Source organism: Arctopsyche grandis, chromosome 10 (assembly GCF_051622035.1).
Source record: "Arctopsyche grandis isolate Sample6627 chromosome 10, ASM5162203v2, whole genome shotgun sequence".
NCBI classification, from domain to species: Eukaryota; Metazoa; Arthropoda; class Insecta; order Trichoptera; family Hydropsychidae; genus Arctopsyche; species Arctopsyche grandis.
Window position 1 is genome coordinate 14,345,501 of NC_135364.1, and position 113,437 is coordinate 14,458,937.

General features: G+C 32.8%; 1 protein-coding gene across 1 annotated transcript; it reads left to right on the forward strand.

Annotated features, from left to right (window-relative positions):
- Nucleotides 1-19,652: 19,652 nt before the first annotated feature.
- LOC143917705 (agrin-like) lies at nt 19,653-82,419 on the forward strand. The gene is given in 20 exon segments (XM_077439285.1): nt 19,653-19,698; nt 22,439-22,654; nt 47,788-48,024; nt 65,547-65,762; nt 65,841-66,056; nt 66,916-67,128; nt 67,196-67,296; nt 67,787-67,901; nt 71,087-71,320; nt 72,526-73,005; nt 74,210-74,473; nt 76,308-76,454; nt 76,529-76,993; nt 77,318-78,062; nt 79,870-80,076; nt 80,146-80,267; nt 80,917-81,217; nt 81,297-81,461; nt 81,664-82,044; nt 82,156-82,419. Coding segments are annotated over 20 exon segments (4,938 nt in total). The 3' UTR covers nt 82,223-82,419.
- The last annotated feature ends 31,018 nt before the right edge of the window (nt 82,420-113,437 follow it).

Here is a 113,437-nt window from a genome sequence, read left to right on the forward strand (position 1 = left end):
GTAAATTATGATGATACACCGATAACAAAATAGTATGAAAATTGATGTGCACTGCGAAGAATTTTTATTTTCCTCCTATTTTCGGCTTTTTCCACAGTTTTTCATTGATTTTATTAGACCGAAAGCTTTTATACAATACCTATTGTTCTACTTACGTTTGCAGGATAATTGGTTTTTCCCTGTCGTGATAATTTCACCAGGTTAACTCTCCTGATCGTTTATTATTCAAAAAGTGCACTGCGCGTCGGTGCAATTCACGCTCCATTTATGCACTATCACTATGGTCCCTAAACGTTCGTTACGTTCAAACGGAATGCCAAATTGTGATTTTATGTGTGTGTGGGTGTGTATGTAATGCGAATAAATGTACGGTTGGCGTATTTTTGTCTAATTTTTATTTTCATGCACGTTTTCAGCGCTTCAGACTGCAGCCAAATCCGATTTTCCATAGTAAATTTCGTTGACCCGGCGCACGAGTTTTCTCGTTTCTCACCGGCACGTGAGAAGAATCGCATCTTATTGGCGCTTGTTTGTTTACTGTATATTTTTAAACCCATTGTAGACTTTTCTCTCCTTTGTTGCCGACTTTTTGTATGCGAGTTTTTACAATTCGACAGTAAAATGTGCGACGCTTTGCTTTTATGCTCAGTGGGACTTTTTCAATTGAGTTTCTGTTTTTCACGTAAATGTAACTAATAGTTGCCGTTTTGAAATTTATCAAAGCCTTTTCAATACATTGACAGTAAGCAAAGCTAGAATAAAAACATTTTTATGTATATACGTAGTATGTACAATAATCCAATAGAAGTATGTAGTAGAAAATAAAGACATGATTTTAATTCAGATTATATAAGATGTACATATTTAGGCAAATGAAAGTTTTATAAGTGATGCAATAAATGCCTATATGTTGCAAAAATCTAATGAACTTAATATCATTTATAAAACTTAATTACCCGCAGCTTAGCTTGTAATGCTTTCAATTGAGTGGTAACGGGTTCAATACCTTGGGTATTATTTTCAATTTATCTACAAATATCTATGATGCGCTATAAAATTACTACATAAAATGTTTATCGATGTTTATAATTGGCCAGGAAGGTACATTGTGGTTTACCTGTTAGATCTTCCTGGTATACATGTACATATATACATATGTACCTATATAATAATAAAATATCAATATTATAATGTGGATAAAAGAGTTAGAAGTGAAAGGTGGAAATGTTTATAGTGTAAAAAAATAGACCTCATGTGAGGTGGTTGAACGGAATAAGAAAAATGTATGAAGTTGGTTGAAGAATGTGAATTTAATGAGAAGTGAATGGAAGCCTGTTGGATAAGTCTTCACCTAGAAGTGGTTTGTGATTAGTTGCAAGTGGTACCTGTAAAGTTCTGATAATCATAAAATCATACAAGAAAAGTCAATGTGGGTTTTGTAATTTTAGTATGGAGATTTATAAGCCGATCACGTGGGATATTCCGGCATAACTTTCAACCCATCCCACCGGCTGGGCTTCTATGTAGGGTACACACATACATATTTATATACATACAAAGTAGTAGTATGGGGACGTTTTTGTGTATTTTCGATTTTTCCAATAGCGTCATAATCGATACGTCTTGCGAGGCGTCATAACGGCATTAGCGGTGAATGGGTATACACAATTCAAAAGATTCCTCGTCGAAAGGAAGGGTCACGACGACGAAGACGGGCTCGCTTCAAGTGAGCGAATCAATCATGCCTTTCATCGAAAGTTACTTGCCCGAGGTATTCAAAGGCAACCCGGTTCGAATCCCGTCGTTCGTTCCTTCGAGATCGTCGTCATCCGTGCCCGTTTTTGAAACGGGAAAATCGATCTGTTCCGGTATAAGACGGGGTGTGCTCGCCTCCCCTCTTCCGACAATGGATTGAAGTCGGCATGAATGCGATCAAAGCTCTTCTCGTTTTCGAAAAAGTGAGTTTAGTCGTGGAAAAGTTGATCCAACTAAGTATTATGTGCTGCGAAGGGGTAGGAAAAGTCATCGGTTTGTAGTCAACGTTTCAGATTTTTTATTGGACCTTGTTATTACAATTAAAAGACTTTTCCTCTTCATCACTGTTTTTTTTGTGACTGAACTATAAAAAAATTTAAGAACAGAAATTATATAATTTGATTGTGTAATTTTTGATCCCTATCAATAATTTCCATTTTTACAAACCTCCTTTACGATTACAATTCAGGAAAAAATTTGCCTCTTATCCGATCGTTTTCATACTTTGCCATATTGCTCATGTTGGTCATCAATATAAGTAAATGGATCCTCCGCCATTACGATAGAGATAAAATATCGTTTAAGACGCGTTTGAAGTTTGCAAATTTGAAATCTGAGTGACGTCTACATATGTAGTCTTTAGTTTTATACATAGATGGCGGTAGTAAAATAAAATTATTGGTATTTTTATTCAAACTAATAATTTATATATCTTAATATAATTATACAAAACTAAAAAAGAGGTTTGTTTTTAAGTATGTAATAAAAAACTTTTTTTTATTACATACCTCTTCTTATTCAAGCTGATTGTTTATAAAAGCACAATAAATAATATATTGTAAATATTTTTGATTTTTGACTTGAATATTTTTAAATTTTCATTCAGGTTAACACTTACCGCACTGTGGTAGATAGCGAGTGACCAGGACTTATATTTTATTTAATTTATCCAAATATACTTAATAGCGGGTCTTCATATTTTATAAATTTCTCATCAAAACCTCTATAATTCGAAGTATGCCATTACGAAATAAAAACATTGATCAATATCAACAGAGATAATTATTTTTGCGGGTAGCCCTTTGTACACGGCCTCACAGATGCGAGAGAGAACATTTTATCATACTAGATTTAATAAGCGATTTTCATCCCATAGCCGAACGTTTCAGCTGTCAAAACTTCGTTGTTGAAATAGTGAAATAGAAAATAGAAAGTGCATCTACACATTTTGTAATAAAACTTGTGAGGTATATGTACATATATAAAAAAAATACTATCCAAACCAAGCTCCGATATTAGTTTTAGTAATGTGTCATCAATTTCGAATCATATTCTGATTGCTTTGATCATTTTCAATTTTCTCCAGCATATTTACATGCTACGTTGACCCATAAATTAGTCTTAGTTAAAGTTAAAAAACTGTAGTGAAATAAGAGTTTTTTAAAAACCAAGTTTATTTTTATTTCTCAGTCGGTATTGTATATGTGTTAATATCACCCTCCCCTTGAAAAATTTCTGGATCCGTCACTGGGTCCAGTATGGTACAAAAAATAAAAATATGTGTAGTCGTGATATATAAATTCTGTTATTATCTATGAAGTTCTTAATTTTAGCATGAATAATTTATGGCGTGGAAAAGAACCACAGTAAAAGTTTTATGTATTCTTTAAAAAAACTTTTTACTGAATACTTTTTGTTGAATTTATTATTGCAAACTTTTTTCGTGAATAATTCTTTTTCACTCTCTTGTGCCATAGAATAGGATAGTTAAATAACAATATTGACAAAAAAAGTTATGGCACTCCACTATTCAATATAACAATTTTTCCTCCACTAGTCTCTCACGACAATTTAAAGGTTCTATAACGGACATGCGTATAATATGTATGTATATCGGAATTCCAAATCGAATTTTTATGTAAATATTTCACGGTCGCCATAGGGTTGAAGGCGAGGCGGGAAGTCTCCCGATACGACTTTTCACGTTTCGAATATTCGACGCGTCCCGCTATTTTTCCTTTTCGCGGACCATCAATTGAGTTTATTTATTGGATTCTGGCCGAGCTGGGAAACGACTAGGAACGCTGGGAATATTGCCGTCGCGTTTGTACAACTATTTATTTGTTGGCCATCGGAACAATTTCGATTTCATGCATGGTACAATTTCCAATATAAATATACAAACAGATATGTATAATACATAAACCATAAATATGTACACATTTTCGAAAATATCTCTCTCTCCCTCTGTAGGTCAGAGGCGTGCAAATGTTGAGTCACAATTTACATATATACATATACGCAATAATTCCAAGCGTAGTGTATTGCATTTGAAAAAAAACTATTCAAAATTGATTATTGGCTTGATGCTATCAATAATAATATATATTGACACAAACTTTCATCATTTATGAAGTACTAGTAGTTTTACCCAGCTTCGCTCGGTATTTGTAATATAAACCGCTTAAACATGGCTAGTCTAATAGTCAACATTTTATTAAATTTATTTGAATAGTTTTATATTATTTAAATTTATTTAAAACTTACAAACACTCATAAAAAGTCTCTTTCGAAATTATATATTAGATTTTATCTCTAATTAATATGGCTGATTGAAGAAATCCCAATTGAAATGCTAAGCCGTCTAAATTCATATATTGGTTGGTATAATTTCTAATTCTTTGATCTTTGCTTTCTCATTGAATTTTAGCTAAAACTTTGTCAATGTATCTCATTTGATATTGTTCACATGTACATATGTTTATATCATTATTATCATTATCATCTACAGCCACTCAACATCCACTGCTGGATGAAGACCCCTCCAAAACGCTGCCACTTGTTTCTGATTTGCGCAATTCTCATCCATCTCACCCCACACATTTTCCTAATTTTGTCTATCTATCTTCCCTGCGGTTTTCCTTTTAACCTTTTATCTACTTTTCGTCCATTCTTCTAGTCACGTGGCCCGCCCATTGCCTTTTCAATCAATTCACTCTATCTACTATATTCGCTACTCTTGACATACTTCTCACCCATGTATTCCGTTTCCTGTCTTTCCTTGTAATGTCAAGCATGTACGTTCCATACTTCTTTGAGTCCATTGAACTTTGTGTAGCATTTTGCCGTTCTATGTCCAAGTTTCGCATCCATACGTCATCTCTGGCAAAATCTTTTTCTTCAAGCAAAGTGGCATTTTTGATTTAAGAACCGAATTCATTCGTCCAAATGCACTCCATCCTAATTTCATACGTCTCTTTATTTCTTCTTTACTACCGGACATGTCAATTATTTCACCTAAATATAAATAATTATTTACTACTTCTACTATTTTATCATCTAATGAAATGCTACCGGGCATGCAATAACTATTGAACAATTACTTAGTCATATCTACGTTAATTTTTATTCTTACTTTCCTACTTCCCCTGTCCAACTGTGTAAGTCTGTAAGTAGGTCAGCAAATAATGTTTAATATCAAGTAAATTTTATTTCAGGCGTTACTACTTATTAATACACATATAATCATACGTGTTTTCTTATGTACACATCTCGAATTCTCGCAATAATGGATGTAATTTGGATTTATTATAATACGTTATTTTAGTTGCATTTTTAAATATATGATATACATATATGTAGATACTAAATTATATCATGTATAAATGAATATTTTGATTAATGACGGCTATTTATAAAATACAATATCGTAGGTTGTTTCATTTTATCTTTAATAATCAGCTATACGGATATGTGATGAGAAACACCACAATTATATTACTATCAAAAGTTCAAAAAAAATAATTATGTAAATAATTTTGATTCACATTACATGTATTGGATCATAGGCGTAGTTTGTACACCCCTGGTATCTCGTTCCCGAGTTTTTGGGGTCGTATATCTCCGAATAATAGGCACGAACGAACGAGACGTTGCACATTTCCTGAGATGCACGATCTTTCAGTTTATAGACGGAGAAGAGTCGCATCGCAATCGTACGCCCGGAGGAAAATCGGCGAAAAGCTCTGCGCGGTGAAAATTGTAGGGCTTTTCGCGTCAAACGTTGATTGATCGATCACTCGCGTTTTATATGGACTAAAATTTTCGGCACGACACCGAAAGATTTATTTCACAACGTTTAAAATTGATTTTTACAATGATATATTATTACGGCGTTAGAGCGATACGCAATCTATAAACTTTTACAATCTCTCATATTATTTTCCTAACAAGCGTTCCTATTTATGCTTGTGCGTGCTTTGATGAATAAATTCTTGAATTTTCAAATAACCGATCAATTTTTTATGATGAAAGTTAGCACGTCAAGAAATAACATTGATAACAAAAAAGTGTCTAAAAATAAATTTCGACAATGAAAGAAAATAAAAACAAAGAAGAAAAGCAAAGAATAGTAGTAGATATGGGATATACATATATTTATGTACATATATGTAATGATGATGACCGAATATATGTATGTCATACTTAGAATGATGACCGAATACATGAACATATGTAAATAAATTTGTTTTCCAATGACACTTCATCTGTTGGAAGATTTAATTAAAAATATTTATAATGAATTTTGACTATCAACAATTTATATTATATTTAAATGCATTTTGATAATGTACAATTTTTATTAACCTCATCTTTGAAATGTTTTTAAATATTTTTCATTAAATATTTTGATAGATGAAGTGTCACTGAAAAACATTTTTTTATTTTTATTTTATTTATTGAAAAATCAACAGACAATAGGATGTACATATATATGCATAAAAAAAAATAGTAAATATATAATATATGTAACATCCGAGTCCAATAACAGATTTTTACAAAGATTATAAAAAAAAATGAAAAAGATAAATATAAGGAAAACAAATGAAAAAGAAAAGAATAAAGGCTATAACATGACAAAATATGTAGAACATTGCATAATTAAACTATAGTATTAAAATATTGGAAAAAGGTTATAAAATAGAATATAAGAAGAAATTGAAATTTACAAATATAAAACAAATGATACAAATTTTAATATATGTACGTTCTTAGTTTGCTTTTAGGATTGTTTACATACATATGTATGTACATATATTCAAAGAAATCAATTGATCAACATTGATTTCTAAAGGTATTGGGGGAGATTTAAAATTATGTAGATATTTTTATTTCAATACTAAAGAATGGTTTCATTTACGAAAATGTTTCTTTAATATATTTATGTATGTATATGTATATATGTACATTAAAATACATTATATCTCTTAAATTAAAGTCGTGTATGTATTTCAAAAATGTATTAATATCACGTTCTAAAGATATAAAGGGATTCGAAGCGCAGTGTTAATATCCGTATTTTTATGACTCGGTCATAATCTTTTTCCGATTCGTAAATTGAAAATCGCACACAACAAAATAGGATTTTTGTATCCCAGATTAGTTTTAATTTACGAGGTAGACCTTTCATTGTATAGGTAATTGTGTAAAAAATCAAAAACGTAATTTCATATTATGTTATATTTATGTTTCATTGGACACGATATGTACTTTTGAGGTTTTAGAACGAAATCCTTATAAACAGATTGTATAGATAAGAGGATAATAGCATAAAATATAAATTAGATTATATATTTATTCGTTATTATGTTTTCCTCTGAATTTCGCTTTGCGGCTTGTGTTGATTCGAAATTTGAGGTGTTTTTTTACCTTAAGATTTTACTAGAATATATTCAAATACAATATGAATTTGTAAGGAATGAATATGAGTGCTTGAAAAGAGGCACATACGTGTACGTTTAGCAAAAGGCTTATTGGGTGTTGCCATCCCACCTTTTCGTATTTTGGTTTCTTGTTGCTATTTAAACAGATTAGCAGAGCTGAAAACAATAACACACAAGATATTGTGTTACATTCTCCATGACAATAAGCAAGTTGTTGTTTGAAAGGGGTGTAGAATAGGGAAGGTAGGCATCTGTGGGGGTCTTATGTAGAGAAAGATGGAAAGAGACGGGGTGGCAAAGGAATAAAGTTTGGGAAGCGCCAGATAAATCTCTCGTGACTTTGCCGAAGTGGTGTGAAAAGTTTTGTATCTCATCTTTGTATACGCACTTTAATCTCGTCTCTCGCGGAATAAACATAAATCACTCTCAATTTTGGCGAAAATAATTTAGTACGGGGCAGCAGCGCGTAGGGAAAAAGTCACCCCTAGCAGCCAAGAGCACTCGCCGGAAAATGGGTTTGGAGGCTTGATTTGTTTTGAAGGAAATTTCTCGTGAGATTTCTTGATCGTATATCACGGCGTGAAAATTTTTGTTTTCGCCACCGCGAGAGTAAGTGGCAAGTTTGAATTTTTCACACTTTGATTTCGGACAAAATTGAATAAAACGTGACGAAAATAACAGTGATCAGAATGAACGGTGTGGGATTTTTTTTCACTTCGTAAGTCAAACTTCAATGTAAACAGCGTGAAATAGATTTACTTTTGTTGTGCTTCTTTAGTTGCGAACGGGGAAAATAAGTGAAAAGCAAGCACTCTACACACATTTTCCGAAAACACTCGAAAAAAGATTCCGGTTTATGTTTGCTGTCCCTTAACCTATTTTTGATTGTATTACCAAACATAAATATTTTGTTTGTTGGATGAAGAAATGCGTAGTATTCGATCAGAATGTTTCGTGATAAAAATACATTTTTAATATTTGTTTGTACATATATGTATACAAATTGTTTTTTTTTTTTGAGTGGATGAAAATATAAGCCAGATGAATATTGTGGGGTGAAGATGAAATCAAAAAAGTGATATAAAAAAAAGATTTACATGAATATGTTTTTAAATTTATTTATTTATTCAGTCATAAAACGAAAAAAAAAATGTTTATGTTTGTATATGAATTACTCTTCATTAAATTGTAAATAATGTTGAATATTTAAGTAAATTTAATTTATATATTTACAATGGTGCCATTACGGGTTACCTCAAGGCTACACCTACGGCCGAATACATACATATGTATAATATATAAGTTTATTATATGTATTATTATTTTAAATTCGAAATTAAATTAGCCAGCAGTAAAGCTCGGTGGTTGAGTTAATGCTTATCACTGAAAGGTTGCTGGGTTGCATCCCTAGGTTGACCTCGATAGAGTTTATTTTGAATATTTTTGTAGTTCTTCCGGTCAGATTTATGGCTCCAAGTCTAGAGTTTCTAATTTCATTGTTGAAACGGTTCCTTTGGCATTGTAAAAAACCATCCTTCCTACTATGCCACCAATATTTTAACATGTTTTCAAAATTTATAATGTATACATTTATATATCTATGTTAAATATGAACCATCGGTGTCGTTAAGGGTAACCTGAAATGATATCATGGGAAAATTTAAAAATTCCCCTTTTGAAAGTATTAAAAAATCAAATCAAATTATTATATATATAAAGACGCTAACCCGTTTTGTGTATGTATGTGTGTCCTAACGCTTGCCGAACATACTGAATGAATCGATAAAAAGCCTAAGCTTTGTATAAATTCTTCGTCGAGACTTGCCACGGTATCAAACCGGTGAAACCGCGATCACAAATATCCTCTTATAGGTATATCTGAGTTTGGCGAACTAACCAATTATGCCATCGTCGAATTTTCAAATTGTCCTTTTTTTTATACATTAATTGAAATTTTTCGTTCTCGCCATATAAAAATACGTAATTATAATAATTTTATTTAGCGAGGTTTTCAACCATTTTTTTGTTTTCATATTAATCTGTATATATATATTAATATATATATATATTTCAAATTGAAATTAATTAATATTTTAATGAAATTTGAAAAATAAAATTAATTCCAGATCGTCGGGTCGAACCTACCCCCGCACGATCAGAGCACTGTACGCAGACCGATAGTCCCGATAGAGAAAGTGCTCTAAATAACTTTAATATTCAATAATTTATAATATTCAAGGTAGCGAGGTCAATGGCCGGGGTTTGTTTATACATAATTCTGGGTATTGGGTTTTGTAAATTAAACATACATAGTTCCATAAATCTTTTTGCTTACGTTACGCGATGTAAAGATACGTACAGTTCATATAGACTTCGATGTTGACTTCGGGTTTTACAATTTTATTGTTATTTTTTATTGCATAATTTAATTGGCATAACCGATTCCCGATTTCTATTTCAGTTCCGATTCTGATTAATTGTATGTAATATTGTAACTTTATTTTAAATCATGTATCAATCCGAAAGCACCCGTTGAAATTTCAACGGGCGTAACTAGTAATGAAATAACAATGAAATCAGATAAATTGACATACTCAAAAAGGAAAAAGAATTTGTAGTCACATATATTCAAGGTATGGCCAGAAACACCAAGTCAGGCTCAAATCCGCGACTCCTCAATTGTTACCAGTGGTGTAGCTAGAAATTTTGGGCCTTCATGCAAATTTGCCTCCTCACCCCCCCCCCTCCCTTAACCTGATGAAGAATTCAAACTGTTTGTTGATACATATTTTTAATGTTCGTATAATAATTCTACAAAAAAATTAATTAAACTTACATAGCTTACCGATTTTAAAATTCATCTTTCTCGATTTAGGTTTGCAAAATTCTGTGATGAGTCTTAAATATATATTTCCAATTTAGTCTTTTTCAATTATAGTGTTACGTGATTAATTATCCCACTTGAACCCTTATGACTTTGCAATGTTACAAGTCCAAATACTTACTTATATCTTTTCACATATCTGGATCGTAAAATAAAGGTGAAACAAAATATTTTTATTTACGTAAAAGTATATAACTCGAGTCATTTTTCTTATTTTCGATATTTTTGACAATGTCGAATTATATCGAGTGTACAAATTTATATATAAATTTGGACCCCCCGTCAAGCTGGGCTCTCATGCTTTGCATGACTTTGCTATGTTACTAGTTGTTAGAATTGTACACTAACCGCTGAGCTATGTTAGTAGATATGATATAATTTGTATGTATATTATATCGAAATTAGATTAATTGAGCAAATAATTTCTGGAATTAAACAATATTTTGATTAATTATGGAAATGTAACATATATTAAAAACATAAAACAATTTATAGCCAATATTGACGCTGTCAATACTGAAATTTGTATATTATTTGAAGACAACCATGAGTAAAAATATCGCTGATAACACTATTCGACAAATGACGTTATCAATAGAATTTTTGTTATTAATCCACAAAAATAGTCGAAATATGATTTTTATAAGTGAAATTTTATTTAATTCTCATATAAAAATAATTTAATATATTATCCCTATTAATTCAATTCAGATTCGTGTAAATACGAGTAAATACTAGTACAAGCTTTTAGCTCGAAATTTTACCGATTTAAAATTCAGCACAATTCCAATTAACCCTTTTAAACGAAAAAAAAAAAATAGTTTGGCCAGAACACTATCCCAATTAACATGTTTCAATAGAAAATTCTCAATATAAAATAGTGTTAACAGTGGGAAAAAATCCCAAGTGAAAATATGTAACTTTTGATTCAAACTGGACGACTACTTAGAGAGATTTGAAAGCTGAAAAGTACTACAAATGAAAAATAAAATACCCAACTATAGATTCCAATATTCATTTTGAACTGTAAATTGACAGATTTTGAGACATTGACCGAACAACACGAAGATATAGAAAAATCGCGCGATATAAAAATACATATATCTCCGAATCTTGAGCCAATCAACATTTATTACCAGATTCGTGTTTACTGGGCATAGATCTATAAGAAAAGTCATATTTCGTCTCTGAACCATTTTTCGTGTCGAACAGTTTAAGTGATGGTAAAAAGATTTTATTTCTATTTAAATTTCAGGAGTGTAGTCGAGGTTTTAGTAACTCTCTAGTCGTATTATCATAAATGCGGGCTCGTGTGTAAGTTGGTACAACACGAGAATACTTCGAAAGTTTAGTTGTTACGAACGGAAAACCCTCAAATAGAAAATAGCGAGAGAGCCACTTTCCACACTACCCCCTTCTGCCGGATTTCTCGGCATCTCTACCCCTCGCACTGCCCCTCGGCTTATGAATTGTGGATTTGCGTCCCGCAAGAAAAAGGAAAAGGTTGTCGATTCCTGGCGGGGGCCAGCGTTGTTTTCAAGCCGCGAACAAACCACTCGGTTACGCAAAGTTTTTCAATATGTACAGGCGCGCTCGCCGAACTTTTAACGCCTATGTGTTTTTCTGCTTTTGCGGCGAAAACCGGTCGGTTCTCTAAAAGATATTGCCAACATTTTTCAGCGCTAGGGAGACACGCGAAGAGACTGCAAAGGGGAAGGGGAAGGGGGTTCATTTTCCGTCGTTTCGTATAAAGACGTTTTTCCGACGGGGAAGTTTTCACGGCCGATAGTGTTTTTCCGCGTTGTCGTATCTCGTTTAATTGTGTTTGTGCTTAAGCTCATCTCCGTTCTTTCTTTCATGCATGTCACATGCACGCGACATCATTTTAATATTATATTTAGATATGAAAATAATGATAACGGATGAAAATTTCTTCAGAGGAAATTTTCATTTGAAAATGGGGTAAATATTTAAAAAAAAATACTAAATAAGAATCGTATATACATTTACATATATCACACTAGTTTTTTTACCCGGCTTCGCTTGGTATTTGTAATATAAACATAACGAATCTAATAGTAAATATTCATTTGTCTTTTTATTAAATTTATTTCAATCGAAAAAAATATAATATTCAACCCATTGAATTGTCGTCATAGAAACTTTGTTTTGTTTGCGAAGTTCCCAACCAACATAACATATTTTCTTACATACTTTCGAAAATTTATATTAGATTATATTTATTCAGGAAATTACAGTTAATTAATTTAGGAGTATGTTATGAAAGACACGTATATTTTGCTGTCATTGAAAATATGTCTAACATTCGTTAGTAGAAATATAATTTGTATTTGTAGTTATCACAATTTTAAAAGTTTAAGTTTGGACCATTGTAGCAATACAGGAATTCCTAATGCGCCACAATGGTCAAAAATATAACAGAAACGAAAAGAAAAAAAAAATAACTAAAGAAATTAGACATAACAAAAAATGGGTATACATACATATGTAGGTATCCCATACTCATTTTGTTTATTTGACACGACATCTGTGGTCAAATATTGTACGTAAGTATTATTCGAGGCCAATTACAAACATCGATTAAGAATTATAGAGACATATGTACATATGTATATGGACACATTTTCTGAATTTTATTAATCAGTAAATCCGAGATACTACAAACTCAAATTTTGCGAGAAATGTGGAAAGATTGCAAAATTTTCGGAAACGATTAAATGAAATTAGATAAATTGGTTAACTTTGATAGGAAACGATCGACCTTGGAGTCAAATATTTAGGGTCTGGCCAACAGCCCAAAGCCAGGGATTGAACCCGTGATTGAACAATTGAAAGCATTAAACGCTAACCATTGATATATGAACAATGAAAGTCAATCAACGTCTTCAAAATATATTTATATGATTATATTACTATTACTATATTATCATATTGGATCATAGCGACATAATGAGTCACAGCAACATTAATATGTATGTACATATACATATAACGTAATACTTGAGACCGGTAATAAATTAAACATATTAAAAGTGAAAAGTGAAAATAAGTGGAGAATGAAATCGGTATTATTTATTATGATTTTTATAAACGTAAACGAATTAAGTCATTTAACGAGGAATGAAATTAACGATCAAAATTATTTTTTTAAATTTTCGAACTATTTTGTACATAATATAAAACCGCGTTTTATGTTTTTTGTTAATAAATTTCACAAGCTCGCTGTTATGGAATCGCAATGCTTGCTAAATTCCATTTTAAATAAAACATGAAATGAAAAAATGTGGCCATAATTTAATTTCATACATGAAACATGCATTACGACTGATATTTCAAATTTCCATATTAAGTTAGCTTGTTTTTAAAAATAAAACAAAAAAATCCATTGGATGAACGACAAAAAATGGATAAACCGACGCGTTTCAAAAATTACTGCATGGTTTTGAGTGCACATATATTTCTCCATCACGTTTTTAATGCACGTGCATTCAGTTTTAATCGCTCACGAGCATACGAGAGAAAAACTAATTGTGTTTTCCCGCCAAAGTAAAATAAGATTTAACGACGGGGAAATTACGTGTACTGTATTTATTAAATGTTATAAGAGTTTTGGTAAAGGTCACACACACGTCGCTCACGGTTGATTCAATTACGAATGTTGTTATGTTGGAAAATTTTCAAAGGTCGATTAAAGGTTCTTACACGATGGCAAACATATTTATAGCCCGCTTTTCCGAGTCAGCCTAAACGGAAACGGAAGCGCGACGTGTGAAATTGTTGCGATGTTTCACAACTCAAGCAGCTTCCTGTTTGTTTCATACGCACACATATAAAACCAAAAATATTTGTCACATAAACTTAACTTATACGGTGGGCAAAAAACAAAACCTTAAGTTTGTGGACTCCAATAACTTTTAAACATTTTTTGAAAAAAAATTATCCTTTATAGAATTTAAATCGAAATTTTGAATTATATACATTTAAACGTGAATGCATGTATTTTATATTGTATATATCACTTTATTTAGAGAGTCAATGAGGCTATTTTAATTCTTTGGTTATTTTTTATGCGAAGCTATGCGATCTGGCATATTGACTCATCGGTTCAAAACAATGTAACTAAATTATATGTATATATTACTAGTGGTGCTACCCGGCTTCACTCAGTAAATGGAAATGAAATGAAAACCATGAAAAATATCTTCATTTGTTTTTTTTATTAAATTTATTATTTGAATCGAAAAAAAAAATTATTTAAAGACCGAACAATCACAAACGTCTTTGACCAATATAGTAATCAGAAACGAATTACAAACGCCGTTTCTATTGTATATATTTATATGAGATAAGATATAATATATATCATCTGTACGTATACATGTACCTACATATGTATATATGTATATATATATATATATATATATATATATATATATATATATATATATATATATATATATATATATATATATATAGATTTAAAAAAAAGTAAAAGTAGAGTTATGAAATACATATATCCGTATGTTATTTTTGTGTTGGAGATAAATACATTTGTAATACAGATATCACTTTTATAGCCAGGGGTATATATGGAAGAGCCACAGTTAATATATTATATATGTACATCTGCATCCGACGGGGTTAGCACAAATGTGGCAGACTTGAGGAGATATCTAATTTGGAATGCGCATAATATCAGTGATCGCGAACAGGATATCGGAGAGACTCCAAGAGAGCTCGGCGAGACAGGGAGAAGCTGGGAGAGAGAAATCTACGGAATCGAAACTCGGAGTAGCTCGTGGCCGGAAATGAACCGAAAAATAAACGGTTCAATCTATCCATCGGCGGAGTCGTCTTTCTTCGGCACATATTAAAAATTTCAATTGTCTCCATAGTTCGAGGGGTACCTTTTCGGCGTTTTAGGTCTGGAGCCGTTCGCGTTCCCGGGAACGCTTCAAATTTACTGCTGACGTTTCAATAAAATGTCAGCGATAAATTTGAATAAAAGCTCCGTGGGACGGCGTGCTTCTGCTTCCTTCCTCTTCTTCTCCACCCCCTAGAAGAGATACCTTCGACTCCTCGACCTGGAGACGGAGACGGCCAACTTTCGAAACGTCGGCGATAAATTCGATCGGCGCGCTAAATTACATGTGAAAACGCTGAAAATGCGCACCATTTTGTGCATAGTTCCCACATATAGAGTATAAAATCACGAAAAAAAATATTTCAGCAGTTTTAAAAACAAAAAATTAAATGTCGACTTTTGAATCATCAATAAACAGACTGAATTAGTCTCAAGACGAGGTAGCTTTTAAAAAAATATTGAACAATGCAATTAAAAGTTCACAGTTTGGTAGGCGTCGATTTAAATTTCACGCTTCTAATTATTTTTTTAATGAAATTTTATCGAAATAGGTCATATCATTTTAATTATTCAAATTTCTAAAACTCTTTAATGTACATATTCATATATTACATATACATATACATACATCCATACATAGCCACAGCGTAGTTTACTAGTAGAGCTCTTGCATACCAGTAGAGAGGTCGTGAGTTCAATTCTAGCCAAATACGCTGTTGTAGAGATCTTGTGGTTATTAAAAAAACACAGGTCGATCATGTTCTGCTAGAATATTCCAATTTTTCTGGCTTAATTTTTGTAACAGATCTAATAAATCCTTCTGTGTGGTGTCCTTCCCCTTAGTATATCGCGAATTTGAGTTATAAGTATTAGAATCTTTTAAAATGCTACCTTCATAATTTATTTTTTACAAATTTGATTTGTATTAATTTTTTTATTGATTGTCCGTAGATGTCCCTATTGTATTCCGTGTCCTGTTATGTTTGAGAAGTTTTTAATACTCATATAAAAAAAAATTAATCATATGTGTCGCCTTGGGTTAATTCCTGACATGCTACATACATATGTACATATACATATATTTAATAAAGTAATAAAAAAATATTACATTTTAAATATATTAATTTCAATTTTTACACCCAAATTAACGTACTATCCATGTACTGAGTATATGACAAGCTAACACTCGAATTCAATACGTCTTTGGTTCATATTTACATTCAATAATATTATATCGCTAATGATCAAAAGTTATTATTTGTGTGAACTTGTATTATTAACATATTCTGTTTTTTAGTGTGAATCTTATTCATCATATAATATATTTCATTAAATTTTGGAGATGAAAAGTGCTTTTTAACGATCTTACAGAATCAGTTGTCAATTTTATTTTATTTTATAGTAAATAGTTTGACTTATATTTATGAAAATATATATGTTAAGAGAAGACTTTTCATACATTTTTCTCAATATTTGATTTAAAAATTGAATTTATGTCCGATGCCGTGTTTGAGCATGGGATGGATAAATTCAATAACGGCAAACTAACATTCGTTTTCAATTAAAACTAATTGATTTAATCACTCACTTGAAAACTGGTATTAGTTCTGTGTCTTCTCTATCCTTTTACAACGGAGATAAATCTGAAAATTTATCACTTACTATTCAGCCAGTGTCAACTGTGCGGGGATACATATAAATAGAACATTACTAATTAATTGCGATCATTAAATGTGATATAAAATATATCAACATTTAGACGTAAAGGTCGTAAATATGTAAATTATTATACGTTCATGTGATTATGATTATAAAACCGGCACTCGATTTTAATACAATTAAGTTTTTATATGTGTAGCAATAATATTTTAATGAAAAATGAATCATTATGTATTTTTTTTTAAATCCAAATGTTTATAACAGAAGACGTGACATAATTTTTTTATGCTTTTATTATATGTAAACATGCTTATCATTTTAATGACAATAGTTACATATGTACAAATGTAGGTTTGGCATTTCGATCCAAAAGATGTTTATACATTCATATTTATTTATATGTATGTAAATTCCAATTAAAAAAAAATTGATTATCAAAAATTAAGTTTCTAATACGGTTGTTATATGGTAGTTTTATTTTAATACATAGATACATACATATAAACAAAGATAGTCTTTCATATCGAAGTTTTTTATTTATTTTATCCGGTGCGGTATAAACAATCAAGTACTTCCTGCTTATAAAGCGCTTGTGAATGTCAACCGCAATTTATTTTTGACCCATTTCTAGAAGATGATCCCTGGAGAAATTGTCCCTTTTTTATTTTCATTCCATCTGGGGAGAATGTAAATATATCCTCGGGCTATTTTTGTTCTTCAAAATGTGAGGGCAAATCTCAACGCGACAATTTTCGCCGTCTTCAAATTTATTTGATGTGAACGTCATAAAATCTTATTCTTCACACGAAATTAATATTTTATATTTCTCTTTCCCTTGAAACGTGGGTTGTCGGTCGAAGAAACAACAGAGAAGATCTTCCCGTTACGAGAATATCCGCTCGGATAAAGTAATAATAATATGCGAAAAGTAATGCAGAAGTAAATGGATATATTCTGATCTGCTTCGAGGGTTGGCAGTTGACTGGTGTCGGTTAATCCGACGTAAAACTGGATTTGGCGACTTAAAAATAGATTATTGGTTACTTGAAAAACCCCACCTAAAAACGGATTATGGCATAGCAAAGAATATCCGAAAGCATTTTTGAGAAAGCAATTATATGTTTTGTCGAATCAAATCTACATACAATTTATCGGTTAAATTTTCGTTTAACGATGTCGTCGTTATGACAACAACGCCGAAATGATGAATGTGCAAAATTTTGAAATTTTAACCTATGCGCGGTTACGTGGCGTATCGAACTTTCGATAAAGTTTATTATTATACGTATAGCCATACCACACCTCCGCTACTAACGGAAGTTATTGTTACTGTTTTCTCATACACAATATGCATATTCATGTTTGACGTTGAAACGACGATGTTACAAAATAATTTTACAAACTCGTGATTTTATTATTTAAATATGAAGCGCTCTTTCTAAATATTTCAACATATTTTTTCATATTTAGCACGTGTAAAAATTTACCAATTATATTTTAATTACATATTTATATTTTGGAAACGGCGCCATAGCCGGTTATTTATTTTCCCATGATGCCGTTATCGGGTTGCCTCTGAGCGACATCTATGGTATTGCAGTTGTACATTCATATATAAATTTTAATGATTATAAATTTTTAAATCAAATACTAGGTCAACCCTCGGTATCAAACCCAGTAACCTCTCGGTGGTTAGCATTGACACAACTACCAAGCTATGCTGTTGGCTAATATTATAATTACATATGTATATGTTAATTTATTTTCATAAGCTTATATTCAACGTAACTAGAAAAACATTTACATACATACTTATACATATGTATCATTCCCAATTACAAGCATATCCAATAAGTACAAAAGATTTGTCTTCCCATATCAAATATAATCATTAAGTTAATTATGTTAAGTCTTCAAAAAGGCAAAAAAAAAATATTTACAGAGAACGAAAGTATGTACGCAAATATTCAATTTAATCATAAAAAAAATCATTTTAAGTTCTCGTCACTTTTATTAAAACAATTTTTTTTTAATGTGGAACATTGACATAAATTGATACTGCAATTTTATGTGAATATTTATTGACATAAATTTTATACATAAACTTATGTATGTATACATATGTTTATAAATAAAATAAAATAAAATAAAAGTAAAAAAGAAATAACAAAATAAAAGAAAATTCAAAAGAGATAAAAAAAATAGAACAGTAAAATGATAACTAAAAAATCAAAAATATAAAAAGAAATGAAGATATAGGAGAATAATTATTAAAACCCTTTGATCTTAAGAAAGACGTCTAGTTTGTTTTTAAAATACTAAGATTTTCAGAAATTACTACATTTTTGGGAAGACTATTTCAAACCTTAACCTCTCTTTGAAAAAAAGGAATTTCTAATCAATTTTTTCGATTTTTCTTTTACTAGTCTGAAAGAATGACTTCAATGGTCAGTTTTGTCATTCAACACAAAGAATTTGGACATAAGATAATTATAATGATAATTTAATATTTTAGAGACTTCGTTTAAAAAATTGCTCCAGTATGGTGAAATTCATTCTTTCCAACCTTTCATTGTAAGAAAGTGATTTAACGTAATGTTGTTTTGAATTATGTATCGCTTATTATGGAAGAGGAGTTGAAAAATGACAAAGATGATATTGACCATGTTTCATACAATATCCCAATCCAAGCATCCAATAATCTACCTGAGTGGAAAATAAATAAACAAAAAAAAAAGTTTTTATTATGGCCCAACCAGTACCGGAGAATGTTAAAAATACAAATGGAATAGGTACTACATATACATATATCATATTTGTTACAACACCGCGACAGGAAGGAAGGAAGTTCTAGTCTGCCTTACGAAAGACGGTCCCCCTTTCAACAAATAAAAAATAAAAAAATGCAAAACAACACAAAAAAAGTATTAACTAGAAACTGTCAACCGGGGTGATCTATTACACCCCTGGAATTCAGCGGCGGCGCTAAACGTAAATTTATTCAGACAAACTACTTTCCACTTTTTCGGTCTTTCGGCCCACCTTGGTTCGCCAGGGGTGGCAAGGCACACGCTCGTCGATAGGGAAAAAGGAAAAAAAAGGGAACAAGTCCTCTCTGGCCATAATTCCAGCACGCGCCCTTACACGGTGGAGCGATAAGAACGCCGCTTCGAAATTAATGATGAAGGGGTAGGTGAGCGTAGGGGGTAGGCGGCCACCCCAGGCGCCGGTTTAATTTTCCGCGTGCCGAACCGCCGAACTTTTTCGACCACTTACCGAGCTTCTCGAACGGGTAGTTTGAATCTCGACCGTTCAAACGCTCCTCGGTTCGCCTTTTTTCTGTCGGTTTTCTTATTTCACTCTCGTGGTGGTCCAATTTTCTTGCTGGTGGTCGTCGCAAAAAGGTCGTCGCGGTATCTCGAATGGGATGTCGGTTGGCCCCGGGCGAAAATTAAACTGAGATAGTCGTAGTTTTTTGGGAGAAATACGTACGTATATATTCGATCGTTTATAATCAATAGCTTGAAAAAAATGGCGTTTGCTTTGGATTGAAATACATCTGCTTTGTATGATTTTATAACTTATATAATAATTTAATAAATCAACGGAGTTTTTTTATGCATCTAAACCATTAATGAAACATTCTGCTGTTTTTTTAAACAGAACGTTTTAGTAAATATTTTGGACTGACCCGACACTTATACATATGTATATTTTTAATTAATTTGTCTTGTAAACTTTCGAATTATTTTTACTTCATCTACCTTACATACACATACGAAATACCAACAGAAGAAGAATCGTAATCGTGAGAAAGTAAATCGACCATTAGATTTTTTTTTAAATTTCCAAAAATTATACATACTCAAAATGTTCATTTATTGCACAAAAATTAAAATTATAAATTGATTATATGTAGTGTGATAAATAAATATATAATTTTATTTTTTTATTAAATAGCAAATTGCTAATGAATTATTTCACAATTTCACAATTACCAATTTCAAACTTAAACTAACCACTATAATATAACATAGTTAACAAAATTAACAAAACTATAATTTCCCACTACATATGTCATGACTGGTTTCCCCCGAGTGACACCTATGATAATAAACTTGTAGATTCATATATAAATTTATAGATTATTAATTTTTAAAATCGTTTTCAAACAGTGGTAATACAGTGGGTAGAATATAATGGTTTTGACAATTTTTGATGAGGAATCGTTTCAATAACGAATCAGATAAATTGGCAACCTCTGATAGGAAACCATTGACTTCAAGTCATCAAGCCATTTTTGAAATAATCAATCAAGTCAAAAATATACCAGCTAATTCCCGGATAATACTCGCAGTAAATTCTTTTTAATCCACGGGGTCGAACCCGACAACCTCCCGGTGGTTAACATTAACGCAACCACCAAGCTGTGCTACTGGCTAATACTATATCTATATTTTAACAATGAAATCAAATAATTTGGCAGACTATAGTCACAAATATTCAAATCTGACCAACAGCACTACAGAAATACTTCCGAATGAATTATTTTCAATCGAGGTTAACTCAGGGCTTGAACCCGGGAGCCTCTCGGCTGTTAGCATCAACGCGACCACTGAGCTATACTGCTGGCTAATATTTTATTCAGTTCAAAAGTGGATTCAAATGCACAATTACATACACTCCCCATCGGTTGCGCCACTATGTATTTTAATTTTAACATTGTGACGCAATAGGATTTTATGTAATATCACAAAGGACAGTATTCAAAATATAAACAAATTTAAATTTAATACAATTTTATGTATTCATATGTATATGCCAATCAAATAAAATACACAATATATCTCGATATTGTTTGGATTTTCCGTAATTGAATAAAATATGACATAAAGTAGATTCAAATCGATTTGGCTCATTCAAATCATTCTGAATTGGCAACGGAAGTCGGAAAAGTGAGCTTGCGACCCATCTTCCGTTACTTGACATCTACGTTCGCTTTTATTTATCTTTGAGAAAAAAAATACACACACATACACATTGAGAGATAAATAAACATTTTTCGGTACATGACGACGCCGACGGCGGGTTCCACGGTCTCTTTTGCTTGCGATGTTTTTGCGGTTTTTAGCATATGCTGAATCAGGGACAAAATTTAGTGTCGCGAGCATAGCCCTCGTCGTGTGTACTTAGCAAAGTTTGTGCGGTCGAGATACCGAGCGGGGGTATTTGCCGTAGGAGCCACCCCTGCAGATCAAGTTGCTAAGAGGGGGAGGTGGAAAAAGTTACCCTGGCACCACCATTCCACACACCACCCTACCACATCCTTTAAATCTCTAACTCGTGGAATTTTCAGGAGAGGCGTTCTCTTTATTTTCAAATTGACAATTCCACTTTGGATGCAGTTCTCTATTCTGAAAACGATATCCAAGAAACTATCTCTGCCAGAGTTTCTTAGAAAATTTCCTCATTTTTTTTATTGTAATTATTTCTCCATCATCAATTTTATCTTGAATATTTTTTTGTTCACAGAACCGTGTGAGAAGATAGTTTGTAGATGGGGTGCTGATTGTGTTTTGAGTGATGACGGGCCTGCACGATGTCAATGCATCACTGAATGTCCAATTGTAGCGCCTGGGGCAGCTGTCTGTGGAGCTGATAGAAAAACGTACAGGTCATCGTGTGAACTACGCCGAGATGCATGTGAAAAACGTCTCAATCTGCGAGTATTGCACGAAGGACCTTGTGGTGTGTATGATTTAATTTATGCAGTTTTGCTGAAGAGATTCCTTTGTTGTTCAAAAATTATAGGATGATGTTCTAATGAAACTATTTCTGCAGTCTGCTTCGATTATGATAAATTTAGCAATGGTTAAATTATTCTAAATGACGTTCGTATATTTTACAGTCCAAGTGTACATTCAGTTCATTCACGGGTATGCTAGTGTTTGTTCATACACCAACCAATTTGGCCAGTTATATTGTATACAAAAGAAACATTCAAATGAACTAATTTGTTCGTGCACAAATTATTAAGCACAAATTTTAGTTATTCTCAATCGTTTTTCCTATCCTCTATGTATGTATGCTTACTGTTAAAATGTCGTTGGATATTAAAATAAATCCCTTCCTTACTTTCTGGGTACTTGGAGAAACTGCCGTTTGAAATGGCACAGGTGCAACTGGCACACGTCAAATAGAATGATTGTCACAAGAACTTGATAGGTAGCTAATCTAAGCTGTCGATATATGTAGTTGAGATGCAAGCACAATTATTTGAAGAAGGAAATGTTAAAAATATCTAATTGTACATAGATAATGCGTTTAATATCATTAAATAGTACTATCAACCAAAGTAACGCGTTAATAAATATGTGCATAAGCTAAGATATAATAAGATTATTTTCAGCGTGAAATTGTAACATGGATGTTTATTTTGTACTTTGATAGTTACATATTGCTCAGCTTTGACTCGGCACTTTCTGTTTTTAATAATATGACGTACGAGTTTCGTTCCACGGGCACGTCCCGCATTCCGCAAGTTCGTTCCCGAAATTGCGGTTGCGAATTCCGCGGAAATTTGAGGCTGCCTATGTTTTCCTGTTTTGTTTTTATTTTCCATTTTTTTATTTCGCATACAAAAGCGTGTGCTTATGAAGAAGTCATTGTTTTTACGCGCGCGGTAATGTATTCGGGGCGCGACGCCCGTCACCTGAGCGGGCGTCGCGATGCTGTGTCACTGTCGGAAAAACACGACAATCATTCTCATCCCCCAACCAGGGGTGCCTGTGTACATATAATATATATATATATATATATATATATATATATACACATCAACTTATGTTTAGCCCCTCGACTATTCCAATTTTCTGGGCTTGCGACGCAGCCTCAACACCGCAAGTAATGCCGCTCATTACGCTACGAATTTCCCTGGCGGAAAAACGACGCATTGAAAATTGACTCTAGAGTCGTTCTTCAAATTCACAGGGACGTCTTTGATTTCATTTAAAACAATTTGAGTTTTAGTTTCTTGTTTTATGTGTGATTAGTTGTGTATTTGTATTATTTTCGGACAAAAATGAAATTTATATCTTATATCAAATTGAAATTGTATTGCAAGGTATGGACTTCATATTAGAATAAAATATTGATATAATATAATCATCTCGGTGCGTCTTAATTTGACAGAAATTAATTAAAGAGATTTTTCGTCTATGCAAACATTTAAATAAAAAATCGATAACCTTTCTTCTTTTTACATTTGATCTATTTAATATTTCATATAATAAATGCTTTTCTACAAATTTTTTTACAGAAAATATATTCTCATTTAAAATTTATATAAAAATATATTCTAATTTAAAATTTATATAAAAATATATGAATTTTTTTACAGAGTATATAAAAAATATACTCATACTTAAATTTTATCGATAGTGTTTTTAGCACCTATTTTTTTCGATTTTAACACTGTTATTTTTTATTTTAGCATTCTGTAGCAAATGTGGGTTTTGATTTTAGCATCTATTTCTAATTGGCGTATATTTTTACTATGTATAATTTTGAAGAAATCTATCACTAAATTTTATTTACTAGCAATTTTCTCCGCATTTACACTGTTTACATCGACATGGAATTCATTTTATTGCACCAGAACTAAATTCTTCATGTTTAATTTTTGTGGCCATTAACAATTGCAGTATCTGAACTTATTTAAAATAATAAAAAAGCTTGTTTAAATTATCGCATTTCTCTTAAATAACATCGGGCCTCTGTTATTTAGAAAAATAGGGGTATCTATTTAGAATTTCAGCATTTATCGCAAAGTGCTAAAAGCACGGGTCTCCAGTAATTGTTTAAAAAGTAAAAGGGAGCTATCTATATGTATGTACATATATCAAAACCAAGTACATGCGAATTATAATAAATATATTACAGATGCAAATATTTTTACGTAATTTTCAAATACTAACATAATATGCAAGTCAAATACTAACACCAATGAGAATTACGCTGGTAAAACTAACCTAAATTTTAGTATTCAAATTTTGAAATATCTAATTCCGAGTTCAGTTAAACGTGGACATGAAAGATTCAATCAAGTCATTCGTTTATATTTCAACATAAAACTGAAAAAACCTTACAGGAAAAAATCATGAATATTATAAAACGCATGAGGGCATTTCATAGCCAATAGAATATTAAATGCAATGGATTTTCGGTCATTACGAGCATATTTCATATGTATATTTATACGGCCAACCTTTATGTATGTAGAAGGTATCATGATATACTTTACGAGACCTGAATTTTAAATGAGACATATTGCATATTTTGAATCACTTTTCATTTTTTTTCAATACCCACAGATATGTACAATACTAATATAAAACATTAAGGTTGTAACGATACATTATCCGTATCCGATGTTTGGAAATATGCAAGAGAAAAAGGGATCGGAACTACATATAGGAATCTTGAAGATTTATTAATGTTAGATTGCCAGTCGAACCCCACCAATGCCTAGTAACCCATCCCGTATCTATAGTGAGCCGTTCACCTTCTTCTTATTTTTTTTTTCTTCTTTTTCGTCGTAGAAAACGGGAGCATTTTACGTCTATTCAGAATATGTCAGTGTAAGCTTTCGTACGATATTAATGTTCGATATCATTTATGTGCCAGTTCAGTATTTTCCAACCATTACAAGATATGAAAGATTGATCAAATATCCCCCACGTTTTGTCGAAATATTTCGTACATTTCGCCATTTGCATAAATACGGACGTATCGCAGCTGTGTATCAAAGTAGAGCGATATTTTGCAATCAGCGCCATTGTTAAACGGATTGTTATGATAAATATATAGAATTTGCGCGATTTATTTTATTTTAGATATATTCTTTTGGCATTATATATTATATTCATATATGTATTGTATGTACGTATATACTCGTATAAACATTAATAAAGAAGGGTTCAACGCGATGGGAGAAAGTCCTCACTAAATCAATATATAGACCCCTCGATACTGATATTATTATACCGCACTGAGGTAACATATGCCAATAAATTTTATCAGATTCTGAATGAATTTTTCCCCTTCGACGTGAAGCGAAAATTATAGCTACAATTTTCGTCTAAATACGGTGGGTGGGGAAAAAAATTGAAAACTCATTTTTATGGCTTTATTGAAAGCCTTCGGAATCGATGGACTTATGGTGAATTTCCGGCTACTGAAAATGACACGTATGTAAGTCTTTGTATTATATAAATTTTTTTGGTCAAAAATTCCATAATTAAATTTAGCATTTTTTATATAGAGATTAAATTTTATAACATAAAAGGGAAATATTGCTTATTAAATTCGGTTAAAATATATCATTTCTGGATATCCATATTTATAAGTGTTAGTTTTAAGACGTAGAATCTTTCTCATTCAAGCCAGAACTTGAACTGTCTTATATTAAAATTAATGTTACTTGAATTAGGCTAATAATGAACAGGGTTCTTTAAATCCAAACAACGCAATGTAAATTTTATTTTTTTAAATTTATATTTACAGTTATATTATGGTTTTACCACAAATTTACGACATTTATGGCCAAATTAATTATTAATATTAATAATTAACTAGAATTTCATTTTTATACTTTTGAAATTAAATTTTATGGGATTCTTGTCAAAATAGTATAATGTAAGAAATTATAAAAATTTTAAGCATATAAAAAATAGCAATTGTTGATTAATCAAATTAGGCTGAACCAAAAAGATTTTGATAATTTTTTACATCATACACATTTTTTTTACATCATGCACGTCACATACATTATTTACCAATTTTATTATAATATTATGTAGTAAAAAATTTGTTTTAATACAATCCAAAATTTTTAGGTATATCGATTTTATAAATTTTAACTGCTTTCAAATATTTTGCGACCAATTATTAGCTATGTACATATTATATATATGTAAAATAAATATAAAATGATTCAGAGTTGACATTTTGATCAGAAAAAAACATTTTCCATCGAAATTCCAAAAATCTATCACCAATTCGGCAAACCTTGTTTCCCAATATTAATCATCATAAATGCATCGATTTATATTTATCGCCGTACTTAAACATGATTTTTTATTGACTTTCAAAACGGCCGACACTCACGCTCATTTGCTTGAATAATTTTTCCAACCGTTACGTCCGGTTTTTGATCGCACATCCCGGGTATTACAGGGTATTAGTACCGAATTGATGCGTCAGCTTTTCCGGAACGAGAGGTAGAGGGGGGAGGGAGAACGATTACACGTGACGTCAAAACCGGACATTAAGCAAACGACCTAACCTGGACAGCCTTCAAAAAATCATCATATTCTACATGGGAGGGTGGAGATTTTGTAGAATCGTGGACTGTCAGCCAAATTAGATTCGTATTTCAATTTCGTCGGAGGCCACCCTTAAAAGCCTATTTTGTTACGCGCTTATCTGTGAGTCCCTTCGCCGACCGAAGGGCTGAAAGGACATGAACCATCCCCCTGCTCGGAAAAGCCACCCCCTGTACCTCAATATTCGTGGACGTGTGTTTGACGATGTTCACTTTATGTGCTCGATTTATAAATACGCTTTTGTGTCACATCCGTTTTGCTCCTAAACGGATTCGCTTCGTCTTTCGAGTAGGTCTATATGTTATGTATAGAATACATTCACATGTAGATATGAGTACACATAGGAATGCGTGTTTTTGACCCTTTGCCTGCGCGGATGTTTATCGATATCATTCGTGTCATTTGAATTTATTAAAAAAATATACTTTATAATATGCTGTCGGATGGTTGAAAGGGGGATTATGCGGTTCGTTGACGACGTTGATGTTTTCAAGCTTTGTTAGATGTTGAGTAAAATTGCGTAATTTAATTAGACGACAATTCGGAGTTGTTGGCTTTAAGTATTTCGCTTGAATACATTTTAAATAAAATTTTCTACTGGTAAATTAATTGCGTTTTGTGTTTATAATATGAAATTTAATTATCAGAAATTGATTTTGTCAATTATGGAAAATATTTTTGACATCATATAAACTTCAATTGTGTATAACTGACTCAATGGATCACTCAATCAGTTATAGATTTTCAATAATAAAATTCTGATGATTACATGAAATAATCTTTGGTCTCTAATACTTTGAATTGGATTGAAAATGTAGTTGAAACATTTCTCAAAAATTCTTTTGATCTCCATAATTCTTAAACGAGTGTATTTATAAAACAAAAGTTTAATTAACGGGTCTACTCCAAACGATTTAAACATCAATGATATTAAAATAATGGTATAAATATAATAATGTGATTAAAATACAACTAAAATATAGTAAATAATAGCATGTACATATGTATTCATTTTCTATTTAAAAATATTAATTACTAAATAAAAAAATAAGTTGTTCTTCGTCTATTATTAATAGTTTGTATGTATTATATTTACATAAAAAATATATGTACATATATGATACAGTCAGTGTTAACTCCGATTCATTTTTTGCAAACATACTTGTTTGTTCATAAACGAACTTGTTGGTTTTAGGTTAAAATCTATCTTCTAACAGACTCGCCAGGTGTCCCATGAAACTTTTAGATGTTAAAACTTTTGAGCTGCCAATACCTTTGAGATGTCAAAATGACAAGTGGGTAACTATTTAAAAGGAAATTCACATGCAAACACATGACAACGTCGCTATAATTCCAGCTACCACTAATTTTAAAAATATTGCAACCTAGGGCAAGCATACATACACACGTATGTAGAGGATGAGACAAATGATTGAGAATACTTAAACTTATGCCTAATAGTTTGTGCATGAACATACTTGTTCATTTGTCAATTTGTTATTTTGCATATGTTACAGTCGAAGTGAATTTTCAGTTGTAATATATTCCAATGGGCGTTTTAGATCATTCATATTCAAATACAATTCAACCAGCATATTATAGCTCTACAAACACAAATACACTTTAAACAATGTGCAACCAGTTGAGATTTGACAGCTCTAATGTTTTTAAAAATCCTTTAGAGTTCAATAATACGTTAATATTTACTAGGTATTATGAATTATTATAATGAGTATCGTATTACGATAGCTCAAGAATTTGTTCAAAACAAAGATGTGACTTTCCAGCTCAATTTACTAGTCGAGTGATGTTTTCACGAAAACCTAACCTCCACATGTAACCTGGTACCAACTTATAGTTTAGGTATATTTTCAATTATAATATATTTTGACCAGCTGGAATGTAATTCGCCATATGAATCAACTTACGTGGGTTAGTCGGAACATATTTCAACTAGTCAAAATATATTACAACTGAAAATATAATACATTTCAACTATGACGGTAGTTTGTACCAAGTTAGATAGAACTAGTCAAAATAAATACTAACGAAAGATATACTTCAAACGTGACATTAAACGTAACACTTCAACTGTGAGTTAAAAATATCTTCAAATAGTCTTCAAACTGTCTTGTTTACGGGCAAAACTATCTAATTACCTAAATGCTAAGATTATTTCTGAATGAATCCATTTTGAATATATTTATAATGATTCTTCTTAAAACTCATTGATTCATATATTATGGCGTGTAACAAGAGTTTTGGTTGCATACCCTAATTCATACTAATTGTAAGAATTTAATTGTTAAAAACGTTCAATTTGTATGGGTCTTAGATTGTATTGTAATGTTGAATAATAGAGCTTTCACGTTCACTTACAATGCGCATAACGTTTCAACCCGGTTCTTGTATTTAATGAAATAATGCGGCCATTGTCTTTTCTGCACCGTTCGCTAAATCTGCTTAGTTTCCGTGAAGTTTGCTAATTAAGGGTTACAGTGGTAATTAGACTCACTGACATAATGAGTTAAAGCATAAAGTACGGGTACTTAAATTTTCCACGGGTAAAAATACATCTTCAGGAATATGTATGTTTATACGTATGATACATATGTATGTACATATGTACATAGTACCAAAATGGGCGAGCCAGCTCTAGCGGCGCTATGTACTAATTAAGCTTTTAAAAACTTGCACAGTTAAATCGAAATTGACTCTAAAAATGCAAGAAAGTCATGCAATAACTTAGGTGGGTTAAAAAAAATCAAGAAAGTCGTAAATTGTAATCGTACGAGGTTTGTACGCGCGTTCGACGATGAGACGCTGGAATTAACTGTTTTGAATTTTAAAAAAAGAGACAGCGCTCCTGAACGTTAACCCTCTCGGTCCCGAATCGACTGCAGTGTGGAGGTGGTTTTCCGAGATGGTTTGAGGGTTCGACGGCCGTGTCGAAAGTCATCAAAGGGCCGTAAAAGCCACCCCATCTCCCTGGGGTGTCTCAGGTGGTGAAAGTGCGCGACTTTAAATTTGTATAGCCTCATTTCCCCGAGCGAGTCAATACAGGTAGGTTAGTGGGGTTGTGAGTGTTCCCTACCACCAACAACATAACTACCCCGGGGGGCGCAAACTACCCTTGTCTGACGAGGGGACTTTATATGCTCTAGCGCGCGTTGTGTGCACATCGTACAAATGTCTATAATCCCTACCGCGCGCAAAGATGGAATGCTGGAGGACGAGAGGGAAACACACTCGAAGAAATGCCTTTGCTACAGCTTACGTATTTTATTTTTATTTTCATTTTTGTATTAAATTACGATTTGGTGTCGTATCTTTTGGTTTTGAAAAGACTGCTCATGCTCATATGCTTTATGCTTATTTTCTATTCGTTGATAAATAAAAACTCCACCGTCTGTAATTTAGAATTCCAGTCTGATTATTCCACCGTCTGTAATTTATAACGATATGTCCATCATTTTTATAAACAATTTCGTCCTTTATACATTACTATTCTAGTATAAGATAAAAATAAAGTATTTTATAAATTAATGAATTATAATGTTAACTTTCTATTATATAGCATGTAATAGACAGGAAGCTGCAATTTATTATAGTAGATTCATATATCTGGCAGGTTTGCTTATTAAAACGTTCTACACTTTTCAATAAGCGGGTATAATTTATATGTAATATTTCATTGAAATAAAGACATAAATGTACTGGGTAAATTTTCAATGAAAATACACGTAAAGATTATAAGAATGGGGATGGGAAAAAATACGATTAAACGGTAAAAAGGAACAATTAGATAAGAAACAATGATTTGTTATTCTTGTTAGAAATATAATAAGTCTCTTGTAACTGATATTTCTCAGATACGCACCAAGGAAAATTGGAAGCGTACAGTGCGATAATTGACAGAAAAATATTTTTAAATTGAATTTTACGTTCATTAATACTGACGCTTTTTTTAAAGTATCGTTAGTCTACAAAGTATCATATTTTACAGATTCGGCAAGTAGTAAAATTACGGAATAAAACATTAATGGTTTTTTTTATTGCAAATTCAATAAAATGCGAATACATCTTCTCGTAGAAGATTGCTATAATGATAAAATGTATTCATCGAAATACGATTATATTATTTAAGATGTAAAGAAGTTATAACAATTAATTTTGTTTCTGTTCATTACTAGCCTTTTCTTATTTTGCTTTCGATCTTAACGTGTGATTTTTTTATTTATTTATTTATTGAAGAGTCGTCGTAGCCGATGACGCACATACATATGTATGTATGTATAAAGTTCAATGAAAAATTAAAATCCATATAAATATAATAGAAACAATATTAGTAATAATAATATTAAGGAAACCATCAAGTTTATTTTTAAAACGGCTTAGGTTACTAGAATACATACATACATATGTATGTGCGTCATCGGCTACGACGACTCTTCAATAAATAAATAAAAAAATCACACGACAACATCGAAAGCAGAATAATAGAGTCTGAGTGATTTATTAGATAAGCATTTATGCCAAACGTTAACACGTTAATCAATCAACAATTGTAATAGTTATTTATAATTTTATGAATTATTTTATATTACATTCTTTTCAATCTCATATTCTATGATAGTTATTTTAATTCGAAAGGAATTTTAGTACCTAAATATATATTGTGCATATGTAGGCTAATATATGTGCATATGTAGGCTTAATAATCCTATAATAAACTTATATATGTACAGTAGTAGTATTAAATAAGAATTTTAATAAAAACCAATTATTCCACAAAAATGTAAAAAGTTCAAATTTTCGTGATTCTACTTTGAAAATTAATTGAATTATTTTCGATAAATTTTCCATGTATATTTCTTCAAATTGAATAATATACTGTTAAATAAAATTATTTAAAAAAATAATATCTCTAAATAAATAAATAAATAAATAGAAAACTTTCGTTAGAGTGTTCGTATGAAAATTTGCGAACACTGCAAACTAGTGAATGAAGTAATAATCTCAGCTAATCATACTACGTAGTAGTTTCGCCAGGTGTTAATCGTCGCGAACCGTGGTCTCATACCGGAAGTAGTGCGGCACGTACACGTTCGCCGCAGGTAAATATCGGAGTGAGTGGGGTCGTGTGCGACGTGCTCAAGTCTCCGAGCGCGAGGGTCGCGATAATAATCCGCGACTCGTTTTTATTATAACTCACTGACTTACTTGTTTTTCACTACCCCTCCCCCCCTCCTCTCTTGGTGCCGTAACAATGGTCGAGAAAACGAGCGTGAACAATGGCCGTTTGATACAGTCTCCGGTGTAACACAATGCTCCAGTCGCTGTTTAATTGCCCTCACCTTTTGTTCGCCGTGTTAATAATTGCATTTCGAGGACACTCGACGCGATACACAGCCGCCGCATCCTCGAATGTTTATCGAGTCCCCCGGGGGTGGTTTGGGAAATGGAGGCGAATGCGCTTTTGTGAGGTTAATCTGTATTCACAGTGTTCTGAAATTTAAAATGAATAGTGTTCACACTAATTTATTTGTGTTTTACAATATTTAAACATACTGGTGGCCTGTAATAAGTTTATTGTGCTTTTCTGAGGTTCTGGACATATCGAATTAAAAGGAGTGATAACAATTTGTGAATTGAATTAATCTAAAATTTATTTATTTATTTATTATAAATAGATATATACCAAGAAGGCCTAACAGGTAAACCTCAATGCGCCTGTCTAGACAATTAATTACAAAAATTGCACCATTTTTACATACCTCCTTTGAGCTTCACTTACGATTACAATTCAGGAAAAAAATTGCCTCTTATCCGATCGTTTTCATACTTTGCCATATTGCTCATTTTGGTCATCAATATAAGTAAATGTACCCTTCGCCATTACGATCGAGAAAAAAATCGCTTTAGACGCGTTTGAAATTTGAATTCCTAAAAAGTTCCTGACGTTTATCCAGTTTTTAGTTTTAAACATAGATGGCGGTAGTAAAATAAAATTATTCGTATTTTTATTCAAAATAATATTTTTTATTACATAAATCGATTTATTTCGAGAGGCTGAGGAACTCGAAATTAACAATTAATTAATTAATTAATCCGTAGAGACATCTTTGGATTTGTACTTGTACATATTTTTTTACATATTGTCCATACATTAAATACAGAAGATTTGTGACAGCAGGTAAGTTGATTTTTGTTGCCAATTCAGATAATATTACATGTATTATTGTCTATGTAGAAACATATGTTTATATTTATTTTTCTTTCTCTCTTTTCTTTTATAATTCATTCCCTTCTTTGTTGTTTTTTTTTTATAATTTGTAATTATTATTATTATTATTAGTTGTTTGTGTATATACAATGTTTTATTTTTGTTATGTCTAATTTCTTTAGTTATTATTTTGTTTATTTTCTTTTCTGTTATATTTTTGACCATTGTGGCGTATTAGGAATTGAACCTGTAATGCTACAATGGTGCAAACTTTAAATAAATAAATAAATAATAAATGATCAACTTGGTGTCACAAATATCCCAGTCTAACCAGTAGTATAGCGGGATCGAACCCAATAATCACTTGGTGCTAAACATACACGCTACCACTGAACCATACTGCTGGCTATGTACATATATGTACATATGTGTGTATATTGAAGTTTTGTATATACATATGTATTTATATTGAAGAACATAGCGGGTAGGATGGTTTTTGCCAATTTGATGGAGGAACCGTTTCAACAATGAGATCAGATAAATTGGCAAACTCTGATAGGAAACGATCGACTTGGAATCACAAATATCCAGGTCTGACCAGCAGCATTAAAGATTAGCACGGAATCGAACCCGGTAACCTTTAAACATAAACGCAACCAACGAGCCATACTGCTGGCTAAATAGTGATTTCGGAAATGAAAATTGCACTTCCGCCATTTTCAAATATAACAGCTCATATATATCATATATGATATATCGATGGCTGATATTGTATGTCTATTTTTGAATTTGTATCAAATTTTAATTTTGTAGATTCTGGAATAATTCAGGTTTTTCCTTTCGAGGTAATTTATGTGGAATACTTAAATCTACACATTTTTCAAATGATCTTGACACAATATTGCAGACTCACAGTAAGACACCAGACCAACTTTTTATTACATCATATTACTATAAATATAGCATCAAATTTCATATTAGCGCAATATATGAAATACATTACAATATTAAAGTATACATATTACGCGAACTGATACCCAATGCGCATGCGTTGATGTATACAAATTTGATTTTATTCTATTTTATTTGTTCTTTTGTTATTGTAATTTTCTTCAACGCCGCCATATTGAGCAGTTTGTTGTTCGAATTCGCGATCCCGCGTACGTCTCTTCAGAGATAAAATAAGAAGAGGCTGGGGCAACAATCGAGTTCGATAATTCGATAAGGTGAGTGATCTTTTCACATAATATATCCTCATATATATTTGTATATTAATATATGTATATGCGGATATATTATAATAGGTGTTTGATGAAGTTGTAGTAATGATGATGATGGAAGGCTTGTCACCAGATGACAAGTTCTTTAATACGAAATCATCATCCCTAGAAGAAGAGAATAATATCTGGAACACTTATTTATTGGATCAATGTTTATTTTCTTTTCTTCTGAAACAATAAGCGTCTGCTTTGCTTTTTTAAATTATAAAATCTAATATATAATTTGGAAAGAGACTTTGTATGTAACCTTCGTTGGGTCGTAAATGTATGACGTCATTGAAAAAATAATTAGATTTTTTTCGATTCCAAGGATTCGAAGTCCCCGGGGTGCAAATGCGCCGAGGGCGAAGCCGCCTTCGCGCCGGGGGCGCAGGCGCCGGATTCTGGTATACATATAATTTTTTATAAGAGATTTACTATATATGTTTGTTTGTTCGTGACAGTCAATTTAATAAAAAAACATATGAGTATTCAAATAAATTTATATAAAATAAAACTATGCAAATAAATTTAATAAAATATTTACTATTAGATTAGTCGTGTTTAAGCGGTTATTATTACAAAAAACCGAGCGAAGCCGGGTAAAACCACTAGCGACTAATAATTTAACTTTGCATATACATATGTACATATATGTACATAGTCACAAAGTATATCACATCACAACGCACAGCGTGACTGGTCTATCAGATCTATCTAGACATTGTCGATTTAAAAAAAACCATATTTTTTATTTATATTTCCTCATGATGTCATTATGGGTTACCCCTGTGCGATTTATCTGGTATTAGACTTTTAAATATATTAATTTGAAATCACATTCACGTCAAATAGTGATGACATATTGGGTGGGATGGTTTTTGCCAATTTGATGGAGGAACCGTTTCAACAATGAAATCAGATAAATTGGTAAAATCTGATAAGAAACGATTGACTTGGAGTCACAAATATCCAAATATGACCAGCAGCATTGCAGAAATACGTAATTAATAAATTTTCAATTGAGGTCAAACCAAGGCTTGAACCAGGGAACTTCTTAATAGTTAGCATTAACGCAACCACCGGGCCATGCTGCGGGGATTTTATACTGTCAAATACAGGAAAATACAAGGTTATCTAAAACGGTTACTACCCGTATCTAATTTTACTAGAAATTCCTCTATTGTTTATAATTTAAAAATAATACCTAATTGTCCACCGAGGAGTGGATTCGTTATTTTTATCGGTTCCGCTTTTGTTTTTTCTTTCTTTTTTTAATGAAATACATCTTCGTTAATTGAATTATGTCAAAACACGAGAATCGAGTAAAAGGAATAGGGTTCAGATCATTTTAATACATTTTCGATAGAAAATAGAAAAAAAAATTCAAACAACTTACATAAATTATCGAAATTTTATGTCCATTTTTAGGATTTATAAAGACATGATCATTAAAATCTTTTGGCCGATGGACATTTAGTCGACGGACATTTGGCCGAAAGATCATTAAGCTGACGGATGTTTGGCCGATTGTATATTGAAATTACTCAAAACTTAGAAATATAATCGTTCGCTTTTCCACAAGAAAGCTGTGTACCGTATATCCCTGGAAAGCAGACACTTAAAACTGTCAAGCCTAAAAATCACTTAGCCAATCGTTGGTAAGAAGGATGGAGGCGCGCGTGTTGTTTTCCTTAAGAAGCGCAAGGCTTTCTATCTCACCCAGGATAAAATGCCAAGACCAGCTACAAAAAGTGATTTTCTAAGCATGTGAGGAATGCCCGTTCATTCTTTCATAGAACTAGGGAGGATACTTATCCTTTTAAATGGTCGTCATAAGGGAAAGAGAGTTGTTCTCGTTTTGACTTCTCCTCGTATCTGGCCCGTTCAGATACAGTTATTATTTAGATATTTCAAATTCAAGATTGGTCTCAGATCATCGCAATATCCCCACAGAATTTTGTGATATTTATTTTTTATTTTCTTATTTGACAGAACATGAACACCTTTACAGATCGTTCCAAAGTTACGAATGCACTAATACAGATACAATAAAATCAATATACATACATGAGAATTTTATATATTACAATGCAAATTCATACAAGAATCCACAGTGACATTCACAGTGATTTTTTGGAACCAATCTATCTGTATCTTTTGGACCACCCTATCTGCATCTTTAGACCGCAATCTCGTTTGGATCGCGCATCGCGATCGTATTTTAGATTTTTAAATGCTTTTTATTATTACTAAATTATGTTCACAATACATCTATTTTAATAGGTACTGATCTACTGATAATTTTCTATTTTACAATTTTAAATTAATTTTGTTAGTAATCATAGTATTATATTATTTTAATGTTAATGTACAGCATCATAGGAAAAAGAGCTCAAAAACCTATTTACAAACCTTATACATGCTCATACTGGTTAGTTTGTTAGTAATGTCGGTAACAAACCGAATATTATTTATGTCATGCAGTTTTTTCGATTTAGGATTATGGGTGTATTATAAATTATTTTTAGGGATTTATTTTGTATTATTTAGAGCTTGGAAAGGTTAGTATTCGAGGCGTTATTTATTTGGAAAATTTACAGTTTATTAAGTTACATAGATTGATAGTAAAAAAAATATAATTATGTTAAGTAAACCATTAATAATTTTCACATATAGGTAAAAAAAAGAAAAGCTCAAACATTTAAAATAAGAAACAAAAATGATAATAGAGTAAGATAGTTAAAGAAAACAAAAAAAGAAAAAAAAATAGAAATAACAGTATAATAAAAATATCAAAATAATAAGAATAATAATATGATAAAAATTATGAAATAATAAAAAAAATATAATATATAACAAAAAACAAAAAGACAAAATAAATACATCAAAATAAAAATTCATAATCACAATCGTAAATTTTCATTAAAATTAATCATCGAAAAACAAATTTGCAATAATTACTCTAGCTTGTATAGCATTAATATTAAATAAGTCAAACATAGAAATTGTTAAGATTAGTGTGTTGACGGTGGAGCTTGCACGCCAGATGAATGAGCTTCTTCCATAATTAGAAAAAGTATTAGGTATGTAAAGGAGCTCATTACATCTAGTCATTCTATTTGGTACACGCAATGATAGTCTGCTCAATAATTGAGGACAGTCGATCGAGCCGTTAAGGATGTTCAAAATTGTTGAGATGTCAGCTATCTCCCTTCTTTTGACAAGAGGAAGTATATGCCGACACCTACAAGCATCTTCATAGGAAGTATAGGTTAATCCAAAACGGCTACTGACGTACCTCAAGAATCTCTTCTGAATGCGCTCCAATCTGTCTCTTGCACCAGAGTACTCTGGGTTCCAAACTTGGGATGCAAACTCAACAATACTTCTTATTATATATATATATTATATGTTATACCGTGATAGTATAAGTTATTTGATTTTCGCACTATTTTGACCGTTAAAAATGTATTAAAATGATCCGAGCCCTGTTCCCTTCACTCGATACCCGACTTGTAAACTCGGCTAGCCAGAAGTGGCCGATTGTTGCAAAAACCAAACCGAGAAAAACGAAATGGTACATGAGCGAACTATTAGAAGGAGCCTCGAGATGTGGTGGCGCCCCCCCGTTCAGGTGTGTCGGGGCGGCTGTGCGGCTCGGGCGCCCCCGCCGCCGGTCGGCCGGCGCCGGCGCCCCTCGCCGAGACGCCCCTGTGTTTTCATTTCAACCGTTTATTGCCGCGCACGCCGACCCCTATTATTGTTTTACTTGCCGACCAGCGACAACACAACAACACGACTCCACACTACTGCCACCGCCACTGCAACTGACTATACCGAAATCACACACGCCGTAGCTACAACTACCCGCTAATCATTTTTACTATTTATATATCATACATACATATATATTTACATTGTGAAGTTTGTGTATTGAAAGTGCGTGACACGTGACACTCGATTTGACGTTTGCCCCCACCCCCCCACACCCACCTCCCACACCTCGAGGCAAGGATTGAGGTTATGTATTTATAATAAGTGTGTAATTTTACTCGACGAATTATAACTTAGGCAGTTAAACGGTGAATGTTCCTCTCGCGATAAGGCTCGTAATCCGCGAAACAGCTTTTCAACAGCGCGATAAAGCTCTCAAACTCGCGCTTATGATTCTCGTATGCGTGTTTGTGTTTGTAAATGTCATTTTCAATGTTTCCGCGTGTACTTTTATGCGAGTTTTATGCTTCGGATTAATTGGAATACTCGTTGATTTATTTAATGAATATTATATTACGGTGAAGTTTCGTCGTACTGGCGCCGTGAAAGTTTATAAGGCTTTGTTTAATCGATGATGCATAGATTAAAATCGAGGCTATCGTCGAAATGGCGTATTTTTTGTGTGTTTGAACTATTATTGTGAAATAGTTGAGATAGTCTAAGGTTAAGCTGCCGTGTTTATCTTAAACTTAAACTTAATATACTCGCATTTAACATGTCGATTGTTTATTTAAACAAGGCTGAATTTGTATATGTTCAAAGAACTTCATCTAAGTAAAGTAAAAATATTTAAAAAAAAATCACTTTTTATATTCTTCTTTTTGGTTTTGAAACGTTTTCTTTGTAATTAATGAATATTTTTCCTCTTTGAAGAGCATTCATTTATATAAAAGTAAAAACAACATTGATAAACGTGCTTTCATTGACTTAATTAGTTTTTCCCGTACTTATGTACATCAATTTATTTAGTGGTATTGATTTTCTTTGAGTGACAATTTCAAAGCAATTCATACTAACATTATTAATTTACATAATAATGATCGAGTGAAGGCCTTAAAGGATTTCGGGCGTTATTTAGATTGTAATTCGCAACGCGCCCGAAAACTTCCAGTTAAATCACTTAACCCTTTCGCCGTTTGAAGTCGTTCGGACGAGTCCTTTCGAAGTTCGTTCGCACAAAGGCGTTCAAATCACCACTTTTCACGAAACGGTGCGCGATTCACATTTTACGTAATGGCAATCAATCGATTTTCGTCTTTTTTTCCACATATGTACACAAATATATGAAACACACGTGGAACGTTCAATTTGGACCGATTATATCATACGATCCGGCGCACGATACGCGGTCGACCTTCGTCGCCACCATCGATTTTCCCATTCCCGACAGGTTTGGTTAGCATTAATAATATTTACAACGAGGCGACAAACCGACACATGGATGTCGGTGGAAATTAGCCCCCACCCACCCCCGCTACCCGCCGAAAATCGTTGTGCTACACGCAATGACAATAACCGGTGCAGTTTGCGCGGACCGGTTGGGGGAAAATCCCGCAACGCGACCGCAGACTTTCACCGACGCGTTGTAATCCGATCATATTCTGTGTGTACGTGTGTGTATGTTTGTTATGGTCAGATTTTGATTTGATTTGGTTCGTGTTTTAGGGCTGGCGCTGCACCGGTTTGTTGTCGGTTGTCGTTATCGATCGGAAAAGTTATCTGCACTCGAGTGGTGAGCTTTCGGTCGGGCTTGTTTTGCATTCTTTGGTGCGAGAGAAAAGTGAGACAAATCTATGAACTTATGTGGGTGCACCATATGCGTTCGACGTTGGTATTGAAAATATGTACTGTGCAATACGGACTCTTTGCAATGGTTCATGAATGCATTGAATTTGTATATACACATGTATAATATTCAGGTTTGTTGTATTGTTTACATTTCTGATGCATTGGATTGTATGAGAAATATTTGTTCGCAATACGCAAAATCAGTCGCTCAAACTTTTTTACTATTACTGAAATGAACTATGTAGTGATGAATTTTAAATACCTTATTAGAAAACATTTAAATGGATTGGTAACCATTTTTTTACAATACAAAATTTTTGAAAATAGTTATTACAAATATGGTTGTATATACGTTAAAGTTGAAGTGTGTCTTCCAGTTGTTGTATATTTTGACTAGTTGGAATATATTCTATTGAACCTGGTACCAACTGCCGTTGAAGGTTGTAGTTGAAGTGTATTTTCAGTTGTAATATATTTTAATTAGTTAGAATATATTCCGTATATACGTAACACACGTAAGTTGATTCATATAGCGAATTACACTCCAACTGGTCAAAATATATTACAACTGAAAATACACTTTAACTACAACGGCAGTTGGTATCAGCTAGATGGAATATATTCGAACTTATAGAAGGAAATCCTCGGGGGCTATGCAAATATTTATATAAGCTAAAAGTTTCATTTCACTTTAAATTTATCAGGTAAAATATAAAAATATATTTTCTCAGTTATTTTTTTCTATTTTAATGAAGTAATATCCGTTCTAGAAAATTCTGCTATAGAAAATATCCGGAAAGCTAGGTAAACCTTTTTCTACATGCGAAATCCGGTGTAGTGACATGAGCACTTTCACAAAAGCTTTACTGAAGATTTCCCAGCCAAAATCCAACCGTATAATAATGTTCCACATTTAAGTATTTTTCTGAAAATTTCTTTTCCTTGCTAAATGAAATTGTATTCGGAAAAAAATTATTACCGAACGATGTCAAATTTTTTATTGCAAATTTATAAAATGTATTTATATTTTTTATCGTATATTTTCCCATTGGTAAAAAAATTCTTTGTTACGTTTCGTCGAACATAATTAATATCATTAAGCAACAATAGCACGCGCTGCAGAGCGGAAACTTAAAGGTTTCGATATCATTGTACGGTATTTTTGTGTATTTTTACCCGAGATGGAGGGTTCGATTTTCACGTCGACGTTGACCTTAATTAGGGGAGGGGATCCGAAGCGAATTCAGGGGGCTCAGGGGTATAAAATATTTATCTATTTGTCCGGTTCCGGTCGCTCGTTAAGTGAAATTCTTCGGTGGTAACCGCTAATTCAACATCCCGATATCCACACCGTATCTCCAATTTATACATTCGAGACAAAAGAGCAAAGTTTAACGCGACATTAAATGCTGCAAAAAAGTATAAAAGGCATCGCATCATACTTATCATTTAATGTGAGAAAAAAATGAACCCTCTGGCTCGTCTCCCGCGAGAGTTTAAAAATTCTTTTGAATTACGGCTGACTTTATTATGTTCTCTCGTAGTAAATTATAATAAAAATGAAAAGTTAGGACAGGTTTCCTCTTGTGGGTAATAAGACAATGAAACTGACTTTCATTGCGCGTATACAAGACTCGTGGCACGGTTAAGGGTTGTCCGAAATTATTAATGGAAATACTTAGCGGTGATTTATACTTAAGGAAGCGGGTATTTTGTGTGTCACTATTGAATTCATACAACAAAATTTACGCGGGTCATATTTAAAACAAAGCTTTCGCTTTTGCAATATATATTGTTTGCAATTACTTTACGGTGTTTTTCAATATAATGTTCTACAGTACCGAGTTTGATTTAGGCTAAGCATATCGTCTTTTACTATCAATTTTAATTTAAAATATAGTACGCACGTGATGAATTTATATATTTAATGTAATTTTGATGTTGGACTAGTGCGCGCTTTTTTCTTCTAAGAGTTTTCTTTTATCCTTAAAAAAAACAAGGGCGTAAAAAAAGAAAAATTCTTTTCGTCGCGAATAAACATTAAACGAGCATTAAATTTTATACACAAGGCCGTTACTCCGTTCGAAGGAAATATTTTTACGCATAAAAATAATAAAAAGAGAAGAAAACGGGTTCTTCAATACGCCATCGACATTTTCCCCTTTGCCGTCGAACGCGCCTCTTTTAAAACGTATAATTTACCCATTTTAATTTTCTTTTATTGCACACATTCGCCTGTTTGCGGAGGAAAATCTCTCAATTTTCGATACAAGCGGAAATTTCCCACTCGCTCGGAAAGAAAATGGGCCTTTCAGTTTTTTTTTTACTTTTCTCATTCTATCCTCCATTTTTATATACACTTCCTAGCGCATTTCGCGTCTTTTAAAAATATTAAGCGTACATAAGATTGCGTCATACTTCCACATTATTTTTCACGGCCTCATTTCAATCAATCCGAGGAGCGCGAACGATATTCGACAAATGTAGACGTGTGGAATTATCTCGAGGCTTTGTTTCTCTAATGTATTTAAGGTATTCCCCTCAGTTAGATTTGCTCTACGTAGAAGATTATCCCGTAAGTAAGTATGACGTTTTCGTTCTCCGGGTTCAAAATTGCTACACACCCGCACCGTACCGTAGTGGCGCTTAAGCGATTCGAATATCTCGAGGCACGTGGTAATTTAATTTCCACGTGATTACTCGCATTTGGTTACTACCATACCCTTGCAGCATCCCTCCGTTCTGGAAAAGCGTCGAGCAAACATACGCACCGAGAAACAGTGGAAAAGAAAGCGAGGCGAGATTAAATTCGCGGGTGCGCGAGCACTTGGTAGATATCTCCGCGTACGGTACTCCTCAAAGGATTCGTCTACAACGGCGACACATAGGAAAAAATATATATAAGGAAATCTTAAATAAAAATCCTTTCATGCTTGTGTATTTTTTCGGCTTGTTTTGATGTTGAAATGTCGCCGGTGGGTGGGTGGGTGGGTGGTATAAAAAGCGCTTGTTTGTTCAATTCCGGCTAAGGGGCTTGATAGAGCACTCGTAGATACGCTTCTGTGAAACGCGACGGCGAGTGCGACTCCCCCCCCGCATTGTTCTTTTGAATAAATAAATCCTCTATTTGCTCAGAAATTGCCATTTCATGACGAAGAATGGAATAAAGCAAATTTAATACACGTATATATTGTACATATACAAATGTGCCGGGGGAGAAAGTCGACTTTGTAGATTACGATTCGACTGCTTCTGCTGCGAGATGGCGAACGCTTACCTTTTGTAGACGCTTTTTATTTCGCGTTTTTTTTATTTTTCAGTTTGTTGCTACATTTATTTTTTACACCTCAATTTTGAGAGCATTCAATGATGGCTTTTGTTGGGGACTCGCACGATTCAGTTTAAGTGCTTAATTTTTTACGGGTTTTTTACGAACTTGTCGCAATTTCGATGTTGATTTTAGACGGCTATATATGTATGTATATTTGTACATGTATGTATGTATATACAGAGGTAAACATGGCATTTTTTTTATTTTAAACAATTTATATCGATTATTTGACAAATAAACGGTTAATTGAGCATCATATATATAAATTTAATCCCACACATTTTTTTACGTCGTTGACCCATCTGCCTTATACCCTTTTCCAGTCTCTTGGGTACCATTCGAGCACTTTTGTACATTCTTATAGCTATGTAACCCGCCCATTGTCATTTCTCCACTCACTTTACTATGTGATAATAAACACTTTTATGGCGAAGAAAATATTTTAAACGAATAAATAATACTGTTTAATTTTATATGAAAGTTCACATACCAATCTACATATATGTATTTATTAAATATATGGTAAAATTTAATATTATTTTATATTTTATTTTCTATAGAGACAGAAATGTTTTGATTAAAATTATAACTTGGGTTATAATCACTATGATTTATCTTTAAGAGGAGGTTAAAATTAAAATAAAAAAAAAGTTAAAAATTAAATTTACTACAAATTAATGATATTGAGCTTAAATTTTAATAACGAATTTTAAATCATACATTTTTTAATTGCTTTTAGAGGCACTTAAAAGTTTTCAAACTATATATAATATTTTTATAAAATTTGTGAACTACACGAAAAAGCTTGTATAATTTACCATTAACCGTTTACTATTACGTTAATCAAATATAATAAATTATTTTTAAATCTGAATATACGCTATGTGTAAGATCTTAATGTAAATTTAATTGTATATATATACATATATATATATTTATTTATTTTTTTACTTTTAAATGCTTTTTATTATTAATAAATTATGTTCACAATACATCTTATATCTATTTTAATAGCTACTGATCTACTGATCATTTTATATTGTACACTTTTAATTTAATTGTGTTAGTAATCATACATTATATTATTCTAATGTTAATATACAGCATCATAGGAAATAGAGCTCAAAAACCTATTTACAATTCTTATACATAAATGCTCATAATAAATCTAATACATAATATTAATTCAAGACTCTCTAAAGTCAATGATCTAAAGCAGATTTAGTTTAGGTAATTTGTGTTTATACTTTAAGGGTATAGACATTTTGTTGTAATCACCGAGACTCTTCACAAGTGTGTTAGTATGGTTATTAGTGATTCTGTCATAGAATCTACTGGTTAGTTTGTTAGTAATATCTGTAACTAACGGAATATTATTTATGGCATGCAGTTTTTTAAAGTTAGTATATATGGGTGTATTATAAATTATTTTTGGGGATTTGTTTTGTATTATTTGGAGCTTGGAAAGGTTAGTATTCGAGAGGTTATTCCATACAGGTGAAGCATAGGCTAATAATGGTAATGTGAGCGCGCGATATAATTTTATTTTATTTTAAGTTGATAAAGTACTATGGCGATTAAATATTGGGTATATTGTGGATATACCCCGCATTGCCTTGCATTTCGCTGCCTCAATGTTAGGTGCCCATCTCATTATTTTATCGAATGTTACTCCAATTGTATATATATGATATGTACATATGTTCCAGTTGAAGTGTATCTTCCAGTTGTAATGCATTTTGACTAGTTGTAATATATGTTTACTACTTGGAATATATTCCATCTAACTTGATACCAACTACCGTGATATCTAAATTGAATTTTTAGTTGTAATATATTTTCACTAGTTGGATTACATTCCGTCTAACACAAGTTGATTCATATGGCGAATTACATTCCAACTAGTCAAAATATAATACAACTGAAAATACAGTTCAACTGTAAGTAAAATGAAGAGAATTGGTAACTAGTAAAAATATATTACATCTAGGACATAGACTTTAACTGAAACATATACATACATACATATATGTATATAAATGGATAGATCTGAAAATGTATCAAATATGCATAATTAAATCATTATTCGGGTTGATTGCATGCACGTAACTTGCAAATTAAGTGCAGACAGCGTCGAAATTCACCCGATGACCACCCTCGAAGATAATCCGATTTTCCAGCTGACTAGAATCCCTTCTGTTCTCCTCCCCTTCCGGCATAGCCTCAGGTTTATTTTCCGCTCGGCCGAATACAGAATTGAACCCGAGATATGATATTCGTTAATTAGATGACTATCGTCTCTTCCCACCGCAGAGAGAGAGAGAGAGTTAGAGAGAGAAAGAGCTCACAGCAAAAACGACGACCGACAACAAAGCTTATTTTTTGTCGAAAAAGCATTTTTTTAATTAGTACATCGAGCTTCATCTAAAAATATTACTCTACACAATTTAATTTCGCAGTCAGTAGCAGTGTGCTTATAATATAACGCGGACGTATTTGAACTGTATTGAAAGATAAAATGTTGTGAATTCATAATGTGTGTGTTAATATTGAAAAACGCATCGTGTCTGCTGATGATAGTATGCCTCGCTGTGAATTTATCTCGAGGGTGTTACGTTTTTCCCAACGGTGAGTATTAATTTTTAATGTTTATATTATATATGTTTGTATATATTGTTCGTAATTGAAATAAAAATGGTATTGGGTCATCGTAGTGGATTATAAGTGAAAAATAACATAATATCAGATAACCTATCACGTCCAGTAATTGCCCTGTCAATTGCAGCATCAACAAAGAAAATTATAAGGGAATTTATCAGCCCAATAACCGATCTTTCGCCGCGGCAAATTTATTTCTGATATTTTTCGCCGAAATTACACACCTTTTTTTTCGGTCGAACAAAAGCGCAAAAACCCTAATTACGGCACCAAAACCAACAAAAAAATAAATAAACGCTCCACCCTTTACTAGAGTCTGCCGTTTTATATTTTCACTGATATTTTTGTCCCCGTACGGGTAACGAGCGGGAACAAAAATATTAGGGACTCGCATCAATAGCAAATTACGTAAACCACTGGTTTTCCCATAAACTAACCTTTTTCCGAAATGGGAGAGTAGCATCTGGACCATTGTTTCCCAATTAAAATACGAAGTGCACTTTTTGCCCCCTCAATATGGTCATGCGAAACGATCAATACTGTTCGTGTATATAACATCTACATGTATCCACAAATTTGGTTCAAAAAATTATTATCTGCTGCATTGTAATTGATGCAATTTATTAAGATGACATCATTTAAATGTATTATAGACAAAGTTTGTGAACACTAGGATAAAACTAAGGAGTTAATATTTTTATTGTATTTATTTAATGGTATTATACCTAAGTTAGAAATGAAATCAGTTTAAATGTGTATAAAAGTATTTCTTTGCTGTGTTTTTTTGTTTTTGTTTTAAAAGCAATTGTGATAAAATATTTGGAATCAGTGCAAAATAAAGACAGGTGGCAATATGAAACGTCAATTTCAATTCCAGATAAAAGAGAGAGAAACTCGTAGGTATTTTTAGGAAACTCGGTAAAAATTGATTGAAGACGAGGGCCCGTTTCACGATCCCGTTCGTCGTAAATCTTTAAGAGTGGTTTCCCGAAACGACAAGACCAAATCTTTAAAAATTTAAACTCGGCTTTGAGCTTTCGAAAAAAAACGATTCCAGCTTTGCGGGAAAAATCCTAGAGACTCTGAATTTAAAGGAGGAGATTTTTACTTCATCTTTTCGCAGAGACAATTCGAAACTTAGCACAGTCGAAATATTCGCCAGGGACGAGATAACGAAGATTTCATTGAATTTAAATTGGGCCATTCAAAATATACACAAAGGATAAATTTAAACGTGTTAAAGTTTCAGAATGTGGAATAATTTAATTCGAAATATAAGCAATTGTACAGGTGCAAAAATCTGGAATTGATCGAACGAAATGCCGCGCCGGAGAAAGGTCTGGTGTTTTATTTAAATTTATATTTGCAAAGGGATCTTAAGTTTTTCTTCGTGTTTCCATTAGTCTCGGGGGTGTGATTGTTTTACATATTGATCACTTTTTTCTGTTTCGTTCCAGAGTCGAGCGATCCCTGTAAGGAGATAGTTTGTGGATTTGGCGCCCGTTGTCAACCATCGGCTGACGGACGTACTGCTGAATGTCGCTGTCCCGAATCGTGTCCCAAATACGGTGACCATGCGGGATCTAGACCGGTGTGTGCCAGTGATGGAAAAGACTATCAAGATCATTGTTGGATGAGAAAAGCTGCCTGCGACACCAACTCGAACATCACTGTCAAATTCATAGGAAAATGCGGTATGTAATATTTAATAAGTTTAACAATGTATTAAAAAAATCATATAAGATTTTTATATTTAAAAAATGCAAAAGGTGTATTAAATTTCGTGAATATTTTTCATGAACATTTTAAGAAGACACGTTGAATATATAAATTTAATTAAATAATGCTATTATGTTAAATCAAGTCATTTGAATTTAAAGATAAATTAATTTAAAAATAGAATACTAAATTTTGTTAAAGTTTTGATAGTTATGTTATAGAAAATTTTTAAATTTCAATAATTTAAAATTAATGGAGATTTTTTTATTATATTTTCCCATGATGCCATTGCGGGTTGCTCCTGAGCGACACCTGTGGTATTAAACATGAAAAATATATAGATTTATAGATCATAAATTTAAAATCATATTCAAATAATGGTGATAAATAATAAATGGTAGGATGGTTTTTGCCAGTTTGACGAGGAACCGTTTCAACAGTAAAATCATCTAGATGTATGTATGTATTCGCAAACTCTGGTAGGAAACGATCGACTTGGATACACAGATATGTAAGTCTGACCAGCAGCATTGCAGAAATTCTCAGAATATATTATTTTCAATTGAAGTCAAACCAAGGCTTGAACCCTGGAACCTCTTAGTAGTTAGCATTAACGCAACTACCGGGTTGGGCTCGCATTTTTTGATTTTAAATAAAATATACCATGAAAAATATCATACAATAAGAAACAACAAATTAAATCAACTGAAATAACGAATCGAAGTATTTTATAATTTCATTTCTGTATTTTTATGTTTTTCAAATAAATGAGAATTCTAAAATTTGTATGTTGTTCATATGTAAATTGAAAAAAACATTTCGTGAAGTTTAGCGTTTGAATTATACTTATTTTGTTATTTGAAAGTTGAAAGAAAAGCCGTATTATAAATAAAACACGAGATAGAAGCCTCAAGATAAACTAAAGTACAAATTCTTCAAATACACAAAACACGATCATTGAAAGGTTTTTCGTGTTTTTCCAGTTCGTCCTATGAAAACGATATTTTCACTTCCTCACGCGTATTTTATACGACTTCACGGATTTCCCAAATCACAAAGCACTTTACATACGTATTTCTGTACTTCTCAAAATCAAAACAACACAAATCAATCAACGATCGACTTTATCGTGGAAGTCGCGTCGAAACCTGGCATTTAGAACTCGCCTGGCAACCGCAGCGAATCAATACTGTTGTCAAACCGAATCGGAACGTTTGGTTTTCCTGCCTCTATCTTCCATCCCCTTCTTTCGTCCCCGTTTCCCATTAAATAATTAAACGAAAGCTGTCTTTATTACTTCCACCCCCCCCCCCCTTTTGCTTGTATTTCGAACTGTTGATTTTGGTCGCGGCTAAGGTTTATCAATGTTATTTCAAGGCGAAGTCACGCGCCGCCTCTGTTTTTTGTTCGTCGATACGTCTTTATGTTTGTAGGCGCGATTTCCCAACGAATTTGAACGTTGCCGTTAAAGAAAAAATATTTTTTTGGCCAGGAAATGAGTCGCTGCGTCCTTCCGGTTGAGAGTCATCGAAAATTCGGCTTATTTCTTTTTTAGTTGCGTCTATTTATTTTTTAAGCTTTATTTAACAATGGCATTTTATTATCGTATTGGTTTTTTAAATTGGATAAATTTCCTTGGGAATATTGATTGGATTTATTATTGAAATTTTATTAAATATGTTTTCATATTTTATTATTTACATACATACATACATATATACATACATACTTTTGTATATATGTATGTATACCAGGAAGGCTAATGGTAAACCCCAATGCGCCTATTTTGCCAATTACAAATATCGATAAACAATTTATAAAGTAATTTTACAGAGTATCATAGAAACATACATGGATAATTTTTTACATATTTTGATACATTGGCATTTTTTTTTAAATCGTAAAATTTCGATATGCTGAAAAACTGTAAATTTTCGAGATATTTATGGACAATCTTGCAGCATTTTATAAATCAGCGAATTAGAGATGCTGTTAACTCGAATTTTACGAGAAATATGACAGGGCTGCCAATTTGTTTAACCATTTCAATGTATTCGGATAAATTGGCAAACTCTGAAATCATTTGGAGTCATATATTCAAGGTCCGGCCAGCAGCACAGCCAGGTCTGCTGCTGACACAACCTGTGATCACACAATTGAACGCATCGTACCCTAACCATTGATCTATGCTGCTGGTTATGTGTATAATTTATATACATATCGTCAGTCCGGAAGAAAAACGTCACAAGTCAAAAAGTGTCTTTTTTCAATAGAGACGATTAAAGATTGAACGTGGTGAACACTTTAAAACGAAACTATTGCCCTTTGTCAACCGTAACTTGAACTATACAAATGATATTTTTCTAGCGAAAAGAATGATTTCTTTCTGAGCGTATGCAATCCATAGCTCAAAAATCGTTTTTTTTTTTTTACTTGTGACGTTTTTCTTCCGGACTGACGATATATATGTATGTATATAAATTATACACGTAATTGGGAAACGAATTTTTACTTTTCTTTTAGGTAAGAAATATTATTGTTTTATAAAGTATATAATATGATCGTTTCTTTTCCGAATTTTATATATGTAGGTAATTTTCTATTTTTATTATCAAAACATAAATCTACAAACTACAGGCAGATAGTAGAAAAACATGTCGTTTTCCTTTTGATCTTTCTCCCGTGTTTACTCATTCACTTGATTGATTTAACATTATTGTAAATACATATGTTAGAAAAAAGAGTGCGCGTACTTATGGATATACACAGAAAAATATTTTAAAAGGTTTAGTAGAATAATTTCAATTAAATAAAATGAGAATTTTTTTGTTGGTATTAAGTTTACGGATCGTCTGTAACGAGATGTACATGTGTACCTCTCACGAAGCTTTTTTTTACAACTCTCGGTGTCCTTAAGCTATTCAGCTCATAACCGCTAATCGAGCAAAAACGACGAGCACCTCGAGAACGAATGTAGCATGAAGCGAATGCTGCAAAAAAAGAGTGGGAGACTCATCTCAACGAACCGGCATTCCTGGGGTAGTTGGAGAGGATAAGAAAAAGCGGACGAGTAGAAATACAAATCATCAATAAAAACCCATTGATGAAAAGAAGAGCCCTCGGGGCAAATTGCTCGCTCCATCTACCAAAATGGATTCGATTCCGCTCGCATGCGTCCCCCTACTCTCATAGGTTCGAGGGTTTCCCGAAATTATACCCAATTGAAAAAATAAATATATCCAGCGTGAGACAAGGAATTCTGACGATCTTCAAATTTAAAAGGCTTTATTAAAAACTTTATTTCATTAAATTTAATAATTCATTTTGGAAGTTGGAATCTTTGCCCTGGATATTTGAATTATGGAGCTTAATCTTTGGATCTAATATACATACGTATTTTTGTATATTGTGAAAAAGTTTTATCATAAATATTTATGTATGTATGTATGTATGTATGTATGTACTTCTAGCTATAAAACGAAAAAAATAAGAAATCATAAGCATTTTTCAGAGAGTATTTATACAAAATGAAATACCTTCTGGCACTGAAAATACTTGAAAACATTAAAATTTCTCCCAATTTTTAATCTAGAATTTTACTTTTTCTCAGTCTAAACTTCTTCATCTTATTCAATTACGTAGAACATTATTTTTCAATATCAATTTATTCTTTTCAATGGACTAGTTATTTAACCTTGAATAACATTTCCAATACATGTCACTCGTTTCTATAGTATAATTCAATATATAATACATAACGTGTGTGCAAATAACGACGGAGTCAACGAAAACATAAAACGAAACCAAAGTTACATATTAAAAATTCACACGTTCTCGATAAGGCTGGTCTTACATACGAATCAAAAGCCAAATCAAAATAAAACATCTGCAAATCTCAATCGTACTACACACACATATGTACATATCTACTATGTATTATAGACACAAACTCAACGATGCACTGGAGATCGGCTGCACTTGACTGCACTGTTCTGAGTGCAAGTAGTCCTGTGCCGTCTATCCGCCACAGAATACGGTTAAGTTCGAGTGTCGGTGTATATTTTGCACTAAACTAGATATAATACGTACCCTCTGAAATTCGATAAACCACCCTGAACCGGTCTTAGTTCAATTGGGAGGCTTTCTGGTTTTAATGGGTGAGCGGATAATCTGGTTGTCGTGATACATACGCGCGCACCACAGCCGAATTCGGCTTATTCAATTAATTGTAATGTGGAAACTCGTATCGCACACGTGTCACTCATCTGTCTCAGAATGCTTCACTCTGATTTATTTTTATACTGGGATCCATCTAGATTGGCCCAGGCTAAAGTTTTCATTAGTGAGGATAACGCTAAAAGCATTATATTGAATGACTGGTTAATTTTACTATGAAGTGAATCTGAAGAGTCTTCAATAATATTTTCGAATTTCATTTTATTTATCTGGTTGAATGAAATTCATCAAGCTCTGTGTATGTGTATGAATTTATTATGAGTTCAAGCTATTTTCGTAATATCTACGTTTTATTTTCAGTAAAAATATCATGGATAGCTCTGAAGAGATCTTGAACAATTTTGAGTTTAATTAGTAATTCTCGACTAAGCGATGCATTGAAATATGTATGCTAGATTTAAAAAACTTAAATAAATAATTTCTTTTAAGTAATTCATATAAAACCATTATTTTTCGTTTTCGTGGTGCAGTATTTTATGTATACTGAAATATATTTTCTTGTTGATACTACTTATGTACATACATATATAGTCAACACAATCAAAATAAATAATTTGAAAATTTTAAATTGAACAATTTTGGTAAAAGTTATTAATTTTATGAGTGATCAAAAAAATTTTTTACTACCCTAAAATATATTATAATAAATAGAGGGAAATTCCACAAGAGACGTATCGATCTTTATATAATAATTATAAGTATTATTCTAAGTGATTAGTAGGATGGTTCAATTCCTATGATTTACTAATATAAATATGTATACATATGTATGTATGGTATAGTGAAATTGTTGGTATTTCACTATTATTCATATTCACTAATAGGGGCAAGTGAATATTTATTTATTTATTTATTACTGTTAAGCTATGGTGACATTACAGATATACTCCAGGGCGTCACTATAGCTAGGCATATACATACATATACATATGTACATACATATAGGAAAAAACAAAATATACAAAAATAAAAATTAAATAAATAAAAATAAAGAATGAAAATAATGTAAAGTAAAGAACACAAATAAAATAAAAAAAATGAAATATGAAAAAATGTGAGAATATATGTATTTACGATCTCAAATTAAGCAATTCCTCAACCAGATCAGCATATTTTAGATTGAACAAATCTAAAATATGAACTGAAATCTGGTTGAGGAATTGATGCTCCGAGCAACAGGCGACGAAAAAATCAAATATGTAATTTCTGTAGTGAAAATATAACCATACCCAGTGAATCTGTTCTTGGATATGAATTCACTGAAACGTTAGTGTAATTATTTATGATTTCACTGTAACATGTGTATAGATAAAATCATAAAAAAGATTAATAAACGATATAACATGAAATGAAACTGTAGAAGAGGGTTTTTGTTAGTTTTCAATTAATTTCAATGTATAGAAAGGTATCGTCACCGTACTTACGTTAGATAGGCGAATGTTTCGTCATAGATTATAATAATCCGCTGCGGTGATTTTTTCCCCGTTAAATAACAAACTGCGGGATTTTCTCTTTTGGTTTATTTTTTGCACCCCTCGGCTCCATTCGTCCTGGGAAAGATAACGACCGACGTCGACGTCGCGACGCCTAGTTTCAATCGACTTAAAAGGAATTTTATGTGTTGAAAAGTTGAAAATGTTGCACGATTATTTTTCTCTGAAGGATAAGCGTGATAAAAAAAAACAAAATAAGTAGCAGCCAGGTAACATCCGTGGAAAAAATGATTTTGTGACTTTCAACGTTGAGAGGTTTTTAGCCGTGTAACGACGTTATTGTCGGTGTACTGTCGTGTCGCAAAAGCATCAGGCTAACTCTAATATATTGCTCTGTTTCGAGGAAAATCATAAAGAAAACCTGTCTTATGTCGCGTCGTGTTTTTTTTGTACCCGGGTTTTGAATAAATTTCGGATGTTAATATGCAACAAACTTTCTTGATAGCGTTTGGTATTTTCATTTAAACATATTACCCAGAGTGTTAAGCTCACATGTAAAGGTTAGGCACTAAAAGAAACAACATATAAAAAATTGCAATATGAATTTCCTCTTATTCAATTATTTAATATTATCCCGTAAGAAGTTTGTCAGAAGCCATTCGTTTTCTTAGTATTGGAATGGTATTGTGACATTTAATCATTTTTTTTTACAATTTCAAAACAAATTTAAGTTTAACAAATTTCTGGATTCCATTTACATCGAATCTTTTTAAGCAATAGGCATTTATATGAATCGTGTCCAATTATATGAAAAAAATCACACTTCAAGATGGAAAGTCGTTTCGTATCAATAAAATACATAATTGTGCCGATTATTATGAATAAGATGTTTTGGAGAAGGGAATGTAAAAAATAACTTTTTATAACCTTCTTCCAATTTTTTATACCATTCTATTTGCCTGTTTAAGAGGGCGAATTAAACAAAATGATCGAATGCTATAAGCTATATGAAATAATCTTGTTTACCGAAATGATTTTATAATAAATATTTTTTTATAAAAATTTTATTTTTTCCCTATGATGCCAGTACTCCGGAATGATTACGGGTAATGGTACCGAACCTTTTTATACGAACTTATTTTTTTATTTTCAATCTACAGCACATTTGGTTCTATTCAATGTACATACCAGATTACGACTGAGTTAAAATTTTAATAATATACTAACATTTCTAAAACTTCATCTTAATAATTCAAAGCTACTATTCGATATTCGAATATTTGGCAGTCGTAATTACGGATTGCCCCTGAGCGACATCAATGGTATTAAATTTGTACAAATATAAATTTATAGCTTGTAAACTTTTGAAATCATTTTCAAATAGTGTTGAAATAGTGAGTAGGGTGGTTTTTAACAATTTGATGAGGAACTGTTTCAACTTCAAGTCACAAATATCGACTTTGAGTCATAAATATCAAAGATTGATCAGCATTATTACAGAATTACTCGGAATAAATTTTTCCAGGGCTTAGACCCGAGTACTTCTCGGTGTGTAGGATTAATGAAGCCACTGAGCAGTATACTGCTGGCTATAATATTCCAAACTATTTTGAAATACTGAATGTATGTACATGATAAATTCGAATCAAACGAAATGTTCTTCGTTATTTGCCAAATGAAACGAAACTTTTGCGTTAAAAGAAATACCTACAACGACATTCGTGTCGAATTCGAATGCTAACAAGGATACTACCGAGGAGAGACAGTTTCCTTTTACTTCTTCACATTTTTTTTGCACTCGTTCTTTCGCAAAGAAGTAAAAACGAAAATCCCATTAAAACGATGCGGTGTTCGGGCGAACGAACTTTCAGCCGCTTAAGAGCATTCGACATAGCCGTAATGTGCATCGCCAGATCTGCCATTAGCCGTCCGGGAGAACGACGCGAAAAACTTTCGTTTCATTGTAATTTAATTCGCTGTTTTTCGTCTTATCTCAGTTCATTTATCTTAACAACCCCTCCGCCGGCTCGTCGTCGGTGGCGGGAGCCGTTTCAATTAACCCTGATGTGACGCGAACGCCCAACCACCCCTCGGAAAACACCCCTATCTCAGCGAGAGCACCCCACCTTCCGATATTGAGAGCCAGGTATTGCCAGGGAAAAGTCCTTAATTGTGTTTTACATCTAGATAACCGAGAGGGGGTGGGTCGCGTTAAAATGTTAATTTTTTCCGTACTTTCCGAACGAACGTTCGATTTTATTGCGTTTTCGCCGCTCGTTGTTATGCCGGTCACGATCGTCGACAGCAACGTGGCAAAAAGAAAACAAAACAAGGAAAACGAAGCGCGATTAAATATCGCGCTCTTAATGAATTGCGTTAAGCCTTATTCACAGTATTGTTTTATAAAATAGATACGTACATATATACGTAGGAAGTCGCGGTTGAATTCCCCTGGCTCGTCTCGACCGGAACGCCTGTGACAGCGTTTAATATACGTTCGCCGAGTGCCAAAACTTCCCGAGTCTCCAGTATCTTAAAACGCGTTATGGGGGGCGCAGTTAATAAATTTCGTATTAATATAATACGAGAGCGAATTTGCGAGTGATATAAATTTTATCGAAATTTATAGGATCTAATTAAACTTATTCGAATGTAACCAAATTGGAAGCTCTCAGTTAGTTAGACCCGAAGAATTATTTGGACTGAGTTTATGCTTAAGTATGTTCGATATTAAATTATTGCTCATTCTCTGTAAAATTATTAAACATATCTCTACCCTTTGATTGATTTGGATTCAATTCAGAACTATCCCTTCATGACTATGCGAATTTATTCAAATCCAAAGATCATATTGAATTATATTTTTTAAATATGAGCCATATTTGAAAATGGGGCAAGTCCAATTTTCAGTTCCAAAAACACTATATTGGTTTGACTTAATTCACAAATTGCTCACTTATTTTAATTCGATATTTCGGGAATCTCCGAAAAGCAGAATATATGTATGTAGGTATTACAGGCCAACCGTATTTTTAAATATTGTTTAACGCCAAATATTATACTTAACTTTTTTGAGACATTTTTTGAGAAAAGCAGAATATATGTATGTAGGTATTACAGGCCAACCGTATTTTTAAATATTGTTTAACGCCAAATATTATACTTAACTTTTTTGAGACATATTTCTCAAAATTAAGAAAAGTAGACTAATGCCAATTTCAAATATAACGGTTCATACATGTGTTTACATACACATACGAGATAGCGATGATTTTTCTATAGTTAATATTATACAGTATGATAATTGATTTGCCTATTAATGAATAAGAAAGCGTTATTTTGAATATTTGTTCAATTTATATGTTTGAATCTATTTTTTCAATATTGGTTCAATTTATAAGTTGAAAAGTAAAAAATAATATTTTTTTATGAAAAATTTTATTCTCAGTAGCTCGTTTATCTCGATTATTTATTTTTTAACCTTAAAATATTCACGTTCACAAAGAGATATTGTTTCATTCGAATTCAATGAAAAGAAGAGCACTTCCAATTGATTTTTAATTTTCTTTTTACTTGTTAGCGACGACTAGGAAAAATTTCCATTTTCTGGGAAAAAAATCGCAAACGTGGCATAATTTTCCATTGTATATATGTATGTGTCTATGTGTGTAGGTGTTTCAACTCGTCTAAGATATATAGCGTGGCCGATCTTTACGATCGCCATCCAATATAATATCGTCGGTTTACCTGTTGTTGGCGAATTGTATGAAAAGGTAATAAAACCAGACAATGGGAACATTCATTCGGAAAATCCTACAGTTGAGCGTCTTTGAGACTCTTGCCTTACGCTGGAGCTGAATGGACACGGAATAAAATAGGAATAATCCCATCGTACAAAGAGGAGTTTGTGTGTGTGGAAGTAAGGTGTATCTGTATGTTTGTAACGTTGGCTCAGCATACCTAAGTCCAGGATAATTCCCGTAACGGGATGATAGCACACGGTAATCTAACATTTTACCTACATATATACATAATATATAAGCTGCCGTCATTTTTATCCATAAGACGGAATTCTCTGTTGAGATTAACGTCCCACTTGTTCTCTTTTCTTCTTAAGTCACACCTGTCACTTTGTTTTGATTAAAAAAATATTCATATTAATAGCTACGTTATAATATGTATTTATATATATATAACTTTTTTTTTAATATAATTGAAGCTATTTTTATATCATATAATATTATCTATAGCTATTATAATTTATGAAAAAAATTCCATCTACTAAAATATTTAGGTATTATAGTATTTCGTATCGAAAAAATACTCTCTTTTTAAGATAAATTTTGGCTCTTTTCTATAAATTAATATTTACATATATTTTTTTTCATAGAGTATTATATTTTGATTTTATAGAGTATTTCTTTCGAAAGTATACAAATAAAAGCTTTATCAAATAATAATTCATGGAAACGATTTTCTAATTCGTCACACTCTTTTGAAGATGTACTGTGGCTATATTTTTAGAAATTTGAAATATTAAGCATTACTTTTCTATGGTAAATTTGAAACTCTAAGCACACCAATCGATTGCAAATGAAAGGCATTGTAAAAACGTGAAATTGTATTTTCGGTGCTGCAATAAAAAATTCACACTGGAATCTTAGAAATTACATCACGAGCCACGGAAATGTATCGCACGCACGACGAACATAAACAATGAAAAATTCTAAATTTTTCATCCCGTCATCATCATCTCGGGAGAGGGGGAAAGTATAATACAACGGAAAAGCGCCATTTAGGAGGTTTCGTCATAATCTCGTCAAACTGGTCCTCTGGCGACGCATCCCAACAGGTCCAGCAGGGGTAATAAATCGGCGGCCGATCCGTATAATGAACGGGCGTGGCTTTGCAGCCCCTATCGGCGCTCGTGTTCGGAACCTACATACATAGGGGGTTGTGATATCCACCTCTCTCTCACCCAAATGGAAAGATTTGTGGCAACGGTTCCGTTCCATTAAATCTGTTTATTGTGGGTCCACATGACATTCCGCAATAAATACGCCGACCGGTGCTATGTGTGTTGTGTATAATATCTGTATATGTATATTTGTATACGGGGAAAGTGTGCGACACGCGCCAGGCTTGCACAAACGCGGACCGGAAGCGGATTTTGTCGCCGTTCGTTACGTTCGTGTTTGTAGCGTTACGCTTTTCCGGGAAAATCGACTGACTCGTCGTTATAAATGGACATGGTATTTATAACGGGAGTACGTACATATGTACATACATACATACAACGATTGTTCAATTTTTATCTTTATGTTTATTATTTATTATACATATATGTCTATATAGCTTAGCCCAACCTACCCAGCATGACGGTTGAAATATCTCATGTAGGTTGAAATCAACCTACACGCGTCAATTTTGACAACCGCAACTTTCGTCATCATTGTCATTTACAACCATTCGCCATACTCTGCTTGATGGAGGTTTCTCCAACACGCTTTCATTCGTATCTGTTTTGGTCAACTCTCATCCATTTCATCTCACACGTTTTTCTAATTTCATCCACCCATCTCCCCTGACATCTTCACGTGCGCAAAATTTTGACTAAATAGCCACTTAGCCGATGGACGTTAGGCCGACGGATGTTTGGCCCAAAGAATATTAGGTCGATGGACGTTTGGGAAAACGAACATTTGATATTTTTGATAAATTTATATAATTAAAAATTTCATTCGGTCAAATGTCTGTTTTGCCAAGCGTCCGTCGGCTAAGTGTCCATTCGGTGAAAAGTCCGTCCACCTGCCTCCCTTGCACTATTTTACATACTCTCAAGTACCATTGAAGTACTTCTATCGTCCGATACCAACTTTATAAGTATATATTATATATGTATTATATACTCGTACATGTATTTTATATGCATATTATATATTTATTTTATATGCATATTAAAATACATGTACATACATGTATTTTATATATTTATTGAAACTGTTGCTAACTGCTTTCAAATTTATAAACAAGTTTAAATAGCATTATTCAAAAAATTATGGTGAAATTGCATATTTATAATAAGTATTCATGAGAATTGATTACATTTTGTAAAGTTTAATTAATCTATTTATTATGAAAAACATGTGTAATCGAGTAAAGTTTTGGACCTTTTGAAATTCTTCTAAAATTGACAATATTAGATTATGACATTCGAATCTATACATACATGTAGTTTTAAAATCAGCATCACTAGAAGATGTCACAACTAAAGAATAATATATAGTTTGTTTTAAAACTAATTCAATTGGTTATACTCCTCATTGAGACGTACACGTAATACCACAAGCCATATTTTTGCTATATTATATATTTAGGGTAGACAAATTAGTTTCGACATTTGGTATTGAGTCAATAAACTGAAGTTCATTTAATAATTTAGGCTAATCGATAACACTTTTTGCTAACAACAAATCAATAAAGCCTGCTTGAATTAGTCTTCTCACTAAGTAGAATCATTATTGTCATTAGTTTAAGTATTGTATATGTAGATGAAATTCTATAAAAAAATTACATTTGTAATACGTATGCAATCCATAGGCATATTAAAAAAATCTGATTTGTCAAACGATATAATAATTATGTGGATACAATATAATGGTATAATAACAAATTGGCACAGTTGCTCGAATTGATTTTACATGCATGTATAATATAAGGTGACATAAATAGGCTGTTAATTCCATTGTCAAACTTTAAATTAATTCACCAATAAACCATTAAATTAAATTGTCGAAACAAATTGCTTAGAAAACACACGACAGCATAATAGGTGTATAATAGAATTGTAATTATTGTCACACTGATCACAATTGCTCTACATATACTACATGTGTGTGTACTTTTAATGGTAGTGTGTGTCAAAATTTCGCTAGAGATTTTCTATCGCATTATGTGCAAATTAGTGGTAAATATTGAATCGATGAATCCATTAAATATATACAATTTTACTTGTATTGAATATTACTAGTCATGCTTTTAGTGTTCTAAACTAATCATTATGTGTGTAAAAGTCGCATTACAGTATAATTTTCCCCACACCAAAGACAATCCATTTAAAATGTGCGGTTTATTTTTGGCGGCCGTTCGACGTTAATTAGCAAACTTTCCCTGTACAGTAGTTAAGTACGCATTTTAACAAACACATTAACCGCCGCACGGCCCGTTCGCAAAGATAACAAGGGAATGTATGCGAAGGCGCACCTTTTAGGCGATTTAAACACCTCACCTTTACAGGTGAGAAATGCTAATCGGCGGCGTAGCAATGAATTATTCACCCGTGTGGGGCAATTCGTTCGATAGCTTTCATATGCCCCTCTCTAGAGAATTCGATAAAATCTGGCCGCATACGTATTTAAATTCCGACCCCTGCTAATGGCTTAAACAATGGCACTCGAAGGAATTTGGTGCAGTTGTGAATTGATGCGCAGCGAGATTCACTTACCAGAGTGCTTCGTATAAATGTAGAAGTTGATATACTGGCTACTCAAAATTTGGATTTTCATAGAATGGTCCGTATTTTTGTAAAGGCATTTTATAATATTTTTGATCGATGGCTACTCGTTTAAGTTAAACTATAAGAAGTTTTCAAAGTCTTGTTTGACTTATCCATCAAAATTAGGTATGTTATGTTCAAATATTTGAAATTTTTTTATAAAGATACATTAAATCAAAATACAGCTAATATCCAAGAATACAATATACATATGTACATATAAGCGATTGAAATTATTTAAAGATGATAAATTGAATTTTAAATTAAATTTACTTACACGTTTTAACTGAATTATAAAACTAAGTCAGTTTGTCTAATGTGAATATAAATAATCAGTCAAATTATCTAGTCATGGTGTTAATTTAGAGTAGCCTGTCATTACAGTGTCATATGTTTATGATTAAAAGAACTTGTTTACAAAAATTATATTCTTTTTGTGTTTCTTTTAATTTTTTCTTGTAATTTTTTTAGTTCATGCTATTTGTTTTTCAGAATTTTTTTTAATTATAATTTCGCATCCTTTTTCAATTCATGTAGAGCGCTGTTTTTTTAGGGCATTCTAATTATTAATTATAATTAAAAACTTTTGACAGTTGTGTACAAGCAACATTTGGCCATAAGACAACAATAGACGCCCCACCATTCAATATTTTTTTTATTAATAATATAATCTATTAGAGAATTAAAAATGTATATGAGAATGTGTAAAGTGAAAGCTTATAATATTACATTTAAATTTATTTTTTATTTTTAAAAATGTATATTTTACCATGATGCCATTTCGGTATCTAACTTAACATACATACATACATATTTACATTTATAGATAATATTTAAATAGTAGTGACAAATAGTAGGAAGATTTCGCTAGTTTGATGAGGAACCGTTTCAACAATGAAATAAGATAAATTGTCAAACTTTGATAGGAAACAATCAAAAAATATCCAAGTCTGACATGTAGTACTGCAGAAATATTCCGAATAAACTCTTGTCAATTAAGGTCAACCCCGAAAATGAGCCCGGGGACAATATAAGCATTAACGCAACCACCGAGCTATACTGCTGGCTGAGAAAAAGTTATAACTGTTCAACTGTTTAACCCGTGAGTTGTGACGATACATTTAGATTGCTATGTAGCTGTCATCACGTCAATCTGACAGATGATTCCGACTTAATTTTTATTATTCCGATGATGATTATATTCTTCTAGCTTGATATCCGAGACATTTTCTTACTTAAATGACATCGAACCCCCGATTTGATAAAATATCAAAGCGATCGGAAGAGCAGGAGTGTTTCAAAATCAGCTCACACATTTTGGACGGCTTGGAATTTAACTAAACTAATAAAATCCTTCTAAATACTGTTTTTTTTCCATACTATCACTATCAAGGTCAGAAAATTTCAAACAAATATGCAAACAAGAAAGTTTTTACTGTACATTTCTATACAAAAGCTTTTACGCGCTATAAATAAATATGTATACATAATGTATGTATTGTAAATTGTGTCGATTTGTTTTTTTTATTAGTATTTCATAGTATTGTATCGCCGTCGAACACGTATGATTTAAAATGTGTCACGCAAACGCGAACCTGTGCGCGATTTATGTAGCGGATGTGGCGTCTCGCGCGCCGGAAGTTCGGGAAATTCGCGTCGGTTTTTGTTTGTGCCGGTTGTAAGTTACCGATTCGGTCCGCGACCTCGCGCTTGAAAAACGCTGACGCAGATTAATCCATCTTGCGCAGGGCCGCACGCTGTAAATCAACAAGGGTTACGAACACGTAGTCAGGGCGGCGCGACGCTGGAACGGCGAGGATACACGCGCTGAAAAAACAATTTCAGTTTTATCACGTGTAAGGTTATTTGCTAAACGATGACTCGCTTAAAATTTTTGACCTTTCGACCAAACGGCAATTTTTATTTTTATTTTTTTCCTATGATGTGTTTTATTTTTGATAGATTGTTCGGCGTCGTGTAAACTTACTGTATTACGTGATATATGTACGTTTTCAGGCTTTTGGTTAACTTGACCATCAATATTATGATATGTGGAAAGATTTAAGTCAATCAATGTGAAGGAAAGCGTCATGAAAGTCTGCAGACACTTGGGAAAAGTTTTCAAAAGTCTTCAGTCATATAGAAAATATGTTTTCCTATTTATATTTATTTTTATTTTTAAATATAATGGCACACATACAGAATAAAAATACAATAAAAGAGAAATAGAGCGAAATAAATATACAAATATAAAAGAAAATATTTAAATTGATATTAAAGTGAGCACCGCATGGTAATATAATAAAAACAAAAATTACAATAGCAGTGAATATAAATAAAACAAACAATCAACCGCAGAACTTTTTCTTCACCTTATCCCTAAAAGTACTGATAGTTAGAGAATAAATTAGGGCAATCTTGTTTACAATCGTAAAGACGGCATCCGTGCAATTGTATTATTAAATGATGTATTGCTATAAAAATTTGGTAGATTAAAAATATTTGAATATCTAGTGAAACTAGTATTGATATTAAAATTAATGTCTGCCAAAACAGATGTATCAAAGGCACCATTGACTACCTTACACAAGAGTAATATATCAGAAACTTTTCTGCGATGAGACGAACTTATGATCTTGGAGTGAGAGAGTCTGTCTTTATATGTTGGCAACAATTTAAAAATTAACCAGCCTTATGGGATAAATGACGCAGAAAACGCTTCTGAATAGGCTCTAATGTTTATTATTCTAGTTTATGGTATTTTAATAATATAATATAATGCATTAAGTTGATTCAAAATATTTTAAATATAATTACTATTATTAATTGATTGATTTTAAGCATTGCCTTGTGCCTCCAACCAATCGTTTTATCTAAATCAATGAAAACTTTTATTTATCGTTCCCTTGATACGATGAAAGTTTTCCACTAGGTTCATCGACTAAAATCGAAAATTCACGTTTTTCGCTCCGACCTTATGTATTGTATATGTACATATATATTAACAGTACTATGAACTACATTTGAGAATTGTTGCAATATTTAAAGCCTTAATTGTTCGGTTCCACGACAAAAGCTCCACAGAAATATGATCTTTGAGATTAACATGATACGAGTGCACTCGGAACGAGTTCGTTAATTTGGTCACTTGTATGTTATCACTAGACACCGGATAGTCACAGTGCTTTTTCTAGGAATCGGGGCGGTTTAGTTCTATTTACAAAAACTAGAGTAAAAAAAAAAACTTTTGGCGAGCCTTTAACAATGCAATGAACAATACACAGCACCCTCTGGGTCCGTTTTTTTCAAGACGGCACCTTGGTTATCCGGCCTTTAGACTTATCACGTTACGAGTAACGTCTAAGTGGCCTAATAACCAGACTTGGACCTAGTGTACTTGTACGGTGTCAACTCGATATAAAAATCCACGTCAAAAGAACCAGCCGACTGAAGCTCCAACCGATCATTGATCTACACACCATTAGATCCGACGACTAATAGACTAACGAAAATAGAGATTCATTGATTTGTTGAACGCTCTTTTCAAAAAAAAAAATTTGTAGGCTTTTTTTGTCGTTGAATCTAATGGATAAATGGTCGGCTGGAGCTTAGTTTTTTTTCTCGTGGATGCTTAGTCATTGGATCATATGTCCGTGGAGCTTTTGTCATAACAGGCAATTGCTCATATAATATGTATACTCATATAATTTCAGCATAAAATGTTGTAAAACTATATTGGTTGTTATTGGTTTTTTTGACTTTACGTACATACATACATGTGTATATTTATATAATTAATGCTTTGAACTGAACAAAAAAAATGATTTTGTAGAAATTAAATGAAAAGAAAAACTAATACGACATTGATCTATTGTATGATGTTTGGAAAATTTAAGTATAATACGATATATTTGTTACAAATAAATTCAAATATTTAAAATACAAGAGGCACGTCAGAGTGTCATTTTCATTTTTGTTCAATTTGAAAAAAAATGACAAACGATAATACCCCAAGAGAGATTGTGTTCATTCATGGCGCTTAAACGGACTTTCCGCATAGTAGATAGCCACATAGATATGAACGTACCGATTGTATCCAGCCATTAAACTCGAAATTTATGTCGTTTTAAAATGTTCAACATCATCCGATGGAAAACGCGGTTCGATACGGCCAATAAAATTCTACTATTCCCAACGTTAACAGCTTCCACATCCTTTGCCGTAATTACCGCCACATAGACTTTAACGAACCGTTTTATTTACTTTTTTGCAGATCCTTGCGCAGGGGTCTCCTGTCCCGAACCGGAAGTGTGTCAATTGGATAAGAGCAGAGCTCCAGTCTGCAAATGTGCCGAACCGTGTCCATTAGAATTTACACCGGTTTGCGGATCAGACGGAAAAACCTACAGTAATGAATGTCAAGCACGGAGAGAAGCTTGTCGCAGCCGCAGAATACTTCGTATCATCTATAGAGGACAGTGCAGTTCCGGTAAGCATACCCCGATGCTCGACAGATTTTACTCAAAACTACGATGTATTTGAATTGATTAATATTGGAAATCGACAGGTACCAATCCATGCGAGAGTATCAAGTGCCTGCCTGGGGAAGAGTGCTCGATCAACAAGTTCGGAATAGCCAGATGCGAATGCGGCCCGGACTGCGAGCCAGTGATGAGGCCCGTTTGTGCCGTGGATGGAAGGACTTTCTCTTCTGAATGCGAGCTAAGGAGGGCCGCATGCCATGCTAAGATGCCCATAGAGGTGGCCCACCCAGGTGTCTGCGGTGAGTGCATGCCATTCATACTCTCAGCCCTTTAGGAACGAAGGTATTCCGATATGGCGCCATTTGGAATTTAAGCCGCATATTATGGCACGGATTTGCCTTTTTTTCAAATTGAGTCTATGTATGTATGTAGATAGTTTGTGGCACAGCGATCGGCCTTTGATGTCACTTTAATGTGAGATGTCAGATCTAATATTTGATATGTACATACGCACATACATACATACATATGATATGTATGCTAAGTCAAATTTGGTAACCAAATGAATGGTGTTCCTATGTACATATTTACATATATTGGTTCTATTCAATTTCAAGATTGGCTACACTAATACATAATGTGTACTTTCGTACTCTGTATTATTTTATTGGGACTACTTCACTTATTCACTTCCACGAAATAATATAAAATTCACTTGAATATGTACATCCAGATAAATGTATAAATCTCGAAGGATTCGTAAGATGGATACGTGATATTTTTAGTTTTGATAATAAAATAACAAAATATATTCGTATTATACATATATTGTATTAACCTATACTACTTACGCAACTATACTATATGTACATATAATTGATCCCTTAGCCGCTAAGGGATAAGTTTATATGCTAAGGCTTAGCATATACTTTTTTATTAAGCTTGGTTTTAATATTGTACCTAGTGATTCATGCCAAATTTCGTACTACATGAATGCAATCAAGAAATATTATTTTTTCACTTTTTATAGGATTAAGGACTACCTTTTCACTGAAATTGACTCCAACCAACCAATAATTCCATACCCATAAAATTGTATAGTCTTTGCATTATGTCAAGATTTGATTGGAGTTATTTTAAAAACGATACGAATTTTAGGAGAACGAGGTCCTTGTCAGGGCCGTACCTGTCAATGGGGCGCTAGTTGTGTGGAGCACAACGGACAAGCTCGTTGCGAATGTCCTCAGTGTCCTGCTGAATTCGATCCAGTTTGCGGATCCGACGGGATTTCGTACGGGAACGAATGCAAATTGCGCCTGGAAGCGTGCAAATACAAGAGAGAAGTCGCCGTACTTTACAAAGGACCGTGCAGTCAGTATCAAACATTTCACAGGATAATTTGTTCTAGAATATTTTTAAATCACTTTAAAAATTTCAGACGGATGTGAAAACAAAAAGTGCGAATACTATTCAGTATGCGAGAGCGATGGAGCTTCAGAGGCCAAGTGCGTCTGTCCTCAAAGATGCGAAGAAGGAACGGTAAACATCAAGCTTTATATTATTTGAAACCTAATCTCGCCTATAATAATTAACACTAGTATATAATATACGGGAATGAATTATGTATGCCAATTAATTATCAAAATGGGGACCCCAGCTTTACGGGGTTACTCATGGTGATAATGCTCTTGTGTGCGTTCTCCCGATCATCATCATACACCCAATCAGAGGATTCCCTAAGAGGCCCGGCTCTCAGTCGATATCCCAATGGAGTGCTACGCTTATCTGTGACCCCTCGCCAAGTCTCTCGGGGGTGAGATTAACCCCGGTGAGCAATAATTAACATCTGCATTCTGCTAACTAACCGTCAACCAGTCGTCTCGGTATCGGCTTGAGCTAATTGAGTATATGTACATACATGTATATCCGCATAAAGTGTAGAGAACTCTATTGATTAGATGATTTATATACCTGGAAACGTGTGATAGACGTATTTATATTTCGTATGTATTTTTTTTTCTGTTCGCAGGAGAACGGTGAAGTTTGCGGGTCCGATTCTCAAACCTATTCCAGCGAATGTCAGCTGAGAGTGAAAACTTGTAAAGATCAAACAGAGCTAACAGTTCTCTATAAAGGAGATTGCGGTATATACACACGTTTATATAATATACTTCGCTTTTTATTGAATCGCTTTAAAATTCTTCTTAAAATTAATCCCAATGTTCATACAAAGTGGAATTTTCTTTGGCGTCGTTCTCTCGGTGCTTTTATAACCTATGGTATGTAGGTAATGATATGATTTTCTTTTGAACTTTTATATTTGACGAGGATTTGTTTGGGTCTCATATTTTTATAAAAAATAAAATAAAACTCGCTCTGTACGCCCAAAGCATGCGAAAAACTTTCTTTGAAAGTTTACTTAAATCGTATTATTTTTTTCTGAAACTTACAAAATATGATATTGTATATATTTTTCTTACAATAAAATATTGTTGTTATTTAAAATATAATATATGAACGTATTTATGTCAAAAAAGTAAAATCCTTCACAGAATAAATAATGTTGGATTTAATTATATTGATTCATGTTTTTATGTGATCTATTTATTTTTATATAAAAACACACGTGTATACATACATAAATAGCGGAATATTATGGTAGATTTTTTTGTATTATATTATATTTTCAATTCCATTAGAAGCGTACAGACTAGGGAGTCAAATTTACCGTAATTTTAGTTCACCGGTAATTTGATATTTTTTTAAATCAAATATTACCTGATTACCAGATTTCATTTTTCATTTTCCTCATCTTATTTCAATTCATCAAAAAAGTTATTTTCTTTCAAATCTTTGTTTTTTTTCCTTTTGGTTAGTTTCCTTTCCAAAACTGACTTTAGTTAATTTCTAAAAGATAATCGAGGCCTTTCTTTTACTGATGGCAAATATTTAGTCGCAGAAGGTACTACTGCAATATTATCATCATCAGGCATTTAAAAATGATAGATTTACTACATATTCTATAACTTCTACTATTATTATTTTATTATTGTATATTCTTTTTCTTCTGGATGAAGCACTTGTTCGGACCAGTGTTGCCAGAAAATGGAATAAAGGAAAGGAATGTGATAAAATGCAGCAAATATGTTTTATTGATTTACCGTTAAAAGTAATAATTTACCGAGCTATTTTTCGGGCCTTTTACCGATAAACCGGTTTACCGGGTAATGGACTTCCTAGTACAAAATAATGTAATTATACTTGTATTTCCTACATTACATACATATGTACATACATCCGGATTTCAAATTTCATATTGTATTTAAGCGTTTTAACCCTTTCCTCTCGTCTTAATAAATAAAGAATAAACGTCAACACCACCTAATTGATGGCTATTAAATTTAGAGAAGATGATTAGATAAATTAACATACAGTACATTATGTATATACATACATATGTATATATGTAGGATGTATAATTTTTAAGTAATTAGGAAATTTCCATATATACAAATCTAAATTTTTGATACCGTTGAAAGTCAAGCCCATAAAAACCCACCCAAAGTCACAAAATCACCTGAATAACCTAACCTACCTGATTTTTACGCAATAAAGTAACTTTGGCTAACATTGTCGCTGTCGAAACAGCATCAGTCGTATACGTAGAGCGATTGTTCGATATTTACGACGCACCATGGTGTAAATACATCCCATTGTCCGGTAGGCATTGTCTGCCTTTGTCCACCCCGTAAATATTTTATCTCCCCGTTCATCCGCGAATACTTTATTTTTTCCTCCCCCGCGGCGAGCCCTGCTTTTATTGTGCCAACTGTTTTGCACCCCTTCTATGTATATATCTTGCTCGGTTCCGGGTATATTTTTTCCACGGGTTCACACTAACCGGACGCGGTCCATTCACGCGCTGCAACCCCTAAACCGCCCCCTCTCTGAGCCGTAAAAGCCGTGGGGTGGGTGCGGGAGTCCGTTGAAATTATTTCGTCGGGATTTTTGCCGGCCGGTCGGTTTCCATTATCAGCTCACGTAGCCGATTGACGGGAAGAGATGTATTGTACGACTTTGGCGGCCATGTGTTGAATATATAAATGCGTTTTCCTCCTCTCACTAGAGTTGATTGCTCGACCAAATATATATCGGGTTTGGAAAACGTATGTCTGTAGCTAACCGCCGGACGTTTCTATCTATTTTGTATTATTATATAAGGGAAATGCGTAATGGGAAAAGCCGCGTGTTCGTTACCAGCGAGTTCATCAAATATTAATAACATTCAGCGGGATGTATTCTATAAATGGTTTAGATTGTATCTGATGGATTAGTTTTGTTTTAACATGTTATGTCTTGATGGCTTTGAAAGGAACCACAATACTTCACTATGAGTATAAATTTGACTAAAACTAACTAAGAATTACGAGATTATGCTTTTATCATATTCATAGTTACGTTAATTTTCGTATTGATATATGTATAACTTAGTTTTTCTTATAAAGGTAATGAGATATGTTATAATTAGGAATTGCAATACCGGTATACTGGTTTATCGGAAAATCGGCAAAATTTCGCCAACGGTAAATGTCGAAAACTATTTTAACGCGAATTTAGTACATTTACACGAATTTAATTACATAATATTATATTAAAAATCGATGCGAATATTGGATTAGGTTGTTTGGAATTTGTTTATTTTCAGTATTAAATGTGGCAATTTTTAATTGATAAATAAAAAATTGGCACTGGCAATATAGAACGATCAGATGGTTGTTTCAAATTGTGATCGAAACTTACAAATGGTCCAAACTTTAAATAAATAAATATGTTTATTTATGAATTAATTTAATGCATTTATATGATATTATTTACCCGAGATTTATTTTTAATTATTTACAATACAATCTAGGTTAACGTTATAAGGAAATGTAGTCACATGCAGTTATATTATTCACGAAAAAAACTTTTTCCATTTACTGGTAAATACCGGTTTATCGGTAGTAGGACAAATCATTTACCGTTTACCGGTTTATTGCAATCCTGAATCATTGCAATTCCAATCCTTAATTATGCCTTCATATAAGCTAACATAGTGAAATTGTGTAATTTAAATCTAAAAATAAATTAAAGTTATTATTTTTGGACTAGCTCTTGCTAGTATTTCTATTTTGTAGATATTGCTTTTTAAGCTCTCGTAATACGAATATAGTATAATAGTTGGTACTACGTAAAATTTACGATTAGTGGTTTCACAGTCACACATATTATATATGTATGTATGTTTATATCGTACTATTGTAATGTGTGTTTTGGTGCATTATCGCAGCTTTGTGCCAAAACGTCGAGTGCAAATATGGAGCTCACTGTTCGGCTGGAGAGTGCATTTGTCCACTCGAATGTAGCGAATCTGGGACTGAACCGGTCTGCGCAAATACCATGGTAACCTATTCCAGCGAGTGCGAGCTTCAAAAGGCAGCCTGTCAAATAAAATCTGGTCCAGCGCTCACGGTCATATTCTACGGCGATTGCAGGGAGAGGTTTGCCGTTGTTGGAGCACCAAGTTAGTATAATATGTACATATAATAATGGGTAAAAAAGTTTGGTTTTAAAAATCGACTCGACGCAACGTCCGTAATAATTTAGGCGAGGGTTAATTGGTTTCATTCGAAAAACATCAATAACTGTCGAATTTATTCCGTGAAATGTCAATTTAAAATTTAACGAACGAAAATGGAAGGTATTTTGGCGTAAGCCATCGGTCCATTTTCATCTTTTATGCATAGCATTTGTTCGCCGCATTACCATTTCGGCAGAAAATATGCCCCGGGCGGGTGGCGACACAAAATGCGCAAAATGGACGAATTTGATCCTGTACTTTCGCCAGTCAGATCAATAATGTAACAATAATAGTCGCAAATAAAATTTTATCAAAAATAAATGTCTTTGTTTTCAGGAAATGTATTCTTTAAATTCATTAATAATACTTATTAAAAAATATCTAAATGTCTTTTCATGATTCTTTCCATCCAACAGAACATGTTAATTATTTGCTGAATCAGTCTACATACACACGCACATATGTGTATACGTATATTGCTCAATAAATGTGCCGCCATATTCGTATATGTGAAAGTGGCGGAAATCCAATGTTCAGTTCCAAAAACACTGTTTCTGTTTGACTTAATTCACACTTTCAATTATAACGGCTCAAATAATGATTAATTTTAGTAAATGCATATTAATAATAATGTATTTATTTATGTTTAAATATCCATATATAATTTTTCTTTAATTCATACGTATTAGTATCCCAGAATCGTTGATGATGTTAGACCAATTTTTAAAGTTTTTTAAAATACAGCTTAATATGTAGATCGTGTGATTCCTGAATGGAATGACATATTTTTCATAAACGGGACAGTCCTCTGTCTTTTCTTCCAATTCGAGATGTTATGATTGACAGCATGTTTTCAATTTCCACATTTGTATGGTATGTACTCACCGACCGAGTTGGCAAAAGTATACTTCTAGTAGTGAACGTATAATATCACAGGGGAATACAGATTCATTAAAGCATACACATAAAATCAAAAGGTACAAATCAGAAATAGTTTCGAGAATTATTCGCTAGATTTAGTAAACAGTAAATCGTCAGAAATTTTACTATCAAACTTCAACATAGAAAATTAAACCATACTGAAAAGTATTTAATATAATTATTCTAAAATATTATTTTCGTAAATTAATATCATACTTATTTTGCAGCAACTTTTCCGCCTAGCATTACCAATACGGCAATCAGCAACGAGATCATCCACGGGCCAACAGAACTTCCTGAAAAAGGTTGGACCAACGCTGAACGAGAAGCTTGCAAAGACATTCATTGTGATTATGAAGCCACTTGTGAATTGGGACCTGATAATTTTCCAAGATGCTCCTGCTTGTTTGATTGCGTCACAGCCGCTATTAAAGGCACGGCCAAGCCCGTGTGTGCTTCGGATTTGAGAATATATCCGTCTATGTGCGCAATGAAGTTGGAAGCTTGTCAGAGACAGGAAGAGTTGAGGTTGAGACCTCTAGAGCTTTGCCAAGGGTTAGAGGTGAAACCCTGCAATGGGGAAACCCCCTTGATAGACTTGCTCACCGGTTTAGAGCTGGATTGTGGCAGTGGACCTCATCGCAAAGATTGTCCCTCGGGAAGTTATTGTCATCAGACTACCAGGGCGGCGCGATGCTGTAAAAAAGGTATAATTTTCATTGTGTATAATATATTGCTAGAGATTCGTCTTGTTAAAACCCCTTTCGCCGGTATCGTCGCACTTCCGTCCAATGACTGAATTTCCACTGCATTTAATCTCATTCATATTCATAGCTTAAAGCGTCTAGAGTACGAGCGTAAGACGAATGTCGGGGTTCTTTGTGTGGCGTATTTGAATGGAGCGCATTTTTTCAGCTTCATTTGAGCTCATTTTCAACGTAAGATAAAAGTTCTATTCACAAATGAAACATGCTTCAAACCTTGCTCAATTTCTCCATAGGATGAAGAGTCAAATGTGGTAGTTTTTTTTTTAATTTTTTGCTTAGATCAAAAAAAAAATGTTCTAATCTACGTTTAATTGAAGGGGAAAAGTATATTATAAGTAAATTTGTCGAGATTTTAAAACGAAATACGATACACTTTTTAACCGTGCGTAAAACGAAATTTAAAACGAGCAGTAAGCACTTTATAATTACTTTGACAAAATTTATAATTCACTTTATTCTCGTCCTGTTATTCCAAGTATTTGTTCAAAAGCTGCCATATCCATTTCTATGATTACATATTAAATATAATATAACTATTTCAGTTATATTTTACGGGAAATTCTACACCATCATGCTTTGGATTTAGATGGTTTCATTTTAATCAATAATTAATTAGTTTAGTAAGCAACTGATGAACAAGAAAATTTCATGGAAAATTTAATTTTACATTATACGATATTTACCTTATCAAAATATATACATATTCATATAATATATACGTATATAATAAAAAATAGTTAAAAAAATATAAATTGTGCTAGCTATGTTAATATTTAAAATTTTAAGAATTTTAAAATTCTAGACAAATGCTTTCATTTCTCCCAGCGAAGTAATTGAATAAAGACAGTCAAACGGTTTCACATTGTTTTCCAGAGAGAAACAATGAAATATTTCAATGACACTAAATAACAATAAATCGTCCAAGATAGAATGATTTTCGTTAAAAATTGAGCTTAAAACTTTCTAAAGATCCATACATATACATATTTATTATATTACATGTAGTAGTAAAACATATGTAGCATTGAAATTGTACTATTTCATTAAATTTGTATGAAGTGCCTACACGCTCGTCGAATAATTTTATCTTACATGCAATTCGAAATGGTGCACTCGTTCAACCGCAATGCGTCCATTGTTGCAGACAAAGTGCAAGAGGAGAAAAAGGGATGCGAGGACTCGTGGTTCGGTTGCTGTCCGGACAACGTGACCCCAGCTCAAGGACCCGAATTCGCCGGCTGTCCCTCGCAATGCAACTGCAATAAATTGGGTTCATTTTCCGAGACCTGCAGTCCGGAGAACCAACAGTGCGACTGCAGACCCGGGGTCGGAGGACTCAAGTGCGATCGGTGCGAGCCCGGATATTGGGGTCTGCCGAAGATATCCGCAGGACACCAAGGATGCATACGTAAGTCTCACGCGTGAATTTGCTCAAAGGTTGTTTGTTTTGATGTTTTTTTTATGTTATTTGTAAATTACTGTGTAATTAAATAGGTATACGAATATTTCGTTAGCGCTGAAAATTCAATTTGTGTGTGTATGTGTGTTGGCACTCAAAGCCGGCTTACCACAGTTTCAACGCGCGTAACATTTTGTGCAAAGAGGAAAACGCGAAACTTAATTAAAACGCTCTCGTTCGAAAGCGCTGTCGTATTAACGTTTTTAAATTTGCTTTTTTCGAAATTTTCCGAGTGCGCGTATTTTTATTATATTTACCAATTTATAATCACTTTTTCGCTATAGTGTTGTTTTTTTTTGGTTTTGTATTTTTAGTGTTTCATTTCCACTAAGCATTTTTTGATATATGAAGGGGTGCGTATTTTTGTGTGATTTAATTTGTAGAGATAAAAAATAATATAATAAAATATATTTTCATGAGAACGCACATGTGTATGTACATACATAAATATGTACATTGTATCTACATATGTATATTCATAGTGGTATGAAAATAAATAATGCCTTTACAAAAATACATTTTTTGATATAAAATTTGTAGTTAACATGATTTTTTTTTTTTTTTTTTTACATGCATACATATGTATGTATGTATGTAGGTACATACATCATATGTGTCATGATAGGAATTACCCCAAGGTGACACATATGATTAGATCAACATTGTACAAAAGTTCTAAGAATTTTTCAAACATAAAACAATAAAGACATCTATGGACGATGAACAAATTTGCGATAAACACATTATATAGGTAGCATTTATAAGATTCAAAAATTTCGAAATACCTATACTTATCGCTTTTATTGGATTAGTATCGGATTTATTGGATCCGTCACAATAATTAAGCTAGAAAATTCCAAAAATTCTAATAGGAGACTGTTGATCTGTATTTTAAAAGCCAGAAGACCTCACCAGCAGCATATTTGGCTGGGACTTAAACCTTCGACTTATCCACTGGTATGCAATAGCTGTACCAGCAACACTACGCCATGGCTAGTTATTTTTTATTTTATTTAAGGAAAGCCAACAGTCTTAATTACAAAACAGAACAAATAATAAAGTATATAACAAAAGACCAATTATAGGTTTCCGCTGGTAGTAATAAACTAAAGCATACACGAAATCATACATGAAATTTCAAATAAACATAAGAAAAAACACAAAAATTAAATTAAAAGATTATTCAAAAGATAATTTAACTATTGCTCGCCTTGCTTGCTCATGCGTATTATCAAAAATATTAAGGTTATGATCTCTCGCTAATCGGATAAAGGTTTTATTTGCTCGTCATATAAAAGAGTTTTGTCTATAATTAGAGCTCGCATACGGAATTGCAATTGGGGCATAGGTACGCGACGATCTGCTCGGTATTTTTAAATATATTTTAGATAGAAGTAACGGACAATCGATTAAGCCAGATAATAATTTCATAAGATATTTAATATCTGCTATTTGTTTATCATTGCAGTACAGAATGGTTTTTAAGTACATAAGATTTTCCAATATTATTTATTTTGTTAATCAACCTGTTAAATTTGAATCATTTAGTAAAGATTCAATAATTTATATCATAAGGTATTAAATAATTAATTCATAATCCAAAATATATGTAATATACATATGTACTTGAAAAAAAATCTATTTGTAGTTATATTCATTAGGAAAATTCGTTGCTTTAAACTATAAATGAATAAATCAAACTTACACATTAAGTCAAGCTTTTTGTGTAAAATGTATGGACATATACTGATATCATTTCACATTTTTAAAAATTTCATTACAGCTTGCGGATGTTCCATGTTTGGATCTGTGCGTGAAGATTGCGAACAAATGACAGGCAGATGCGTATGTAAACCGGGAATACAGGGACAGAAATGTACTATTTGCACAAGCCACGATAGAATACTTGGTCCAAATGGATGCTTTTCAGGTATATCAATTTTGCATCAAATTATTTTACATACAAGAATTTATTTTTAATGAAATTGTGATCCAAAATTTTAGCCGACGTAGTCCACCTTCCGCCAACTAGTTGCAAAGATCTCAACTGCTACTTTGGGGCCGTGTGTGTCGAAAGAGGAGGTCTAGCAGTTTGCGAATGTGCGGCCACTCAGTGTCCTCCGGAGAGCATGGACACTCTTATGGTCTGCGGAAGCGATGGTCAGACGTATATTTCTGAGTGTCATCTCAGATTGCAAGCTTGCCGAACTCAGACCGATATCGTGGTACAAGCTTTCGGAATATGCCGTGAAGAGACCGTCAGCGGTACAGATTGGCCGTTAAGAAGATACACTCCCATGCAATACACCCAACCTGATGATGGAAGTGCTCATTTGTCAAAGAGTACGAGACACTTGCTAGTACCTGAGCCTAAGTACAAGAATGAGAATCTGATGACTTATCACAAAACGGCTTTGGGGGTTGACCTCAATTTCGATATGAATAATAATGTCATCGGGAAGAGTACAAGTACTGATATTGGTAGGCATTTTTAACTTTTTCAGAAGTTTTATTTAATGTATATGTACATATGTATATTGCAAATGTATATTCGAATAGAAGTTATTATATTATGTTTAAAAACTTGCGATCGAGTATTCTATTACTATGTAAAGTTCGTTTTTATTCGAATTAGATGATTGATTAAGCTTGAGAAAGAAATTAATGATACTTAGCAAACTTTTCCAAGACAAAATATTATTTCGCGTGTTAACGCGCGCGTTCCATTTCCATCGACACGCACATTAATACCAATTTCTCAGTTTATTTATTGATTTCTGCACAATACCAAAGATTTTTATTTCACAGGTGCAAAAGCCGCTCCGACCACCAGAACAACCCTCAACACCATATCAGCCCTCATAGGAGACTTGTGCGCGAACAGCATGGACTGCTTCATTCCGAATACCAGATGCGTACGAGGAGCCTGCGTCTGCTCCATGGGATACGCTCCTAACTTGAATCGACAGGAATGTGTGGCTCAACCCAACTTACCAAAAATCCCCCTAGCTTGCGACAGGTCCCCATGTCATTATTCGAGCACGTGCGTAGACATGGCCGATGGTGGATTCATGTGCGTGTGCGAACCCTATTTCACGGGTCGATTATGCGAATTCAGGGTTACCCCTCAGAGTTACGACGTACCTTCGTTCGACGGACATGCCTACATCGTGATGAAACCCCTCTCGGCTTATCATAAATTCAGTATTGAGTTGGAATTCACAGCCTTCGCCGATAATGGTATTCTGCTGTACGATCAGCAAAAGGTCGACGGGTCTGGAGATTTTATATCACTCTCGTTGATCAACGGTCACGTCGAGATGCGGTATAATTTGGGCGATGGGGTTGTCTCAATTGTGACGCCAGAAGCCATACAGATGAACGTTCTGCACAAAATTTCCGCTAAGAGATACCACAGGGACGGTATGCTAAAGTTGGACGACGGGGAGGATACTGTGGGACAGTCGAGAGGAACGTTGAAAGCTTTGGATTTAGTCGATCATACTTACGTTGGATACGTGCCGACTAATTTCTCTAGGTTTGTATAAAATATTCCATGTATATATAGTATATATGTATATATTTCGTAGACGGATTTCATTATGATAACATTTTCCAGGTCAATGTAACTTAAATAGGAGTCGTCTGTATTTAGAGTATGAGTATTCAAACGCCATATGCAGACTTAATTTATTAGTCAAATTCACTTACGATTTCATCAAAATCGGCGTATAAATTTAATTGAGCTTTAGTTTTGGGTGCTTTATGATATTGAAAATTATAACAATGGTCGATAATGATAAATTTCACCGTGTTTTTATTAATAAATTTTATCTACACGTTTTGATAATGATAAGTTTATTTTATGAATAATATTAATAACATCAGTAGCATCAATAATGAGGCTGTTCCCAAAGCCGATTATATGTAAATTCCTTAAGGGAAAAAAATACAGTTTGAGATCTTCATGTATTGGAAAACAAAAAAATAATTACAGCTTTCGCTAATGTGAGGATCGATTGTTAAATTTAATGTATGATCTAATACATTACATAATTAACTTTTAATTACATTGAGCAACAAATAAATTAATGTAATGGAGACTATTAAATTCGAATATGGCAGTGTGTTTTGTTGTTTCTTTTTTCGTTTATGAGGAATGTGCAATTTTTACAGATTTTTGGCTTTTGCAGCCTTTAACTCAAAATCTAGTACTACTGTGCCAAAAGTGAGTATTGACATCAATAGTCGGATTTTTTTTATTGATTGTGATTTTCTATTGCTTTAAACTACTTATAATCAATTATCTGGCGAATGTAATTATAATTAATTACCTGGCGAATAAACTACTTAAAATTAATTATCTAGCGAGTCAAAAATCTAATTTTTTTCTTACACATTTTGTTTCCAAAATATAATGAGCTTATTTCGCAAAATTTTCACTTAACCATTTTCACAAGGATTGGTTTTTTATCTAAATATTTTTTTTTATTATCTAATCGCACTAATTAGAGCAGTTCGTGATTTTAAATTGAGAAGACGTGGTTGTTTGGACCGTATACATACATATGTCAAGAAAGAGATAAATAATGGAGAGCGAATCACTCTATCTCACTCGCTCATGCTCACTTACGAGTGCTGAGCGTCCCCAGGATCTAGAACATTGTAATTTAAAATTGTAAATTAAAATCATTTACCATTTGAATTTGTACGTTTAGACAAAATAAAAAAATGAGATTGAAAACCAACCCTTGTAAGCGTATTGAAGTATGATTGATCGAGAAGAAATTGCAAAAAAATATATTTATTGACCCTTAAAATTCACTAGGTAATTAATTATATAAACGTATTTTAAAGCAATATAAAAAAAACAATCACCGTCAATAGAAAAATATCTGACAATTGACGCTCATATCTAATTAACAAGAAGAAGCCGACTAAAATGAATGTCATATTTGAATTTAGTAAGACAAGCATAGCAAAGATTAGTTAGGTTAGTGAAAAACGTGATTTTTTTTATTGTTCCGTGTTAAGATTCATCATTAATAGTCCTTTATCCGATTTTGAAAATTTCATTTGAACTCAAACAACTATTATATATATGTACATATGTATATATTATTATAGAAGTTTTGATATAAAATTAAAATAAATATAAAATTTGGATCAATATGAAATTGTATCGCTAGATATTTCCTCAACGTTTATGTTATGTAAATTTTGACTATATCAACGAGTATGTAAATTTTGTAGTGCAACTTCGTATAAAAAATTCCATTCGGAATTTAATTGCGATGTGGAATTCACAAACCGCTCTCACAATTTCGATATGAATTCTCTCGCAGGGTATTCGAAAACATTGGAATTCGACAGGGTTTCATCGGATGCATCCATCGGTTGAAAATCGGCCGCAGCCAAATATACCCGCAGCCCGGAAGAAGCGACACTATTTACAACACGAAGAATGTCCAGGAATGTGCAGACAATCCCTGCGCCAGCATGCCATGTACCAACGGCGGAACGTGCCACGCTCTCGACAGAGAACTCTATAGGCAAATATTCAAAAGCGTACATTCAAATGGAGTTCCACTCGAAATTTAATAGATTTAATTGAATTTCAGATGTGCTTGCGTCGACGGATTCAACGGAGACTTTTGCGAAACTGTGCTAGACCCGTGCTCGTCGGACCCTTGCGAAAATGGTACCACTTGCATACCTGATGGAATAACGTTCAAGTGCATATGTTTGGGAGAGGATGATTCAATTGAAGATTGCCTAATTGGTTTGTTATTTATATTTTATTTTATTTTTACATAGATATATACCAGGAAGGCCTGACAAGTAAGCCCCGATGCGCCTACCTAGCCAATTACAAACATTGCAGCATTTTTTATTACATAAATTAATTAATTTCAAGATGTTGAAGAACACGAAATTAACGGTTAATTAATTAATTAATTAATCCATTGACATTTATGGATTTAGACTTGTACATATTTTTTTACAAATTGTACATAAATCAAATTCAGATATTGGTGACATAGTGGGTAAGGTGGTTTTTGCCAATTTCAGTTTCAACAATGAATTTATAAAAAATTGCAAATTCTGATAGGAAACGATCGACTTGAAGTCTTAAATATCCAAGTCTGACCAGCAGCATTAAAGATTAGCATGGTATCAAACCCAGTAACGTATCGGTGCTTAACATAAAAGCATCCACCGAGCCATACTGCTGGCTATAGTATAATATAGCTATATATGGTGTGACGAAAACATTTTAATATTCACTTCTACATATACGATGTGAATGGCCATTTAATTTGATAAAAATTAAGCAGCCATAAAAAGTTCAGTTATAAAATATTTCAAACGTTAAAAATTTTACATTCTAGTAACTCGAATTTTAATGTGCTTGTAATGGGATTTTATATGTGTAATTTCAGAGCCAAGTAAGCGCGAGGTGACCCCGATTCCCCAATTCACTGGCTCCAGCTACGTGCAACTGCCCAGGCCAGAAGGACTTGGCAAGTCCTTCAAAATCGAGATTTGGTTCCTGGCCAAGAAGCCCAGCGGTCTTTTACTATACACGTCGCAGAGTTCCACAAAATCAAAAGGAGATTTCGTCTCGGTTAATCTAGTCGAGGGGAGGGTGCACTTTCGATTCAATTTGGGCAGCGGAATTGCTAATCTAATGTTTGTTTTAAATAACTTTATTTATTGAAATATTAATATTATATATTTTTATTTTTATTTTGTCATGTTTATATTTCAGATCGAGCGAGAGTATTTCGTTAGAGACTTGGCATAGAGTTAAAGTGCGTAGAAGTGGACGGGATGGTATGGTCCAATTGGATAATTCTACAGCTGTTCGCGGATCGTCGTTGGGTCCATTACTCGAATTAAATCTCGAGCAGCCTCTCTACATTGGATATGTACCGTTAGTTTCAATCTATATGATTTATATATATATATATATATTTAAATAAATTGTACGTAAAAAATCAGATACCCTCAGCGGTTCGTAAAAGACTTTACTTTTTGACTTACGCAAAGTTTCCTGCGATTATGTAAATTAATTCTAGGAAACTTTGCCTATCCGAAGGAGGATATTTGAATAATGGTTCATATTTAATTCAAAGGTCCTGGATGAAAGTCCACCGGCTTTCTGGAATAACGACGGGATTTTTGGGAGCCATCCAGCGTGTTGTCGTGAATGGGAAATCGCTTAAGTTGTTGAACCACAATAATATGTGCATGTTTTCGCCATTGGCTCATTTGAACGTTGCCAGAAATAAAAAAGTGGCTTGTGCGAGTCCTGGAATTACCAAATATAGAGGTCCTCCGTGTTTTAAGGATACTTGTTCAAATCATGGAATTTGTATCCCTGTACTGAATGATTATCATTGTCAATGCGATGAGGGTTTTCACGGAGATAATTGCGATATAAGGGATGCTGTTCATGAAAATGATGTAGATGATCGAGTTTTTAACCATAATATAAGGAACAAAAACAAGTCTAGGTATGAAAAATATTTAAAATAACCTTTGACGTGTTATTTACAATTATATTTTTCTAAAAATTAATATAAAAATCCCAATGAAGATTTAATATGATTTATTGTAAATTTCAGACCCCCTGTGAACAATTTTGCATCAGGTTTTTACATTGGAGATGAAGTGTATGAAGAAATAAGCTGATAAGCTGAATTATTATTCAATGACGGACACATCTGATTACTGTTCCCCAAATATTAAATGGAATTTTACTATTCATCTCCTTTTGATTGATTTTTTTCTAGATCACTTTCAACAAAATAAAACGAGATATGTATTACAATCCGAACGCACATTAACACATGTGTACGCTTTTTATATTCCTGTTAAGTTATTTTTATAAATTAAAAATTGTGTTGAATGTATATGTATATTTTATATAATATGAATAGATCTCGATGTAACAAATAAATAAAATTAATATATCATGACATGAAATGTCCATCATATCAAAGACATTGAATAAATTGCGACAGGGTTATACGTAAAATACCGTTTATTCAAAAAAAAATAAGTTTCACCCTGTAATTATATCATTACACATCTCAAATAATATCATGAATTTAATGTATCATAAAAAGTGTTGACTTTTGTTTTTGCTATAATATAAAAGAGTATTTATATAAACATATATACGTCAAAAATCATGATTTGTAGTTGTGTTATTATATCGTAGACGTATTTTAAGCGACTGTTTGTATTAAATAGATAAATATATATATTGAATGTGTGTGAAAAAATTAATGTTTTAATGCCGATAGATCTATTGTTTGTCCATAGATAATAAATATACAGTATATATTTGACATAGTTTATTGTTTAAGTTGTTCGAAACATGTGAAAAAAAAATACTTGAAAATGATAATTATTGTGAGTGTTATTCAATAACACATTGCATCAATGTGATAAAATAAATAAAAAATCTGTTGAAATAATTAATTTATCATACACAATATATTGTTTTATTTTTATTTTTATGCATCTATTCACAGAAATATTCAACAAAATCTGACTAAAGAGTTATATGAATGTGTTATAAGACTGAGCATACAGTATGTATATTAAAAGGGGTGCGATCTAAATGTACATGGAGAAAAATACTTTTTATCTTTTGTGCATTAAAAATTTGCATTATTTTCGGTGCATTAAACAATCTCGTATTGTGCATCGAATAAAATATTTTGGTATTATTAAGTAACCATTATAAAATATGAAACGATCATTCGAAAATATTATATATATATATATATATATATATATATATATTTTAGCATTAGAATAGATACAAAAAGTGGTCGAATACAAATGTCAAAAGTTTTTACTTTTGTTTACGTATTACGTATGAATATGAATGATGATGTCAGGTCGTCGAGTCAAAGCCAAGGTCGTAGGTGTCGAAGGTCGAAGGTCGCAAGCCGAAGGATAAAAAAGAAGGAATCCAGTAAAGAGAAGCGTTGATCGTTGTCGGTTCGTATTTTGATATTCGCGAAGTTGCCGATACAGTTCATCTGTCATTTTAATACACATTTCATCCAATTTTTAAGTAGCAAATATTTTTTTCAATGATAAAATCAAAGTTTCTAATTCAACTGTATCCGTCATTTAGAAATGCTCACAATTTTTTTGAATGTACAGAAACTCTTTTTAATGTACAATTTTTTTTAAATTGCTTTTTTAAATGCACATTGCATAGGTGTTTAAATTGTACCCTATTAAAAGTAATCAAATATATTCATCAAATAAATTTTCATTCAAAAGCACAATATAATTTTGTAATTTTTTTATAATTACAAACATTTTATAACCACATAATAAGTACATGCGTACTTATTATGTACATAAATGTACATAATATTATGTACTTATTATGTACATAATATGTACATAAATGTACATAATATTATGTACTTATTATGTACATAATATGTACATAAATGTACATAATATTATGTACTTATTATGTACATAATATGTACATAAATGTACATAATATTATGTACTTATTATGTACATAATATGTACATAAATGTACATAATATTATGTACTTATTATGTACATAATATGTACATAAATGTACATAATATTATGTACTTATTATGTACATAATATGTACATAAATGTACATAATATGATGTACTTATTATGTACATAATATGTACATAAATGGTCTAATAAATTAAATCGTTAAATTATTAAATTTATACGGCATGTATGAGTATACATGTGTTAAGTTTGAATCAGCAGGAAACGTACAATTAGGTAGTATACATATTGGAAAAGTGAAGTGGAAAATTTGCAATATCGTCCATTTGCGCTGACTGAAAATTAATATCGTACGCGCTCAGCTAAAACCTTTTTTTTTCACGTTGAGAGCTTTTATTGGCGATCGCGGGCTTTTTTTAATCAAGCTTTCATCAGTTTTCAGTCGTCACGTCAAATAACGTCCAGTCTGGCCCGTGGCGTTAATTTCGATGATGCCCGGAAAATCGTTATTTTCGCTTGGTGTCACGTAACGATGTACATAATACATCACACGTATAAATGAAAAAATCTACATTGTTGAGTATAATAGGTTTTTTTTTTAAATTACAGATCAACTATTCAAATGTGAGATATTTCAATCTATAGTTTGTTTATAACATTTTGATAAGAGTATCAACCAGGGAGTATTGCTTCATCTTTAATAGCAAGTTGCATCACATCGCTTTATATAAACAAGAACATGTATGTATATGTATATCAAAATGGTAAGTAAGTAGTTTGATGTTTGTTTGTTAGTTGATAAATTAAATGTTCTTTAATTAATTCAAATAATCAGTCATTTATCGTATATAATAATGATCTAATGCGTGCGTGCGTGCGTTTGTACGAAGTAATCGCTGTTAACACCATGTTCCGTCTCTATTTCTTCCCTTGGAATCGTATATCGTGGAAAGATACGTGGCATATCACTTCGTTCACGTGATCGGCCAACAAAAACAAAATATTTTTGTTTCAAAAAAATTAAATTAATTTAAAATTATTAATTCCGTTGATCCGAATTGCAATATTTTACCGAGTGCACAATTATGTGCATACAAGCCACTAGCCACTATGCCACTATTATAAAAGGGATAATCTTTAAACAATATAGTCAGTAATTCAAATAAGGGCCCTCATATGACCACGATGTGTTTTTAAGCTAATCGGAGAGATTGAAAACAGATATCAAGTCACTATACGATTTGAACATTCCTGTAAAACAATACATGACATATTGTTACAAAAGGGCTTTAAGTTGAAAAATAAAATGCAAATATATAATTATTTTTCAGTATAAACAGAACATTTACCAATATAAGTCTTGATCGAGTACATAGAACGAACAGTGGTGCTTGGACTAAACCGAGTTACCAGAATAATAAAATTGAATATATTTTAGGTCTCACAAGTTAAAATATTGTTTTTTATTCACCACTTTAATAAATTCTTATCGACCATTTTTTATTAGTTACTTCAGTAGGTGACCAGAAAATGTATTGCCTTTTAGAAACTATAATATTCATTATTATATAATAGTTAATAATAATAATAATTTAAACATTTTAGTATTCATTATATAGCCTATTGGTGAAGTAAAAATATTTATGATTGATAATGAGAGCCTATAATGCAAATTTTATAATATATAGTGTGAAAAAAATTTAAATCTGACAAGACAAGTAGGTGGCGGAAAGTCAAACATATAAGGTAACTCACAGTTCAACTTCACCAATTCAGTCTTCAAAAATTTCGCAAATTTACAAGTATTTATTACGATTATTTTTCACCATCGAACTATAAAAATTGATTGAAATTTCCATCGTTAACCATCAGAAGACTGTAGGAATTTTAGCTCAATCGTTTGCGCGAAGTGAAACATAAAAGAGCCTTGTAAAAACATAATCTTTAAAAGATTTTTGCAGAAAAACATGTAATTAAGGATGATGCATTTTTAATCACTGACTCGATTTTGAGCTTAGGCCTTTTTGATAAAGAAAATAAATTTCCCTTTTTTGAAAAGAAAAGGCTCTTCAATGATTTCAAAAATAGTGAGTAAATTTTTATTTTGGTTCGAATATGAGTATCTCAATCTTATGTCAAATACTTACTATCGAAATACATTAAATTCTGTCATATAAACTAACAATACCTTTAAAACCAAAAAAAATACATATTATAAAAATATGAAACTATTTTTATATAATGGTTGATATTGTAAGATTGCAAAAAGTGGTAATAGACACGTTTGATAATTATAATAAATCATAAACTATAAATTCAATGCGTCTATATAAAACTGTGTACATCTGTACCTCTGTGTAAACCTGTACATCTGTGTAAACCTGTGTACATCTGCTTTATAGACTTTGAAAAGGCCTTTGACCGTGTCCAACACGATCGCCTGATGGAAACATTAAAAAATATTGGCCTGGATGACAGAGATGTCAGATTGCTACGAAATATTTACTGGAATCAGACTGCAGTAGTACGTGTCGATGATCAATTCACTGATGAGATTCCTATAGAACGGGGCGTCAGGCAAGGATGCATCCTATCACCTACTCTTTTTAACACCTACACCGAATCCATCTTCCACGATGCTCTCCAAGAGGCGGAGGGCATCAAGGTGGGCGGCGAGACGATCACCAATATAAGATATGCTGATGACACGGCACTAGTCGCTGAAAATTTAGCAGACCTGCAAAGATCTCTAGACCGTGTACATCAAGAAAGCAATCGAAGAGGTCTGCGCATAAATCTGAAGAAGACAAAATATATGATAGTAGATAGAATGCAAACAGACACCGGGAATCTAACCTTGGATGGAGAGGTGATAGAAAGAGTAAAAAGATTCAAATACCTGGGTACCTGGCTGAATGAAGAGATGGACCCAGATGAAGATCTAAGAATCCGCATCGAGATGGCTAGAACAGCATTTGTAAAAATGAAGGCGGCGCTTACAAAAAAGCATCTCAATCTTCATACGCGGTTGAGATTCGCGAAGAGCTACGTCTGGACAGTATTACTACACGGATGTGAGACGTGGACTCTGAAAACCAAGATGATCAGCCGCATTGAAGCTTTTGAGATGTGGATCTATAGGCGTATGCTGAAGATTCCGTGGACCAAAAAGATATCAAACGAAGCTGTCCTCGGCATGATGGGGAGAGGCAGGGAACTTGTTTCTGTCATCAAGCGGAGAAAGATGGAGTACCTCGGACACATGATACGGGGTCCAAAATACCAATTTCTCCGTTTGATAACCATGGGGAAAATAGAAAGAAAAAAATGGATTGGCAGGAAAAAGTTATCTTGGCTTCGAAACATGCGCATGTGGACCGATATGAGCGCCGAAGAACTGTTCCGAGCCGCTGAAGACCGATGCGGATATATTCAAATAATCGACGAGGTGGTCGCCAACGTCTGGATGCGGACAAGGCATTAACAAGAAGAAGATATAAAACTATTTATTATACATATGACTAATTTGACCGACCGAATTCCAAACAAAATAAATTGATGGTCGAATTTCAGATTTGGCATCCACGTATGTACATATGTACTTACAGATGAGTTGATTGAGCCTTTCCACAACAGATGTCGGCTAAATATTTCAATATCAAGCCATGGCGGTATATATTTTGTACTGTGTTAATAAAGTAGACAATACGCTTTAATTAATAGTCGTATTCTATTACAGCAGCGTTGGAAGACGACGACTCTAACTTAAGTTTCGAACCATGTCCGTGGAATATGTCGGCTAATAGTCGGCGGCAGGAAGTCTGCTCATTGCCGGCAATATGAGATTAATCTTCAGAACGTGCCTGAAATGCCGATTCAGGCAGAGAGTAAGGAGAGCTTATATTGAAACTGCATCGGAGCATTCGTTCTACGACAAAAAAAATGCGCAGGAAATGCGCAAGCAAAAACCAATTTGCCGACGCTATCACCCAGCATAATTTACAGCTTAAAATGCAACTTCTCATACAAGATGTGTATACGAATTCATAGTCGTATATCGACAAAAAGCATCCATTAAATTTCATCGAATACAATATTTGTTACAAAAGTTATGTGTAAGTCTTTTCAGTATAGGTATAATAATAATAATAATACCTATTTATTTATTTATATATATTTTAGCTATTAAGCTAATTTGAAAATACATTTTAATTATTATACTTTAATTAATTTATAATTAACTTATATGCACTGTCCCTCACAGAGCTGTCTCTTCGCACCTCGCAGGAATGCATCCATGTTCTTAACAGACCTGATGCACTCAGGGAGACCTGATGCACTCATTATACATGAGCACACCCCTGTGTAAAACACCCCCAGTAATAAATTATGTTCATATTCATAAGCAATTCAATTAAAATTAAAAATACAATTAATAAACAAATTTAAAACTTCAGATGAAGAAATTATTAGTACATACTACATATACATACATATGTACATGTATATACATACATATGTATATTGAAAGTAGAAGATAATAAAGTTCGTGCTCGGTTTTCACAAATAGCGGTAAACATTTTAACGGAAAACGGCAAAAAACTTATGCAATCATCTAATATATGTATTCTAAATTTACATACTAGACAGATATTTTTGCAACAGGAAAACTGAAAAGTCTTACATTTTTTTATATAATACATAAATTAATGATAGAAATGAAAAACGGAGAATAATTTTAGATATCAGAATACTAGAACTTATTACTATAATAATTACAACAAGTTGCATACTTTTGAAACGAGAAATTTTTTCATAAAATTCCATATACATATGTATGTATATCATTATCAAGCCAGCAGTATGGCTCAGTGGTTGCGTTTATGTTTAGCACCAAGAGATTATTGGGTTCGATTCCAAACTAATATTTAATACTGCTGGTTAGACTTTGATATTTGTGACTCCAAGTCGACCGTTTCTTATCAGAGTTTGCCAATTTTATCTGATCATTGTTGAAAGGGTTCCTCCAAATTGGCAAAAAAAATTATCCTACCTGCTGTCACAAATCTTCTATATTTAATGTATGTACAATTTGTAAAAACTTATGTACAAGTCTAAATCCATGGATGACTCAATGTATTAATTAATTAATTTTTAATTTCATGTTCTTCAGCTTCTCCAAATACAGTGATTTATGTTATAAAAATTCTGCATCGTTTGTAATTAATTGCCTAGGAAGGAGCATTGGGGTCTTCCTGTCAAGCCTTCCTGGTATATATGTATGTATGTAAAATAAAAATAAAATGTATAGCCATTCACCATCTATACATATAGTACATACATATGTACTGCCGAATGAAGGTTTCTTCAACACGCTTCCAATCGACTCCGCTTTACGTAACTCTCATCCATCTTATCGCATACATTTTTCCAATTTTATCTGCCCCATCTTCCTTGAGGCCTTTTTTTCACCCTTCCATGTATGTACATTCTTTCAGGAACCATTCTAGTGCTTCTTTTGTCCACCTTTCGTCCAATTTCATAGCTACGTAACCCACCCATCGCCATTTTAATCTCTTCACTATACCAACTACCCTTGTCATACTTCTCACCAACGTATTCAGTTTCTCGTTTCTCTTCTTTATGCCGAACACACAGCATTGCATACTTTTCGAGTGCATTTGATACACATACGTCACTGGAACAACACATTGATCGAAGCTCTTTTTCTTTAGACAAAGTGACATTTTTGCTCAAATGCACTCCATAAATATGTATAAATGGTAGTATTGATTTGTTTTGCTAACGATAAATAATGGTTTGATGTAGATTTGTTGAAAATCTAAAATTATAAAGGTCTCTAAGATGATAACAAGAAGAAAATTTCAAAAACTAGCCCAAAGCCGATTTATGTTGCCTTACATGTCAACGAAGTAATAGGAAATATGCCTTACATAAGCATTTGATTTGGTAATTTAATTAAATCAATCAAAATTATATGTATATGAGGTATGTATGTAAGTTAATACATACTTGTTTTTTTCTTCTCTTGAGTATACATATATTTAAATAATTACATCTACAGTCGAAGCCCCTCCGACGTGCATACGTAAGAAGAGTAGAAATAGAGATTTCCACTCTCTTTGATAGTCGAAATCCGTCGTTTCCTATCAGCAAAAGCATCTTGAATACACATTCGGTACAACTGCTACGCTAGGACAAGAAAAAAGTAATATATTACGTGTGCATCGCTAACTCGCGTCGAAATTGAACCGGTGCATCTGTGCAGCGAGAGTCGAACGGTGCGCCCAATCACGTATGCAAACTGTGCGGAAGTGCCGTAAGTCGCCACGACTTCCCGATTTAGCGGCGCCAATATTTTCCGGATTTTCTCGAAATATTGGGGGATAGGGGAGGTGGGGTCGCGGGTGGATGAGCGGAAACGGAAACTGCGCCATCCGGCGGTCGCCACATAAATCACGAGCGATTTGAATGCGGTCGGTAGGTCCCCGGGGCGTTTTTGCCCCGCGCTCGACCACTCTGTTCAAATATGCGATCGCGAATGTGCAATTTTCCTCGGCGGTGCATACTTATGCATTCAACGCGAGGAAAAGATCGGTTTCCACGTGCGAAAGGAGTTTTTCTACCCCGATCGTGGGATAGAGGTGAATATTACTGTGCTGCGACACTATAGTCATTTCAGCTTATTTTGCCAATTCAATGTATGTATGTATAATCCTCAAGTATGTCGATATAGTATACTATATAGATATATGTATAAAAAGGTTGATTTGAATGTATTTCGAGGTAAGCCGTCATATATATGTACTTCATACAGAGAAGTGATATCATACTTCGAATTAAAGCTGTTAGTATTCAAATGTTCATTAATATTACGCCTTTGAATACTAATAGCTTGTTATGTTCTCATGAAACCTACTTATTTTTGTTTTTAACGAGCATTATTAAAACTATGAGTGAGAAAATTTATAATGAGGATTTTTTATACACACATACATAGTATGTACGTACGTCCAGTGGCGGACTGGGACTGAAATCAGTGCATGCCAGGAGTCAAAGGGGGCCCCCCCAGGGTTAAAAAAATTTGTCCCCCCCCCCCCCCATATAACAAAATTTTCTTCTTTCCACCACGTCAGGGACGTCATTTCAGCTTTTTCTTGGGGGGGGCAGGCAAAGATTGGTCAAATTGAATTTTTTTTTCAAAAAATCTTTTTTATATCGGAATACAAATGGAAAATATTCTTTGCATACACCTTATTGAGTTATAAAATATGAAAAAAATAAGCTTATTTTTGAAAAAGTAATTATAAAAAAATATTATGTAAAGAGAAAAAAGCGCCGCAGGCGAAAATTTTTTCCACAAATCTTCACATGGTCAACATTAATCGACCATCAAACTGAGTCATCAAAAAACTATCAAATAACTTAATTTCTACCAACCGTTTTTTCACTTTATCTATGTACATGTACGTAATAACAATAGATAAAGTTTTGTTTGTTTCTCTTCAAAGCACATAGCAGCGATTATTTTATTAGTTACCCAAAAGTAACATACATAAGAAATAAATGTAGCATTCATAGATCCATAGTATCTCATTAATCATTAAATTCATAATATTTTCTAATTTCACACTATTCCTTAGTTTAGGGGGGCGAGTGCCCCCCTATGGCCCCCCCAAATTACGTCCCTGAAAAAAATGCATAATATTTTCAATTAATGTTAATCGAAAATCGGGATTTTGGGGAGGGGGCCCCTATCCTATATTTCTATTTACATGGATGTGTCTAAATTAGGAATAGATTTTATATTCGGAAACTGTTTAAAATTGTGTATTTAAATCTTACTATATCATCGAAGTATAATCAAGTGTTATTTTGAAAGTATGAAGTTAATTTAAATCGCTGGTTGATGATGAATCGTCCTATCAAAATTGTTTTAAGCCATTCTGTTTATATTATTCACGAAAATTTGTTTATTTCCATTTTTATTTCAGTAGTTAGTTGTTACATAGGTATTGGTATATACATAATATTAACGTTGGAAATGGGCCCGGCAAAAGGGCCCACGCAAATGTTGACACTTACATTTCGAGCCTAATAAAAAAAGTTAACCGATCCTTGGGCTGTTAAAGCAGGTATTAGTTGTTTATGTATATCGTAAGAAATTTGTTTTGTTGAAATACCCAAACTTTAGGTCCCAAAGTTGCAATATCCTATAAATAGTTAAAAAGTTATTTAATTTTACTGTGGGCCCATATTTTCTAACAGATAGTGGGGCCCACATGCCATCGGGCATGTTCGCATGTATGGCCAGTCCGCCACTGCGTACGTCTACATACATATATTATACTACGAGTGAAAAAATTCCGAGAGCTCATGCCTTTGAAAAATTAATTGCTTCATTTATATCAATTTAAAAAATAGTTAGTAGCTTTAAAGTTCTAACATAAGCATTCTAATATGGCTCAACTTTAACCAGTTGTAACTATTTAACACTTGTTAATTGTACGCCAGCAATTTTTAAATTAGTTGAAATCAAATCGTCGATTTTTTTTATTTTTGTTACTAAGTTCGTCTAAAGATGGTGCTTGTATAACGATTTTTAAATTTTATTTATTCTACGTTTCGGAAGAGAAATCGATGCAACTCGCCCGTGAGAAACTGGCGTACAATGAGGTAAACTACACGATAAGACTTCTTTAAGACCAATACAATATTTATTATGATAATTAATCTAATCAATTCATGTTTATAAATTTATTGTAATTATTCTAATTATATTGTGTTTATATGTCATTAAAATTTAAATAATGATTATGAGCTTTATTTATTTATTTTATTCTAAACAGACCATTGTGGCATAACAGGAATTCCTAAAGCACCACAATGGTCAAAAAATATAACACAAAAAAAACAAAATAACAATTTAACATAAATTAATACATAACGAAAATAATATACTCATCAATTATACATAAAAAAATACATTTGAACATAAACATAAATACATCCATACATAAACATAAAAAATAGCATTTAATAATAACAGATAAAGTAAAAATATCAAATAAAAAAAATATAGCATAAGGAATGCCTTGCACCTACATGCAGTTTCAATAAATATTTAAGAAACAACTAAAAATACAAAACATCCCTGTAAGGCCCAAATGGAAGAGAGTTAATCAAAATTTCACTCATAAATACATATTGTCATAATTTACATATTGACATAACAGAATACTCTAACGCATCATTTTGACCAGACATATTAGCATAATACAAATAATATATATAAGAAAATAGCGAGACATGTATGTTATAGATAATCATTTTTTGAAATTATATTCAAATAGCGGTGACATGATGGTTGAGATGGTTAAGATGGTTTTTGATAATTTGATGGAGGAACAGCTTCATAAATGAAATTAGATAAATTGGCAAAATCTGATAGGAAGTGATCGAGTCACAAATATCCATGTCTGACCAGCAGCATTAAAGATTTAAGACTCACAATAATTTATTTTCAACCGCGGTCAGCTCACGGGATCGAACCAGGTAACGTCGCGTCTGAAAAATGACTATGAAACCACACTAAAGTCTTCTTCTTTCTCGCCTGCTCAATCCTGACAGCCATGGTCATTGGTGCCATTTTGGAACCGCCTCGACTCTTCAAGGTTCTGTGTTAAAGTCAGAAGTGAACAACTTTTTGTATTCTTATTTCGATATCATAGGAAGAGGAGATGGATAAAAGGAGAGCTGAAATGGTACCCAAGAAAATGTAAAATGGTGAAAGGAATACCGCAAGGAAGATAGGTGGACAAAATTATAGTAAAATGTGTGAAATGAGATAGACAAGAGTTGCGCAAATATGTGATGATGATTTTGGCATCCCTAGATTTTGAAGCCGGGGACCGTCGCTCCCTTCGCACGGCTCTGTGCATTTGATTTAGTAATGTACATAAGTCACCCGCTGAATTACTCACATGATGACAAGATCACACGTTGAAATGATCGTTTAATTGATTTAGACTGGTGAATTGTCTGACTAACTGACTGCTAGATAGAAAATCGGGACTTAATTATTACTCAAATTAAAAAGTGACTTTATTATTACAACTACGTATTTAATTCATTTTAGCGCCTTAAGAGGGCTGGATACCCGAAACCTTAATTTTGTTGCCGTTCCTTTCTTCGATATATATGTATATCGAATGAATGCGACAGCTGCGCCTCGACCAGATAATACCTATTTTAAATCGACAAAATCGAGGTTTCGTATTCTCCAGTATTCTCCTCCGAAACAGAAACAATTTAAAACAAATCATCATTGGTATGAGAAAGATATTTTCTATGTTTGGGTCTTCGTATTTTTATTAAAAATCAACCTTTAAATTAGCACGCTGGACTCTTTTCGTGGGTGTAAAAACGAAGCGATTTTTTAGATGTTTGGTGGCTCCTAGCTCCTATAAAAAATAACTAATCAAAAAAAAAATAAAAAGATATCCATAGCATATTAAAAATAATTTTTTTTAGTGTCGTAATTGAGGAAGGGAGAAGTGTAATACGTTTTTATGGACAAGGCGGTGGTGTCCTCTTAAGTAGGTACTAATATAAAATATCTATACAAAATGTATTGATTCTTTTCAAAATCTATATTTTTTATCATTTAGAGATTTTCATTAAAAAGCGGTAATGTCACAGTTTTTAGTTTACTTTATTGATTCTCATTAAAAGTGGTTTCTCCAGCGATGTGACAACCGGAAGTGTAGGGTGGTGCAATTTCGTAAACATGTTTAAAGATAATCACGACATTGAAGCGAATTTATGAGCCGGTCTTCACCAACCCACCTCTTCACTCTCTCTCTCACCATAAATGACATAATTATTCCGGGAGGCATTCGGAGGCCTTTCAGCTGTAAATTAGGGGCGGCCTTTCTCTCCAACCACCAGAACAACACCATAAAATTAACAGCATGGGATGGGGTCGGGGATAATGTAATCAAAGTGGAGCATCGCCGCACTATTCGCACATTACGGCACCCTATCCTCCCCTAGACCGATCCACCCCTTCGGTAAAAATACGCCCCTTAATTAAGCCGCGGCCGATTGATTGATACGCGGCACGATTTGTCTTCCTGATACCGATTGAACATCCTATTCCAATTCCAATTTCAAACGTGCAAAAACTTTTTTCTTCCACCTAAAACAGTCGAAACACTGTTGATTATGGTTTGCGATTTTCATTTTTCACACAATTATTATATTTATAATAAACAATACCTGCGAACGTTTTCAGTAACTACTTTCCACTTTCGTAACGTTTCAGTGCCACTAATTAGTTATGTATGTATATATCTGATTTCAACATTATTATCATTGAACGAACATTGAATTACATTTTACTTTCCCACTCAAGATTATACTTCATATGTAGGGTTTTAAAAATTAAAACAGTGTTTAAACATTAGTACTGAAATATAATAATTCAAATTTTATGATAGTTGAATTGTTATGAATTTAGAGGAAAACGTTTTATCGGATGGTTTGTTTGTTGAAGAATGATTCAACACTAAACATTATTTTTTTTAACCTGATATTTAAAGCTGTTCAGTATATCATAAATTTAAAACCAAAAATAAAATATTGCCGAAAATATCGCACTGACCTGAGATTAGTTCCAAAAACATACGTAGAAACCAGCGGCGTGGACTAGTGGTTAGCATATTATGCTTTCGAGCAAAGTGGTTACGGGTTCCGAATAGAGTCCCGCTGCTGGCCAAACCTTGGTTTGTCACTCCAGATCGATCGTTTCTTATCAGTTTGTTAATTTTTCTGATTTTCATTAAAACGGTTCATGTTAAAATTGGCATCTCCTTTCCTATCTCTTTTGCTAATCTCAAGTTATTCAGCGTCTTGAGGTTCGCCTATTTGATTACAAAATGCTGCAAAAATTTCTCCATAGATGTCACTGTGAATGTTTGTATAAATTCGTATTGTATAAAAATGCTTATGTAAATTGATTTATTGTATTGTATCTGTTTAAATGCACTCGTCGCTTTGGAGCGATATGTAAATAGACGAGTGTTCATGTTCTATGAAATAGAAAATATAATAAAATAAAAAATTAAATCAGAGATCGGCGTTGCATGGATGCTTTTCGCACAAAAATTGGTTCACTATTGTCAATTTCTTGAAAAAACCATACTTTTTTTCTCTCTTGCTTTGAACATCTATTGTTGTTTAAAAAACATCCGAGATCTGCATATAATCTATTGATTTATAAACGCGCCCATGCTACTCCATTGAGTGTATTTGCGCCTTAACTGTTTGCTAACAATGATAAGTCTCTTCGCTTTACGATAATTACGAAATCTTATTTTTTATATTACATATAATATTTAAAAGCTAAACCATACCTTCCACACAAAAATTCTTAAAATCAGGCAATTGATTAAAATAATTAATAACGACAATTTATAATTCCTAGCTACAATTATAATTTAATATATGTTATTGGTAATTACATTTTTTGCACTAATTGCTTAGATAAACCATTACCGGTCGATATTCGCACTATCGGTAATGGAATTTTCATAGGTAGGGACAAATTTCAGTATTTTTGAAATACCTATTTATATACATATAATATTATATGTAATTCAAAGTTCGTATTAATTTTAAGCGTTTGTCATACGTTTGCGAATTTTGTGAAGTGAAATTGAATTAATTGTCTCAAGGCACTAATTTAATAATAATAATAGGCTAATGAGACTATTGCTTGATTGCTCTCTACACATCGTTGATTATATTTGAAATTAGATATGTACAATGTCTAGACTGAAAACACTTCGATCCAAAGCATCTCGCGCATACGTACAAATACACACAATTGTATGAATTATATGTGGGGTATTCATGACACAGTTGCTTAGGCGTTATTGCCTTTTGTGTCATGACAAAGTCAAATAAAAGTAAAACCGCCTAGAGATTTGTACTAATCGAGTGCCACTTGGTCGTGCCCCGCTTCTAATTAAGACCTAATTTATTCCGAAATTATAGAATGTAATTACGCGGAAAAGCGTAGTTTAATTTAGAGGTCGTTGTCGTGTTAAAGACTAAAACAGAAAAAAATACTGACTCATCGGTCGTTTTCGGCGAAGAGAGCACGCGAAGTCTTTATACGTCCTGTAAAAACCCGATTAGGACCAATAAATCAGGTGTTTTGGGTGCTCTCGGTGTAAAGCGGGCCTTTTTTTAACGGCGACAAATCGTCACGTTCAATTTACGACTTAAAGATCGGATATTTTATATCAATAATAAAATTCCAAGAGAATTTACACTCTTTTATATATCTGTGTACTTACGAGCGTGAATATTATTCGTAGGATTTTATTATTTTTTTTACCTATGGCGGCAAAAAAAAATAGGAAAGGGGAACGAACAATCTGAAGAGAATTATGTTTTCAGTGTGAATGATTTTTATGTTTGTCGTATATCTGTCAATGAATGAAGGGACGTAAAATCGACAAATTGTATTGGTTTCAACCGTTATGTTATATTTATTGTATAAAAATATATGACGCGTAAAACTTCATAATTTATATTAAGTTGTGTTAATGTGTAGCGATCTTTAATAGTTTATGATGATTAAATAATTAACCACTTAACTACTTTCAGAATTTTTCTGTATAATTATTATTACGAATAATAAATAAAAACTAAAATATATGTAAACGTATAATATATATTTTTTTAATAATGTGCACGTACAATATAAATAAATAGGTTTTCAATTTATTTATCAAATTTTTAAAACGTACAATTTATTCAAAATTTCATACATATGTATGTACATACATATATGTATGTATGTAGACATTTTAACAAATTTATTATGTTGAAAATTTTCTTGATATTTCAGGTCTAAAAAAAAATATTTAAGCTTTTAAACAACTTCAATAGATGTCTCTAATCACATTGTTCCAAAATGGAACAATACAAAGGGAAATTTTATAAATTTAAAATAAATTACTATTCAAACAATATTTCACGCAATTTTCTCATATGTTCAAATTTTAAATTAATGCCTTTCATATGTAAATGCCCAATTGAATTCAACAAATAAACAAATAAATACGAAATTAATCAGAATTTTCCCGTTCGAATTTAGTCACACACCAACAACAATAGATCGTAATTTTACAAATGAAATATTTCGACCTATATTATATTCGGGGTTTATGTGCCTATCTATCGAGAGACGCATACCCGGTAAGGGAATAATATAATATAACACGACACAATATATATTCAAATGTTCATTGTATTGTGGCACCGGGCATGGCCAGACGATACGCACTCGGCCTATCTCGTACGATATTATATATACGATAAAAATGTACAGCGATAATAAAATACGTTTTGAAAAAAGCGTATGGAAGGAAGGTGGGCATACGTGTCACCTGTTTACTATTTCATCTGAATAAAATTTAAATAACCCTTCATTATTCCGGGGCCACATAGGCGTGTCCGGGGTCGTATATGTCGAGCGTTTGTCTACCGACATCTCGAAACCCATATATCACCATATATACTGCCGTATGAGATGTATATTTCGATATTAAAACAAGCGTGAAGATGTTATTTTCAGTAAAATTTCTTTGCTGAATTTTAAGATTTCGTTGCAATTAATTCGCGAGGACGCGTTGCGTTTGCTGGAATTTGGAATTAGTGAACGAAATGAAGACATTCGTTATGTAGAATTTCTTTATTAAATTAACGAAATGTTCAGGCGTTAATGTAGCGTTGGGACTACTTCTACCATCACCCACCCTTAATGTCTGACACAATGAAGTGTCGTTATTCGTGATATGTGACCGTGAAAGCCTGCGTCGAACAAGACCATTATCATTTTGTGTATGGGGGAAAGTCCGTTTGTCTTGGTCGGTGCGAATTTTCACGCCTAAAATGGCTCCAAAACTATTAGCAAGATTAAAATTTCATTAATGTTAATATATATATGTACATATGTATAATGAAAATTTGTCTTGACAACAGAAAATCATGTTAGCGCCTGCATATGTGTGTAAAAATTAGCACTGCAAATAGTAACTTGTTTTGATGCATCACAACATGCCAAAAATAAATACATATGTTCATAAGTGTTTTATTTTTGTAAAATTTTGAATTAAAAAATTTCATTTGTTTGTTTCAATAGTAAGTTCAGTGAAAATTTTAAATAAAAATTAAAAACAATGGAATCATTTTCAGTGTTGAAATGAAAACAGAATTGATCTGACCATCAAAATTTTGCTGCCGATTTTCATCTATTTATAGTAAGTATTATAAATTTTATTTATTTGCTTCGTATCAAGCGTTATTGTATATAAATATATCATATATAATCTTCGTTACTTTTTATACACCACTCGTAAAAAATATTGAAAATTAACGGTAATAGAACCTGACAGATATTCATGATGTGAAAAGCACTTAAATTTGAATTTATTATTTATATGAACTAAATTTTATATGACTTACTTATTTATACCTATACATTAATCAGATATATGTAGTATAGTACCTACTAAATATAGAGCCAATATAAAATTACCGTTACGAAATATATATTAATTATTCATGATTGCTAAGGAAAATTCAAAACAGACCGCTTCAATGCGAAGAGTGTTTTATACAAATCGAGATATATGAATTATAAATACATTATATATTGTACATTATTATCATTATATATTGCACATTAGCGTTGTAAGTATTATACAAGGCAAATACGATCAACATTTTAGACAGCATCTATGGAGAAATTTGCAGCATTTATAAAAACCAGCGAAAAATCGAAATGTTGAGTAGCTCAAATTTTTACGACAGAAAAGGACAGCGATGCCAATTTTGCAGGAACTATTTCAATGAAAATCAGATAAATTGGCAAAATCTGATAGGAAACGATTGAGCTGGAGTCACAAGCCATGTCTGGCCAGCAGCAAACAGTAGGACTCGATCCCGTGATCACTTTATACGAAAGCATTAGGGCGAAATCACACAGGGAAGAACGGCAGTTCGTGTGCTTGGCTACCTGCTGTGGGGTTCTCCTACATTTCTTCAAATATGCGATACACCATTATCTTTTGGGACGGTGTGTGCTGGGCGTACCATGAATATGTGAAGGCATGTCACATTTTTTTGCATGTTTAAAAGTATCTAAAAAAAAACTATGTGCCACGTTCCTTCCTTTGTGATTTCGCCATTATATGCAAATCACTAGTATAAAGAAGCGTCTAATTAGTAGCTTAAATTATTCCAAAAGATGTTAATAAATTTATACTGATGTAATTTTAATAAATTCATACTCATGTAATTTTAATAAATTCATACTCGTATAATGTGTGAATATTTTTAATTGGATTCTTTTTTTATAATCTCTAAAGACAAAACTTTCTATTTACAAATTTTTAAAACAATGTCGCCCAATTTCTAGCATTCAAATCAAAATTGTTCAATGAGCTTTGAGATGTTTTACTCAAGGGTAAGCGAGAACAATACTAAAATTTCCATCTGAAGCGTTTCATTCATTTATAAAACAGTTTTAAGCCGAACGAGAGCGACTCGTGACGAAGTCCTCTCCCACTTTGGGCGCGATGTTGGGGACCAGTGGCGTTCATCACTCTCCGGTGTTTTATTTCGTTTTATCTTTATTGTTACATAAAGTACAAAGTTTCTTGGCTCTTGGTAGCGTGACAATGCCGCATTAAGGCCACCGTCTATTGCCTGATAAAATCCCACCTCGGCTAATACCCAACACATCTACGTATTGAACAAACCACCCCGCTTCGTACCTACGCACGGAGCCGCGAAACATCTGTATTAAAAAGGTTTCCCTTTCCACCCTATGTGCCTTTGAGGAAAGCGAGAAGTTCAAGGAGAATGGAACGGGTACTTGGGTGGGAAAAAAATATTAGTTTTCTAGGAAAGTCGCGTAAATCAGGCAGCGCACGGTCGTCCGTTTCGAATCACGCTTCTTCCTGTTACGCCCCATTCGACTTTGGCTAATTTCCACCGGGTAATAACAATGTCTAATAAAATTCCCATTATATAAAAAAGAGGGTTGTCCCTTCTTATTCCACCGCCAACAAAGGTGGTACGATGATTAAAAATTGCATAGAAAAATAGTGTATTTTTCCGCATTTATATTGTGAAGTGTGTGCCTGATAAATTTTCTCGTTGCATTTGAATGGACTCCAGAACAAATGATTGTACATAAAAATTGTGCCAGGCGAAAAAAAAATGTTGATAATAATAAACGCGAGTGAAAAATATAACACCACAATAACAGTAATGGAAGCCGTGACAGTAACTGTGACAATGACGGTGACAGTTACAATAACGTGGCGGTAATTTTAACGACAATACTCGCGATATACGAGAATAATAAAAGTCTTTATTTTACGTCGAGCTGTACATAAATTTGTTTTCCAGCGTACGTACTTTTTTCCAACTTGGAACGATGAATGTAAAAGTAATCAAATCGCTTTAAAATATTATAATTTTTTTGAGAAAGAAAAGTGAATTACTAACGCAAAATACAATTTCATTTAAAAAAAATAATAATGCTAGCAAATCGTTTAATTTGCTTAATTGTATCATTGAGTAGCAAAAAAAATCACGTTTTTTACTTACCGGAGTTCAATCAATCTTTACTATCAATCTTTACTAAAATTGACCCACTGAAATCGAATATGACAATGATTTTTGCTGTTTTCTTCTCGTTTATGTGATATGAGCGTTTAAAAAAAATGCACAATTTTTACAGATATTGGCTTTTGCAGTCTTTAACTCCAAATCTAGTATTTCTGTGGCAAAATTCAGTATAGGAATCAACAGTGTAGTGTTTTTATTGATAGTATTCTATTGATAGTAATTTTTATTCCTTTAAAATACGTATAATTATTTATCTAGCGAATTTTGAAACTTATTTTTTTTCTCATTAATATTTTAAAGAAATAAAAAATCAAAATCGATAGAAAAAAAACATCCGAATATTGATTTCAATACTCACTTTTGTTACAGCAATACTAGAATTTGACTTTAAGTCTGCAAAGCATAAAAATTTTTTTAACGCTCATACCTATAAAAGCTCATAACTATAACACGATACGAAATCAACAAAAAACCTTGTAAAAATCATTGTCATATTCATATTCAATGGGTCAAATTTAGAAAAGTTGGAAAAGTCTGTTAATTATTTTTTTCTTAGTATTATTAGGATTGGATTAATTTTGCATTTACTTTTTAATAATTTAAGTTTATTTACATATATTTAAATAAAAAAAAAAATACAAAAAGAATCTGAATGATTAGTTTTAGTGGTCGTAGTTTTACCAGTAAAGGTAACACGTTCAGTTTAAATTTCAGAAGAAGAAAAAAAAAATTATTTGAGTTGGATTTAAAGTTTTCATATTCTAAATGTAAATGTACTGACATATTATATATTATGATTTATGCTTTAATAATTAATTGAAAATACCGATAAAAATGTCATATTCTATTCATATGGTAATGTGTGGGGTTTTTAGTGATATATGGCGTGCATATCAGCACCGCTCTGTGTATCGTTTCCAAATGAAAATTTAACAAAAAACAAAGCTCGAGCAAAAAGTGGGAGCTTAATTGAAAATGGGGGAGGGAAAGAGGTGGGCAACAACGCGGAAAACTTTTTCTAGCGCTACCTACCGAGGCGATGAACTGCAGTGTGAGAAATCCAAAGTTAAATATAACCGAGATTTGATTAAAACAAGAGGGGTGGGGGTGGGGGAGGGAGAAGAGGGCTCAATCGTGACTTTTAGCCCCCATTTGATGTTCTTAATTAACCTTTTGAGCAAAACGGTTCCAGGTGGTGGTCACAATATACATACATATACATACATACATATTTGTATTCGAAGTTCTCCGGAAGACACGCGAACGAGGCTCAGCCGCGAACCGGAAGCGCGCCATCAAAGTCCATCGGCGTAAATCAATTTAATGGCTCGCGTCTCCTTAAATATAAACCAACAACAATAACAACCCGCGAGGAAACTTTTGCTCGACAGTTCAAGAGCTTTTCTGGTTTGGTTGGGATTTCGTTTTCGGGATCACGCCACCGTGCTCGCCGCGTTGAATTTTCGTACTACGATTGGACTTTTGACCCCCAAACTGCGGCTGACTTAACAGCGCCGCGCCACGAAATTTGAATCGGTGAATGTCGATCGATAGTCAGCGGCTTTTGGAAGCTTTGAGCTTTTGTGCGCTTTTCGTCCGTGGTGAGTTTTGCATCACATGAATTTTCTTCATGAGTGATGCTATATTTTATGAATTTATACAAATTTATACCCTTAGTTACTTGAAGATTTGGAAGTGTCTTTTTGGTATTAAAGTTAATGACATTATTCAAAGCAAAGCTTTCGTTGAAAGAATAGGCCGAAGTTTCTCTCTAAAGATATTTTAATATGAATTTCGATATTATAAATATTTTGAGGAACTAGCTCAATTTAATGCTTTTGAATGAAAAGTTTTGCAAATTATATATTATAATTATAATATACTCATCGAGATTTGACATCGAATTAAACTTTGAGATATATTTCTCAAAGTTTATTAATATAGGTCTAATACTTATTAAGCTAAAATCAGCTAAATAAAATAAATATTTTATAGAATCCAATTTTTATTTTCAAATCTAACTCAACAAGTAACAACTCCTCTTGTAAATACAATGCATTATATATGTAATCTAAGCAAAAAGTTCACGTTTTTCTTTATTTTATAATATTGCGAAACTGTTGTAACAACATTTGTTTTATATTTCAAATTTTATTTGGCTACTGTTAAGTATAATTGCAGAACGTCATAGTTATAAAGATGTAATGTTTCATCGGTATTTCATTTCATACTTTAAAATTCACACAAAGGTACGCGCAGCTGATAAATTTATGTATGTACATATGTATGAATATGTAAAAATTTAAATTACATAGATTATTTGAAAAATACCAATCATTTTAATACCAAATATTTTTTTTCCAACAAAAATATAGATTTTATGTCGTAAAATGTACTCTTTTATGTTTCCCTTTGTTTCAAGCGTCGATGTCTTTTTGAGGCGGTTGGAAACCAACAACAACAACAAAATGTAGAAAACGATTTTCAAAATCATTTAACTTTGTATATGTGCGTACATACATATATATGTATCTACATATCTATGTACAAAAAATGTCATAACAATAAACTATGGTGATGCATTATATGTATTTATGTATAACCTTATCGTAATATGTCGGGTATTTGGATTACTCAGATTTTGTCTAATTTCTAAATAGAGAAAAAAATTCTTACAGAAAAATAGCACCAGGAAAAAACACCCATGTACATATATTTATTTTATCAATTATTTCCCTAGAATTCTCTTTAGTTTTTATGTCTTTGATAAGGCTTATAAACTAGTATTTATAAATTTAAAACTGTGAATATACATAATTCATAATACAAGTCCAGTATTTTAATTTGCAGGTAGACACCACTCATTTTTTCTATTTTCGTTTCTAGCGTCTTTGTTGGGACGCAGCGACAAGACGTCTTTTTGAGTCGGTTGAAAAACAACGAAAACAGCGACAAAGTAGAAATAAAAAAAAAATGAAGTAAAAAAAGGAACCGAAAAGGAAGCCTTGTTAGCCACCTAAGTGGTGGCTTTAGCTTGAAATATTGCAGGGGCAAGGCGTAATCTTCTGAAAAGAATATGACTTGAGCTTTTGACTCATTGTCGTTGCGATGCAACGAAACAATTGCACCCTGGTTTGATTCAATGCAATATTGCCCTTTGAGCTGTCAGATTAGGCCGAATTCACGACGTTAATTCGATAACGATGATTTATATTATAAAATTATCGGTATTGTTAGTGTACATATACTCGTACACGGTCCATTGTTATACTTGAAATAATTCTTTCATGATGGATAATATAAAAGGTTTCCTTTCGATAACAAAACGACAAACAGATTCCGTAGGAATTTTCTCGGGAAACATCTTTTCGATTCAAAAACATACTCTTTGTATTATTCTTTTTTTCTTATTGCTTCATAGTCAAATGAAAAAAATATACATATGTATTCCGAGTGGAAGACGGAAATTTATTCAGTGCGGAGTGCGCAACAAGTATCGTCACACAATAGACTCATTTCCGTGCGTGAAAATTGGATAAAATTTTCAGCACTAACGCCTCAATATTCGATCGTTCGTTCAACAATGAATTTTCCGGAAATTTTTCGGTAAAAGTGAACGAAAAAAATCATAAAAAATAAAAGCCGCCATACGGACATAATAGCAGTCGTTAAAAAGTGTAAACGCTTCAAAACACTATACACACATGTATGTATATACATATATTATATGTACATACGTATTCGTGGATAATATTTTATTGTTGTAAGGTTTTATGTACATATATTAATGTACATACATACATATATTGTACAATGTGAAATTTGTCGCACACGCAATATTAAAATTTGACGTATTTTACTGCCGCGTTGTGTGCATTATCACATCGTGAAATAATCGTTATTTCCCTCATAATTACGTCTATAAATTATTGCCTTCCCTCCCCGGAGCCAAGGGTTGGTTGTTTGTTGTGATTCGGACCGTTCGAAATGTGTAAAGTTTCGCTGTAATCACCCTGCGAATTGATTGATATTGAAATGTTGAACGGGCGATCATTTTTACAACCCCCACTTGTAATTACGCACATAATATATATAAAATGTTTCAGATTTAACGTGAACCATTTAGCTATTGATTGTTTTCATTATTTTTCATCATAGATAATATATGATTTCTAAAATTAAGTTCGATCTAAAAAATAAAACAATATGTTCGCGGATAGATGTGTCTCGACACAATGGCGCTCACGCACAACCAGAAAACATTCCGATATCATTAATCACGGTATTAACCTCGACCCGGTCAAAAGTAATATTATACATAATATAATAGTAGGTAGTAATAGTAGTAGTAGTAGTCGTGGTACGCGTGCTGTAATTCCGTAGGTTTCACAATAAAGTGTCGTGATTAATGCTGTGACGATTTGACAAGTCTGGGCATTAATTATGTTGGATTCAGCAGTCGCACGACACGAAACGGTTTTTCAGCTTATGGAAGTATATATTGTGTTATAGTTGGGTGTATGGCAATAATAATAATAATAATGGGTGCATTTAAGAGCGGAAAATGCTACTTGACGTTTGTCGTTTATGTGTACCTTCGTGTTGAATTTTGCATGAGACGCGAAACAAATTGCCAATCATCGCTCAATTCCGTTGAATAGATTGAGATGGGTTCTCAGTAGTGTAATTCGAATGTTTCGTAAAAATTCTCAAATTATATACATACGTACCATATATTTTTAAGGCATCTATTTGTACGTATATATTTTCATATTTACATATTACATATACGTGAGAATTTCCACCTCGAGATTTTTTTAAATGATTATAGAGCTAGAAAAAAGTCAGTTATATTTGAATTTATTAAAGTTATAACTTTAGTCTTAACTTTTTTAATTTAACTTGAAACTTTTAGTGAATATAATTAAAAAATAGTTATTTGAGGACTTTTTAGTATCAAAACCAGCAAGCTATACATACATATGTACTTATGTTGATATATTTCCCATTTTAAGTTCAAAAACTGTTTTTTTTATAAAGATTTTTAATACCAAAAAGTTATAAGCGATTAATGCGTCTAATTTATATTTGCTAAATTATAATATCAGCAGCATAGCTCAGTGGTTAACGTATAATTCTAACAATGGAAGGGTCACGGGTTCAATTCCCGACTCGGTGTTGCTGGCCAGACCTTGGAAAATGTGTGATCTCAAGTCGATATTTTCCTATCAGAGTTTGTCGATTTTTCTGATTTTATTGTTGAAATGGTTCATAACAAATTGGTCAACTATCGTCTTCCGAACTCAATCTCAAAATAATATATATATATATATATATATATATATATATATATATATATATATATATATATATATATATATATATATATATATATATATATATATATATATATATATATATATATATATATATATATATATATATATATATATATATATATATATATGAGTTCGGTCTTTCGTGTCATGCGGGGAAGACGTGCTTCTGCGTTCTTCCCGCTATTACTCGCTTAAACCCGGCTATTGCACGAAATTTAATCTAAAAATTTAACCATCTAATCACTTATTTTACTAATTGCATCCTAGTATAATTTAAGTGTAAAAATAAACAGACGATCGGCCGTTACCAGCGTTTTTAATATCAGTGATTGCGAAAAATTTTGTGTTAATTTTGTGTCAGTTACAAAAGCGTATACGAACGAGATACATCTCCCTACCTGAATACAAAAAAAATAAGGGTCCCTGCTCGCCAGTCAAAATTCGGTCCCACAGAAGCAATAAATCTTCCACATAATTGCTTTCAGACAAAAATTTTTAACGAACTTTACTTAATAGAATAATAGCAAACAGAAACGGTGTTTCCCAACTGTCTAATAGTTCTTTTTCATATTTAATTTATATTAAAGTAATTCGTGTAATTTTATATTCTTTACTAAATTTATTATTAAAATATTAAATTGCAAACCGCACTCACATATATAAATCCGTTGTCTCCAAAGAGGCGTCTCACGATAAAGATCTGTAAAAAAGTAGTATAACAATTGCTAATCTATTATTATCATAACTAACTACTTTCACTTACAAAGTAACCCTGTTAAATGGCATGTAATAACTCATAAGTGATCCAAGTGATACCTAGGATGACTATCTGTCAAAGCTGACCACAGAGAAGAGTCTATGGCGGTAAGAACTCACTCCTTGAATGGAAATCTCTCTCAAGTACCGCCTTTTTCTCAACACATCTTGGATAAATGCGAGAAAAATAATATCCAAACCTCCAACAAGGTAAGAGTGACGATGGATGATAGCTTAGCTAATAGAAACCTGTATTTAGCCACGTACAATGTAAGAACGTTATCGAGTGAAGGAAGTGTGCTTGCATTAGAGAATGAATTAGAAAATATCAAATGGGATATAATAGGACTTAGTGAAGTAAGACGAAAACAGCAAAACCAAATAATCCTAAAAAGTGGTAACTGTCTCTACTGGAGAGGGCTACCAAATGGTAGAATAGGAGGAGTAGGGTTTCTTATCAATAAGAGAATAGAAAGAAATATTATAGAAATAAGCGACATATCGGAACGTATATGCTATATAGTATTAAGAATCTCGAGCAGGTACACTTGTCAAATCTTCCAAGTGTACGCCCCCACATCTAGCCACCCAGACGAGGAAATAGAAGACTTCTACGAAAAAATACAGGACGCATACGATAATAGCCGTCACCACTTTAAAATAATCATGGGCGACTTTAACGCAAAAATAGGACAAAAGGCAAATACTGAAAGAGCAGTAGGCAATTTTGGTACCGGCCAAAGAAACGACAGAGGCGATCGCCTCATAGAATTCGCAGAACACAACAGGCTCTTTATCACTAATTCATCTTTCAGGAAAAACACCAACAATAAGTGGACTTGGGAGAGTCCTAAAGGAGACAGAAACGAGATCGATTTCATCCTAACAAATGCCCTGCACTCCGTTAAAGACGTTAGTGTTTTAAGTAAAGTAGATATAGGTAGCGATCACAGATTAGTCCGTGCCAAGATGGCCATTAATATAAATTGCGAACGTAGGAAATTAATAAAAGGATGCAGTAACTCTCCAGATTTCGCTCAACTAAGGTCTAGGAAAAAGGAATTCGAACTCGAACTTGGAAATCGATACGGGAAATTAAACCCAGAAGCAGACATCGAGGAATTGAACACTGTAATTAGTTCGGTTCTAACCTCAACAGGTAAGAAATAAGGTGGATTCAGGAAACAGATTAAATTAAGCAAAATTTCAGCGGAAACAAAAAACCTAATTAAGCATAAAAGGAATTTAGATAGGGATAATAATAAGCAAGAATACAATCTAGTAAATAAGGAAATTAAAAAGAGAATAGTCAGGGATGTCAGGGATTTTAACAGCAAGCTAATAGAAAATACCATTAAGAATAACCGTAGCCTGAAAAAGTGCAAACAGGATCTTTTCTTAGGCAAAAACCAAATGATCGCAATCAGATCAGAGAGCGGAGTAATAATTAGGAATAGAGAAGAAATCATAGACAGAGTTTACACGTTCTATGCAAAACTATACGAGAACGACAACGGCCAATTCCCCGCTCTGGAATCGACACACGGCCAAAGGGTTCCTGCAGTATTGCCTAGCGAAGTAGAGGCCGCGCTAAAAACTGCAAAGAACGGTTAAACCCCAGGGGAAGATAATATTCCCATTGACTTACTAAAATGTGGCGGTCCCCCCCTAATTAATATCTTAGCTAGGCTTTTCAGCAAATGCATCCAGAACCAAGCTATACCAAAAGGATGGAATAACGCAACTATCATTTTAATACACAAAAAAGGCGACAAAAGCGATATCAAGAACTACCGACCCATTAGTCTACTTTCAGCGGTCTACAAGCTCTTCACGAAGGTTATTACAGAAAGGCTGAAGAATATCCTCGACGAGAACCAACCTATAGAGCAGGCAGGGTTTAGGGCAAATTTCAGCACAATGGACCACCTCCAAGTAGTTGGCGAACTAATCGAGCGCACCAACGAATATCAACGGCCATTGTGCCTAGGTTTCGTCGATTATGAGAAAGCCTTCGATACAGTTAGTCATAATGCAGTACTTAACGCTCTAAAAACACAGGGAGTGCCGGAACCCTATGTGGGACTGTTAGCTGCAATATATAAGAATGCCACAGCTTCGGTTAAAATTTTTTCAGGTACAGATAGATTTAGCATAGGAAAAGGAGTAAGACAAGGAGATACAATCTCGCCCAAGTTATTCAATGCGGTGCTTGAGGGAGTTTTCAGGAAATTGGATTGGGATACAGCCGGAGTAAGCATCAATGGTCGCTTTTTGAGTCACCTTCGGTTCGCAGACGATATAGTTTTAGTAGCTCGTGATTCAGCTGACCTACTTATCAGACTAACACAGCTGGACAGGGAAAGTAGAAAAGTAGGATTAAAAATTAACGTAGATAAGACTAAACTAATGTTCAATAGTTATTGCATGCCTGATAGCATCCCCTTAGATGATAAACCAGTAGAAGTAGTAAATAATTATTTATATTTAGGTCAAATAATTGACATGTCTGGTAGTAAAAATGAAGAGATAAAGAGACGTATGAAATTAGGGTGGAGTGCATTTGGACGGATGAATGCTGTTTTTAAATCAAAAATGCCACTCTGCCTGAAGAAAAGGATCTTTGATCAATGCGTTTTGCCAGTGATGACGTATGGATGTGAAACTTGGACACTGAACGCCAAGATGCAAAATAAAATCCAATGCACTCAAAGAAGTATGGAACGCTGTATGCTTGGCATAACGAGGAAAGACAGGAAGCGGAACACGTGGGTGAGAAATATGACAAGGGTAGTGGACATAGTGGATAGAGTGAAGAGATTGAAATGGCAATGGGCGGGTCACGTAGCTAGGAGGATGGACGAAAGGTGGACAAAAGAAGTGCTTGAATGGTACCCGAGAGAAGGCAAAAGAGTAAAAGGAAGACCGCAAGGAAGATGGGTGAACGAAATTAGGAAAATGTGCGGAATGAGATGGATGAGTGTTGCGCAAAACAGAGACGAGTGGAAGCGTGTTGGAGAGGCCTTCATCCAGCAGTGGATGGCGAATGGCTGTAAATGATGATGATGATGATATATATATATATATATATATATATATATATATATATATATATATATATATATATATATATATATATAATATGTACATATGTACAAATTAGGCCATAGGCTTGGGTAACCCGTAATGACACCGTGGTAAATATAAATTTTAATTAAATAAATATAAATAGTGTTCATATTACGTATATTAACTGCTACAAAGCTTTTATTTTAATAAAGAATACTTAAAACGAATACAATGGATGTTTCAATTTGTTACTATCTTCTGCATATATCATATATAATATATTTATAACTATAAATATGTCTTGAATATAATCTTTGTATTTGAAAATTGAAATGTTTTGAATTTTTCATGTGACGCACCCCCAATCATTCCGAATGGAAAATTTTCTCGATTGTATGATGTACAAATGATAAGCGGATTTTCATCAATGCTTTTGCGAAACTCTTCCGACATTTTTAATAAATGAACCAAACGAATTTCCAATGTCTGATACATTTACAGTATTTATACCGCAGAAATTATTACATGCCCGCACCGTATCGATTTTTCAAAAATTCTTTTCGAGAGGGGAATTTCAACGTTATTTCATTACCATTATTTCGTTTGAGAATCTTCAATTACGCTCTTTACTTGCGCATCGCTTATTATCGTCGTAATTTAAGTACGCGTCTTAATAAATCATTAACGAATTCTGCGTAATCTCTCAAACAGGACGACCGTGGACCTCGAAGATTGAGCATCCTCAATCTATGGATCTGTATGAGCAATGACGAGATCAAACGACGCTTTCATCACAATTCGCAAGGCGTTAATCAACTTAAATTAGTTTCATCGAGAAGTGTGCAGCATCCGAGCACAGGAGAGATACGACTTTTCATTTTTTTTCCTTCCCTCCTTTTATTTCATTTCATCTACCGTTTGGAAGATTAATTGCCTGGCCACTAGGTGGTGTTGCGAACGAAAATAAATCATAGTTTATGCGGCCATTAGCTTTTTATACTTATTTTTTTTTGCGGATAGCCGACAATCTTGCGACTCGGAAACTTTTTCCATTTAATTGCCGAAAGCTGCGTTTCTCCCTATTTATTAGTTAGTTTATCTTAGCCGAACTGAAGGAGGGGGTGGTTGGGGGAGTGTCTTAAAGCCGCGAAGTTTCCTCGACGACGCTGTGTGGTGCAATGCGCCACTCGAGTTTTTTCCTTATTCGGCTTAACTTCATTCAGCGTAAGAAGTTATCCACCCTTAATCGCTGTGGACCGTCAGAGGAAAGAAGGGATAAAAAAGAAGTCATTAAACGCTTGTTTGATATTCAAAAATTTCACGAAAGTTTCAACGTTGATATTGTGCTTAACTTTTGCTCGAAACTTGCCGTTTACATAATATATGTATATGTATATACGGGTAGATACGAATAAAATGTTCCAAGGTAATTATATGATATTACAGGTTATTACCCTGAAAAATACCAGCATAAGTAATAATATATAATACATATGTATATTAGTGTTTCGTAAATGAACTTGGCAGCTAAAATAAAAAAAAAAATAGACAAATTATTTATATATTGCAGAGATTTTTAAATCCTTAATTTTTCAGTAAAAAAAACGTTACGCGTATTTACAAGTTTCAAGTGAAAAACTTCAAAAGGAGTGTATTCTTATAAACGTACATGTAGAACTATGCTTTTAGATAGTTTGTTTAGATTCATTTCAGTCACTTGCAATTCTAGATTTATTCACAATGATCGTTTTGTTTCCGAACAATCTAGGAGGAAAATTTATGATTTATATTTTTTGCTTAAGCTTTTGAATTACGTAATTGATATTCCTTATTTATTAACTTATTCAATCCCTTCAATTAGATCTCAACGTAATTCTTTATTTTTTCACATTACTTCCTGTAATATCAACTATGTATTCCTGCAATTATTTTTTATGTAGATCTTGCTCTTTTATTATTAATCAATATTCACTATCATGTTGATCCATTTTGTTGTTCCTTTTCTTATCATTATTCTTAGTATCACATATATCCCATATCTCCCACTGTTAACAGTTCTTCTATGTTTTTATTTTATTTCATAATATTAATTTATTTTTACAAACTTTTTTGGTATCAATGTTATCTTATGTTTATTAATATATGTATAACTAGCAGCGTGAACTGGTGGATAACATATTATACTTTCGAGCAGAGTGGTCACGGTTCGATTTCCACTAGTGGCTGCTGATTTGTGACTGCAAGTCAATCGTTTCCTATCAGAGTTTGGAAATTTTTATGATTTTCATTGAAACGGTTCCGGTAAAATTGGCATCTCCTTTCCTATCTCTCTTGCAAATCTCAAGTTGTCCAGCTTGTTGAGTTTCGTCGATTTGTATAATAAAGTGCTGCAAAAATTATTTCTCCAGAGTTGTCGTTTGTATGAATTCGTATTGTATAAATGCTTGTATTGATCGTATTAATCGTTTTGTATAA